The sequence below is a fragment of the Myripristis murdjan genome, chromosome 22 (genome assembly GCF_902150065.1).
Source record: "Myripristis murdjan chromosome 22, fMyrMur1.1, whole genome shotgun sequence".
Lineage (NCBI taxonomy): Eukaryota > Metazoa > Chordata > Actinopteri > Holocentriformes > Holocentridae > Myripristis > Myripristis murdjan.
In genome coordinates this window covers 10,988,036-11,130,314 of record NC_044001.1, presented here as the reverse complement: position 1 = coordinate 11,130,314, position 142,279 = coordinate 10,988,036, and the positions used below count along the sequence as shown (strand labels likewise).

The following is a 142,279-nucleotide window of genomic DNA, read 5'->3' as shown; positions in this document are numbered from 1 at the left end:
AACCCTGGACCCTGACCGCTGCTCCCAGTAGAGCTTCAGCAACGCTTCTTATCCAAATGCTGCTTCTTTGCTTCAACTGACTTCACTCAGCTTCAGTGTGTGAATGTTTTCTTTTTTACATTCAAACAAAAATACATCAATGTCATCATTTTCAGAGCTGTATTTGTCATATTTGTTTGCTTTCATAAAACATCTGTCAGAGAATTATATCCATGAAAATAAAAAAGTGGTTTATTGTGAGTCTGAGTCTGTGTGTTTCCCTATAATACTTTCATAATTAGAAACTCCCTTTTGATAGTTTACATATCGTATCTACTCTTCCCCACCCTTCTTTGCTTCAGCATCCAAGTGAGTAATATGGTCTAACCACATACTGAGTGACAAATAGAATTGTTTAAACAAATTTCTGTCACGTTGGATGGAAAATTTTCAAATGCTATGAAAAATCAGCACAAAACCTTTTCAACATTTGCCTCTGGAGTCGAAGATGAGTCAAACCTCACCGGTGCTTTCATGAGAAGTTTAGTTCTACAGGGGATTTTCCAGCTGCATGTTCAAAAAGTGTCTTTCAGTGTGTTTCAGTATCATGTAGATACAGTGTGTGTTCATGCTTGATGACACTTGTGTGCCAGGGCCAGAGTGCTGTGTTCAGTGGACTAATTATCCACATCACAGTCTCTTCCCTCAGCCTCAGCACCTGCAGCAGGCTGTTTTCAATGCACACAAACTGAGGGAGGTTTTTGTACGACTCAAAATCACCGAGTGAACACTCCACCACCATGATATCCAAGACAGTAGTAATCTCCCGCATCTTCAGCTTGAAAACCACTGATGGTTAAGGTGTAGCTGGAACCAGAACTACTGCCTCTGAATCTGGATGGAGTTCCTGAGTTTAGACTTGATGCATAATATATAAGAAGTTTTGGAGCCTCTCCGGGTTTCTGAAGGTACCAGCTGAGATCAGAACCGATATTTGAACTTCCTGTGGCGCTGATGGACACAGTCCCTCCAAGACTCACAGACTTGGATTTGTCAGGCTGAGTCAGAAAGTTGTTGGCAGAAGACTCTGAAATAAAATGTGAAATGTTAGTCTCAACAAGAAATATTTCATCACCAACAACACGGAGCAGCAGTTCATATTAACTGAGTAATATTAAATAGATGTTGAAATTTTCTCACCCTGACTCAGGAAAGCCAACATGACAAGCAGAGCTACTGGCAACATCATCCTGATGCAGTTTTAGGTGTGAGAGCATGAAAACACTTCACATTCACTGAGACCTACAGTGAGCATTTAAACTCTGCTGAGCACTGATGCATCAAAGTCATGCAAAATCCATCAGAAGAAAGCAAACACACCTGTTCTTGTGAAACAGAAAAGGAAGAAGAGGTGTGGTGGAGTGAGAGCTCATCCCTCCCTGGAATTTGTTGATCTTTTAAATATCGCATATTCAAATTTCTCCTTGCTGTTCTACTTTTTCTCTTTTCTTTTTTCTTGTTCTCCTTTCTTGTCCATGTTATTGTAAGCTCATAACCTGATTCAGTGCATCCCCTGCTGGCCATCCCCCACGTTTATTCGTGGGGCTAAACTCACCATAAAAACAGATGGATAAAATAAAACTAATTATTTAAAAATGATTAGAAATGTGTGTTCTGGTGTAAGTGGGCTGACCCTCGGCCACAGGTGGACCAGCCGCTTCAGATGGCCAGTCGTCCTCTGCGTCTTTAGCTTCTCTCCCTGCAGACAGACCAGGGCGGCTCAGTCCAGTTAAAAAAATAAAAAATCAAGTAACTGACCACAAATTGCCACAAATCAAAAGTTAACAATGGCTGTAATGAATGACTAATTGTATAATCATAAACATCATACACACCTTTGATTTGTCTTAAGAGTCCTAGTGAGTCCCAGGAGCTCTAAAATGGTGCTAAAACTGTGTCATAAGGGTGTTAAGACTCTCAAGAAGCTCTAGAAGTGCGAGCTCCACGAGTACAGCTCAATTCAAATCTGCAGAGCCAAAACCTGTCAATCATCTCTGAATGCAAAACTCACAATACTTCTCAGGTAAAGATAATGTGATACTACTTTTGGTTGTATTTTTTCATCACAGGTTTTATTTTTTTCTGTTGTTAGTCATATATCACTAATCCGTCATCGCTTCACGCTGTGGCATTGTTAAAGGCCCAGGCCAGTGATTTAGAATTTTTGGCCCAAATGTATGACAGTGTACCCATATTTAATACTACAACCAACCATTTTACAAATCATATGGAGAAACTTAAGTATTCATAACATATAATCAGAAATCTTTGATTTTAAAACTTGAATTTTTGGTTGAAACACCCACCCTATATGGCTGTATTTCTGTGTCTGAAAGGATAGTTTCATGCAAGAAACTTTATGCTTTGACATTGTGAATATATTTCAAAATGACCCACTCACTTCATAACTTAGTTGATATGCATATGGGAAATTGAATATTGTAGGCTGATACAGTGCCTATAGAAAATCATCATACCCTGTGAAAATCTTAACCTTTTGTAACCTTACACCTTGGAAATTATAATAAATTAAATCAAACTTTTTTGAGCTGTATGTACACATAATAACCCTCATCATCAAAGTGAAAATAATATAAATAAAACATTCTGGACAACTATTAAAAATTAGTTAATGAAATACCTGATTTGGTTAAGTGATCAGCCCCCTAGAGTATACCATTATAAACTTACTCAGGTGCAACCAATCAACTTCCAGATCAAACACCAGGCTAATTGCCTCTCACCTGATATTAATTGCAGTGATTCTGATTACTTTAGAATAAAACCAGCTGTTTTCTTGAAAATTCCACTACTCGTAATGCATGGTAGTGAAAGGATTCAACATGGTTGGAAAAGTACATTCAAAAGGACTCCGGGATAAAGTTGTAAAGGCACAAGTTAGGTGAAGGCTACAAAAAGATTTCCGAAGGCTTTATCTATCCCTCTGAGTACCGTTCAGAGCATCATTAAGAAGTGGAAAGCATATGGCACCACTAAAACCTTGGCTTGATCAGGCCGTCCGTCCAAACTGGATGACCGAGCCAGAAGGACATTGATCAGAGAAGCTACCAAGAGGCCAAAGGCAACTTTGAAGGACTTACAAGTCTTCATGGCTGTGACTCATCGGTCTGTGCATGTGACAACAATCTCACAAGCTTTACACAAAGCTGGTCTGTATGGCAGGGTGGCAAGAAATAAGCCTTTTCTGAAAAAGTGCCACACTAAGTCTCGTCTGCATTATGTAAAAACACATCTGGAATATCCTGATACCATGTGGAAAAAGGTTTTCTGGTCAGATGAGACTAAGATTGAACTTTTTGGACTGAACTCCAAGCGCTATGTTTGGCGAAAACCAAACACAGCACACCACCCAAAACACACCATACCTACTGTGAAGCATGGTGGGGGCAACATTATGTTGTGGGGATGTTTCTCTTCAGCGGGGACTGGGCAATTGCTCTGGATTGAAGGGAAAATGGATGCTGCCAAGTACACCCAAATTCTTGAGGAAAACCTGCATCTCTCTGCTAGACAGCTGAAGATGGGCAGGTCATTCACCTTCCAACACGACAATGATCCTAAACATGCTGCCAAAATAACAAAGCAGTGGCTTAAGGATAGGAAGGTGAATGTCCTTGAGTGGCCAAGTCAGAGCCCTGACTTAAATCCTATAGAAAATCTGTGGATTGACTTGAAGAGAGCAGTCCATCGCCGTTCCCCACAGAATTTGACTGAACTTGAACAATTCTGCACGGAAGAATGGGCAAATACTCCCCAATCTAGGTGTGCAAAGCTAATAGAGACACATCCAAACAGATAGATGGCTGTAATTAAAGCAAAAGGAAGCTCTACAAAGTATTAAATCAGGGGGTTGATGACTTTTCAAACCCTGTTTTCTAGTTTTTCATTTTTTATTAATTTTCAGGACTGTTGCCTTTTTTTTCATTATTTTGATGTTGTACAGCTAAATTTGTAAATAAATCTGGAAAAAGCTTTTTTTTAATGGGTTTTGATTTCAGGCTGTATGATAAATAAAGCAACTATTTCAAAGGGGTATGATGATTTTCTATAGGCACTGTAGATGGTTGCATGCAACAGCAAAGGAAAAACACTTCACAGGCGATGCTGCATGCATGATAAGATTTTGTGACAGTGACAGAGAGGGGAACAAGATTGCAAAAAAGATTATCAGAAAGTATGTTACCACTTCTGCTGTTTATGAGCTCTGCTGTGTGGTGACCATCATGTGTTTCTCTGGCTGGTTTACTGAGGAAAATTATTCTAATGTATGATAAGCTATTACATAAATCGACTCTTAGCTGTTAAACTCTGTGGAACTGCAAAACGCAACAGCATTAGCATTTCTTAGCTTTTTGAAAGTGTTCATGAACTTTATCAGTGTGTTTTGCCAAGGCCTCCAAACAACCATTTTCAAACTAGTAGCAGAGATGAACATGATAAGTGATCCTGTGTTACATTGCATTGACACTTCAGGTTCAGGAGTGTGATGGATAGATAGACGCAGTTTAACATGCTTCATCTGCAACATAGACTGTTTGTTTCTATTTTTGAAATTACAAGAAAAATCATAATCAATGTTTTTCCATCCAAAATGTTTCAAATATTTTAAGTGAGTAAAGAAAATTCAGCAAAAGAAAATGAAAATGAATGTGGGTCTTCATCAATGATATTATGCAAATTATCATGAGAGGGGCTCTGAAACTAATTATAGCTGCTGCACAGCGATGGATTGGGTCCAGGCATTTTTAGACAATTCTAAGCAACAAGCAGAAGAATATGAACTTAAATACAAACTGAACTGATTGACACACCTGGTAAGAAAGGGGCAGGACACAGGCCTGGAGGGGACAGATGATTGGCTGAAACACAACAAAGACATGCAACACGGGGGCGGGGCTAATGAGACAATGCAAGGCAGGTGTGAGGACGAACAACCTGACAAGACTATGGAGGAACAATAGGCAAGGCAAGGCAAGGCAAATTTATTTGTAGAGCACAATTCAACACAAGGTGATTCAAAGTGCTTTACAGAGACATTAAAAGCAGCAAAACACAATTTAAAACAATAAAAACAGTCAATAAAAAGGGAAATAGAATTGGGAATGATAGCGAAAATAAAATACAGTAACATAAAATAAAAAGGGAAATAGAATTGGGAATGATAGCGAAAATAAAATACAGTAACATAAAATATCAACAGGCTCAGTACATTGCCTGAGCTATATGGACTTCCGGTCACCCCCTGCAGGGATGCCGACAGCCCAACCTCTTGATTCCTTAGACTCTGAAACCTCTCCTATTGGAGATTTCAGTCCGGACTCAGTCCTCAGCCCTGGAATCTCTGACATTTGACATCGGAACTTTTCCCGACATCAGAACCTTTTCCCGACGTCAGACTTTTCCTGACATCAGAACTTTTCCTGACATCAGAACCTTTTCCCGACATCAGAACCTTTTCCTGACATCAGAATTTTTCATCAGAACTTTTCCTGACATCAGAACCTTTTCCTGACATCAGAATTTTTCATCAGAACTTTTCCTGACATCAGAACCTTTTCCCGACATCAGAACCTTTTCCTGACATCAGAACTTTTCCTGGCATCAGAACCTTTTCCTGACATCAGAATTTTTCATCAGAACTTTTCCTGACATCAGAACCTTTTCCCGACATCAGAACCTTTTCCTGAAATCAGAATTTTTCATCAGAACTTTTCCTGACATCAGAACCTTTTCCCGACATCAGAACCTTTTCCTGACATCAGAATTTTTCATCAGAACTTTTCCTGACATCAGAACCTTTTCCCGACATCAGAACCTTTTCCTGACATCAGAATTTTTCATCAGAACTTTTCCTGACATCAGAACCTTTTCCCGACATCAGAACCTTTTCCCAACATCAGAACCTTTTCCTGACATCAGAACTTTTCCTGGCATCAGAACCTTTTCCTGACATCAGAACCTTTTCCTGACATCAGAACCTTTTCCTGACATCAGAACTTTTCCTGACATCAGAACCTTTGGGGACAAAATGACACACACAACACAGCAGACTAAAATACAATAAACATTATAGCTGCTGCGCAGCAATGGTTGGGGCCAGGCAATTTTAGGCAACTCTGAGCAACAAGTAGAGAATAGGAAGATGAAAAGAAAGGTGGTATTCTAATGTGCATTTTGCCTCATTTGAGATTTGAACTCACAGTTTCTGGCACAAAACACAATACTTTATCTCACTGAGCTAATAGGCAAGTGTCAAGTCATGTGAGGCTTCACAAATTGACTAAGCCAGTCACATGATAGCAGCCTCATGCATGGAAAGAAAGATTTCAAACCACAAAAAAAAATCAGTCATCAAGACAAAAATCTAACAATGATGATCTGGCATGGGACTAGACCTTTGTGCAAAGTTTGATGAGTTTTTGCACATGGGAATGTTGCACAAGCTAAGGCTTGTACTCACAATCTTCGACACCAAGGACCGGCCTCTGTCTCACTGAGCTAAAAGTTCACATGCAGCTTCACAAACTGACTGAGCCAATCACTGACAGGACAGCAGCCATCTATGCATGGAAAGGCATGGATGGCTGTTGTCAGTTATTAAGGCAAAAATCTGAAAATACACATATTGCCTCTAGACAGCATGGAGATGTTGATCATTTGTTTTTAACAATGATTGATTCGCTCCATAAGTGAAAAACTGATGTTTAACCCTTAGATGCATGGCTCACCAAACCCTACACTCTTCCATGAGTGGGGTCAAAAATGACCCCAATTGAAATGAATGGGTTTTATGCTGTAAACTTCAGAAAATTCTTTCATTTCGGTTAAAGATGATGATTTTTATTGTATTTTGGTCAACAAAATAATTATTTCATGTTTGACATGTCCATTTATCACTTTTAATAAACATTTTTTATCAAAAAACATATTTTAAATAGGTCAAAAAAAGTAAACATTCAAAAATTATCCCTATTAGAAACAATGTGTTTAATGCAATATTTCTTCATTTTGGTTTTTATAATGAATTAAAAGGTTACTATATAACAGTGAATTAAAAGGTTACTATATATATAGTAACCTTTTAATCCACTGTTTAAATATCTGTTCTGGCATTTATTCCTCATATTCCTTATTAGTGCATATCAAATCAGATAATGTGTGATATGCATGTGTAAACAGAATAATTCAAAGAACTTGTAATTGACTTTTTTTTCTTGTCTTTGTGTGTGTAATCATCTTGTGAATTTTTATAGTGATATCTGAAAGTAAAATTTTGATCCCTTTCCCCTGTGTGTTAAAAACAGTGTTTTTTGGTATTATATGGTCATAAATAGGTGATTTTCAAAACTTTCCACCAATGGGATTTCTTGGGACTTTTTTTCCCTCACTCAGGACAAACTGAGGATACAAAATCAGTTGAGTTTGCTTCTCTTGCAATTTGTCCTAGGTTTTTTCATAAAATGACTGGACTATATGCTGCCACATTGTTACACATTGTTAAACACTTACAGATTGTCTGCATTACCTTGAGTTGGATTATGTGCATGTCAAATTATAAATGATGTGACTGAGTTGTGAGTTTGGAGCTCATATGTGTTGGCCTGCAGCTGATGAGGACACTGTGTGCATCGCAGGCGATGCTGCATGCATGATAAGAGTTTGTGATAGTGACAGAGAGGAGAAAATGATTGCAAAGATAACAGTGTCCCAGAAAGTTTGAAATAAGCTTGATGGTTCATGAGCTCTGCTGTGTGGTGTTTATCTGTTTATCTGACTGATTTACTGACGAAACGTATATAAATTTAAATTATTTGATATAAACTGTTAAACTTACAGATCATACTGATACAAGTGTCAAAAACTCTGATTTTCACTTTTCAAAGTGTTCATGAACATTATCAGTGTGTTTTGCCAGGTACTACCAACACCCACATTCAAACTAATAGCACAGATGAACATGATAAGTGATCCTGTATCAGTGATGTCAAACCCATTTAGGAAAGTATAAAAATCTTTTCTTAGTCACAACCTGACACAGACACAGAGGCAGAAGCAGCCGGCAGAGAGGATGGCTTCAGTCACAAACATCAGCATTGTACTTGCTCTTCTCCTCACAGCCGTTCACACAGAGGAAGATTTCATTCATTTTGGAGAAGAGAGTGAAGAAACATTTGATTTGCTTTGTATAGAAAAAGATGACATCAAGGCAAATTACTGTTTGGTCTTCCAGATCAGAGCTGGAGAGGACCGAATGCTGTGGAACTCCTCAGAGCTTTCACCTGAAAAAAACATGCTGGAAACTGACCTACGACATCGACTGGAAGTTGGATATTCATGTCTTATTTTCAGAAATCTCAAAGAGTCAGACTCGGGCCGTTACAGAGTGGATTGTTGGAGAGATGGACAAGTTACACTGCAAAGGAATCTCACCCTCTTCGTCTGTGGCATGGTGACTTCTTTGGGATATCGAATGGTGTCCGAAATGCACTGTAACAGGGAGAAGAGTGGTGAGAACATTCACTGGTTTCATACAAACACATACTGGTCAAATATGTTACGCATAGGAGCCCAAGTCACACAGACTCGGTTTGCAGAAACTGGCCCCTTTCTCAATGTTCGCACGTTAAATGATGGTGTTGCTAGTTGTTTGGTTCTGGAAGGTGAGCGATGTGTCCGTGGTCAGCGCATTTATATTGAATCTACACCATTTTTACTTGGCTCTGCGAGAGAGAGTGTATCGCTCCCCTGTTTTGACAATGACCCTAACACGACAGAGATAACTTGGACCATGGAAGCAAATAATCCCCTAACATCACTTAATCCCAATCACTTTGTGGCCAGTCAGAGTCAGATGTACATGATGGATGGACGAAGATCTGGAAATTACTCCCTTATCATTCCCTCTCTAAAACTGGACACTAGAAAAAAGTACAGCTGCAGGAAGAATCCTTCAGATCAACTGATAGCTGATTATTGGTTACTGGTCTGTCCCAAATTTGATCCTGTCACAGTTTTCTTCTCAGAGGGAGAGTCTGCTGTGCTCAAGTGTAACGCTGACATTTATGAAATCAGCAACATTATGTGGTTCAGAAAAACTGCTGAACGAGACTATCAGCTTCTTTATGACTTTCATGATATCGTATACCCTCTGGATCTGGAAGCCAAATTAAACACGTCAATGCTCCCCTCCTCACTCATTCTCTTTAATCTCTCCCAGATGGACAATGGGGAATATTTTTGTGCTGTTACAATTTACCCTCAATTGTGTGTATCAGCGTCCAAGATCTTGTTGACCTTTGTGGACTCTGACATGTATGGAATCGGCTCCACTTTCTACACAGTGCGGTCTGCTGTGTTGAGCAGTGGTCTGCTGGGGATGATCTGCGCTGTGATCGCAGTGAACGTCAGCATCTGCAGAAGAAACCAGGAACACAACCAAGGAGACAACAAGTAGTTTTAAGAGTTGCCCTTTATACCAGGCATTACCATGCATCTCATATCTTGCTTCCAAAACTCAGTTTCCTGGATTATATTATCACATAAGATTAAAGTAACGCTTCGCTATGGCAGAAACAGCAGTGGTAGTTGCAGTCTTACTTCAGTTTATATTGTTGTTATATGTGTATTTTAGTACAAACATTTATATGATATTTCGATTTGCCTGACATTGGATTTCCTCTCTGGATGTTTGAAGTCTTTTAAATCTGATAGTAAACTCTCTTTATCACATCCACCAGTGTTCTGATAATCCATTTTTGATAAGTATGTTAGAAAAAGAGAGAACTCTTCTTCACCTCTCTTGTGTGTTACAAACCACAGGGTTTGCCCACCTGTTTGATTTGTGTTGTGTGGTTGATCTGTGTGTAAAACAAGCCCAAATGCATGTGGAAGTAGCTCTGCAGGTGGACTGAGTGACTGAAACTTCATCACGTTTTTCCACCTGGACGCCAAACCTACCTTTCATCTATCCAGAGACAGCCTGATCACCCAAGATGTTAATGTTGGGTTTAAAGGAGATGGAAGTGTGGAAGTGAGAGAAATAGATTATGTAGAGGATATTAATATTAGTGGTGTCAAATTATCGCGTTAATTGAGATTAATTAATTACAGTCATATTTAGCGCGTTATGTTTTTTAATCGAGTTAATCTAATTTTTAATCACTAACTTTACTTTTTGTGTTTGGGCTTGTTTAGCATAAGCTGATAGGCTCCTATTGTCAGGCCCGAACTGTACATCGGGAGATTTCCCGAAGCGCCGGCCTGTCACTTAAACAGGTCGCCGGGCAGGCCAATCAGCTGTCGGTCCGGTCCGGCTGGCCTCACCAGTCTGATCTTTTTTTTTTTTTTTTTTTTTTTTAAGTCAGAGAGACAGGCCAGGCCAATCAGAGGCCAGCAACCTGTGAAGAGGTCAAGACATGATTGGTTTGTTTTGATTAACACCCGCCCCAACAGTCCGAGTCCGTTGTAAACAGGCAGCGCATGTTGAGGAGGGGGTGTCGCGACTCGTGTGTGTGTGTGTGTCTGACTGTGGAGGAGAGGAGAGGAGGTGGAAGAAAAGGTTACGTGATCGAAGTTAATACATTACCGTATTTATCCGAATATAAGACGATATTTTTTCCATTGAAAATGCCCTGAAAAAACGCCCTCGTCTAATATTGGGGGTCTAAGCAAATACACATGTATTGTGCATATGTAAACCAGTAGGTAGGCTCGCCTGATGCCGCGATTACCGGCGAATGGCCGCATTGCGCAGTCATTGCAGCCGCATATGAACAAAAATTGATATGGCAGGTAGGCTATGTGTGCGCCGCTCACCTGTCAGATCCGGCAAAGATTTTGTTTTGTTTGTTTGTTTGATTTTTTTTTCCAGATTTTGTCCATATAATTTTTTTTTTTTTCCCCAAAAAAGGGTCTTGAAAAAGAGGGGTCGTCCCCCCGACCCGCATCGGACTGATCTGCTACAATAATGTAATGAATTTAAAGGGAAATACCTCAAGTTGAGGGCTTTTCTCAGCAATTTTAGGTGAGATTAAAAAAGAGATTAATTAGATCAATTAATTACAGATCATAATTAATTAATCTCTCAATTTTTTTAATCTCTTGACACCACTAATTAATATGTTATATTTTGTCTCCTTTTTTGCATAAATTTGCTTCTTTGAAATCAAAAATGTCTTTTTAAAGAGAGATCTGTCCAAGAAAACTACATCAGAAATGTCAGTGCTGTAAATAACTGCCAACAGTGTACTCATAAAATGGCTTCATGTATTTGACTTTGCACAAATCATTCAAAATATTTTTCAAACCCTGCTGTTCAGAAGCATTTACATCATGGCAGGGCTGCAGAAGTGTGAATATTGCTGGAAACTGAATGTTGTCTTGTTGTCAAGTTTGATGGTTAAAACAGGAGGAAGGGGAGAAGTGAGAGAAATAGATGATGTAGGAGCTTCACAAACAACAATAACCTGAAGTTGTTTTATCTGTCTTCCTCCCCTAATTGTTACTGTAATGAAACAACTGATCAAATGTGTTTAGTGGTTCATTTCAGGGCTCAGTGCTAGTCTATTTGGGATCATTTACTATAGTCAGCTGTTAATGCTTCATCTTAAGCAAATAAAGAAATCAATTTCACAAAATAATTTGTTTCAGTGTGTTGATTTTTCCAATAGAAATATGTTGAATGATCTCACAGATGGATACAACACACATGCAGGTGTGCACTCATGTTTGCTCCATGTTTGTGCTCCTTCTGCACACAAACACAGAGGAGATCTGAAGAGGAGAAATGAATGTGATGGATTTTAAATGCCAAAAAAAAGTATTGCATTTAATAGCCACATTGGTTATTATTAAACCTATTACATTTTTTTTTTTTTAAATTTCAGAAGGCCTATCAATTAAAACTAGCCTATGTACTGACCACAACTCAGTGTTGTCAAACACTTTTGAAATTACACATTAAATTACTGTGTGATTCAAATATAATACAGTACAGTAGCTCTGCAGCCATTTGTGGCTCTTTGCCAGAAGTCATATGGCTTTTGATAGAAACTGGTTTCAAAAAGAGCACAAATTAAAACAGTAAAATTCAGAATTACTACTAAGATTTCTCTCTGTCTCTTCCTCTGTGACAGACACACACACACACACACACACACACACAAACACACACGTGCGCGCGCACGCACCCACACAACTTATCCTCCTCAGGCAAGCAAATAAATTTTCATGCAAATTTTAGTTTTTGTAGATTTCCATTCACATTTTTTTTTTTTTTTTTTGGAAATTCAGAATTTATATAAAAAATTGTTTTATGTTTTGACTTGCTTACAGACATAGATGGAAATCTCGGGGCATAGTTTTTCACCAAAAAATCATAGGAAACAAAACTATATAATTTTAAATTGTACAATATAGCCTACATTGGAGGCACTTGGTTAATTACAGATGGAAAACAATGTGTTTTTACAGTTTTTTTCATTCGCTTTTTCCAGTATAATGAAACTGGGATCCACTTTGTCGTCATCTTCACCTCCAAACCACAGCAGAAGTTTTCTTTTGCAAATGTGTTCATACCTTTTCATTGGATTCACACATTTTTCAGGCTCTTTTACACAACACTTCTCACATGTGTCATTTACATGGCCCTGACTCCATTGACTTCACTATGGTAGTCAAAAGCAAAACATCTGCTCACGGCTGATAGAAATGACCTGCATCACTGTGAAATCACTAGTGCACCTGCATCACTACCTGTTCCACAAATCACCATTCACCAATCAGTCAGTGTGCACCTACAAAAAAGGGGCCTATAAATTGTATTCTGTATTTTTTTTTCTCAACTCCTTTGAGTTTTTCTGTGTAATACTGTACGTGACTCACCGTATTTCAGTTTTTCCCATCAATACAGTAAAATTTCACTTCAAAGTCTTTCTGAGTTTGGATGCAATTCTTTATTGTAAGTTCACATTTGAATGTGTAGCTCACAGGAGAACCTTGTTCAAACTGACAGCTGTATTTTGCATTCTGCTGTCAGCTGTGTTACAGTACAGTAAAGCTGATAGAAGAAATCTACTCATTTGGGCAGAAGTTGAATTGTTTGAGGGAAATATTGGATTTTGCTACTTGCTTTACAATATGTAACTATGTAAATTGTCAAAAAATTTACATAGTTACATGTAACTTACTTTTTTCCTGTGTGCAATACACACAGGAAAAAAGTAAGGTTGAACCTGCTCAGACTAAAAAAGGTGTGTTGCATTTTGGTGTTGAGTATGAAGTGAGTGAGTGGCTGGATTATGTCGCTTGACTGCAAGTTGTATTGGGCGGTGACAAAATGTGCTTTTGCTGCATGTTTGAAATGTTTTGTCATGGTAAGAGCCTTTTGCAAACAAAATGTGTTATTTTGGGAAGTGCACCTCTCATTAGGCCTATGGATTAACTGTTTTGATACCAGCATTTCTGAGTTGACAAAGGAGGTAAAGCGATTGAAAAAAACTGTAAGTTTAGAGCCACTGACGCACCCCACCTTTAATCCTACATAGTGGTTTGTTCCACTGCATGTCCTGTTTTGATTCCTACTGTTTTGTGTGTGTGTGTGTGTGTGTGTGTGTGTGTGTGTGTGTGTTTGTGTGTGTGTGTGTGTGTGTGTATGTGTGTGTGTGTGTGTGTGTGTGTGTGTGTGTGTGTGTGTGTGTGTGTGTGTGTGTGTGTGTGCAGGGGCAAAAATCCCATTTCATCATTTCTTTGCTCACTGTTCTATTTCCACTACAGTCCATCAAAGTAGCTTTACAAGAACTAGAAACTCAAAAGAAGCTCTAAAATTAGAGGAAATACCTTGAATAATCCAACTACATCAAACTATTCTCCAAAAAACATATTTATTGTAGTGTCAACAAAAACAAAGCAAAATATGGCATCAAATAGTGACATACTGTATATGTCTGAGCTGTACACTAAGAAAATGAAATGAAACTATGCCACAAAATAATGCAGCTTAAAATGCACAGCCCTTATACATTTAAATTATAAAGTGTAACTGTGGGCCTATCAAACTCAAAGTACAAATAGCCTGCTTTAAATTGAAAAAATAAAAATAAAAATAGATATCTATCTAGAGACAAATCCAAAATATCAGTAGAATATGAACTATTTCTGACATTAATATCCTGACAGACTATTTGAAAGACTAAAAAACTCCTCCTGCTCCTCCTGTGGTCTGTCCTCTCTCTCCCTCACTGTCATGCACTCGCTTGAGCCTGTAAACAATCATTAGCTATTAGCTTAAACAGTGAGCTGAAAGAGGCAGATTGTGCTTTGTCTTCATCATCATATGTGTGAACTGCTGTGTTGATTTTACAGGACAGGGTGACAGTGGATCCTGGAGTAGATTTCACCACTGGAGGCTGAGTCACAGTCACCTTACTGCTGGATCCTGCAGACAAAAACAAAAGCTTCATTTATCAGCACAAATCAATGACAGAAAACACAGTCCAGCATGGCTGATATTTTGCTGAGTGAATCAACCTGTGAAGCAGCAGCAGGCCAGCGTCCAGATGAAGATGCTGATGAGAGTCATGCTGCTTGTGCTTTGTGCTGTGTTGACTGACACATGTGAGTCCTGCAGTGTTGAACTCACACGACTATAAACCTTCTCAGTTCACTGGAGGATCAGCTGACCATGCAAAGCCTCCTCTCTATGGAAATCATCTGTCTGCTCTCCACAGACTCAAGGCAATGTGGGACACAAAATTAGCTGGAAATACTGCTTGGATACACACCATCTATACACATATTGGATCATAAAGATACTTGCTGAGGAAATATTTTGAATTTAGGATTTACTAAATTCATAAACTTTCGAACTGACCTATACTTGAAATGTTTCATTCCAACAGAAAATACTCATTTTCTATCATTAAATATTTATCATAGTCCTACAGTCAAATGTGACAAATCTGTGTCTATTTGCTAATTTCTTTATTATTAGAGTCACCCACTCAATAATAGTAAGGTCATATCTGCGCTTACCCACCGCTCTTTCCTTCTTCATCCATGTCAGGATTCTACTGCTTTTATGTTTCATAACAAATGTACTGTCTTTAGTTGATTTCAAATTACTAAGAAGGGTCAAACCCTACCCATACGCTCATGAAAATTTGATTTTTTCTAGGGATGTTAAGTTTAAAGTTGGAAAGTGTCTCTCAGTGTGTTTCAGTATCATGTAGAGTCAGTGTGTGTTCATGCTTGATGACACTTTTGTGCCAGGGCCAGAGTGCTGTGTTCAGTGGACCAGTTCTCCACATCACAGTCTCTTCCCTCAGTCTCAGCACCTGCAGCAGGCCATTTTCAATGCACACAAACTGAGGGAGGTTTTTGTATGGCTCAAAATCACCGTGTGAACACATCGCCACCATGATATCCAAGACAGAAATAATCTCCAGCATCTTCAGCCTGAACACCACTGATGGTTAAGGTGTAGCTGGAACCAGATTTACTGCCTCCGAATCTGGATGGAGTTCCTGAGTTTAGAGTTGATGCTTTGTATATCAGAAGTTTGGGAGTCTGTCCAGGTTTCAGAAGGTACCAGCTGAGATCAGCACCGATACCTGAACTCCCTGTGGCGCTGATGGACACAGTCCCTCCAAGACTCACAGACTTGGATTTGTCAGGCTGAGTCAGAAAGTTGTTGGCAGAAGACTCTGAAATAAAATGTTAAATGTTAGTCTTAACAAGAAATATTTCATCACCAACAACACAGAGCAGCAGTTCAGATTAACTGAGCAATATTAGATAGATGTTGAAATTTTCTCACCCTGACTCAGGAAACCCAACAGGACAAGCAGAGCTACTGGCAACATCATCCTGATGCTGTGGGGCTAAACTCACCATAAAAAATCAGATTTCATTACTAATTATTGAAAATGATTAGAAATGTGTGTTGTGGTGCAACTGGGCTGACCCTCGGCCACAGGTGGACCAGCCGCTCCAGATGGCCAGTTGTCCTCTGAGCTGCGTCTTTAGCTTCTCTCCCTGCAGACAGACCAGGGCAGCTCAGCTTGAGGCCAAGCAGCAAACCTCTCCACACAGCCTCAGCTCATCAACTTACATCAACTGGATGGACATGAAGGAACCAAAGTGTGTTTATCAAAGTAGAGGCTCAGCCATTTCTCTCTTTTGCTTTTTCTGCTACTGGAAGTGGAAACACGTGCAGTGGGAATATGGGCCCTGACTGATAAATATTACAGACAATTTTGCCTCAAAGGAAAAATCAGCAATGGAAAAAAATTGGATTGTGTGATTTTCATGATAATAGGTGATTCAATCCACATTTTTAACTGTGAGTAGGCCTCACATGAACTCAGAGAGAACTGTGCATCAAATATATGATTTGATATACGAGATATTTTATCTGCTGGCATCATAAGGGTGAAATTATGGACACAAGGATTTTTTTCTTGCCTATAGCACTCAATTTTGATAAATAATTATAGATAATGAAATTATTTCTATATTTTGTGGTAATGTACTGGTGATGCTTGTTGAGGCTGCAGGTCAGACTCAGCTCTGTGTTCAGTGGTCTGTGTCAGAGTCTCTTCCCCTTCAGCAGCTGCAGTCAGTTCCTGATCTAACAAGTCAGTGTCTATGCAGTCTGATTGAGGGAGGTTTTTGTACGGCTCTCTATCACTGTGTGAACACAAAGCTATCATGGTAACTCTGACAGTAATAAACTGCTGCATCTTCAATCTGGACTCCACTGATGGTCAAAGTGAAGTCAGTCCCGCTTCCACTGCCACTGAACCGAGCTGGTGTTCCTGACACAAGTGTTTCCACCCATTTTATTAAGAGCTTAGGATTTTCTCCAGATTTCTGCTGATACCAGTAAAGTGCCTCATCTCCATCATCATCTGTGTAAACGGCTTTGTCGGTTTTACAGGACAGGGTGACAGTGGATCCTGGAGTAGATTTCACCACTGGAGGCTGAGTCACAGTCTGACTGCTGGATCCTGCAGACAAAAACAAAAGCTTCATTTATCAGCACAAACCAATGACGGAAAACACAGTCCAGCATGGCTGATATTTTGCTGAGTAAATCAACCTGTGAAGCAGCAGCAGGCCAGCGTCCAGATGAAGATGCTGATGAGAGTCATGCTGCTTGTGCTTTGTGCTGTGTTGACTGACACATGTGAGTCCTGCAGTGTTGAACTCACACGACTATAAACCTTCTCAGTTCACTGGAGGATCAGCTGACCATGCAAAGCCTCCTCTCTATGGAAATCATCTGTCTGCTCTCCACAGACTCAAGGCAATGTGGGACACAAAATCAGCAGGAAATACTGCTTGGATAAAAATCATCTATACACTGGATTACAAAAATACTTGTTTCAGGAATATTTTGAAATTACTATTAACTGCTCTTGATTAAAGTGGTGTGCACTGTGGTTTGTATGATATGCCTTTTAATCTGTGATTGGTTTACATGGGCATATTTTTAAAACAGGATTATTATAGTGTTGGAATAGATGAATTTTTATGCACTTTTTTATTTATATTTTTATTTATATTTTATTTATTTATATTTCGGAATCAAGTAATTCACTTACTTATTGTGATAACAGATTGAAAACTGTGATGAAAAAAGTTGTCAGGGGAAAAGCTTCTCAGTAATTTCTCTGTAATTCATACAAAAATTGAAACAAAACTAACGAGAAGTCCAGTTTTACAGGGGATGTTCCAGCTGCATGTTCAAAAGTGTCTCTCAGTGTGTTTCAGTATCATGTAGAGTCAGTGTGTGTTCATGCTTGATGACACTTGTGTGCCAGGGCCAGAGTGCTGTGTTCAGTGGACCAGTTATCCACATCACAGTCTCTTCCCTAAGCCTCAACACCTGCAGCAGGCGTTTTCAATGCACACAAACTGAGGGAGGTTTTTGTATGACTCTAAATCACCGTGTGAACACTCCACTACTATGCCAGCCAAGACAGTAATAATCTCCAGCATCTTCAGCCTGAACACCACTGATGGTTAAAGTGTAGCTGGAACCAGATCTACTGCCTCTGAATCTGGATGGAGTTCCTGAGTTTAGACTTGATACTGAGTATATAAGAAGTTTGGGAGCCTCTCCGGGTTTCTGAAGGTACCAGCTGAGATCAGCACCGATATCTGAACTCCCTGTGGCGCTGATGGACACAGTCCCTCCAAGACTCACAGACTTGGATTTGTCAGGCTGAGTCAGAAAGTTGTTGGCAGAAGTCTCTGAAATAAAATGTGAAAATTTAGTCTCAACAACAAATATTTAATCATCAACTAACACAGAGCAGCAGTTCAGTTTAACTGAGTAATATTAGATAGAAGTTGAAATTTTCTCACCCTGACTCAGGAAACCAAACACGACAAGCAGAGCTATTGGCAACATCATCCTGATGCAGTTTTAGGTGTGACTGCATGAAAACACTTCACATTCACTGAGACCTACAGTGAGCATTTAAACTCTGCTGAGCACTGATGCATCAAAGTCATGCAAAATCCATCAGAAGAAAGCAACCACACCTGTTCTTGTGAAACAGAAAAGGAAGAAGAGGTGTGGTGGAGTGAGAGCTCATCCCTCCCTGGAATTTGTTGATCTTTTAAATATCGCATATTCAAATTTCTCCTTGCTGTTCTACTTTTTCTCTTTTCTTTTTTCTTGTTCTCCTTTCTTGTCCATGTTATTGTAAGCTCATAACCTGATTCAGTGCATCCCCTGCTGGCCATCCCCCACGTTTATTCGTGGGGCTAAACTCACCATATAAACAGATGGATAAAATAAAACTAATTATTTAAAAATGATTAGAAATGTGTGTTCTGGTGTAAGTGGGCTGACCCTCGGCCACAGGTGGACCAGCCGCTTCAGATGGCCAGTCGTCCTCTGCGTCTTTAGCTTCTCTCCCTGCAGACAGACCAGGGCGGCTCAGTCCAGTTAAAAAAATAAAAAATCAAGTAACTGACCACAAATTGCCACAAATCAAAAGTTAACAATGGCTGTAATGAATGACTAATTGTATAATCATAAACATCATACACACCTTTGTCTTAAGAGTCCTAGTGAGTCCCAGGAACTCTAAAATGGTGCTAAAACTGTGTCATAATGGTGTTAAGACTCTCAAGAAGCTCTAGAAGTGCGAGCTCCACGAGTACAGCTAAATTCAAATCTGCAGAGCCAAAACCTGTCAATCATCTCTGAATGCAAAACTCACAATACTTCTCAGGTAAAGATAATGTGATACTACTTTGGTTGTATTTTTTCATCACAGGTTTTATTTTTTTTCTGTTGTTAGTCATATATCACTAATCCGTCATCGCTTCACGCTGTGGCATTGTTAAAGGCCCAGGCCAGTGATTTAGAATTTTTGGCCCAAATGTATGACAGTGTACCCATATTTAATACTGCAACCAACCATTTTACAAATCATATGGAGAAACTTAAGTATTCATAACATATAATCAGAAATCTTTGATTTTAAAACTTGAATGTTTGGTTGAAACACCCACCCTATATGGCTGTATTTCTGTGTCTGAAAGGATAGTTTCATGCGAGAAACTTTATGCTTTGACACTGTGAATATATTTCAAAATGACCCACTCACTTCATAAGTTAGTTGATATGCATATGGGAAATTGCATATTGCAGGCTGATACAGTGCCTATAGAAAATCATCATACCCTGTGAAAATCTTAACCTATTGTAACCTTACACCTTGGAAATTATAATAAATTAAATCAAACTTTTTTGAGCTGTATGTACACATAATAACCCTCATCATCAAAGTGAAAATAATATAAATAAAACATTCTGGACAACTATTAAAAATTAGTTAATGAAATACCTGATTTGGTTAAGTGATCAGCCCCCTAGAGTATACCATTATAAACTAACTCAGGTGCAACAAATCAACTTCCAGATCAAACACCAGGCTAATTGCCTCTCACCTGATATTAATTGCAGTGATTCTGATTACTTTAGAATAAAACCAGCTGTTTTCTTGAAAATTCCACTACTCGTAATGCATGGTAGTGAAAGGATTCAACATGGTTGGAAAAGTACATTCAAAAGGACTCCGGGATAAAGTTGTAAAGGCACAAGTTAGGTGAAGGCTACAAAAAGATTTCCGAAGGCTTTATCTATCCCTCTGAGTACCGTTCAGAGCATCATTAAGAAGTGGAAAGCGTATGGCACCACCAAAACCTTGGCTAGATCAGGCCGTCCGTCCAAACTAGATGACCGAGCCAGAAGGACATTGATCAGAGAAGCTACCAAGAGGCCAAAGGCAACTTTGAAGGACTTACAAGTCTTCATGGCTGTGACTCGTCGGTCTGTGCATGTGACAACAAGCTCACAAGCTTTACACAAAGCTGGTCTGTATGGCAGGGTGGCAAGAAATAAGCCTTTTCTGAAAAAGTGCCACACTAAGTCTCGTCTGCATTATGTAAAAACACATCTGGAATATCCTGCTACCATGTGGAAAAAGGTTTTCTGGTCAGATGAGACTAAGATTGAACTTTTTGGACTGAACTCCAAGCGCTATGTTTGGCGAAAACCAAACACAGCACACCACCCAAAACACACCATACCTACTGTGAAGCATGGTGGGGGCAACATTATGTTGTGGGGATGTTTCTCTTCAGCGGGGACTGGGCAATTGCTCTGGATTGAAGGGAAAATGGATGCTGCCAAGTACACCCAAATTCTTGAGGAAAACCTGCATCTCTCTGCTAGACAGCTGAAGATGGGCAGGTCATTCACCTTCCAACACGACAATGATCCTAAACATGCTGCCAAAATAACAAAGCAGTGGCTTAAGGATAGGAAGGTGAATGTCCTTGAGTGGCCAAGTCAGAGCCCTGACTTAAATCCTATAGAAAATCTGTGGATTGACTTGAAGAGAGCAGTCCATCGCCGTTCCCCACAGAATTTGACTGAACTTGAACAATTCTGCACGGAAGAATGGGCAAATACTCCCCAATCTAGGTGTGCAAAGCTAATAGAGACATATCCAAACAGATAGATGGCTGTAATTAAAGCAAAAGGAAGCTCTACAAAGTATTAAATCAGGGGGTTGATGACTTTTCAAACCCTGTTATTCTAGTTTTTCATTTTTTATTAATTTTCAGAACTGTTGCCTTTTTTTCATTATTTTGATGTACAGCTAAATTTGTAAATAAAACTGGAAAAAGATTTTTTAATGGCTTTGATTTCATGCTGTATGACAAAAAAGTAACTATTTCAAAGGAGTATGATGATTTTCTATAGGAACTGTAGATGGTTGCATGCAACAGCGAAGGAAAAACACTTCACAGGCGATGCTGCGTGCATGATAACATTTTGTGACAGTGACAGAGAGGGGAACAAGATTGCAAAAAAGATTATCAGAAAGTATGTTACCACTTCTGCTGTTTATGAGCTCTGCTGTGTGGTGACCATCATGTGTTTCTCTGGCTGGTTTACTGAGGAAAATTATTCTAATGTATGATAAGCTATTACATAAATCAACTCTTAGCTGTTAAACTCTGTGGAACTGCAAAACGCAGCAGCAGTAGCATTTCTTAGCTTTTTGAAAGTGTTCATGAACATTATCAGTGTGTTTTGCCAAGGCCTCCCAACAACCACTTTCAAACTAGTAGCAGAGATGAACATGACAAGTAATCCTGTGTTAGATTGCATTGACACTTCAGGTTCAGGAGTGTGATGGACAGATAGATGCAGTTTAACATGCTTCATCTGCAACATAGACCGTTTGTTTCTATTTTTGAAATGACAAGAAAAATCATAATCAATGTTTTTCCATCCAAAATGTTTCAAATATTTTAAGTGAATAAAGAAAATTCAGCAAAAGAAAATGAAAATGAATGTGGGTCTCCATCAATGATAATTATGCAAATTATCATGAGCAAAACACTATGTAATAAGTATAGCTGCTGCACAGCGATGGATTGGGTCCGGGCATTTTTAGACAATTCTAAGCAACAAGCAGAAGAATATCAATACAAACTGAACTGATTGACACACCTGGTAAGAAAGGGGCAGGACACAGGCCTGGAGGGGACAGATGATTGGCTGAAACACAACAAAGACGAACAACCTGACAAGACTATGGAGGAACAATAGGGACAAAATGAACACAGCAGACTAAAATACAATAAATATTATAGCTGCTGCACAGCAGTGGTTGGGGCCAGGCAATTTTAGGCAACTCTGAGCAACAAGTAGAGAATAGGAAGATGAAAAGAAAGGTGGTAGTCTAATGTGCATTTTGCATCATTTGAGATTTGAACTCAGTTTCTGGCACAAAAGACAATACTTTATCTCACTGAACTAATTGGCAAGTGTCATTTCATGTGAGGCTTCACAAATTGACTAAGTCAGTCACATGATAGCAGCCACCTATGCATGGAAAGGAAGATTTCAAACCACTGTAAAAAAACCAAAACAAAACAAACATGGGACTAGACCTTTGTGCAAAGTTTGATGAGTTTTCGCCATTGGGAATGTTGCACAAGCTAAGGCTTGTACTCAGAATCTTCGACACCAAGGACTGGCCTCTATCTCACTGAGCTAAAGCTTCACATCTAGCTTCACAAACTGACTGAGCCAATCACTGCCGTGCAGGACAGCAGCCATCCATGCGTGGAAAGGCATAGATGGCTGCTGTCAGTTATTAAGACAAAAATCTGAAAATACACATATTGCCTCTAGACAGCATGGAGATGTTGATCATTTGTTTTTAACAATGATTGATTCGTTCCATAAGTGAAAAACTGATGTTTAACCCTTAGATGCATGGCTCACCAAACCCTACACTCTTCCATGAGTGGGGTCAAAAATGACCCCAATTGAAATGAATGGGTTTTATGCTGTAAACTTCAGAAAATTCTTTCATTTTGGTTAAAGATGATGATTTTATTGTATTTTGGTCAACAAAATAATTATTTCATGTTTGACATGTCCATTTATCACTTTTAATAAACATTTTTATCAAAAACCATATTTTAAATAGGTCAAAAAAAAAAAAGTAAACATCCAAAAATTATCCCTATTAGAAACAATGTGTTTAATGCAATATTTCTTCATTTTGGTTTTAAAATAATGATTCTTATTATGTTTTGGTTAACACAAGAATAATTTCATGTTTTACATGTTCATTTATCATCCGCACATATGTACACACATGCGTGTCTCACTGTGAGCAGCTGTTACAAACTACTTGTTTGTGGCTGTGAGCGCTGCACACATGGTCACTGCATTTCCAACAACTATAGCTGGCTTTGCAATCTTTGTTTCTTGGACATATCTTACACCTCTTTCTCTTCTGCTGGCCCTGTCTGCTTCTCTCCTGTGTCTGGATTGCAGCTTTTGTCATTCCACACCTTCCCATTGCTTCAGTGATGTAGGTTAGTAGGCGTGGGTTACCTTCCAGTCATCATATATATATTCTGTGGTATAAAAATGATGATAATACTTACATATATGTTGCTGTGTAAAATAACCTCCAGGGTGGTGATACTGCTGGCATTAAATGTGTGGAAAATCAAAGGTTCCTAGGGTTAAGCCTTGAAATTCCATAGAAAATGCTTGGGGTCATTTTTGACCCCACGTATGGAAGTGTGGGACATTGATACAAAACAAAGCAATTACTTAAAAAATATAACAGTCAGATACAAATCCAAATGGTCTCATGTCAAAGACAACCTATTTGAGGAATGCAAAAAAAAAAAAAAAAAACACCTCTGGGGTCATTTTTGACCCCACGCATGCATCTAAGGGTTAAAATGCCATTCTTGCATTGACTCCAATTGTGCACGAGAGCAAAATTCAAAAATGGAGTTTTTGAGATAAAATTCTGAAATTTGCCACACATCATCTACAATGACTCCAAACTTTTTAAAAATGTTTTCATGAACATTGAAGTTTTATTTAGCAAGAATTTGCAGACATAAGTATATTCACAGTAGCATTTACAGTCAAACATTTTGATCCACTGTAGGCTTATCAAAAATCTGTGTGGATCTTTTGTGTAGGACAGTCTGAAGATGCTCTGTATCAAATTTGGTGGCATATGAGCAGAAATTGTGGGAGGAGTTAGGTTTAAGAAGTTTTACAGTTTTTGAAAAAAAAATAGAGTGATGGACTCCAAAATTTTCAATAGGTTTAAGTGCACAAAAGTTTTTTCAATATTGAGGCTACAGTTTGATGAAAGTTGTGAAGTTGTAGCACATATAGTTGATTTGTTATGAATTTTCAAAGTTTTGAACTTTAGAGGCTTGCTATAGCGCCACCATCAGGACTATTGGCTTGAGTTTGCAGCTGAGGTAATCTGGCATGGGACTGGACCTTTGAGCAAAGTTTGGTGAGTTTTCACCCATGGGAAGTATGATTTCCTCAGAAGAAGGAAAGAAAGAAAGAAAGAAAGAAAGAAAGAAAGAAAGAAAGAAAGAAAGAAAGAAAGAAAGAACCCTAAAAAGCAGAAAGCCAAACAGAAGACGGAGAGACTGAATGCCCTCCTTGCTATGTGAAGAGTGGTTAGTTCAGTCCTCATTCAGTTTGATATGGCAGTCACAAGATGCAAGAGAGGGAATGCAATGGCCTGTTTTATGAGGGCTGAAACGGTTGCTGTTGTGCTGTAGGTCACCCTCCTGCCACAGAAAGCTATACAGTCATTCCACTTCATCAAATCATGATGGTATTACAAACCTGAGGTCTGTAAGGATTACCTGGACAAGTGTCATGGCTCTTTGATAGTTGACTCCCCACTATGTCATTGTTATTGTGAATAAAGTGTATCCCTCAGCATGAATGTTTTCCACCATAAGACTCCCCAACTTATCCATCTCAGCCAAGCAAATAAATGTTGATGGCACATTTTATTTTTGCATATTTGCAAGTGTTGCCATTCAGATTTTCTCATGTGCCAATTCTAAATTCACTGAAAAGTTGTTTGATGTTGTCTGAATTGAAAGAAGCTGATTGTAAGACTTGCTCACAGACAGCACACTGAGGGGCTTTGCTCTGCTGTCAGTGAGATAAAGTAACTATTTTATTGGAGTGAAGTCCTTCTGGTTTTGATTTTCATCTGAAAATCAATTGTAACTTTTCTACTAGAACACATCTTCCTTTCACCTTATGTATTTTGAAGTCTGTCATTAGGCTTTCTGCAAGCTGGGCCTTCCTTCTCCACTGTTTATTTTTAGTGCTGTTAACACGTATATCACTCCTTTGTAGCAAGTCTTTTCAGGTTATGACAGTTTCCTGATAAACAGAGCCATAGCTTTATGCTGCCACATTGTTACACATTGTTAAACACTTACAGATTGTCTGCATTACCTTGAGTTGGATTATGTGCATGTCAAATTATAAATGATGTGACTGAGTTGTGAGTTTGGAGCTCATATGTGTTGGCCTGCAGCTGATGAGGACACTGTGCACATCGCAGGCGATGCTGCATGCATGATAAGAGTTTGTGATAGTGACAGAGAGGAGAAAAAGATTGCAAAGATGACAGTATCGCAGAAAGTTTGATATAAGCTTGATGGTTCATGAGCTCTGCTGTGTGATGTTTATCTGTTTATCTGACTGATTTATTGATGAAACGTATATAAATTTAAATTATTTGATATAAACTGTTAAACTTACAGATCATACTGATACTAGTGTCAAAAACTCTGATTTTCACTTTTGAAAGTGTTAATGAACATTATCAGTGTGTTTTGCCAGCTCCTCCCAACACCCACATTCAAACTAGTAGCAGAGATGAACATGATAAGTGATCCTGTATCAGTGATGTCAAACCCATTTAGGAAAGTATAAAAATCCTTTCTTAGTCACAACCTGACACAGACACAGAGGCAGAAGCAGCTGGCAGAGAGGATGGCTTCAGTCACAAACATCAGCATTGTACTTGCTCTTCTCCTCACAGCCGTTCACACAGAAGAAGATTTCATTCATTTTGGAGAAGAGGGTCAAGAAAAATTTGCTTTGCTTTGTATAGAAAAAGATGACATCAAGGCAAATTACTGTTTGGTCTTCCAGATCAGAGCTGGAGAGGACCGAATGCTGTGGAACTCCTCAGAGCTTTCACCTGAAAAAGCCATGCTGGAAACTGACCTACGACATCGTCTGGAAGTTGGATATTCATGTCTTACTATCAGAAATCTCAAAGAGTCAGACTCGGGCCGTTACAGAGTGGATTGTTGGAGAGATGGACAAGTTACACTGCAAAGGAAAATCACCCTCTTTGTCTGTGGCACGGTGACATCTTTGCAATATCGAATGGTGTCCGAAATGCAGTGCAACAGGGAGAAGAGTGGTGAGAACATTCATTGGTTTCATACAAACACATACAGGTCAAATATGTTACGCATAGGAGCCCAAGTCACACAGACTCAGTTTGCAGAAACTGGCCCCTTTCTCAATGTTCGCAAGTTAAATGATGGTGTTGTTAGTTGTTTGGTTCTGGAAGGTGAGCGATGTGTCCGTGGTCAGCGCATTTATATTGAATCTACACCATTTTTACTTGGCTCTGCGAGAGAGAGTGTATCGCTCTCCTGTTTTGACAATGACCCTAACACGACAGAGATAACTTGGACCATGGAAGCAAATAATCCCCTAACATCACTTAATCCCAATCACTTTGTGGCCAGTCAGAGTCAGATGTACATGATGGATGGACGAAGGTCTGGAAATTACTCTCTTATCATTCCCTCTCTAAAACTGGACACCAGACAAAAGTACAGCTGCAGGAAGAATCCTTCAGATCAACTGATAGCTGATTATTGGTTACTGGTCTGTCCCAAATTTGATCCTGTCACAGTTTTCTTCTCAGAGGGAGAGTCTGCTGTGCTCAAGTGTAACGCTGACATTTATGAAATCAGCAACATTATGTGGTTTAGAAAAACTGCTGAACGAGACTATCAGCTTCTTTTTGACTCTTATGATATTGTATACCCTCTGGATCTGGAAGCCAAATTAAACACATCGATGCTCCCCTTCTCACTCATCCTCTCCAATCTCTCCCAGACGGACAGTGGGGAATATTTTTGTGCTGTTACAATTTACCCTCATTTTGTGTGTGTATCAGCGTCCAAGACCTTGTTGACCTTTGTGGACTCTGACATGCATGGAATCGGCTCCACTTTCTACACAGTGCGGTCTGCTGTATTGAGCAGTGGTCTGCTGGGGATGATCTGCGCTGTGATCGCAGTGAACTTCAGCATCTGCAGAAGAAACCAGGAACACAACCAAGGAGACAACAAGTAGTTTTAAGAGTTGCCCTTTATACCAGGCATTACCATGCATCTCATATCTTGCTTCCAAAACTCAGTTTCCTGGATTATATTATCACATGAGATTAAAGTAACGCTTCGCTATGGCAGCAACAGCAGTGATAGTTGCAGTATTACTTCAGTTTATATTGTTGTTATATGTGTATTTTAGTACAAACATTTAAATGATATTTCTAACATTGGATTTCCTCTCTGGATGTTTGAAGTCTTTTAAATCTGATAGAAAACTCTCTTTATCACATCCACCAGTGTTCTGATAATCCATTTTTGGATTATCAGAACACTCTCTTCTTCTCCTCTCTTGTATGTTACAAACCACAGGGTTTGCCCACCTGTTTGATTTGTGTTGTGTGGTTGATCTGTGTGTAAAACAAGCCCAAATGCATCTGGAAGCAGCTCTGCAGGTGGACTGAGTGACTGAAACTTCATCACATACATTTCCACCTGGATGCCAAACCTGCCTTTCATCTATCCAGAGACAGTCTGATCACCCAAGATGTTAATGTTGGGTTTAAAGGAGATGGAAGTGTTGAAGTGAGAGAAATAGATTATGTAGAGGATATTAATATGTTATATTTTGTCTCCTTTTTTGCATAAATTTGCTTCTTTGAAATCAAAAATGTCTTTTTAAAGAGAGATCTGTCCAAGAAAACTAAATCAGAAATGTCAGTGCTATAAATAACTGCCAATAGTGTACTCATAAAATGGCTTCATGTATTTGATTTTGCACAAATCATTCAAAATATTTTTCAAACCCTGCTGTTCAGAAGCGTTTACGTCATAGCAGGGCTGCAGAAGTGTGAATATTGCTGGAAACTGAATGTTGTCTTGTTGTCAAGTTTGATGGTTAAAACAGGAGGAAGGGGAGAAGTGAGAGAAATAGATGATGTAGGAGCTTCACAAACAACAATAACCTGAAGTTGTTTTATCTGTCTTCCTCACCTAATTGTTACTGTAATGAAACAACTGATCAAATGTGTTTAGTGGTTCATTTCAGGGCTCAGTGCTCGTCTATTTGGGATCATTACTATAGTCAGCAGTGTATGGAATGCTTCATCTTAAGCAAATAAAGAAATCAATTTCATAAAATAATTTGTTTCAGTGTGTTGATTTTTCCAATAGAAATATGTTGAACGATCTCACAGATGGATACAACACACATGCAGGTGTGCACTCATGTTTGCTCCATGTTTGTGCTCCTTCTGCACACAAACACAGAGGAGATCTGAAGAGGAGAAATGAATGTGATGGATTTTAAATGCTAAAAAAAAAGTATTGCATTTGATAGCCACATTGGTTATTATTAAACCTATTACATTTTTTTTTTTTTTTTATTTCAGAAGGCCTATCAATTAAAACTAGCCTATGTACGGACCACAACTCAGTGTTGTCAAACACTTTTGAAATTACACATTAAATTACTGTGTGATTCAAATATAATACAGTACAGTAGTTCTGCAGCCATTTGTGGCTCTTTGCCAGAGGTCATATGGCTTTTGATAGAAATTGGTTTCAAAAAGAGCACAAATTAAAACAGTAAAATTCAGAATTACTACTAAGATTTCTCTCTGTCTCTTTCTCTGTGACACACACACACACACAAAAACACACGTGCACGCGCGCACCCACGCAACTTATCTTCCTCAGGCAAGCAAATAAATTTTCACGCAAATTTTAGTTTTTGTAGATTTCCATTCACATTTTTTTTTTTTTTTTTTTTTTTTTTTGGAAATTCAGAATTTATATAAAAAATTGTTTTATGTTTTTCAATTTTCAATTTTAATTTTATTTATTTGTATAGCCCAGAATCACAAATACAAATTTGTCTCAACGGGCTTTACAGAAAAATACAACATCCTCTGTCCTTAGACCCTCACATCGGATGAGGAACAACTCCCTAAAAAACCCCTTTAACAGGGAGAAAAATAGGAAGAAACCTCAGGGGAGCAACAGAGGAGGGATCCCTCCCCAGGACGGACAGACGTGCAATAGATGTTGTAAACACAGATAACAAACAATAAAATGTATGAGGATAGATAGGTGGCGGATGAGGGACGATGACGCCAAGGGAAGCCGGATGCACAAGAGCAGCCAGGGACCCGGGCCACACAGCCACCTACACCACGACGACCTGGATCTAAAGTAGACAGAGCATGCACTCGGACAAACACACATCAACCATTCACACACACTCACACAGAGACAAAGGTGGCACATTAATTATCTGGAGAAGACTAATTGATAATTAGCTCCGTGAGAGCAATAATCTCATAATCTCGTCGGCAGGTGAGTGCTTGGGTTACTTCATTGAGACAGAGAACCAGCCCACCGTACCACTAACTGTCAGCCATAAGTTAGGCCGAAGAGATGAGTTTTTAATCTAGATTTGAAAGAATCAACAGATTCAGATTGCCTGACGTCAGCAGGGAGGTTATTCCATAGCAGCGGGGCATGATAGGAAAAGGCCCGGCCACCTGCTGACTTCTTCTTAATCCTAGGTAAGCAAAGCAGCCCCGCATTTTGAGAGCAGAGAGCCCGCGATGGAATGTAGGGTTTAAGGAGATCTGAAAGGTAAGATGGGGTAAACCCATTTAAGATTTTGTAGGTTAACAGAAGCACCTTAAAGTCAGATCTAATATGCACAGGAAGCCAATGAAGGGAGGCCAGAATTGGAGTAATATGATCAAATTTTCTAGTTCTAGTTAAGACCCTAGCTGCAGCATTTTGAACCATCTGGAGACTTTTGGTGCTGGCCTGTGGGAGACCTGAAAACAGAACATTGCAGTAATCAAGTCTGGCTGAAACAAATGCATGAATTAAGGTCTCTGCGGCAGCCATGGACAGGGAAGACCGAATTTGTGCTATATTACGTAAATGAAAATAGGCAGTCTTGGTGATATCCTTAATGTGCCTGTCAAAGGATAAGCAGGGATCAAAAGTAACACCGAGATTTTTGGCTGCCACACTTTGTGAAATCACACAGTTGTCAAGTAGAACTGTTAACTGTTCAAAACATCCAATCCAAGACATCCAATTCTTTACCGCAGCCAGACAGACCTCTAATCTATTGATCTCTGTGGGATCATCAGCCTTTATGGGCAAATATAGCTGAGTATCATCAGCATAACAATGGAAATTAATACCATGGCTACGTATAATTTGTCCAAGTGGCGAAATGTACAGGGAAAAGAGAAGAGGACCCAGGACTGAGCCCTGAGGTACCCCGCATTTGGAGCCCGTGACACCAAAATTCTCAGTTAGTCTCTCTAATAAAATGGAGTGATCAACAGTATCAAAGGCTGCACTGAGGTCCAGTAATAAAAGCACAGAGGTAGAGTCCGCATCAATAGCCAACAGATCGTTGGCAACTCTAGTAAGTGCTGTCTCAGTGGAGTGACAGGCCCTGAAAGCTGATTGGAAAGGCTCATACAGCTGATTCACTGCCAAATGGGTGGAGAGTTGTTGAAACACAACTCTCTCGAGCACTTTAGACATGAACAGGAGATTGGAAACTGGGCGATAGCTATTTAAAGAACTAGAATCAAGATGTGCTTTCTTTAAAAGCGGTCTGACCACAGCTGTCTTAAAGCTGCTGGGCACAATGCCAGTACTAAGAGATAAATTAACAATATCTAGCATTGTACAGCCCAGTAAAGGCCAGGATTCTTTATAAAGCTTGGCAGGTAGCGGATCAAGAAAGCAGGTTGTCGGTTTAGAGGCTATCACAAGCTTAGATAAGGTATCAAGTGAGACAGCCTCAAAAACCGAGATAGTAGGGACTATTGGTGAGCTAGCGACTACCAATGAGTCCGCAGGAGCTGCAGCGGATTCAGAATTAATTTTTTGCCTGATTTCCTCAACCTTGTTGCCAAAAAAGTCCAGAAAATCATCTGCTGTAAGTGATAAGCTAGTAGCAGATGGCTGTTTTTTTGTGAGCTTTGCTACTGTCTCAAAGAGAAATCTAGGATTATGTTTATTAGTGGTGATTAAGCGGGAGAAATAGGCTGCTTTAGCGACAGCTAGGGCGCACTTATATTTCAATAAACTATCATGCCAGGATAGGTAAAAAACTACTAACTTCGATTTTCGCCATTGTCGTTCCAATCTCCTGCAGGCCTGCTTCAAAGCTCGTATCTCTTCATTAAACCAGGGTGTGGATCTCTTCAGTCGCCTCGGTCTGGTAGAGAGCGGGGCAACTGTATCAAGGAGACTGGAGAGGGCCACATTGAGGGAACTAGTAAGGTTTTCGACAGAGCCTGTCTCTACAGTGAGAGGAGCCAAAACTCCAGGCAACTGCTGGCTAAACGCAGCAACAGCAGAGGGACCAATATGGCGACTAGTGATTACATCTGTGCCACCACTAACAGGACAGGCCAGTGATGCCTCAAATTTAATAAGAAAATGATCTGACACAGCAGAGGTGGCTGATAAGACAGTCAGATCAGAAACAACAATCCCTTTAGACAAGACCAGATCAAGGATATTACCATTGCAATGAGTTGCCTCTTGAACAGACTGAGTAAATCCAAATGTATCAATAAGATTTGAAAATGCTTTATTCAGTGGATCGTCAGCCTTATTTATACGGATATTAAAATCTCCAAAAACCAAGATCTGTTCAGAATGGGTAACTAAGCCTGACAAAAATTCACCAAACTCATCTAAAAACTGAGAGTAAGGACCAGGCGGTTGATAGATCACCACCATATAAAATGGAGAAAGGCTATGCATGGCTGAGGAAGATGAACTCAAGACAAGAGCCTCAAAGGATTTAAATTTATTTTCCAGATTAGATGTAAAATTAAAGATATCTTTGTAAATTAAGGCAACACCACCGCCTTGTTTATGAGCCCGGGCTACATGGGCATAGGAGTAATTAGGTGGAGTAGCCTCATTTAGGGGCAGGAAAACATTTGGTTTCAACCATGTCTCACACAGACCAATCATCTCCAATCCATGATCAAGAATTAGATCATTTATAAGTAAAGCTTTGGTAGCCAGAGATCTAATATTTATAAAACCAAATTTTAGGTTCTTGCTGCCACGACCAGTGGTGAGCAGATCTGAAGACCCACCACTGGCTGAGGTATTAATAGGGACCAAACATCTAGTGTGATTAGCTGACCGTCCCAAACCTTTACGCTTAGGACGATGAGTAAGCACAGGCTTAATAGCTTGAGGAGTATGGTTTTGTAGTCTATAAGGTGCTTTGTTACAGGAATGTACCACAACAGTAGAAGGGGTAGTTTGTAGATACATATACGGGCCAACCAGGAGACTGTGAGCGGGCCAGTGGGGTAGGGAGACTGTCTCAATGTCATAAGCCAAGCCAGTAGTCTGATTATGTATACTGTGAGAGATATCCTGACCAATCACCTTAACTACACTAGATGACTCCACACCCACACTAATTTTATACCTAGCAGGCTCCAGGGCCGGACTGGGACACTTTTTCAGGCCACATGTCAGTCAGGTGTCAGGCCAGAGCGGGGAAGGGGGGGGGGGGGGGGGGGGGGGGGGGGGGGGGCACACGCGAGTTACGACACCCCCTCCTCAACATGCTGCCTGTTTACAACGGACTGGGAGTGTTGGGGCGGCTGTTAATCAAAACAAACCAATCACGTCTTGATCTCTTCACAGGTTGGTGGCCTCTGATTGGCCTGGCCTGTCTCTCTGACTTAAAAAAAAAAAAAAAAAAAAAAAGCTGATTGGCCTGGCCGGCGACCTGTCTAAAAAAAAAAAAAAAACACGCGCAGGCCACCAGGCCAGTGACAGGCCGGCGCTTCGGGAAATCTCCCGGTTCTCCCGATGTACAGTCCGGGCCTGGCAGGCTCTCTAATCACCTGCCACCTGCCGAGTATTAAGTCCCTAGTGTCAAACAGAAGCTAAAGCTCTATCTATATTGCTAGACAAAAGAGCGGCGCCTTCCCCAGTAGGATGAAGGCCGTCCGCTTTCAGCAGGTGAGGGCGGCCCCAGAAGGAAGGCCAGTTATCCACAAAGCTAAAACCGTGCTCAGCACAGTGACGGGCCAGCCAGCGGTTCAACGAGGTTTTGACTTGCTTACAGACATAGATGGAAATCTTGGGGCATAGTTTTTCACCAAAAAATCATAGGAAACAAAACTATATAATTTTAAATTGTACAATGTACTTTGGAGGCACTTGGTTAATTACAGATGGAAAACAATGTGTTTTTTAGTTTAGAGCCACTGACGCACCCCTCCTTTCATCCTACTTAGTGGTTTGGTCCACTGCATGTCCTGTTTTGATTCCTACTGTTTTGTGTGTGTGTGTGTGTGTGTGTGTGTGTGCAGGGGCGAAAATCCCATTTCATTATTGGGGGGGCAATAAAGAGAGTAATTCATGGAGGGGACTTGAAAAAATTGCTGTCTGGCACGACTGTACCTCCCTCTTTCTCTCTTACGCTCCTTTGAATCTTGCTGTACAGTGTTGAGCCCTCAGCGTGTTCATATGTTTTAAATAATGGTATTAAAAACAATAATCCTCTGACCAAATTTCTTTGCTCACTGTTCTATTTCTACTATAGTCCATCAAAGTAGCTTTACAAGAACTAGAAACTCAAAAGAAGCTCTAAAATTAGAGGAAATACCTTGAATAATCCAACTACATCAAACTATTCTCCAAAAAACATATTCATTGTAGTGTCAACAAAAACAAAGCAAAATATGGCATCAAATAGTGACATACTGTATATGTCTGAGCTGTACACTAAGAAAATGAAATGAAACTATGCCACAAAATAATGCAGCTTAAAATGCACAGCCCTTATACATTTAAATTATAAAGTGTAACTGTGGGCCTATCAAACTCCAAGTACAAATAGCCTGCTTTAAATTGAAAAAATAAAAATAAAAATAAAAATAGATATCTATCTCAAGACAAACCCAAAATATCAGTAGAATATGAACTATTTCTGACATTAATATCCTGACAGACTATTTGAAAGACTAAAAAACTCCTCCTGCTCCTCCTGTGGTCTGTCCTCTCTCTCCCTCACTGTCATGCACTCGCTTGAGCCTGTAAACAATCATTAGCTATTAGCTTAAACAGTGAGCTGAAAGAGGCAGATTGTGCTTTGTCTTCATCATCATATGTGTGAACTGCTGTGTTGATTTTACAGGACAGGGTGACAGTGGATCCTGGAGTAGATTTCACCACTGGAGGCTGAGTCACAGTCACCTGACTGCTGGATCCTGCAGACAAAAACAAAAACTTCATTTATCAGCACAAATCAATGACAGAAAACACAGTCCAGCATGGCTGATATTTTGCTGAGTGAATCAACCTGTGAAGCAGCAGCAGGCCAGCATCCAGATGAAGATGCTGATGAGAGTCATGCTGCTTGTGCTTTGTGCTGTGTTGACTGACACATGTGAGTCCTGCAGTGTTGAACTCACACGACTATAAACCTTCTAAGTTCACTGGAGGATCAGCTGACCATGCAAAGCCTCCTCTCTATGGAAATCATCTGTCTGCTCTCCACAGACTGAAGGCAATGTGGGACACAAAATCAACTGGAAATACTGCTTAGTTACACACCATCTATACACTTATTGGATAATAAAGATATTTGCTGAGGAAATATTTTGAATTTAGCATTTTCTAAATTCATAAACTTTCCAACTGACCTATACTTGAAATATTTCATTCCAACAGAAAATACTCACTTTCTATCATTAAATATTTATCATAGTCCTACAGTCAAATGTGACAAAACTGTCTCTTTCTCAATTCCTTTATTATTAGAGTCACCAACTCAACAATTGCACGGTCATATCTGCCCTTACCCACCACTCTTTCCTTCTTCATCCATGTCAGGATTCGACTGCTTTAATGTTTCATAACAAATGTACTGTTTTTTAGTTGATTTCAAATAACTAAGAAGGGTCAAACCCCATCCATACACTCATGAAAAGTTGAGTTTTTCTGGGGATGTTAAGCTTAAAGTTGGAAATTGTCTCTCAGTGTGTTTCAGTATCATGTAGAGTCAGTGTGTGTTCATGCTTGATGACACTTGTGTGCCAGGGCCAGAGTGCTGTGTTCAGTGGACCAGTTATCCACATCACAATCTCTCTCTCTGAACACCACTGATGGTTAAGGTGTAGCTGGAACCAGATCTACTGCCACTGAATCTGGATGGAGTTCCTGAGTTTAGAGTTGATGCTGTGTATATCAGAAGTTTTGGAGCCTCTCTGGGTTTCAGAAGGTACCAGCTTAGATAAGGGCCGATATCTGAACTCCCTGTGGCGCTGATGGACACAGTCCCTCCAAGACTCACAGACTTGGATTTGTCAGGCTGAGTCAGAAATTTGTTGGCAGAAGACTCTGAAATGAGAAATGAAGATTGAGTCTTAACAGCAAATGTTAATAATGTCACTGCAAAGCAATGCAGATTATATTAGTGGAGAAGAGTGGAGAAATAGAAAGTTCACTGGAGCAAAAGATGGTGGGAGGAATAGGAATTCCACAACATATGAAAATATCAGAACAATGTTAGATACACAGTGTGTGTTCACTGTGACCTACAGTGAGCATTTAAACTCTGTAGACCGGTGATGCATAAAAGTCATGCAAAACATGTCAAAGTATGCAAACATACACCTGTTCCTGTGAGTAATGGGATAAGAGAGAGACCACCCTTCCTTGCATTTTTTTCTCAGTTCAAAAGCACACCTATAAAATGCCATATGCCCTACCTTTTGTTTGCTGTTTCTCTGTCATTTAAACCTAAGGACTTTTCTTTTTTCCAGTCTTGTAAAATGGCTTTGTGCTCATAAATTGGTCCAGGGTGTCCAACTTTCCCCCCCCCCATAAATATTGTGATTTATGCTTATATTATTGTTTGATGGTTCATGATTATCACTTACTTAAGGACAAGGTTTACCCAGTTTATTATTTGCTATGTCATTGGTGGAAGTTACTCAGAAAAAAAAATCATACCATACAGCATTTATAGAATTTTTCCAAATAAATAATCCTAGAAATCTTGTGTTGTGAATGTATAATTCTAAATTATGTGTGCTAAGGAATATGTTATACAAAACCTATCTGGACAGTATTCAAAAGGATCTGTGACCAATCAGATATCCCTGTATCCTCTGCATAAGCATTACGGACATTTGACAGATGAAGAAATTTTGTATTCCACTGGATCTTTCTGGATACAAGCCCTTTTTGTCCAGCTGTTTGTTTTCTTTATAAAGCCTGTCATGTACATTCTGACTTGATACAAGAAAAATAAATATTTCACACAGCCATTTCTGGCAACTACATTTAGTTCCTTTCATATTTCACTGAGAACAAGTTTCAGATGAAACCTCTCTGGACTTGGTTGAACATCTGCGTCCCGAGCTGTTTTATTCTGGGAGGGACAGAACATGAATCTCATGGTGATGCAAATCTGAGTTTCACTTTCTGGGTGTGGACGAACGTCAGGGGTTTTTTAGTGGTTGTGCTTGTACTGTCTAGTTGTGCTTTAAACCATAGCGTTCAGTGGACTAGTCATGCATAACTCCAGCAGAAGGTCAGAGATGCAAACTCTATGCAGTCTGAGGAGTATTTTTGTACATAATTCACCATGTGAACACCAGGCCACCATATACTCCCATACAGTAATAAACTCCTGCATCTTCAGCCTTGACTCCACTGATGGTCAGAGTGTCTGATGCACGTGTACTTATTTGATAAAAGAGCAGTTTGGGAGGCTGTCCAGGTTTCTGCAGGTACCAGCTCAGATCTTCACCAACTCCTGAACTGGCTGTACAGCTCAGAGAGACAGTTTCTCCCAGACCAACAGATTTGGATACAGGGGACCGAGTCACAGCTGGACTGCAACTAATAATAAAAAAAAAAAGATATTAATATTATAGGGTGAAATATTTTACGAAACATATATATATCAGCTACAAAAATACAGTTAACTTATTTGTGTAGGAGTCAACCCAAACTTTAAATTATACTATAGAAATGATGTGTCTCACCTTCAGCGAGGAATGCCAGCGCAGCTTGCAGTCGAATCAGTAACATCTTTAGTAAATCTGTGTTGAAGACGATCTCAGACTTGGTGCAAGATGTGGCACTTGATGTGCAAGGAAGCGCCTCCAAAATTCAATTTACTAGAGCGAGAGTGTGTGTCTGTGGGTGTGTGATATCCATATGTGCTGTCTTTACCCTGGTGCTACAGTGTTTCTGTTAAAAGTCAGACAAACAGTGCCCTCTTGTGTCAACAACAGAGAAGGGAACTCCATTACAACCATGACATCCACTCACAGTTGTATTAATGAGACATCACGTTTGAACAGGTCCACCTTTAATAATAATTTAGCCTACATTCTGTGATTTCACATGGTTTTGATTCATCAGCAGATGTTGGTTTCATGATTTAAAAAAAAAAAAAACACAAAAAACATTATTGCAGACAATCACACATTCATCACACTTAAACTGTAATGTTTTCTTTCTTATCAGCCTTAAGTCACACAGTTGCGTACTCCAGCCAAATAGTATTTGCAGGTACGTAGCATTAATTTGAACCTGCTTCTAGCCTCAGATGAGAAGGGTTCACAGCACCACATGTCTTCAAAGTAATATATTAATTAAAATAATCCATGTGATTGTCAAAACTTGCTGGCATTTGAGGAATTTTCCCAGTTTGGAAACCCAACCCATCTGGTGCTCTAAAGCAAAATAATACTTTGCAAATACCACTTGACTCAGCTCCATGTTGAGTGTCATGCTGAGGCTTTGCTATTGAGTTCATGATTTTGAGTTTGGGTTGATAACTGCACAGTTCAGTGAACAGACGTTGAACGGTACACAAACATGTTGAAAAAATACAAACCGGTCATTTCTCATGTTAGTTACAAGTATAAAACAATGATATACATACTTTTTTAAAAGCTGGTAAAAATTACAGATTAAAAAAAGGATACGACCGATGAAAGTACATAATATACAAAACAACGCTAAGTCTTCCTCCAGTTCTGCATAAAACACATTCAGACAAACAGGTTCATACAGCACACACACCCCAACGTTAAGGCACAACATGTAAAAGGCACAGCAAAAGACAAACAGTACATCTTCAAGGAACGACATAGTGATAGAAATGTAGACCCCCCCAACCCCATGCCTGCGTATGGCTTTCAGTTAAGTTTGAGTGAGTTAAAGGTCATTTCCATGAAATTTTTTGACATTTTACACCTACCATTAGAAGTTAATGAAAGATACCCATGAAAAAAGTATAAATTGCACTGATGCTGGGCCTGGGTATAGCTGGTTACTGTATGGCACACGATTGGTATACTTTGGTTTTCCGTTGCAACTTTGAACACATGCAACTCTGTCCAAAATGCAAGTGTAACTATAGCAACCAAGGTCAACATCAACAACAGGCACAGCAGAAACACTGGAGTCTTTGTTCCATATTTTGCCTGGAATTATCTCTTTGATATGACAAAAAAAATACATGTTGCATTAAAAAACACACCAGCCATACAAGCTACAACTGCAGTTAGTGAATGTAACATGGCTGTGTGGGGCCATGGAAAAAGGCACATGGATAAGAAAGCACAAGGATAACACAACGTCTTGGAGAGAGGCATTTGGAAAAAATGAAACACAGTAAACCTTTAGCGGTTTGCTAGTGGTTACCATACACAGGGCAGTAGAAGATGCTGGTTGGTATGGCAGGCAATGGGGACTAGCGGTTGCTCCTCATGGCCTCTTTGGCTGCCAGGATGAGGGGGGTAAGGCTGGACAGGGGCTTGGCCAGCTTCAGGAATTGGTGCTACAAGTGCAGGCAGACAAAAGAGTATCCATATTAATTATGACAAAGTTGTGGCTTACCTCCATTTCTAGGGTAGGCAATCACAAAATCATCTTTTTCACTGGCCTACAAACAACTTTGACGAGCATCATTGTTATTATCATAAATACTGTTATTATAATGAGGCAGTGAGAGTGTGTCGGCCTGCTCTACCTGCAGCAGTTCTCTGCCCGATCCTCGTTTCTCCACATCCATCTCCAGACAGCGGGACAGGAAGGATCTGAAGACGGGAGACAGCTTCTCTGGACTCTGCAGCTCAGGGGTCCCGTTTGTGGCGATTAAATACAATGCCTAGGTGCAAGACAACGGTACGGTGAGAAATGCAGTACATACAAAAGCAGCAGTCACACTTTGCATCTACATACTAGCATGAAGCAATTCCTTCATAGCACCAGTCTTTGTAGTTACACCCTATCCTGCATCACTAAAGTTGCAGCTAAGGCACAATTTGTTCTAAAATTATTTTACAGTCTAAAATAAAAACCTTCACTAAAATACAGATACTGAAACACTTAACTTATGCTTCTCAAATAACTTGCTGCCAAATTTCTAAGTGATGACTGACGGTTGTACAAAAAAACAAATTAGATTTTTCAGACTTCTTCTTGGCAATACTATTGCCAAGAAGAAGTAAAGTAAAAATAAAACACTTCATTCATCCCTGTAGGGGGTCTGTTATTGAAGTAATGCCTCTCATGAGTCATCCTGTCATGAATAAAACAGCAGCTATGCACACAGTTGGTGACCACGATTATATTATTATTATTATTATTATTATATCAGCTTAAAAATGTTGATAAGCTTTATCAAAAGTGACTGAGCTAGACAAAAGCCTGTCATGGTCGGTTTAATTTCAGCTCAACCCCCTCCACTTCCAAACATGCACTGTGCACCCAAATGGACAGACACTCGCACACACAGTCATACATGCTTGGCCCATCCGTGAGCTACAACACACTCACTCTGAGAGGGTTCTCGTTGAGGTACGGAGGCTCTCCCTCCACCATCTCTATAGCCATGATACCCAGGGACCAAATGTCCACTTTGGGGCCATAAGCCTTCCTGGTCACCACTTCAGGAGCCATCCAGTACGGCGTCCCCACCATGGTGCTGCGTTTGCTCTGCTCTGGGGTGATCTGGGCGCAGAAGCCAAAGTCAGCTGGAGGAGAGAGACAAACAGGGCTGAGATCAATCAGTTCAAAGTAATAACAACCATTCAAATTGAACTAGGAAGTGCAAATCATTAGTTTACCAGTGATGTGGTATTTTTTGGTAAGAGCCACTGTGCTGCAGAAAACTGAGGGACTTATCCAGTGTACATGTGGACTGTGCGTGTTTCTCTACATCTGTGTGTGCTTGTATGCATGTGTGTGTGTGTGTGTGTGTGTGTACTGTGTGCACTCTCTTACTGAGTTTGACCGATCCGTCCATGCCCAGCAGTACGTTGTCACTCTTGATGTCTCTGTGGATGACCTGGTTGGCATGAAGGAACTCCAGAGCCTGGAGACACTGGACAGAGAGAAGGAAGCAGCTTACAACACCAAAATGTTATCAATCACACTGTGTGATAAAAAATGAATGAGAAAAAAAACATAGATACACTTTCTGAATGCATGTCAAACGTGTATATAAAATGTATTGACATTTTTGCATATTGCGACAGGCCAGTAACAACCCAAAGTTTGTTGGATGACCATTTATGCAGGTGTTGCACTTGAAAAAATGGTTATGTGCTGATATTCAATACAGCAATAATGCATGCACGTACTCAGCTTAACCTTTGTCCTAGTCATTCTCCTATTAGAGCCTCACCTTTTTTCCTTTTTCTTAAAATTGAGCAAATGTAGGTATGGATGGACACAAATAGGCTTTTTACATACAGCTATATGCAACTCTATCCAAGCTGTAGATGCTGCCTGAGGACTGGGAGCACTCCCCCCCAACACTTACACTTACTGCATCATTCTTAATAAATAAACCTACACCTTTCCTTCCTTTTCCTTCCCTTCCTTCTTACATAACACCGTACCTCTCTGCAGACGGCGGCAATCTGAGCCTCGTCCATGCACGTCTCTGTCACCACATCAGTTAGAGAGCCACCGGCCAGGTACTCCATCACCACAAAAAGCTCGTCTCCAACCAGGAAACTAAAAACGCACACACGCACATCGATGAACATTAACATATTAATCGATTTAGTCGATGCTGCAATCGTGTGTATGTGCGCAGTATCTGTTAAAGTTACTGCTGATATTACCTATCTACGAAGTTGACAATGTTGGGGTTCTTCAACTCCTTCATGACCAGGATCTCATTGATAATCAGCTCTTTCTTGGGCTGCTTCTGCAAGTTGATCTGTTTGATGGCCACCTGCAAAACACACCACGATACTGTATACACAAGCCATCTAGGAACAGGCCACAGTCCATTACTTACTCAAGCTGGAAAAGGCAGTGTGGCCAAAATACAACAAAGACGCTTGGATTTGGCTTTGAAATATGTCATTTTAATGAACATCTGTTAGCAGGGGACCAGTGAGGCCTCCTGTGTTGTATTTTTTTTCCCCCTAAGCTCCACCTCATGCATCATTCTAAAGGGAACTTGATGAGTTTCAGCAATAAAAATGACTTCCTCTTGGCTTGCTCACATATTGAGAAGAGAGGACAATAGTGCAGTAACTGTACCTCTTGCCCTGTGGCGACATCTATAGCTGTGTAGACTGTGCCAGACGCCCTGTGAAAGAAAGACAGGGAGAGGTGACATGACATGAGTGGCATTTTGTCAGTTGTTTCCTATTTAAAAGTACAGGTTTATTATGAACTTCTTTTTCAGCATTCATCTTTGAGTCATGCATGCACATAAATTATACGGATAGGTTGCCCTTATTCTTTGGTTTGGGAGCTGCTATCATTTCCAGAATCTGAACCAGCAGCATATCCAGCGCAGATGCTGACTCACCCCTGGCCGATCTTCTCATAACGGGTGTATTTCTTCTTGGGATCGCCAACACTGACAATAGTTCCTAAGGATAATCCCAAAAAAAAAAAAAATGCAGTTAAGCGAACACTGTTGCAGCCAAAAAATACATGTGGCCACGCCTGAGATGAGTCAGTCTATGTTGTGCGTGTTTGACATACGCAGTTTCTCCATGATCTCCTCATCGGTCATCTTGCCTCCCTTCTTCTTCTGTTTGTCGGCCGCCTTGGAGGCTGCATCTACCTCTGGAGGTGGGAGCGGATCGATCACTGACCTCGTGTACACCTGACACAAAACAAGAGGTGCAGACAGAAAATTCCTCACTGGTTGTTGGCCTGTTTTTCTAGTGATTTCAGATGTGACGCTGATTGCACTACAAGCTCTGGAAAAGAGCGTAAGCTAAAACCCTAAGGTCTAAATATAACTGAAGCGATACCAACACAGATACACATCCCCTCCCTTGTGGTGTCATATCTACTTGTGTAAATACTTTTAATAATACACACCTTAACGTCTCTTGATGAACATAAAATATTACAATATTTTCCTCACCTTCTTTTATAGACTGTGGCACCATGCGTTCCACAGCTTTTCCGTTATACAGACTGAAATGCTGAAATGTTTAAACGTTTAAAAGTGGTAATCGGCAGGTTGACTCACTGATTTTGTGTGCTCTGGCCGTGGTGCCACAACTGGGGGTGGAGCTTCATCATCGTCGTCATCATCGCCGTCCTTGACACCTGATGGGGAGGTCTCAGTACCCTTCTTACCCGGCTGCAACAATGACACACACACACACACACACACACAGATGAAGTGTGCAAAGAGCAGAGTCGACATCTACATGTGTAATGAAATGACGATGTCTGTCCACCCAGCCGAGAAACAGGAATACTCACCGACTGTGATTCTTTATCTGAAAGAGACAATAGAAGAGCAGAGAAAATGTAAGAGGAGAAGAGGGAGACGTGATAGATGCAAAGCCTGACTTAGTTACCTGCTGATCTGTAATCTGAGTAAAAAACCTTTTTGAGCGAGAGAGACGGAGGAGGAAGAAAAGAAACTGACCTGAGGCAGAAAAACTCAGGTATTTCTGTTTTCCGCTGGTGGAGTCGTAGAACTTGAGAATGTCGAGGACGGCCTGAGGATTCTGTTTCTGTTCTGATTTGCTAATATTGGAGGTTTGAAGGAGACGGGCCCACTGCTCCGGCATGCCCTGGACACACACACACACACACACACACACACACACAATTATTGATTGATACATGAAAATAGGGAGAACCAAAATAAGAAACCTGGAAAACTCAACGCATTCGTCTTGGTATGAAACACACACACAAACAATCTTATGTCATCCTGTTGAGGATGCATTGCTTCAAAAAGAAAAACACAACTTAACACAACTAAATTATCCCAAGTAAAGCAATAATCTTAAGATCACTTTAGGTCACAAAAATTCACAAAATTTAAAAGGCCTTCTAATGTCATCTAATTCAGACCACCGGCGACTGTCACATTATTATGTCAAAGTACAAACAGCCAGTAGGGATGTGATGATGCCAGAATTTTGGTAGTTGACCCCAGTACTCCATTACTTTGTTCAAAAACTTTGTATGAACATTAACAAGAAACTTTATGTGTTTCATGAATGCGAACATCAAGTTACAAGATTGTGACCTCGTAAAATTAAAACATCTCAACAAAAAAATCTTTTCAAATTAAAGTTTTAATCATATGAGTTGTGTGTTTCAGTGTTTAAACATACAGGTTAAGGCTACAATAGAATAACAACATGGAGTTACAGAGTGAGGGTGTTGTGTTGATACTAAAAACACTAGTATTCATATATTTTTCAAAATTTCAGAATTGACTTGGTGCCTAAATAGTGATTCTAGCGACATCCCTAATAGTCAGGATGAAGTTGACACACTTACAGTGAACTCTCCAGTGACGGCATCAAAACCCACATGGATGGTGTGTTCGAAGTCTGAGGGGGAGGAGATCTCAGGCCTGTCCTTGTCCCGGTCCTTCTTCCGGCCTCCTGGGGGTAAAGGTCAAGGGTTAGCACAGGACCGAAGGAGATGGTCACCGGTGTGTGTGTGTGTGTGTGTGTGTGTGTGTGTGTGTGTGTGTGTGTGTGTGTGTGCATGTCTACGTCTCTCTCTCTCACCCTTCTCAGATGCGAACATGGAGATGATCTTGTTTCTAGACTTCTTCTCCTCTGGTACTGAGGGCAGCGGCCGAGAGCTGTGATTGGCTGACTGGGGGTCCTTGGCTCCTCCTCCTTGGCTGCTCATCCTGACAGGGGGGGCGGGGGGCTTGTCCTCACACACTCCGCTGTCACACATCTACACACATGTACACCTGCAGAGTGGGAGAAACAGACACACACGAATGACTGCATGTTTTTTTTATTTTTTGAGGCCAATACTGACATCTGCCGATCCATAACGGCTGATACGGATGCTGATATTAACACGCATTTTTGTGAGAAATCCAACACAAACGCAGGTGCAAAATATAACAGTAAAAATAATATTGGGCTGATAATGATATTGTCTTTTAAAGTCAAACTGTTACATGCTGACCCAGCATACTAACAAAGCATTTAAACAGATCCCCTGCACTTGCAAAGACTGCATTGTACTGGATTGGTGTGCAGCATATATCACACAGAGTGCAAACAACAGAAAGAGAAAACTGAAAACTAAAACCCAAAAGCCACATACACAGAGGCACACACGCACACACACATGCATGCACACACACAAACACACACCTACCTAATCCATTCACTCTACAATCTCTGGGTCACTACTGAGCATTGAAAGGAGGAAAAAAAAGTACAAACTGGGAACAGGAAGCAACACTGAAAAGGTTATATGACGTGTTGGATCTCGTTTACTACTTGCAGTACAAATGAATGAGGAAGGAAAAGAGAGAGACAGAGAGAGGGAAAAGGAGAGAGAGAGAGAGAGAGAGAGGGAGGGAGGAGTGTCAGTGATTGAGCGTGTGAATGTGAATGACAGCAAAGGAGAAGACTTTGCAATGCAAGATGCAATGCAATGTATAGGCTCTGAGTATTATCCATTAACCTAATAAGGTGAAAAGTGAGATTGTTAACCACACGTTTTATCCTGTTACACACACACACACACAGAGAGAGACAGCCCTCAACCACAAAAGCAGCTCTTCCCGTCTTGCAGAGCGAGCGTCTCGACGTGAGGCTGAAAGCGGCCTAGATTCTTGCTGACATCACAGACAGGAAACAGGAAGCAAACAAAGGTTTCCTCACTTCCTGCGTCTGACTCTGATGACATCGTGCAAATTAACCCGGGTAACAAAACACGGCTCGCCGTCAAAGTCAGGTGGGCCGACATGAAAAGCTTTTCCCGTGCTGTCAGCCTTGTGAAACCCCCTTGGCCCTCACAGGACCGCGGGACTGACTTACTGTAAACACTGATCTGATTCAAAGTACAACAAACCAATGAGGTGTCAGCGTATATCTGCGAGCCAATCTCTATGCAGGCGGCGGTCTTGATGCATTCCTTCCTTGTGTCAACGATACACAGCAGCTGAGGTTAATCTTAGGCCTATAAGGATATCAAACAGGTCAAATGAAGCAGGCTGCTGTGTCTTATGTAACAGGCAAGCCCTGAGGCCATGAGCACAACGCTGCTGTCTTGAAACGAGGACAAGTCTGTCACCTCCCTGAGACTTTTCTGGTTCTACACTTTCAACTAACCTGTAGCCGTACAATCTTTCAGGCTTCACGCTGCAACCCGCTGTGCTGTCATGTTGAATCACAGATCGGACGAAGGCCTCGGTGGCCCGGAGCGTTGCTTTCTGATAAACAATTGCCCTGCATGTGGAAAACCGTGCACGTTTCACCTTGTGTCTGCCGCTGAAGTTTATTCCACACAACACGGACGGGCATGGATCCGCTCAAAAATAACAAAAGGCACAGCCGATTGATCTGCCACAAAAATCAAAGTCAGTCTAGTCATTCAAGCCGGAATGCACATCTCCCCTATCTTTATCCTTCAATCGCCTCCTTTTCTCCCTCAGGGCTACACATCTTTCACCTCAGTTACTGCCACTTACCTTTTTGTTGCCCCCTCTGTGCCTTACAGGAGACCAGGTAAACAAGAAACTCTTTTGTTGTATTCCAGGGTGTGTGCACGTTTTACTCCTCTGCTCATTTATCTCCTTAGCGCTCACTATTTCCTTATCCCTCCCTCCCTCTCTCCGTCCCTCCCTCCCTCTCCTGCTCTCTTGCTCCCTTGCTCTCTCTGGCTTTCTATCTCTCTCTCTCTCTGTTTCTTTCACCCCGCTCAGGGCAGGTCTTAGCAGGCTGCCTCATTCCTCAGTGCTCTTGGCTACGACAAGTGTATTCTTGTCCGTGCAGAGTAAAATTAGACCGAGCCCAGCCCTTAATGTGCATTTTCAGACTTGTGTGTGTTGGACTGAGCGTTGGGTGCTGGCAGGCCAGGCTGAGACATGTTGTCGTCTCCCAGTAGGAATTCTGTAACTGCAGGGCTGCTGTGGACGGCTGCGCTGCCCTGCCCATTATACACACAAACACACACACACACACACACATGCACACACACCAGGCCCCTCCTCATTTAGGCCACGCCTCGAGCACATTCCCCTGCCCTAAAACACACATTCCCCTTGCCAACAGAGGCTCTATTGTGAACATCTGCACATCTTTCGTGTAGCTTAGAGCTAAGCTTTCTGAGGACTGCAGCAAAACCTGGAGGCCGGCAGGCAGGTGCACCGCCCAGCTGCACCGCGCCATCCACTTGCACCGTGCCGGTTAATGTGGTAATCTAGGCCAGTGGCTCTCAATCCTTTAAAACAGGGTGATGCCCAGTTGCACAATGGTGGGCACATCAACTAAAAACTGATTTCCCCATTTCACGTTGTTTCGTTGTTGAGAGAAGGACAGGACAGGAGGTACAAAATGCTTCAGTTTTTCAACAAAAAATAGAAGAAAAACATTATAAATTTGTACAGTAACAATATGTTTTTTTGCCCTAAGGCTTTTCACAAATAGATTCTCATGTCCTGTTAATAAGCAGGACATTTTATACCTTGTCACCGTCCAGCTGCCCTTCTCAGCTCTGCCCCCGGTTCTGTCTCATCCTTCTGCTCTTTCTGATTTCTATTCCTCATTCTCTGCTTGTTCTCTGCATCACTGCACTTTCTATTCCCTGTGCCTGGCCGCCTCCAAGGGAAGCCCACTTCCTCATCCTGGAACTCCCCGAGTCCCAGAGGTGTCACACGGCCAGGCCGACCAACCAGAGGTGGGCGAGCGCGGCCGTCGAGCTGTTTACAGGAAGTGAACAGCAGCCTTTTGTGTTTGGCTTCTATAAAAGGAAATTCTGCGCAGGACTTCCTGGAAGGAGTGATGTGCCTCCCCCCGGCAGATACCCACACACACACACACACACACACACTCTTAGCCTCTGTGCTCGCCACCATCCACAACACTCAGCGATTGAGCCCAGCAGCACAAGCGTGAAACACAATGACCGACTGTACACTCAACTCTTTATCCTGTTATTCAAACAGCTGCCTCACCCGTGTGTCAACATTTTGATGAATGAAATTACAAACCTGGCAACCTCTAACCCCACACTGCTGCAACCTGAAGCAGACAGAAAACCCAAAACACAGCCAAACTAATAATGCATGAAATCATATCTTATAGTTTGACTGGTCGTCCACACTGTTTTTTTTTTTTTTTTTGGAAAGAAGCATGGTAATACTTTCCATTTTTGTGTTTGGCTTTGTCAGGCATTTGGCGGCTGGTACAGGTAGGAAGTAACCAATAAAATTTGCTCTGGTTAATGTGGATGAGCAGGGTTGTAGGTGCCAAAACCACTAATTTTACAAAGCCAATACGCATTGGTTTATTTAGTTGCCTGGCTCAAGTAATAAATTATATTGCTTCATTCAAAGGCCTTAAATGTTTGAATATCAACTTCTAATGCCTTTTTTATATTAACTGAGTAATATTTTATATTTTTGTTGAGTAGTAACTCCCATGACAGATACTATATTCATACTGTAGCTCGTATTGTTTTCTCAGGTTTTGATTTTTCTGTTGTTACATACATAAACCTGGCAAACTTGACCTGGGTAAAATATTTCTCCACTTGCCATGTCTTCAGCCGGCTTGTCCCACATCCGCAGCTCAAATTTCAGGCCGTACAAGAAGACGAGGACAATTCACTGGTGTAATCGTAGGCTGGATGCTCTCACAGATGGACTGTATTAATACCATGGGTTAGTATAATATTATGGTGGCCCCCCTAGCCTGTCATTACTGTGCTTTAAATTAAAGGACGGCTTCTCTTGTAAGCCCACAAATCCCACAGACACCAGGACAGAGAGCTCAGCCAGGCCCTCTGATGTCTCCTCTGCTGTATTTTCTCTGAATCCCCCCCTTCATCTTTAAATGTCTTGCAAAATGCAAAATGCATGCACGTCAGCCTGAACGCCTCCAATGGAGATTCAGCACACACACACACACACACACACACACACACACACACACACACACACACACACACACACACAAAGTTTATAATCATGCTATTACCAAATCAGAAGTCTGTAGCTATGGGTTTATAGATGCTGGCGGCTCTCTATCCTGTCTTTGAATGGACAAACCTCAAACTCACCGGTTACTGTCACACACACACTCCGGCCAAACTCCCGTAACTCCGCCCCGTTTCAGCTGAGCCACACGCAGTTCAAGACCCTGATTTGACACTGAGATTTCACAAATGTCATGGGAGGTGTTGGAAAGTTGGTTCTTTTTACCATGCGGCACTCCGGTGGTCCCTCTCTCTCTCCCTCTCTCTCCCTCCAGCTGCTCTGTGGCTCCCGGGCCGGAGAGGAACCTGGCTGGCTGGCAGAGCGGAAACGGAACGTCGTAAAAAGCGAGCGCAGAATCGGAACCTCTCGGCTTCCGTTGCTCTCATTGGTCAACAGTGGGAACGCGCGTAACTCGGCTAGCACAACAAGCCGAGTCGACTGAGGGGCGGCACGCGAGTAAAGATAGCGGCAACACGACCGGAAGTACGGTGAATCTGCCTTCAAAATAAAAGCATTAATGTTATTATAATTAACTAAAACTTAACTACAAACTAAAACTGGGTGTGAAAAAGACATTCAGTTAACTGAAATAAAAATAGGAACTTGACTTTAAGAAAAAAATGAACAATATTGAAAAATGGAATAAATGGAAATAAAAATATACAGAAAGTGTCTTTAGTTTTAGTCTTTGTCAGATTAGCCAGTTTTATCAAGCATGAGGAGGCGTTGGCACTGATGTTTCTTGAGACTGGGACGTCGACATGACTGAGAGTCAACTGCCTTCACAAACTGTTGGGGTTTGTGTTGAACTTTTTAAATTTTGCACCCATATTATCATATTAAAAAACTAACTGAAGGTAGTACCGTACACATGAAAACCCAAACTAAAGCTAAACATGAACTTAAACAAGCAAGCCCACTCTGGAAACTAACTGAAACTAAACAGAACTGAAAGTTAAAATCAAAAACAAACTAAAAAAGAAAAAAAAAAAAAAAAAAAAAAGAAATACAAAACTATAACAATGGCAAAAAGTCAAATCAAAACACTTACACAAAGTGAAGTTCCAAATGTTATTGAAAAAAATACCTATTGGCTATTTAGAAATAACAAAAACAAAACAAAAGCTGTATTTTCAGACTTATCCCAAAATGTGCGCTTTATTGATTTCCAGTGTATTTTGAAAGGTACTACCGGAAGTCTTGTTTGTATTGCAGCTAGCTTAACGCTGGTCTCCCGTTTGACATCCTCCAGCGGAAAAAAGTACCAACAAAAAGCAACAACAGCCCATCAAATACGTTAAACAGCGTGTTTTTTCCTGGATCAGCAGGTCCGCTGTTGCCGAGGAGAAGCAGATAGTATGAATTAAACTGTTTCTGCTTCCTTTTCTGTCGTAACGGACACACATGCAGGCTAACATCAGCTAGCACGGCTCCGTTAGCTTACAAGTGACAGGGTGGTTAGCATGCTACCTCTCTAAATAACACGACTTATTTTAACAGCATGAATAATGTTAACGTTACTTAAGACTAGACGTGTCTAACGCCAGGTAGTCCATTTGAAATTGGTGGCAAATAAGATGGATATAGCTTGTTATTTAGCTTGTAAAAAAAAAAAAAAAGCTAACTACGCACCTGTAGGCTAATTGCAGCCGACAGTATCTATAAGTGATGGTGCAGCTAAATTCATATTAGTCAATGCAGGAATATGCTATAATATTTATTTATTTATTTATTTATTTATTTTAACGAAAACTCTCTCCAAAAAGGAAAGAGATGGGTTTATGGAAGATTTGTCTGATTTGGTTTTGTTTTTAATTTTTGATATGAACAATGTAGTTTCACTTAGTTTCCAGTGTAGGTATACTCGTCTCAGTCTAGTTTTTATTGTTTGAAATGGTTAGTTTTAGTTCAGTTTGTTGTAGTTGGCAGTATTAGATTGAAGAAATTCGCAATAGTTTTTTACAATAAAAACCCAGCACTTTGTGAAGACCATTGACGCCCAGTCATGTTGAGCTCCCAGTCTGAGTAAACGTCAGCATCAGCACCACCTCCTCATGTTGTTGTGATGATAAACTTGACCAAATTGACAAAGATGAAAACTGAAGACATTTTCTGTATATATTTTTTAATTTATTTTATTTTACATAATATTTTTTCAGTTATTTTTTTTTCTAAAGTCTAGTTTATGTTTTTATTTGCCTTAACTAAAATGTTATTTCAAACCTAGCTTTAGTTTTTAGTTTAGGTTTAGTTAACTGTAATAATCTTGGACTGCTTGTATTTTGTGTGTGTGTTGCAGGAGTGATGTTTTCCCGCAGGTGGCGGTTCGGTTGGGACAGGTACAGTGAGGTGGACCTCTTCACAGATCGCCATGAGACAAACACAGAGAGTCTGTCGCAGGCCATCCGAGCTGCGGTGTCTGAGGAGCCGGACGCAGACGGCAGCGTGCTGTTTGGTCAGATGCAGGGCACCGTGGTGGGCCTCAGATACTACACCGGGGTGGTGAGCGTCAGCCTGTTTCATTTTCTCCCAAAGTGCAGTGATTTCACATGGAGGCTGACTTAGTTTGAGTGGAGCTGACTAGAATAGGATAGGATAGAATACAAAGTTGTACTGTCATTGTACAAGGACAACAAAATTATGAGCACTTTGCCTCCATCAGTGCAATTAATAAGGCATTTGAGACAGCCAATAAGCACACAATAAATATGAAACTAAAATAAATTCTAGACTGGGTATTGAACAAACAAACAAAAAAAAAAAAAACAATGCTACACTAATGGGGTAACAGTTCAGTAAGCCCACGGTTCAGTTTGTATTAATGTTTTTGGGTCATGATTTCACTTTCAGTTCAGTTTGTTTTGTACATCAGTGAGAACAAAACCACTACCATCTCCACTGTTCTCTGTATTTTGTCTTATTTACAAAAATAACTTTTTCACTCAGAGATTTGGGTTAAGAAAATGAAATCAAAAGTTTATTAGAGTAAAACAAACATAAAAATGCTTTCAGTGTATTCATTAATTCATCAGCGCAGTGTGTGGTTAGATGCTCTCATGCAGCAGATTTGTTTGCAACACTGCACTTTGTAGGGCGCGCTGTGTCTTGAACAGTTTGTTTTAACAGTTTGGTTTTTCACCCCGAGTGCTGGCACATAAGTGTAAAAAAAAAAAAATCTTCAGAGCGAGAGTGTCTCTGTGTGAGAGTGTGTTTTGTGTGATGTGCTCTGACAGGTGAACCAGGGGGAAATGGTTGCCTTGGTGCGGCAGCCCCAGAATCCATACGACCGCAACGCTGTGATGGTGGCCAATGTGTACGGCAGCCAGGTGGGACACATCAAGCGGGAGCTGGCAGCAGCCATGGCCCACGTAATGGACAACAACCTGGCCAAAGTAGAGGGGTAAGGGAAATAATCACTAGGGATAAACTGATTTATCAATTTCTTCAGTGTATTGGGACAATTTTAACTGCCTTACACTTCTCAGTGTCATTCCCCATTATCATGTTAGAGATGAGAAAATGACACTACTCAGCAGATTCAGTGATGTCAGTCTGTACAATCTGGAATAAAACCTGCCTCATCCTGCCTTAAGAAGAGGCTTATGGGTATCTTAGGCTCCCTTTAAAACTGCGCGAAGCGATTTCTGACCACTAGAGGGCGCTGAGAGCTCAAACCCCCATTTGTAAAGAAACGGAGTTGGTCTTTCTTCCAGGATCACAGTAGATCATTTGTTCAAAACTGAAAGCGAAGGTGAAAAAATGCGTTTTCGGGATGGAAATGAGCGATACATTTCACTTTCACACGGCTTTTGTTGGATTTTTTTTTTTTTTTTTGTATTGTTTTGTGCAGTTTGAAAAATGTGGTGAAGGTTCAGACATTCAGCTGCAGGCTAAGGTGCTTTGAATGAACTTTTTCTGTCACTGCAGTGCTGATTGCAGCAACAGAAGCACTCTCACGATGGATCTGAAATTTGGATGTGTTCATCTGAAGAATGTGCGGTTTCAGAGAAGTTTTTAATGAAGTTAAAGCTGCAAGAAGAGGAACTTATTCGGGACAATCCAGAAATTTAGAAAGTTAAAACCAGGAAATAACAACAGGTTGGCTGATGGAAAGAAGAACCACAGTAATGACCCTCACATTGCAAGGGTTCCTTTTACTGGGAAAAAAAAAAACATATTGCTTAATGTAGCTTTAGGCACCTCTTTTGTCTATTTTGAATAGTCTGTGCTTGCTGTAAAAAGTGATCTGGATTGTTTAAACCAGGCTTGAGTAAGCCGGATGACATTATGTAAAAGTTGGCTTTGTGGAACCATTTTCACGCCAGACAGATTTGTTCATAGTCAGATATCTTAATACCCCCTCTTCTTTTCAGTGTGGAAAGCAGAAACTATAAGCTCATGTGTCCAGTGATTATATTAGAGTTATAAACTGTGAATTTTGCGCGTGTGACTGTTTGCTCGTGTGTTTGCTGTTCCAGGGTGGTGCACTCAAGGACAAAAAACCAGTTCACCATGCCAGTGATGCTGTCCTTCTGGGGGAAAGAGGAGAACAAAGATGCTGTGATTCAAGGGTTGGCACGTCACGGATACAAACTGAACACCGATGGAAACAAAGGAGCAGGTCCACACACACACACACACACACGCACACACACAGTCATGTTTCCATCACTTCAGAGGACATTACATTGACTTACATTCATTTCCTGGAGATTTATGCTAACCTTAACCCTAACTACTACCTGCCTAACCCTAAAGTTATCTTACCTTTAAATCAAGTTTTCACCCTAAAATTCATGATTTTCACTAAGTGGACTTAGCTTTTTGTCCCCATAAGGGAGACGAGTCCCCACAACATGACTGTGTAAACAGATTTATGTCCCCACAACATTAGCAATACCTAGATCACATACACCTTTCCACTCACTGCCTCATTGACAAATATCTCTCACACAAACAAATATCAGCATCCATTTAGCAGAGATTATTGCGTTAAAAGTGTCAGTTTTCACACATTTTCATGAGTTTAGTTAGTTAGTTTTGGTGTGTGTGTGTGTGTGTGTGCGTGCGTGCGTGCGTGCGTGCGTGCGTGCGTGCGTGTGTGTGTGCGCGCACACGCGCATGCATGTGTTTGATTTCAGGTGCGAGCATGAAATCAGGTCCTTGGAGTGGTACTGCACCATTACCCAGAAAAGGTTTGACCATCCCACTGACTGCACAGGAGGTACAACAACTGTATTTAATTAGTTCAAAACATTGCTTTTAGGTGTGATGATAGGGAATATTCGAATATTTTAGCACCAAGTATATTTATCGCTGAACACTGTACAAGGTTTTGTATAATGTTGCTTCATTCAACAGCCCTGATTAATCAAACAGCTTTGTTTTCATGTATGATATTTTAATGAAAAGGTGTATTACTGTGCTAAATTGTGGGCTCTCTTGTTTCAGCTGAAGAACGCATTTGACAACCTGTTTGAGGGGTTGATGGAAAGTAAAGAAGGGGAGAAAGAAGCTGCGGAGGTGTGTGTCGGAAACTAAAATCAGTTTGGACAAGTAGGACAAATCTTTGGTGTCGGGATGCTCTTTTCTGCTGCAGTTTCAAATTGTAGTGCAGACTGATAAGACCGTTGTATTTATCTTGCTTAGGGCAGCTTAAATGTGAGCCTACCTCTTTGTTTTTTTGTGTGCAGGCGGTGAGCACTCCTCTGCTGCCCCACCAGAAGCAGGCTCTGTCCTGGATGTGTGCTTGTGAAAATAAATCTGAGCTCCCGCCCTTCTGGGAGAAGAGAGGAGAGCTTTACTACAACAGACTCACATGCTTCTCTGCCAAGGAAGTGCCCGAGAGGGTCCGTGGGGGGATACTGGCAGATGATATGGGACTGGTGAGCGACACATACTCCCACTGATATTTGTGAATATGTGCAATGGAATATAATTATAATTGGGGGATGAATGAATTGATTGCTATTGATTTTGTATGGGAAAATTACGCCAAACTGCATGCCAGAGTTTGTATGGTTGATTGTGAGCAATAAAATATTACACCTACAGTTTAACATACTAGATAGTTGTTTTTTTCTTGCATGAAAACAGCAAAATAATACGGTACCCATCAGAGCTGCTGTTTTACATTTTACATTGTGCTCAATGTTTACATGCTTTAGGGATGTCACAATACCAGAATTTTGCTAGTCAAAGCCAGTACTAGTAAAAATCCACGATTCTCAATGCCAAATTTGATGCCTTAGAGACAATGATATCCCATATTCATCATTATAAATTTGTGTACTTTATTAATTACAAATAATCAACGTGGTTGGCTAGATTGGATGTTTTGCCACCTTTCGTCTGGAAAATGTGGACACACTGATTGCTCATTGGCTTTTGCTCGTCTTTGTTGCCTTCTCCATCTGCCTCAAGGGAAAATAGTTCTACACGTGACTTTTTAATTTGCTCTTTCCAGAAGTTTTTTGTTAGTGTGCAGGTGTCATCGTTGTTATTTGTCTGCGTGCACTGCGCTCCAGTGTGGTCTTGTGTTGCTAGTGGGTGCGCTGTTACTCACAAAGACGGTACTACTTTCTGAAAAAGATTACCATTAGGTTTCTCGAAATTTTGCATTGATGTGGTATCGGTAAGTATCGGCTCTTGTGGCATCCCTAATATGCTTTAGACTGCTCTTATCTCACCACACGTGCATCAAATTACACTCGGATCTTTCTGTTTGTGTTTCAGGGGAAAACTTTGACAACCATCGCTCTGATCCTCACCAACTTCCACAAAGGAAAGCCTCTTCCTGTAGAGAAGTGTGTAAGTGCATCTGAGGTTATGTGTGGAGTTATGTGTGTGTGTGTGTAAATAGACGCCTCAAATAAATAGACGTTCTGATATGCATTGAATTGTGTATATGTATTATAGTGTGCATGTGTTTGTGTGTTTCAATGATGGATGAGCAGTCCTCACCTACCAAAGCCTCTGCAAACTTGCGGAAGGCCCCCAAGCTGGAAGGTACACAGTTTTTAACACTTTGTGTTTGTCCTCCTGTCGTTCAGTCTGTCCATGTGTCTGTGTCTTGGGCTTGTGAGAGTGAATGTGTGCATGCTTGTATATGGCCTTTCTTTGTTCCTTTTGTGTGTGTGTTTGTGTGTATATGAATGCACGTGTTAGATTTCTGGTGTGAGCATTAAATCAAGTCCTTGGGGTGTTCATGAAAAAAAAGGTTTAACGGAAACAGAAAACACAACAAGAGCAATAAACAGGAATGGTGATATAATGATTTTTTAATGTTTTATATTTTTTATTATTTAATTTTCAGGAAGCAGTAGTGAAAGGGATCGCACAGGAGTGGATGATACAGCAGCTGATTCTCGATGTTCAGACATGTAAGTGTTATGTCTTAACTGATTATGACAATCTGGCATTACATAACTGAGACGATAGGCGTACTTTGATTAGGACAAGAGCTTGATAATGTATCATTCTGCCATTTATCAAGTAAAAAAGGCCAGAAAACTGCAAATTATAGTTTCACCAAGATCACAAAGATGCTAAGATTTCCTCTCTGTTCTCCCTTCACTTTTTTGTAAAGTCAATACTTTGACTTTTTTGGCTGTTGGTAAGGAAGCAGTTTGGAGACATTGTTTTGAGCTCTTGTTAACTTCCCTTGAGCAGTTATCATTATTTTTGCCTCTTTATAGCTTAGATGTAGAAAGCAAAGAATGAGTATTTGCACATCTCGGTATGCTTTTTATATGTGTGAGTCTGATATTGTTGAACAATTAACACCACACACTCACATCTTCTCTGAAAATGAAATGAAATGTGAAGACCAGAGATGCACATTTCTTATTTATTGTGCTGCCTACACCATTCTCTCTGTTCACTCTATTTTTTGTCCATATCCTGTTTTTGCTGCATCTGTTCACACGTTCACGTGTGTGTCAGTAACCAGATCGAGGTGATATGTGTTGATTCACCGGAGGCAGTGGAGGTCGAGTCACAGAAGACAAGTAAGAAACATTTGTGACCTCCACACATCAGCCACTTGAAAACGTGGTTGTGTAATTTGTATGTTCCTGTCTTTCTCAGATTTTATGACTAATATCATTTTTTTACCGGCTTTCCCATCTTTAAGGTGCAAGCCAAGGCAAGCAGAAAGCCACCAAGAGAAAATCCAAGACAGGTACAAAAGATTCTATCTATGCTTGAGACTGCTGAATCAACTGTACTGTTATGGTCATTCATGAATTAGTTTTGTAACTTTGATTTTGTGTGGTTTACTGTGGCTTAATTGTTTCACTCAAATGATGTTCACCCATTTTAATCTGCCTACAACGCAGAGCCTCCAGCACTCCTGGAGGATGATGGCTTTGCTGCAGCGCTGAGTGGCTCAACATCAGGAATGAGCTCAAAGATTAAGAAAACTGCCAAGAAGGCCACTCCAGCCCCCGGTGAGTTCTATAAGAATATTTGCATCAGCTGTTCTCAGTATTACATGAAATTTGGAAGAATGAAATGACATTAATATCAATTGATGTTTATGCATCTCTGCATGTGCAGGTGTGGAAACCTCTTCTCTGAGTGCTGAGGACTTATCAGCTAGAGCCACTCTCATCATCTGTCCACTGTCTGTGCTCAGCAACTGGCTGGTAGGAACGAACACACACACACACACACACACATACAATTACAAACTGCTGCTTTTACTTGCAATCTCTGTCCTTCTGTTCTTCATGTGGATGCAGGGAGATGAAGTGGAAACCTAGCTTGTTAGCTATTTGACATTGTGAGCAGACAATGCAAAACTTTAGAAAAGCTTCTAGTTAGAGGTTGAAAAAACTTCAAGGCTCTAGTATTTGTTTAATTTTTTAAACCTTTAAAATGGGAATTCACTGTTGTGCAAGATGTGATGCTTTCTTTCCTCCCTGAAGTAACAAAATTTTATGGTTGTTTTCCTTTTCCCCTTGTGTGTGTATATGTGTGCAGGACCAATTTGAGCAGCATGTACGTCCTAATGTCAAGCTGAATTTGTATCTTTACTACGGTTCAGAGCGCAACAGGAGCAAGAAGTTCCTGTCGTCCCAGGATGTGGTGCTCACAACCTACAATGTGCTCTCCGCCGACTTCGGGGTGAGTGGAGACCCCGGCTCTAACGTGACAGTCTTTAAACAGAAATTTAGACGCTCATGAAAGAAGCTGAATTCAGGGGTGTAAACTAAAAGTCATGATACCAACAGAATCGGATCGCTCCACTATCTGGTTCTTTCCCTGGACGATTTATTGTTGAATCTAAGTTGCTGAGTTGTTGGTGTAATATCTGGTGTAATAATCCTTGTGTGTAATCCAGGCTGCATTGATCCTGTGCTGAGATCAGATGTGGTCTTCTGGGCTCTTATTGTGATTAATTTTTTACCGGAATAGCACATCTCACCTTGCACTTCCTTATCTATATAAACCTGCCATTTTGGTGCACCACCTCTCCCACCTTTGTGCGGAACCTGGTGCGAAAACACCACATGAACGGGCAAAGCGTGTTTCCAGGTCACCAAAATGCCTGTTGGTCAGTGCTGCTTATAACAGTCTTTGCACGCCCACGAAAATGGGGCTTTAAATGTGCCTTCCTTTCAGAATAAGAGTCCTCTTCATGGTATCAATTGGTTGAGGGTGGTGCTGGATGAAGGACACGTCGTGAGGAACCCCAACACACAGATGAGCAAAGCCGTGCTCGACCTGAAAGCTCAGCGACGATGGATACTCTCAGGTATGCCTCCCCATCAGACACATGAACACACAAACACACAAACACACAGGATACACAAATTCTTTATTTTATTTGTAATCCCCAGTATACAGTTAATGTTTTGTCTCTCCAGGCACCCCCATTCAGAACTCTGTGAAGGACCTGTGGGTGCTGCTGGCCTTCCTGCGTCTGAAGCCGTTCGATGTGAAGGACTGGTGGAACAGAGTGATCCAGCGACCGGTCACACAAGGAGACCGGGTCGGCATCCAGTGAGTGAATGCCATTACATTCTCTTTCATAGCATTTGTCTCAATATGGGTAATGCCTGCATGAACCATATTAGAGGTTCAAATAACATTAAAGCTGCACTAATTGGCTAGTGATGCCCATGTCAGGAGGAGATGGGACCCTCCTCCTATATAAGGACCTGACACACTCAGCTGTCATTCAGAACCTCTTCACATCAGTGTTGCCAAGTTGGCACCTTTGTCACTAAATTTTACTTTTTTGGTCGTTGGGAAAATATAGAGTTGATTACAACAGACTAATTTGCCAATGGAAGAATGAAGATAACTAGATTCAGTAGACATGCCTATTCAGTATTACAGTGTCTGTTTAAGAGTTCCCTTTGTGGAAACCTGGTTTTGATCTTAAAAGACAGGGTGGCTGGGAGAGGGTTTGTCATTTTAGTTATCAAGTGTTAGTCATTTATATTTTAGTTCTGATATTTCAGACACTGGGCATCACTACCAACAGATTCTTGATTCTGTGTGTGTGTGTGTGTGTGTGTGTGTGTGTGTGTGTGTGTGTGTGTGTGTGTGTGTGTGTGTGTGTGTGTGTGTGTGTGTGTGTGTGTGTGTGTGTGTGTGTGTGTGTGTGTGTGTGTGTGTGTGTGTGTGTGTGTGTGTGTGCAGGAACCTTCAGACCCTGGTGAAGTGCATCACGCTGCGCCGCACCAAGACCAGTGAGGTGAACGGGCGCCCCCTGGTGTCTCTGCCGGAGAAGGTTGTGTGTGTGGAGCAGGTCAAGCTCACCCAGGAGGAGAGAGAGCAGTATGAGCTGGCACGCACTGAGGGAAGAAACACCATCCGCAGGTACACACCTGAGTGAGAGTGTGTGTGTATGTTATATATTTAAGGCTGGCACTGACAGGGCACAGTAGCTTAGATAAGATAAGATCAACTGTCAGCGATCTCCGTGGAAAAGTTTTCCAGCAATAAATATGAGGATACAGCAGTTGTTAGAAATGAAGTCCTGAATATGTTCTTATAAAAAGTAAAAAAAAAAAAGTTGGACACACACTGAATGTTGAAAGGATCAAACGTGTGACTGTCAGGAAGGACAAGAATCATTACACAACCCTGACACCTGTTTACTGTGTTTAACAGATTGCAAACTATATTCTGTTAATTTCTTCCTCAATATGGTTGCTTTGTTGTCTTTCAGCTGTTTATCAGGATATGAGCTTCACTCGGAAAAATTACAGAAGATTTAAGTCACTGCTGAGAAATGTTTCATTTGTGTGTGTGTGTGTGTGTGTGTAGATATATGGCTGAGGGCACAGTGCTGAGGAACTATGCTGATGTGCTGGCCATCTTGATGAGGCTCCGACAGCTCTGCTGCCACCCTGATCTGCTGGCTAAGATCTCGTCAGACTTGGGTACATACAGTGATGATGAAATTTCAGTTTTTTTTATTGCACATGTTCACACAACAAACACACACATACACACAGTATGTACTGTTCAAATATTAAGTAGTGTCTCTCCCAGCTCAAAGTTACTGTCACTCCCTCTTCCTTCATTAACATCAAGGCTTCTTTCTTTTGCTTGCTTCATCAAATTTTTTCATTCCCCTCCTTTCCTGCATCTTTACACCTTTCTCTTCCTCCTCTGGTTCTGTAATTTCCTCTGTCAAAATATCTCACTTTGTTCATTCTTCACCTTACTACACTTTTCACTCTCCTCCCCCCTCTTCTCTCTGTCCCAATTTCCTCTTTCAGAGAATTTCAGTCTTTGCATCTCAACAGTTTTTTCATGCTTTCCCTCTCTCCTTGCTCTTCCTATTTCTTCATATATTTCATTAATCCAATCACCAGACTGAAATGATATGTTGTATTCAGATTTTTTTTTTACATCACATCGTTATCAACACATCGTTCTGGTGGCTGTATGGCATTGCTGGCCAAACTGTGTAAATTTGTTATATTTTTATCTAAATATATGTAGTGTTAAGTCTTGATCTGTCCTTTATGACTGAGCTGGCTTCCTCTTACCATTGGTAACTAGTCAGTTAAATTCATGATCACCAATACCCAATGTCAGAAATAATACATGTGGAAAAAGTAACTTAATTCAATATTTAAGCACTCAGAGTGACCAAGGCTGCGATTGAATTTCAAAAGAGTAAGTCACTTAAAGATCAGAAGGACCCACTTTCTTTTTTATTCATTTACGTCAAATGGCGCACGATCATAAATAATGTAAAGTCCACTTTACCTGTGGGTTCTTAATTTAAAATAATTCTCTTCTCTCCCTCTCTGTATTTGCAGATTTTAAAGTTAATAAAGTACATGATCCTCCCCACACTTCTCCTCTGTCCCTGCAGCTGCAGCGGCCACCCCGGCGGAGCTGCGAGAGCGGCTTATCGAGAAGCTGAGGTTGGTGCTGGCCAGCGGCTCGGATGAGGAGTGCTCTGTGTGTCTGGACTCGGTCCGTCTGCCCGTCATCACACACTGCGCCCACGTCTACTGCCGGCCCTGCATTGCTCAGGTCATCAGCACCGAGAAGGTACATGTGCTGCCCACAGCGGATAACAGATTATTGTATTTTAATTAAATGAGAAGAGTCAGGTGTGCTTTGTTGATGTAATCATCTGTGTATGTCTGTGTTTGTGTGTGTGTTTTGTGTGTGAACATGCACACATGTCGGTAGGAGATGGCGCGCTGTCCTCTGTGTCGAAGTGAGATCAAGACCAATGAACTGGTAGAGTTTCCACCGGAAGAAATGGAAGAGGAGGACAGCGCAAACTCACAGAACTGGAGGTCCAGCTCAAAGGTACACTCAGTTACACACACACGCACACACACACACACACACACACACACGCTGAGGCTTTCATTAGTCATGAGGCTGCTGTTTTTTCCTCAGAAGTAAAGGTGGTTCTGGTGCTGTGCACAGTTTCTTGCTCTAAGTTGCATATAAATCAATTTGAGTGTCTCAGAGTGTCTTCTTTTAAAAAAGGATAAATAAATGTTTTTGGCCATTTTCTGCAACAGCAATATTCAGTAAAGAAGACATATATGTGTGTGTGTGTGTGTGTGTGTGTGTGTGTGTGTGTGAGTGTGTGTTGTGCAGCCCTAAAAATACAGTGATCAGAAGCATGTAAGTGATCATTAGGATTCCCAGACACATTTATGTTTTAAAGTTAAATGTTTAGGATGTGAGGAGGCACGTACAATAAAATTCTTTTTGGAAACACAACATGTTTCAACATTTCATGTTTATCATTCACCTCTACTGACATTAAGGCCTCAAGTAGGAACATGACAGGAATGAATAAGGAAACAATAGTGTAAATCAGAGTGATCTCTGTTGCAAAATCAGCACCTCTGCAGCTGCTGTCAGGGCAGAATAGGGAGTAATTTCTTTTCTTTTGCATCTGAACACATCAACTGTCCTAATGATGCATAGCCTTTACTGAGCTGCCAAGTCACCATCACTCAAAAAGTATTGAGTCTGTCTCCCGAGTCTTAATCACTGCTCAGCATTGTTAAAAGGGAAATTATAGAATATTCTCCCATGTGAGAGAGGGGTTTGTTTCTCCACAGGTGGATGCACTGATGGGCAACCTGCGCAGGCTGCAGTTTGAAGACCGCAGCATCAAGTCTCTGGTGGTTTCTCAGTTCACACGCTTCCTCACCATACTGGAGACCCCACTTAGGTGCGGGTCTTACACACACACACACACACACACACACAGGATTTTTACAAGCCTATGCTAATGATGGTTTTTGCACCACAGTTTGCGTTTTTCAGAAATCACCAACAGCTCCCGGTTAGTATTTACTAACTTTGCATGTATGAAATCATTCCAGTAAAAGTCACACAGGGCCCCTCAAACAGTTCACCTGTTTATTCTCACTAATGCAACAGCATTAGAAATGTGTGGAGTGGTGTTCCTGTGATAGTTGAGAACACAGGTTTCATATACTATTGGCTTGTACAAGCATTTTTAGTAGGAGGCTGGTTCCTGCCCTAAAAAATGGCTGTGAATTGAATATGGAATGTATGAAGGCCTTAAACTACTCTTTCAGGTCTGGATATTTTTACATCAACCAAGATATTAAACATAAACATGATCTGTTAGCAGTTAACCAGTAGCTCTTGACTGTCAAATTTCTGTAATTCCCCTGTATTTAATTTTCTGTACCGTAATGTTATGACTTATGTCCTTATGCTCTCCTCCTCCCTCTCCAACAGAGAGCATGGTTTCAGTTTTGTGCGTTTAGACGGCACCATGAGCCAGAAGAAACGAGCCCAGGTCATCCAGGAGTTCCAGAGCTCTGCCCCTGACAGCCCCGTCATCATGCTGCTGTCACTCAAAGCTGGAGGGGTGGGGCTTAACTTGACTGCTGCCTCCCACGTTTTCCTCATGGACCCTGTGAGTACAGACTTTGACTGGCAACCCATTTGCCTTCATGTCTGAATGTACCGACTGAAAACACCTTGATGCCTACAGTTTTGTGCTGCACTGTATCTGTTTTCAAACCAAATCAAACATCCATGATCCATACTACATGTGCTGCACTGTATGTGTGTGTCATAGGCATGGAACCCTGCTGCCGAGGAGCAGTGTATCGACCGCTGCCACCGCCTGGGCCAGACGAAGAAGGTTGTTGTGACCAAGGTCAGAAAGATGGCTGGAAATGTTCCCTAAGCAGGCCGGTGATAAATTGTTTTCACTGGCCCACAGGAGATTCCCTTTGGAAAGCCAGCACTGATAATTGTGCATCAAATTTGGAGAATACCAAACAGATCTAGTCAATATTCACAATTAAATTGCCAGTCCATTCAGAAAATGAAGCATATCATGTACACATCAATGGACAGAAGCATATTAAAACGTGTGTGTGTGTGTGTGTATGTGTGTATGTGTATACACATAGATAGATAGATAGATAGATAGATAGATAGATAGATAGATAGATAGATAGATAGATAGATAGATTCTTATGGTGATGGTGGAGTTTGTAAAGTGCAACCAAAGTAGTCAACCAAGTCCCTAAAATGTACACTATATTACCAAAAGTATTCGCTCACGTGCCTTTACTCATACTATGAACTGAAGTGCCATCCCATTCCTAACCCATAGAGTTCAATATGATGTCGGTCCACCTTTTGCAGCTATTACAGCTTCAACTCTTCTGCGAAGACTGTCCACAAGGTTGAGGAGAGTGCTTATAGGAATTTTTGACCATTCTTCCAAAAGCGCATTGGTGAGGTCACACACTGATGTTGGTCGAGAAGGCCTGGCTCTCAGTCTCCGCTCTAATTCATCCCAAAGGTGTTCTGTCGGGTTCAGGTCAGGACTCTGTGCAGGCCAGTCAAGTTCATCCACACCAGACTCTGTCATCCATGTCTTTATGGACCTTGCTTTGTGCACTGGTGCACAGTCATGTTGGAAGAGGAAGGGGCCCGCTCCAAACTGTTCCCACAAGGTTGGGAGCATGGAATTGTCCAAAATGTTTTGGTATCCTGAAGCATTCAAAGTTCCTTTCACTGGAACTAAGGGGCCAAGCCCAGCTCCTGAAAAACAACCCCACACCATAATTCCTCCTCCACCAAATTTCACAGTCGGCACAATGCAGTCTGAAATGTACCGTTCTCCTGGCAACCTCCAAACCCAGACTCGTCCATCAGATTGCCAGATGGAAAAGCGTGATTCATCACTCCAGAGAACGCGTCTCCACTGCTCTAGAGGCCAGTGGCGGCATGCTTTACACCATTGCATCCGACGCTTTGCATTGCACTTGGTGATGTGTGGCTTGGCTGCAGCTGCTCGGCCATGGAAACCCATTCCATGAAGCTCTCTGCGTACTGTACTTGGGCTAATCTGAAGGTCACATGAAGTTTGTAGCTCTGTAGCAATTGACTGTGCAGAAAGTCGGCGACCTCTTTGCACTATGCGCTTCAGCATCCGCTGACCCCTCTCCGTCACTTTAGGTGGCCTACCACTTCGTGGCTGAGTTGCTGTTGTTCCCAAACGCTTCCATTTTGTTATAATAGAGCTGACAGTTGACTGTGGAATATTTAGGAGCGAGGAAATTTCACGACTGGATTTGTTGCACAGGTGGCATCCTATGACAGTTCCACGCTGGAATTCACTGAGCTCCTGAGAGCGGCCCATTCTTTCACAAATGTCTTGTTTCACAGTCTGCATGCCTGAGTGCTTGATTTTATACACCTGTGGCCAGGCCAAGTGATTAGGACACCTGATTCTGATCATTTGAATGGGTGAGCGAATACTTTTGGTAATATAGTGTATTTGTAATGAGACAATTCGCATGAATCAACATTTAATAGTCCTAGTTAGCCAACAGTGACTAATTGTCTTCCACAGTCCATGTAAAACAACTGAAATGTCACTTATAAATTTTTAACTTCCAGCCCAGTTTTACTGTTATACTACAATTTATTATTCTTTCCACGCAGGTTCCTTAATTATGTTTTAAAAGAGTGGGAGCACAGTTGAGAAATTTGTCATCATGATTTATGGAAAGTAATTCAAAATTTCCATTCCCATGGTGAATCTCACATTGTTAGATTCCACATGCATGCCAAAGAATGAAAACATCTCAGTTTACTTGGCTGGTTTTTCACTGTCCCACTTCACACTCTGAGGTCATGTTGTCCTTGTCATCTGTGTTTTAGTGAGTCTCTGACAAAGTTGTGAAAGTGTCTCTGTACCACTGCCACCAAGATAAATCCTCATGCATTTACTGTCCTGTGCAGTTGGAGTGATTCTGATTTCACTGTTTGAATAACACCGACCAAATTAGTATCACAGCAAAGCCTTTCATCCTCGGTCTTCTGCTAGAGAGGGGACATGATCATTCGGTGTATGAAGTCTTTTGCTTGTTTACAGATTTTTTACGTTGTGTTTTTGTTTTAGTTTATCGTGAAGGACTCCGTGGAGGAGAACATGGTGCAGATCCAGAGGCAGAAGCAGGATCTGTTTGAGAAGGCTTTCGGCTCTAAGAATGCCGATAAGAAAACATCTCGCATCGACGACATCAAAGCCCTGATGGAGCTTTAGACGGCTGCTCCTGGATGATTTTTTAGGTATTCAAGATGCCATACAAGCACCTGCGTCTAGTCACTGTACTTCTGTTACTGTAATTCTTCCAACTCATATGCAACATTCGTTAAAATTAGTTGTTTAGGTTCATACTTACTTTTTGTAAATGTTTTCTGAAGTAAATGTCTTAAGTGACTCAGTTTTTCTCTCTCTATTTCATAGGACAAAATCCTAATCTAAGATTCTTCCAAGTCTTTTACGTCACTGATTTATGTTTTAAGTTATAAAATCTATACTGATTTATTTACAAGATGTGCTGCACCTTTTTAGTGCAGCCTTTTTTAGCTTGCTTGCTGAGCACATTTGTGATTCTTTTTCTTGTAGTAAAGCATCAAAGGTATGCTACACATGGGGACGAGGCAGATGAGAGAATATGTCAAGGAGCCTGCAGTTAACCTTGGAGGAAGGAAAAAAAAAACTAATGTGTTGAATTGTAATTCTAAGTTCAAAAGCAAAATATCTCGTTCTGAAAATTTCATTGCTCTGTATGATTTTTAATGTTTTATTCCTCGCCTCTGGGTCAGACACTCACTACTGATGTTTTACACTTAGTCGCTGTGCTGAACAAGGATTTACAGTTGTTTTTATGACTTGGGTGTTTTTCCAAACATAAATGTGACAGTTCTTTCTTTTGTAGAGAAGTATGCCACTTTTTTCAATGGTGAAAATCAATTACAGAGAAATTATACTGCTTATATCATTATTATGAAAAGGAGGTATTATGAACCAGAGATGCAGGACAGGAAAGGTGTTTTTCAGTTTTCAGCAGTTCTTTATTAGAGCTTCAACAGGGAAGTACAGTTAAGGAAACAGCTCTGAGAGGATAGATCAGTATTGACTGATAGTGCTACGTTCCACTTCCACACTGATGCATATTCAGGAATTAATCGTCTGGCAAGACTGGAAAAAGGCATTGACATTTCCTAACCCTCGATCTTGCCAGCATCTTCTGGGAGTGTGTTCAGAGGAGTAAGGAGCACATGAGTCGAGTTAGGAGATGTAGATAAGTATTCACTGTAACAGCACAGAGCTGGGTGGAGAGGTTGGACGTTTTGGCAACAGGAAAAGAGGGGTTAGGCCAAGTTAAATTTGTTGTGCTATCAGCAGCAATTACAGTAAGTGAGGATTTGTAAACAGTGAACGGCGGTAAGGCAGCTGGTTACACTACAGATAGGAAGTGATGCAACGGAGGTCATGGCACAAAAAAAAAAAAAATAATACACCGTTGTGGGTCTGGCACAGACAAGTGCAAACAAATGTACATGCAGGGCGTTGACAGAAATCTGAGGAGCACAGTGTTTATAACACACCCACACAAATGTACATATAAAAAAACTGATTATCAGCCTCACACTGAAGGACGGACAAATGTTCCATAGTGTGGATTGAAAATATCGATTACTGACCCACATTTTAATCTCTGTGCCATGCAAACACAACACAACAGGCCTAGCCCTAACACAGTATCAGACATTACAGAGCCGGAGTCACAGGAAGCTGGTGAGATTCAAAGCCATAGACGGGGATATTTATCTATGTGCTCTGGTGAGGTGAACGCTGTCTGACTATAGCGAGGTTGGCTGTCATAACTGGCTGCCAGGGAGAGGGGGGACGGCACTAAGGGAGTGAGCCAGTCAGTTAAGCTGCATATCTCAAAGTGGTTTAAACACTGGAGAAAAGGAACTGTGGTAAAATCCAGGAACAACATGTAAACTCACTGATTCCCCTCGGGCGCTAGGCTTGGCCTACGCTCGTTGTCTGAGCTGATGGAGGGTCAGAGAGGGCCGGCTTGCTGTTGTTGCTGAACATTTCCACAAGCTTGCATTACATTTCGGAAGACCCGGGACTGTGAAAGTTCACCACAAATATATCTGATTTTACATCAGATGCACGAGAACATGCCAGAGGGAAATGAACAAGAAGAGAGCATGTGATTTTTTTTTTTTTTTTTTTTTTAAAGACCACTGCCATTTTCACATGCTCACACACACACACACACTCGCATACACGTACACACTCAGGCAGGATGCAGAGAGTGAGGCCCAAGGTGCACAGAGTCATTCATTCAGTCATCCTACACATCAGGCCCCTCTGGTCGAGTTTTGGTTGATCCCAACCCTCAGAGCAATCCGTGGCCTCCGACTGGTGCTCTCTCTGTCCATTGTCCTCCCTCGCCTGGCTCCTACTTCAAGAAGGAGTCGAGTTTGCGTTCAATGTGGACGAAGGAGTCGTCACCCATGTAGTCGACCTGACCGGCCTCCCAGCGCTGCTTCCTCTCCTCGGATGAAATCTGTGGCGGAGGGGGAGGAGCGGACAGCTGCGCCCCCTTCACATCCTCATGAATCTTATCCTGCAGGACAAACGGACGGAGAAAGAATTAATAGTTACATGGGATTAGAGCAACACTTTATATGGACTGGATTCTGCCTCCCAAGTCCAGCCACTCTTTCTTTGTCCAGCAATTTTCTCACAGGAATTTTCTCCTGTTTACCCTAGAGACATCCATAGGCCTATAACACAGACACTGAACATACATATGCTGTTGAAAACTACCAGAACAGTTCCTTAACCCTGTTTTTTATTTAATTATTTATTTTTTTTAATCAATGATAGCTTTCAAAAAGTTCAAAAATTACCTGCTCCCCTTACCATGCAGATTAATATGAGCCAAAACCTGTTTATATGAGACCTGCAGCAGACTAAACAACTGACTCTGCATGGCCAGTTGCCTGTATAAACTTGAGGGTGTGTCAAAAGTTGGTTAACTCTTCGGGGAAATGAGCAAAGCTACAGGTTTGGCAGGACTGGTTCAGTGGAAATAGGATGATTACACTGATTACACCAAACATTACCACATTGAGTAGTTCAGAGGCTACATGCAGATAACATGGCAACTTCCTGCTATTCTGTGAAGTGTACAACAGCAACTTAACTTGAGACAACAAAGCTAGCCATAAAGCCAAGACACCACTGAGAGGCCCGCCGAGTGTGTTCCAGTTTGAGTCATCCTTATAATACCGGTAGCAACTAGCAAAACACATGGTGACAAATGGGTGAAGAAGGAATGTGGAGTCGACCAACATGTTGATTTTGTCTTGTTACTGTGACAACTAAAACGAGCCGGCGAGTTTTAAGTGGGGCTCAGAGAGAGAGTGTGAGGCTTGCCAGCACCCTCCTCTCCACTGTGAAGTGGCACTTTCACCGCTTGGTAAAATGCACAACATAAAGGATTCGAGATAAACACATTTTGCCGGTTATAAAAAAAAAAAGAGTCAGAGAACAGAGAATTCCCCGTGTCAATTATCTAGCTCTTCAAGATTTCAACCCACTGAGTCAGGCCACATCGATTATGCAACATGCTATAACAGAGACACTCACCACACCGACCTGTGACACACACACACACACACACACACACACACACACACACACACACACACACACACACACACACACACACACACACACACACACACACACACACACACACACACACACACACACACACACACACACACACCCCGCCCACCTCTGTAAAGCCAGTGCTGAAGGGTGCATCTCCGTAGGCCTGCTGCAGCGAGGGCAGCACTGATTTGGCGTAGATCTGCCACCACATGACCAGGTAGTCAGGGTGCAGCTGGGACGGGTCAGGGGACAGCGAGTGGCCTCTGACCTGCCCACTCTGGACGTCATACGTGTAGTTCCACGGCTTCGTTTTGCCCAGGAAGTGCACCACTTTGGCGTCGTGGCCGAACCTGCAAAAAACAGCACACACGCGCCGGGATCGCGGTGCAGCAGGAAGGGGTGTGAGAGAAAGAGAGAGGGCGAGATAAAGATCAGACTGCATGGCAAAAAAGCTTCATGCAATGCAACCTGCAGCTCATCTGGCTGCAAAAGGGGCTGATGGCTGTTACAGGCAACAGTGCAGACCAAAGAACATCACACATACTTTATTTGTTCTGTTTTGATAGTTAGTAATAATTCTTAGCATTGTTGCATAAATTATGTCTGTTGATTCAACTGCATCAGTCCACTAAAAGACATAAATAGAAGCAATCGCTCTAACTTTGTCCTCAATCAATTGCTAACATTTCAGAAGAATAAGGATAGTCTTACATAATGGCATGCATTTGTTTAAGGGATATACAATTTTGGCAAGTACTGGATCAAACTCTGATTTACAAACTTGAATGAAACTGTATCATTCCAAAAAAAAAAAAAAAAGGAAAAAAATCATCAAATTGAACTGCAAACTAATAAAAACAAGTTGAGTTGAATCTCTGTTAAAGCAAAGATTCACACCCGTGAGAGTGACAACTTTGATATGAACTCAGTTCATGTTGTGCCCACTGTTTTGAAAATGTATGAAGTCTGTGTGACAGTAACACAGCCACTGAACTGAACTGAACTGCAGAAGTGAGGGATAAATATTGTACAGAGGTCAAAATATGACAACAACAGGACGAGGAAGAGAGAGAGAGAGTACACAAGTGCAGATAGCTGCTCTATTTTGAGGCTGGTTGTGGTCGTGTGTATTGTGTTTGCTCTACGTTTTTAGCAGCTTCTCGTAATTCAACACCCAGGCAAACACACACCCACCCTTTGAACTGACCTTGGATGAGCTTTGCGCCTGTCCTCACAGAGGCGACTATGATGAATCATGGCAATAAGCCTGGCTATACAGGGGATATGTAAAGAAACAAGAATGCAACATGCAGTGTGTGTGTGTGTGTGTATACTAACTGTCGGAAAGCTGGTAGGTAGGAATAGATGGCGATACTGCTGAGGTTGTAGATGAAGGGCAGATGTTTGGAAATATCTGCTGTTGCCCAGGTGTTAAAGAAGCTGTTGAGAACCCCTTGGTCTCCACCTGAAGATATGGCCACACACACACACACATACAGGGAAAGAGAGAGAGAGAGAGAGAGAAACACAGTTCAATATAAAAACATAAGTAATATCTCCAGAATTATGGTCTCACACGGATCAAGAAGCAAAAAAGAAGAAATACACAGCTGTGTGTGGCATGCCTTGTAAAAACACACACACACCATCTAATGCCCTGCAGCATGGCATTGGCCCTATACACACAATTCTTTGTTTCTTTGACAGCAGTAAAACAGAATAATGAAAGCTTTATTCGTCTGAGTGTGTCTTGGCTGATAAGGTAGACTTTCCTGTAGCCACAGAATTTTTTTTTTTTAGTATGTTACCCTTTTAAATATGTTTAAATCCAAACTGACTCACTGGAAACTCAACACTACACACACACACACACACACACACACACACACACACACAGACAAACACACAACGTACATACAAACATTCCCACATGGACCATGTCTTTTTGACATGTACCCTATGAATAGAAACTTTACAACAGTGTTGACAACACACTCAGGATGCTGCGTAGCTTACACAACGGATGGTGAAATCCTACACACACACACACACACACACACACAGATGGCATTCTGTGTGCTACAGCCTGCACAGCGTACAAAGGGCAGGGGTGAGCTAGCAGGCCAAGGTCAGGTCATGTTTAGATAGGTCAGAGTTTAGATAGTTTAGGAACCAAAGAGGGTGAGGGAAACAACTGAGACAAAGTCTGTAGTTCAGTCAGTGACTAAACTATTTCTTTCTGAACCATGATGGATAACTTTATTTTGTTCCTTTTTTATATTTGGTCTATTTAGGTTCATCCTGCCCAAGTACAAGCAGAGAGGGACATTTAGATAAAAGTCACAAGCAGCTTCTTTATTGAACAGAGTTTTGGCAGCCTGTTATCCTGCCAGGCTGCAGAGTTTGGCGACAAAACAAACCCGAGTTCATTTTGTTATGCAAAGCCAGAGACGGTTCAGAAGCCGGGCTTTTAAAGTACGAGTACTGCCGGCTGTCAGATGTCAACATCTGTCTCATTATACCCATAAACCCTTGCGTTTGGGGGGTCATTTCCTGTAATTGTTCTGATTACATTGTAAATCCCAAAGGACTGTACTGTGGTCTGCTTGGAAGATGCCCAAGTCCCATGATTTCAGGCGATCTTGGTGTGGTTATTTGGTGCCATTTGAGTTCACATGACATGTTTCTCTTCAGGTCAAGTGAACTGAGATAAAGGAATAAGCAATCCAGAGTTTAAATATGAAAGGAATGAAGATTTAGTTATTTCTTCTTTCTTTGTGTGAGCATAGCTGGATAGTACGGGTTAAACAAAAGTGGTGATACCATGTGCAATATATACTTCTTCAATATTCCTAAATAATGTACATCATTTCTGGGCATGTAGGTCATAAAATGAAAGAAAAAAGGAGGAGAGGAACAGAGGAAATTTAAGTTGACGGTCTCACCGTCAAAGCTGCCATTTTCACTGCAGAATGCCAGCAGCTTCTCATGAGTCTCATTGGACGGCCTGAAGACAAAAACCCCCGAGTTGAAACAGTCCGGCCAACCAGGATCCGGTGCTGCAGACAGCTCCTCCCTCTCAAACAGCTCATCTATGTTAGATAGCACCTGAAAAAGAAAAAAAATACACACACACACAAACTTAAACGCTGGGCTTCATTAAGGCTACAAACATTTCCACACTTGAATAATACTGAAAAACACAGAAATGTAAGCCCAAAATTTATTTTAGTTGGAATTTCATTAGAACTTGCTGCTCTGTTTTGCTATTTTGGCTGTACTTGCAAAATTGACTAATATTTTGCTAAAGAAGGCATATGAAAAGTTACTGATGAATCTGGCTGGTGGGAAAAGGTTAATGTAAATGTCTGCAAATCAGCTCAAAATATGTGGTAGGTTAGAAAGGCAGCAGCTCTAATTGTTTTTCACCCTCAGTTTTTGCACATTTTACTGTGGATTTTTGGCCTAAGATCCATACAAAATACTCATAATCGAAGTGTAGTGGAAAATCAAGAATGTCCAAGTATAAAAACGTGATTTAAGATGTATTGAAAGGATCTAAGACTTTATAACAAGAGTGTGTGTTGCGTGTGTGTTGTCTGCTGCTGTGTGGCTCGTTCCTCACCAGTGTGTCTGCGTCCATGAACACACACTTGCTGTACTGTGTGAGAGTCCAGCAGTGCAGCTTGGTGAACGTTACTCCCAGATCGGGACGCTTCATCAAGGCCAGGTGGGACGCATCGCCGGAGTCCATGATGTCCACCACACACACCTCGTCATATATGGAGTGCAACGCAGTTCTGCGACACACACATACACACACAGCGCATGGTTTATTATGGATGGTGGGTATACGTTGTTGGATGTAGTGTGTGCCTTACTATATGTCTGTGTGTGTGTGTGATTTTAATATTTTAACTTAATTTTAAAGGATCGCATGATGAAAATCTCAACCTTAACTGGATTTAAACTCCAGAACACATCTGCCAAGCCAAAAAAACAGGCTACTATTTGTCTTTAAAAAAAAAAAATGGACATTTTGGAGATCTGAATTTTTCGATGTGTTGTTACCTGCAAGGTTCTGTCACGTGCGGTCCCACCAGGGCGACCAGCTTCCTGGTTGTGTTGTGGTTGCGTAACGACTGGCCGAGAACCATCGCTCCTTTGGCATAGCTGTCATTGGTGGCCAGCGTCACAAATGCTTGGTCTGCTCAAAGACACACACACACACACACAAAAGGTCACATAACTGCCATGATATCAGTGCTATTTCTTGTGTCCTTTGTTTCTTTCATGAGATTTCTTCTCAACTAAAACGTTTTCCTTCACACTAATTTTGGTGTTTAGCCTTTTAATGAGTTACATATTAAATCCTCTCGGTGATGAAGATAGGAAAATCAACTCTTGCTCATGAAAATATAGATTTCTCCCTGCTTTCATTTCCTCAAAAGATAAACTTTAAATGAAGCTAAACCAAAGGCTGGTTGTTTGTACTTTCTGCACTGTATGGCCCACTGTGCATTTTACAGAGGGCCGATATGGACAAAATCAAATATCATTCGACTAATAATATCTTGTATTGATATTGTGGCAGTGATGTAAACAAATTGCTTCTCGAATAAAAGTGATGTTACTTTGCTGATGTTTTACTTAAGGAGTACTGATGTAAAAATCTACTTTAAAGTACAAGGTGGTTCATTTGAAATGTAAAAGTAACTGAATTACAACAGTAACTTTGTTAGTGATCTTCTCCATGCAGTTATCAAAGGATGGCAGTTCAAGGTTCAAACTACGTTCTTTTAAAGGTGCATTGCGCAAAACAGCCTGAGAGAGGGCCTTCTAGACTCCACTGACAAATGTGGAATAATATTTCCCCCCCACACACACATTCCACATTTTTGCCAGTTGAGTCTAAATGGCCCTCGGCTCCATCAACCGTCTGCAGTTTCTCACCATGCAGCTTTTATTGTGAAATTTGGAAATGACAAAAAAAGAACCAACAAAACAGAAGCAGCTTCCTCTTCTCATCTTTGCTGACTGTTCATTGTGAAAGGTTCCACGGTCAGTCATTGATCAATTGTTCTCTGCGATGGATATGATTTAAAAAGTAGTGAAGTACAATGCTCAAGCAAAAATGTACTTAAGTAAAAGTAAAATTTATTTAAGTACATTTTGAATTTTAAAGTGAATTTTACTGTAATGTGAGTAAATGTAATTTGATATTTCCACCTCTGCATTGTGGTGATATTGTTTGACTATCGGTGCTTTCAAGGGATATTCACACCCAAAGGATTTTTGATAAGACAGTCTTCAGTAATGTGGATTTGATGACCAAGCAGGTAGAGGCAAATAACAGAAGATAGACTAATAAGTTCAGAAAAGTGTATCCATTTGCAGCAATGCAGCCCTTAAAACCAGGAGGACAACGCTTGTGACATATCATGCTGTTACAACATACAAAATCCCAGGCATCATCTAGTCTCAAGCTGCCTGTCAGCGAGCTCCACAACTGTGGGTCCACTGTACGAGGGCTGAATGCCTGTCTGATGAGGAGTTACACACGTAAACAACAGAAGGGGCCACTGTGTTTCCACTCGGGCGAAAACAGGCCCCCGAGTGCCCGCTGAGCCGGAGCCAACACATAGTACTATTCATCCAACTGAATGTGTGCTGTCGGGGGCCTCCGGGAAACCTGATCAAGGACTGCAGGGTTGCTAGGGTCCGTTTCAAAAGACCATCAAACAACATCACCGGCCAAGAGCGTAAGGCTTATGTCACCCACACCCAATCCAGGCAAAAAACCTGCACTAATATACATATATGGGCATAAGAAGCCATATAAACCACTGGGTCTGACTTGTGTACTTTGAAGTATTAGTAAATGTGTATTTTAATGTAGGCCTATTCTGGAGTGCTACTTTAAAACATCAGTAAATGCATCCTTTTTTTAAATACCAGCAAATTCATTCATGAATGAGCAATCTGAGGATTAGATAAATTAACATTTAATGTGTGAAAGCACGTGTTGTGATGTAAGTAATGGCACATGTGACTACAAGATGCAATATTTTCATACAGGTGGTTTCCATATAACCTCAGTTAAATTATTTATATGCACTACATCATGACACCAACAGGCTATGAGCAGTGTGACACTGTGGACCTATTATAATCTTTGCAGTGGGGGAAAAACACACACATACACATACACACACACGCATAGCCTACAAGACAAGGCCACACACTGTGGCGCACGTCCGCACCGAGCATCCGCTGTGTCAAGTCAGCGAGAGACAGACAACACAAGACCGGAAGTTGACGCCAAATTAAAAGTGCAAAGGGTTTTAAACGCTGTCAAACTGGAAAGACAGGCAGACTTAGAAAGGCAGTGTGGCTGCTTGACTTGTCTTCAGGCAGAGTTGAGTATTTAAAAAAAAAAAAAAAAAAGAGGTAGTTGGTATTAACCTCTTACTACTTGTTTGCTATAAAAAGTAAGTACTTGTCACTCCACCTTTTACAATTAATAGCAGAGAAATTTAAAAATAAATCAATGTAAGCCCACTGTAGTTGATAAATTCGTAATAATGTAGTGTGGGCTGAGTCTTTTCTGGTCTATATCTGGTCCTAGCCTACCCCCTTTTGTTCCTAACCAAGGTGTGTCGTTGTCTCCTGCCACTTCTCTCTACTTGAACTTTTTCTTTACAAACTTTTAAAAAATGCGAACGGCCTTCATGTTCTTTACCAACTCAAAATTAAAGGTGTTAGGGAAAAAAGACAGCGACCCTATTTTAATTTCCAGAAGCTTCCTCTTGAAACCTTTTTTTTTTTTTTTTTTTTTTTAGCTGAGACGCCTGTTGCAACACGTTCATGTTGAAAACCTCCACCGGAAGTCGTGTATTTGAATGGGGCTAGCTTGTCACCCCTCCGACCAGCTGCAGCAGCGGCTCTGATGACAAACTGCACTTATCAAAAACACACCGCTTTGTCCCAAAAAAAATACCACAAACATCACTTTATAAATCACTTCGACACGCTACCTCAGCTCGGCGCTTCTGGATAAAATACTTTCCCGATAGTATTAACGGGAAAGTTTGATTAAAAGACAAACAACCGTTGAGATCCGTGATGTGCTGCTCTGAGAAGCGAGCTGCGGCTAACGATACTTGCGCAGCCCCGGTCCGGTCGCCATGTCCGGCGTCGCGGTCAGACACGGGTCACGGTGATGTTGCCGCTGTAACCCGGAGCCCCGGGGTCTTACCCGACATGGCGCGCTGAGGGGAGTCCGCCCGGGGGTCGGCGGGTCTGCTGGGCCGGCTGGAGGGCTTGCAGTGCGGCGGGCAGAGGCTCAGCAGCTGGGAGCAGTCCAACACAGGAATTAAACCCCACATAGTCCAGGTCACGTGACAGAGCACACGCCCCCTGCGCTCTCTCTCTCTCTCTCTCTCTCTCTCTCTCTCTCTCTCTCTCTCTCTCTCTCTCTCTCTCTCTCTCTCTCTCGCTCTATGCCGTGGTTAATAACAGAGAAAACCGGGAATATTAATCACAATAATTAATGACAGTCACAGCTGGTTATAATATATATAATGTAATATCATATAATAGCATTTCATGCATGTCATGGTTTCAAGCTTACCCTGTTCCATACTATCCACTATCTGCATATTTCATTTTTCATATTTATTATTACCATCGGTATATCTCACATTTCAACATCTCATATTCTTAGATTAGTTTATTGTATATACTTAGCCCTTATTGTCTTTAGTGTATATATTTAGTATATTTAGTCTCTATTGTATATACAGTTTGGGATCAATAAAGTATACCTATCTATCTATCTATCTATCTATCTATCTATCTATCTATTAATATGAATTCAATGTAAATATGAATTTTTACCCCTCACCCCTCACTCATTGTATGATGACAACATTACCATATAGCATCAGACAATATCATATATCATCATACATCACCTCATATTGTATCATGTCATATATGATAATGATATGTCATGTATTATGTTGTGATTTAGGTGTTGTTGTTGTTGTTGTTGTTTTTTATTGCTGTATATGAGTGTTGTGATTAATCGACCAACTTTCAGGTTTCAGTTTATTTCAGCATCACTGTTTACAGTTTCAAAAGGTTTTACAGGCCCACAAATTTAAGTTAATCATCATTGAATCGTGCGGTATCATATCATATCATGTTGTGTCATATCATAAAATATCATATGTCATCTTGCAGATATAAAAGACATAAACTCTCTCTCTCTCTCTCTCTCTCTCTCTCTCTCTCTCTCTCTCTCTCTCTCTCTCTCTCTCGCTCTCTCCTATTGGAAATGATTTTAATGGAAATCTGACAGACTAGTCGGCTGTTTACCTCCATGGAAAAACAACATAAAAAACAATGGCAAAGAATCAAAAACACTTTCGCTTAGTTTTGGAAAGTCTTGGAAAAGACCTGGAATTTTACATCACAGCTACGATGGGAAGTTTGTCTGTGTGTCCATCTCTGCCCAGCCAAGCGGAGCAGAGGCGAAGCATTGCATTGTGGTATTTTTAGCACAAAGCACTGTAACATGCTCTGGACGCTACATTTTCCATTGCAGTGTGGGGATGTTTCTGAGGGCCTTACATAGTGCATAAAATGTACAGTTAAAATTGAAACAGTCAGATAAAAAGCAAGAGAATGAATTTTGTGCCCTCAGTAGCACATAGGGTGTGACACAGCTCATATTTGTGATATTTTTTTGACAATATCAGGTTCCAGTCCTTAATATTTTTTCTCCGGTGTGTCCACTCTCCCCTGAAGAGCAGCCTCACAGCTTCTTTATGCTCCTTCACTCGACACTTGTCAAATATTCAGGTGAGGCTGTGCTCACATTGAACTTTTACATAGGCAGTGAATATTTTGTATTGTGTGTGCACATGAAGGCTCATGTTTCAAATTCATTAACAGCAAAAATGTATGAAATTCACCATTCAGTATCTCTAAAATAGAACAGTTTTGTTATTTTCTCAATCAAAGTTGCAAATTCACCATTACTCTTTAAACTATAGACCCATAATAATTACATTTACATTGCTATTAATTATTTATTTAAGTACAAAAAAACATGTGAATCCAGAGATGAGATTCCTTACACACACACCTTTGTGTATGTGTGTGTGTGTGTGCTTATGCTTTATGCACTGAAATCACCATACGTATGTGTGAGATTAGGCGGGAGTGAATAATGTAGGAGGCTTATGAGAAAGTCTTTGGCCAGCTTTTACACTGCAACTCCCAACAACTGATTCTGGCTCAGGGTCCAAACCAAAACTGTGTTTTGTGGAGTACGGAGGTGAAGGTGGAGCACCGGCCCCAGACCAGTGATTAGAAGAGGGAGAGTAACTGGAGAGCCCCTTCGAGCTGTGGAGTGAAACCGAGCCGATCGGGTGTCAGAGGAGAAACAGATCTGATGGGAAGATGGAGACGTGGAGTCCTCTGGCCTGGCAGGTTCAGAGACAAAACTTCAAGATGACCTTGTAGGGAACTGGGATTAAAGTGTCTGATAGACATACGTATGCCAGAGCCAAGAGGCAACAAGTCCTGCGCTGTTCTGTGTCTGTTTTCTTAGGACGATCATGGGGCTGCGTTCGTGTTTCTGAGGCGTGGCGGAGGTGAACAGAGGCGGGGACAGGTGAACAAGAGGAAGGGGTGAGTATAGAGGGAAAGGGGTTAATATAAAAGGAGAGAAGGGAAGGGAAGGGGTGAGAGGAAGGGAGGCGAGAGAAGGAAAATAAGGAAGAGAGGGGTCCAAAAAACACGTCTCGGCAAGCTGCCTTTCTCTGCTGGACCTGCCCTCCTCAAACCTCGGCCCCACTCCAGACTCTAAGCCCTTCAGCCTGCCAGTGAGCAAATGTAAGCTACTTACTTTTGTTCTGCATCACAATTTAACCATTCTGACACATGACTGACTGTATGGCCAACTAACCATGCTGCCTGAACACAGAGGTCAAATGACACTTAGGTAGAGTTTTTTTTTTTTTTTTTTTTTAATATTTAGGAAAACAGGAAACAGCAAGGAGGAAAATGTTGTTAAAGTTCATAGCTGCTTATTGCTGTAAATAGTGTGTGTTGCGGTAAAGTGGTGCTGTGAAGTGGGGCAGTTTAATTTAAGTGATGCAGTTGGCTCCGTGCCTCAGGTTACAGGCCATTGTGTGGTAGTGAAGCAAGCTGTGCAGACAAACACAGGCCTCATGTTTTAAACATGCCAAATAGAAATTCAAAATGGTGCCACAGACCACAAGAAGACACATGTGGCGTTGCACAAATGAGCACAAATGAGGGAGATCATGATACTGGCAGGTGATAACAGATGAGACAGCTGAGGTGTTAAATGTTAACTCTCGCCGGTCCCAGGGTCCAGGCAGGCCAAAGGTCCGCTCTGTGACTCTCCCTAGTGACTCCTCCTTGGAGAGATAACCGGCTGTCAGCTCTGTGGGACCCAGAGTCTCCTCGCTCTTTGCAGCCCAAACTCTGGAGTCTTGCGGAGCTCTGGAAGCCTCGACTCCTCGACCCGAACGAGCCCCGGACCCAGACAAGGACCTGCACTGAGAGGCCTCGCCCTGGACGGGACAGGAGAGGATTAACTGGACCAACTCACAGGCTCTTATGAAGGTAGTTGTCATTGAAGAGCCACTTAACACTTTTCCTTAGTGAGTTTTGGATTTTGACTCAGCTATGTTGGTACGATCAAAGCATTCTTACTGGGAAATGATTAGGCTTTATGTGTGTATGGAACCTCTAGGGTGTGTGTTTGTGTGTGTGTTTAGCAATTTAACATTAGCCTATGTGTATTAGTCGGTGTGGTGCTGAAATAAGTCAGTGCTCTGCTATGGGAACAAAGTCACAAGGTGGTGCTGGACGAACTCCAGAGTATAACCTGACGCTTCCTTATTGTATCCCACCTCTCATGTTATCTCCGCCAGCTGTTGTTATCAAATTGCTGAGGTTGACTGGGTTTGCTTCTCCAAAGTAAAAGTGCAATTAAGTTTCTATTTTTCATACAGCAAATATATTCATTTGTAACATTAAACTGAAATCTGAACGCCTATTCTTGGAGTTTGCATTGCTTGTTGTTGAAAATCGATGTCATCTGTGTGTCCAGTGTGATCCTTAGTTGTATATATGTGGTGTGTGTGTGTGTGTGTTCCAGGTTCACTAAGCCAGATCTACTATGGCAAATCACATCACACAGATTTCTCGAGAGGACCTGGAGGATCTCAGAGAGGCCTTCAATAAAATCGGTCAGTATCCTCTCGCTTTCTTTCTGTTTGATTTACAGGGATTTCCACTTATGGTTTTACAGCCAACCATAAAGTGTGACTCTTATATAAGGGAATGTTTATTGATCTTGATGTAATGTGTGTAACATGGATGTGTGTGTAAGAGATTGCCAGATTTTATCAGTTTGTCATCCTAATTGCGGAATTAAAGGGCGACGCTGATAATGGCACTTACTGTAAATGTATCAACTGTCGATTACTGTAATATGAACAAACACTAAATATGAGATATTGTGGGGATGGGTTGGGTGGGGCTGTAACCTGTCCCTTCTGTTCCCCGCCCTTTATTCCACCTGTAAATTGTCATGGTTAGTTCAGTCGTTAAATATTTAACCTCTATTGAATTGTTCATCCCTTTTGCATTTTTTTTTTTTTTTTTTTTTTTTTTTTAAATACGTTCATATGCCTGTCGCAAGTTATTTAAACCTTTGAAAGCTGGGGCAAATTGCTTTGATTTCTTTTAAAAACATGGGGAAAAGGTGACAAGGAAATTAGCAGCAAGTGACCCAAAAATCAGAAAACATTGCCAAAAGTAGCAAAATATTTCTGGAAAATTAGAAGAACACTATTTACAAATACTGGAAATTCACAGTTTATTTCAAATTAAATTAGATAAAGATAATTTCAACAAATTCAACACAAAAATTTGGGAAAAAAACCCAAAGGATTAAAAACTCAAAGAAATACAGTTTATTTTGTTAAAATGGCCAAATAAAACCTTTTAAAAAGCTCCTGGGTTTCAAAGGGTTTGGATATACATACAATAAAATTGACTCTAACCTGCCTATTGATTTATTTTTATATTTAAATAAAATCTTTCTATTGAACACACCACACTCCTCACTTTTAAAAAGATGGGAAAGATAGAATTTGTCATCCAATGTCTTAACAGTACAATGACTTGCTTTTATCATCTGTGTGTTTCCCTTAATGAACACTAATTTTTAAACTTTAACATGCAGTTCATCAGTTTCAAACAATTTCCAGCTCAATATCAGAGTGAATTAAGTCATTCATGAGTGTGTGTGTGTGTGTGTTTGTGTGTGTGTTTGTCCTCAGACATTGACAACAGTGGCTATGTGAGTGACTTTGAGCTTCAGGAGCTGTTCAGAGAGGCCAGCTTGCACCTGCCGGGCTACAGGGTGCGGGAAATCATCGAGACCTTCATCGCCGGCGACACCAACAAGGACGAGAAGATCAGCTTTGAGGAGTTTGTGTCTGTGAGTTCTGACACAATACCAGGACACACCCAAACACACACACATACACCCAGAGTAACAAGAGACTGTTCACCTCTAGATCTACCAAGAGCTGAAGAGTAAGGAGTTCAGTGAGACGTTTAGGAAAACTATCGCCAGGAGAGACGGGATCCGCTCTTTCGGAGGAACATCAGGCATCTCCAGCGAGGGAACACAGCACTCCTACTCAGGTGTGTGTGTGTGTGTGTGTGTGTGTATGTGTGTACGAGTGAGTGCATGCATGTGTCCCATAATTTCTGCATTGTGCATGTTTGTGTGTACATGTGATTATATTTCCAGTTGCATGGGTGCAGGAAGATTAATGAATCATGTTTCCAGGTGGAGGCCCTGGCATGTTTGGCCTAGATATGAAATTCAAGGTCTAATGCGTGTGTGTGTGTGTGTGTGTGTGTGTGTGTGTGTGTGTGTGTGATCTAGATGAAGAGAAGGTGGCATTTGTCAACTGGATCAACAAAGCCTTGGCAAAAGACCCGGATTGCCAACATCTGCTGCCTATGAACCCAGACAATGACAACCTCTTCACTTCTGTCTGCGATGGCATCCTGCTGTGGTACAGTGAGACACACGCCTGTGCACGTGCACGTGTACAGCACATGCATGAGAATACACTCAAATACACACATGTGCAACTCACTCCCTCACCCACCTTGTTGTTTTTTTTTTTTTCAGCAAAATGATCAACCTGTCTCAACCGGACACTATTGATGAGCGAGTCATCAACACCAAGAAACGCACCACCTTTACCATGACTGTGAGTAGCATTTGCACCTTGTTTTTCAGAAGTTTAGCAAATGCATTAACCTCTGCAGCGCTAAGAAATTATCCACAATATCATCATCATCAATCGCATGCAATCACCCAACAAGGAATGCAACTGACAAAAATAGCAATGAAAGTAGAATAAATAAAAAACCTACCATCTGTAATGTAAATGGATCATCGATAAAGTAAGTAGTGTAATAAATGTGCCTTTATCTTTTTGCAAATGCAGAACATGGCTCCTTCCTCTGACCCCAATATTTAAATCATTCAGCTCTGTGCCGATGTTAACTGTTAACAGGGGACAAAAACATTGAATATTGCACTGGTAATCCAATAATGTCAGACTCTGCACAAAGAGCTTGTCATATATTAACTTTTAACTGCACACGTCTCCCTTTTCTGTATCTGTTTTATACCTCTTGTGTTTCTCTCATTGCTTACTTTTTATAGGACAAGGGGATTGAGACCAAACTCTCTCCATTTTGACTTTTTGTTTTTTCTTTATGGATTTTTGATGCCATTTGGTTTTGGTGCTGGATCTTATTTTTAATTAATTAGCTATTTGGAGGTTTCAGACCCACTCTCAGTTACAACAATTCGCCTGCTTGGTAATAAAAGTGCCCTGAGTTTGATCTAAAATTATATATGATGTTGATGTACTGATGTATTGATTTGTGTTTGTAGGAGAATCTGGTTCTGGCCCTGAACTCAGCCTCGGCTATCGGCTGCACAGTGGTGAACATCGATGCCCATGATCTGATGGCTGGAAAACCCCATCTGGTCCTAGGACTGCTCTGGCAAATTATCAAGATTGGCCTGTTTGCTGATATAGAAATCAGCAGGAACGAAGGTCAGGACACACACACAGACACACATGCACTTCCACTCCAACCCACATGACACATAACAGAAGAAGTTGTTAGTTAGAAAAGAGGTTTTCACTCCAGTGCCCAGTTATAATTACTCTAGTAATGCTTCAGCTAAATTGATACCCACATATTAATATCACGCTCTGTAAAAGAAGTTGCAAACGTCCAGATTACTCAAATGAAACAATAGCCTGGTTATTTTTCCATTGTTGCAGCCCCATGACATTAATGACAAATGTTTGTGCTTCTTGGCATGATCACTATTTCCCTTTTCACACCTGCATGCCACACATTGCATTTTTCCCACACACTCAAAGCACAGTTTAAGTGTTTTACTTCCTGAGTGGTTTCACTTTGCTCTGTCTCCATAATTTCAACTTTCTATGTATAACTGACATCTTATTCTACTCTATTTCTATTCTATTCTATTGTTCTATACTGTTCTCTTCTCTTCTCTTCCACTCTATTTATATATTAATGGGCAACAAAGTGATAGCCATGGATAATAGATTTTTCATTTGTTTTCATTCCCCATTACCATTAAAGATCTGTTTATGTGTATAATATGTGTCCTTAAAATCATTGAACCATTCGTTTTAATTGAGAGTTTTGTTGTTGCGTGGTTTCAATGCTGAGTTATTTCCACCTGACTAATTAGTCTATTCATCCAGTGATTAACTGATGGTATTTGTGTGTGTGTGTGTGTGTGTGTGTGTGTGTGTGTAGCTCTGCTCAGCCTCCTGGAAGAGGGAGAGCAGCTGGACCATCTCCTGTCTGTCTCCCCAGAGGAGCTGCTGCTCCGCTGGGTCAACAGTCACCTACGCAACGCAGGGACCAAGCCAATCAGCAACTTCAGTGAGGACATCAAGGTGCCTGGCAGAAAACACACACACACACACACACACACACACACACACAATAACACACAAAGAAACAAATCCAGCGTGTAACCCTTCCCTGTACTTTACCACTGTAGGACTCGCGGGCCTATTTCTACCTGCTGGACCAGATTTCTCCGAAAGGGGATTTTGACAGAATGAGTGTCGAAATTGACATGAGCGGCCTCAACGTGAGTCTGTTTAGTTCTGTAAAGTTATTGAATAGCAGTGACAAACTGATTAATGTGAAAATCGCAAATGAGAAATCATGGTAACATTTTACAATAAGAGTTCAACAATTAACGTTAGTTAATGCCATAATAAACATTAAGTAACAGGTAATAAACATTAAGTAACAGTTAACTAACTGTTAACTAATGTGTCTAAGAATCATTTACTAATGCTGTTCATGCTAAGGTATTAATTTATATTTTATTTAAGGGTTATTGTAGATAATATTAACATTTCTAAATGCCATAATAATCATTAACTAACAGTTAATTAACCATTACGGCATTAACTAACGTTAACTAACGTTAATTGTTGTTCTCTTACTGTAAAGTGTTACCGAAATCATGAATGCAGATGTGAAATGTTTATTTTGAAGGACTGTGCTTTTAATTTTGAAGTGAGATTTTTTCTTCCCTTTATTTCAATATTTATTTCACATAAGTACAAGAACTGAATCTTTTCTTTCTGTGTTTTTATCATCAAATGCCTGTCTATTTTTCACTTTTCTCTTGTGTTTTGTCTTAAACCAACAGAAACTATCTAAACTAATGAATGAGAAATAAATTCTTGCCTTATTATGTGTATAGCCGCCTATGTGGATGTAGTGTATATGCTATGTATGTATGTACACTATGCATGTTCTGTGTGTAAAAGGAGCCTGATTTGGACAGAAGGGCTGAGCTGATGCTGCGTCAGGCGGCGAGGATGGACTGCAGACAGTTTGTTTCTCCCCACGACGTCACGTCTGGAAACAGCAAGCTCAACCTGGCCTTCGTGGCCAACCTGTTCAACATGTACCCGACGCTGCCCATGTCTCAGAGCAACGGCATAGACTCTGCACTCATGGAGGGTACAGACACACACGCACACACATGTGTCTCTCACCTGTGGCGTCACATGATAGGGGCCTTTTCATCTTCCAGTAACAGTCAGTAATAAAAACTCCAAGAAAATCAGTGTGTCTGGTTGTGACAGTTTACAGCTGCCATAAATGTATTTACCTTATGTATATCTGGAGGAAAAAAAACTACCCATAACTGTACGGTTCAGCAAGCAGAGATAACATGGGAAAGTGTCAGGTGGTACATTATATCAGTGTTTATCCATAAGTGCACACCATGTCCCATATATGGACAGTATACATGCTGGTTATAGGGAGGCATTTAGTTTATGAAATTTAGTAGCCATTGTCTGAAAATCACACTTTAAAGTGTCTGTGTCTGTCCAGGTTTACCAACTGAGTCCAGAGAAGAGAGAACATTTCGCAACTGGATGAACTCTCTGGGCGTCTCTCCGTATGTCAATCACCTGTACAGGTATGGCAGCAGCTTTACGTCAATGTGCTGTTCATTATCAAGGAAAAAGGAGCGGAGGGGAGTGGGCCACCATGCTTCATATTCATATCGGTAGCTGATTAGCTGTCTATGTGTTGGTGAGATGCCTTGCTCAAAGGCACCTTGGGGACAGTTGTTGAACTAGGGAAGAGCATCAATCATTCAGTTTCACTGATCAGCTTTTAACAGCTCTGTGCCTCAAATAATCTATGCAATATGAACTTAATCACTCAGTTTGTTCCAGTTTAGGGACTTTAATATGAATATTGGGGTTATTGACCTCTAATCTGAATTTAACCATTTTATCATGTTGTGTCGGTAATCATTTACCTCTGTCAAGGAGATGAAACATTGAAACCATTTTTTGGTCTGTCAGCATGATCATTGAAAAATTACTCTGGATACATTTGCATGAGGCTACATGTAATCTCATTCTGTAGGATCTTTCGGCGATATGTATAATACATATGAACTGTGCGTGTGGATTGTGTTTATTGTTCTCTGTATGCCTGTCTGCATGTTTGCATTTTTCATAGCGACCTGTGTGATGCTTTGGTGATTCTGCAACTTTATGAGAAAGTCAAGGTGCCTGTGAACTGGAAGAAGGTCAACAGACCCCCATATCCAGTACTGGGGTCCAACATGAAGAAGGTATACACAAACACACACACTCACACACACGGATGAGGAAGATGTAAAGGTATGGCTGGAAAGACAACAAAACAGAATTCAACACAGGTTTTCTCTACACACACAACAGCTGGAGAACTGTAACTATGCCGTGGAGCTGGGCAGGACTGAGGCTCACTTCTCTCTGGTTGGCATCGGAGGAGAAAACCTGAACGAGGGGAGCTCCATGCACACCCTGGCACTGCTCTGGCAGCTGATGAGGAGGTACGTGCACCGGGACAGGGCTGGATGGGGGGTGCATTTGCTTGTAAACAGAAGCTACAACTGATACGCTAAAGATGGATATGTATTTTCACTAAATATCAAGTAGGTTGGATATGAGATCCTTGTCACATTAGAACTGTGATACCCGCTTCTTGAAATGGCTGCACTGAAGGACACTTCATTAGATCATCTGTGGCACAGACTAAAGAGATTTTCCTTCTTTGTTGCACCTCATTCCGTTTCCTCTTCCTTTCCTTTGGCTCGTTGCTCCTCACTCCCCTGTCGGATCTCTTTCTTCCCACCTTGCTGCCAGGTACACAGTGATGGTGTTGTCAGATCTGGGTGACGGAGAGAAGATTGGAGATCAGATCATCCTCAGCTGGGTCAATACCACCTTGAGCCAGGGGCGTAAGGACACACAGATCAGCAGCTTCAAGGTGTGTGTGTGTGTGTGTGTGTGTTGTGTTTTTGGATCCAGCCCAGTCTTGCCCGTTCTGTGCTTGTTGACACTGCGGTTCGTTCAAAGTCACCACTGTTTGTGTGCATGTGTCCGTGTGTGTATGCAATAATATGGATGTAAGTGGGTATGTACACCTGCGAGTCTTTCCAGTGGTGCAGATGAAAATATTGCAACTCATCATCTATGTTGATTGTGTGTGTGTGTGTGTGTGTGTTTGTGTGTGCTCTTACAGTAAATGTGTGTGTGCAGGCTTAGCATTTTGCATGAGTAATGAAGCCATTTTTGTGACTCTCTTAGTCAGATTGACGTACACAGAGGCGTCTTATGTAGGTTTGGGAAGAAATGGGTGATGAGACTTTAACCTGTGTGTGTGTGTGTGTATGTCTGAATGTGAGCATATGCAGCTTGTGGTGTGTGTTTGATGCCTCCTCTCTGTCCTGTGCAGGACAAGCAGATCAGCACCAGCCTGCCGGTGATCGACCTGATTGAAACCATCGCTCCCGGTGCCGTCAAACCAGAGATGGTGCAGAGAGGAGAGCGAGGAGTGCTGAGCGAGGCGGACAAACTCAACAACGCCAAGTAAAACACATCGATCGCTCATTCACATTTAAATCATAATTCCCTACAGTCACAGTGATTTGGTCTCTAACAGTCTGCCCTGTCTATCGACCATATCCAAACTCCTCTGCCTCTCCCTCTCTCTTTTTCTTTCAGGTATGCAATCTCAGTGGCCCGTAAGATCGGCGCTCGTGTCTATGCGCTGCCTGATGACTTGGTGGAAGTGAAGCCCAAGATGGTGCTGACGTTGTTTGCCTGCCTTATGGGCCGCGGCCTGAAGAAAGTGAACCCCTGAAGCAGACATCTCCACAGTGTTTCTATCACACAACATTCGTTTCCCATATTTATCACTCATACATTTTTGCACGGTGGTGATTCTTCTCCTTTATAATGAAGGTCTTGTTACCAGCCGTGGCCATTTAGCTTGTTATGAACGCCAGACAGAGGTGTTGTGGTCAGGAAAGCTCCTCTGGTCTTTTCTGTTATTCCTTTCATGAAAACAATAAAGTTCATTGCCTCATGTCAGCTAAAAATCATGGCTCTGCTGTATCATATGTAATAAGAAATAAATCATTTCACACCTCCCACATCAGCAGAAAGGAGATGAAGTAAAAGCTGATTATCTACACATCCCTCTCCGTACCACTTCATGTCTGTAAATGTTGTGCTCTGGATGTAACTATTTAATAATTAAACAGAATCTATTAAACTCAATGAATAGCCTGTGGTGTTTTTCTCTCACATCAGATGTTCAGATTCACTTTTATTGCATCTTAATCGTATTACATATAAGAAAGAGCAAAAATCTTAGGTCTTGCCTCCCATCGACACCAGCAGCAATAGTAAACAACAATGAAAAATAAAAGCAATAAACATAGTAAAAACATTAAGACAATTAAAACACTACCAATAAATATATATAAGGAGCAGGAGTGACAGTGTGTTAGCAGATTAGGGTTTTTTTTTTTTTTTTTTTAGATAGAAATGCTTTAATGCACAAATACATGAAGACAAATGGTTTTATACACTTTGGCTCTTCCAGCATTTACCCCTGCCTGTACATCTGAAGAGAGCTGCATGTATTTAAAGCAACAGCCACTGCACCACAAGGGGGAGCAGCTATTTTGCGGTTCGCTTTTATGACGCCACAGGGAATGATCCTCGGTGGTTGCCATAGCAAAACAAAAACGTCATTTTGGAGCGAAAGTTTTCGAAAGCCAGAAGTCATGCGCCGGTGTCCCGACCACCGGATAAATTCACGATATATTTCGTGGTAAAGTTGTCACGGTAGTGTTAACATCCCGTGTTGTCCAGAAAATGGAGGGACTGGAAATGTCAGCGATGATACCGGCTCTCCAGGAGCTTGCCAGGTGACTGACTAGCTTCACCGGATAAGCTAAGATGCTAGCACATGTTTAACACACAGCGAAAGGATGAAACTGCTTGAAATGCGCACTGTTTAACACTAACTAGCGTTTATTACTCCTTGAAAGGCTTTGGTTCAGTGTTTCCCTGAGTAACTTTACACCCTGTCGGTGTTTGCAGCGCCGGTGAAGCTGAGTACAGCCGGGCGGTGCAGAAGCCTCGACAGATCCTGTGTCAGTTCATTGACAGGATCCTGACCGATGTGGACGTCGGTGAGTCAGCGGTGTCCGTCCAGACAGAGACAAGTGACTGCTGGATAATAAGAATAGCTTGTCTTTGTCTCCTCTTAAATTATTAAGTTACCTTCCCGTCTTCCTCAACTCGATTTGATCACTGCTTTGTTCCTTTAGTTTTGTTTCTGCTCAGTGTTTATTGTAACTTTCCCATTACACATGCAAACTCACAGAAATTAATTTTAAATCCTAGTGGAGGTCCCAAGGTTTGCAAAGATACCAATCATGCAGGGAAATGTGTATGCAATGATGCACACATGTACATGCTTTGCTTTGTTTTGTACCGTGATGCTGCAGCCCTAAAACAATGGCATCTTTGATTTGAATATTTCACTCAGTATAAGCATGATGAGGCTTCAGTGACGTGCTGCCACCAGCAGATGCAGAGCATGTATGTGACAGTCATACAATATGAAAAGTAAAAATTGAAGCTATTTATGGGCATGTATGTGACATAGTTTATTATACAAATTTATTATTTTATTTGGTTATTTTATGGGCATGTATGTGACATAGTTTATTATACAAATTTATTATTTTATTTGGTTATTTTATGGGTACATTAAAGGAGAAATCGGTTTTAAGGGGTGAAAATTTTGCTAAGCTTCTTCCAGACTGCACACTATTTGGGTGCCATGAAAAGTGCATAAAATTAAATAATTACTATATAAACTGCCATTATCATTATTATCACTATTAAATCATGCAACATGCATATTATGACAATTTAAAGTTCTCTGTTCATGTTTTATGTTTAAATCTGGCTTTCATTCCCCGTGATGAAAGCTTAATCCAGTTTTGCACGTTAATCTAATCCAGTGTCATGTATGTGATCTCCCAGTTGCTCTGGGTCTGAGTAAGAAGTCCAGCTCGGAGCCTGCCTGTGTGATGCTGCTGGACTTTGTGCAGCACATAATCAAATCCTCGTCTCTGATGTTCGCCAACCCTGCCTGCCAGCCTGCCGAGTACAAAGACACGACACAGAGCTGCATCGGTGAGTCTTGTGAAAATCACGTTTAGATAAAATCACATACATTTTTGTGTTGCTTCTGTGAACTGTGAACTGTGACACGTTTTTCTCATTTTTCATGTTCCTGGATTCAGAGTTCAGTAGGTGGGTGGTGGGCCGGTTGCTCCGTGTGGCCGCTTCCCCGCACTGCGATGTCATCCACGCGTCGGTCTCCGCCGTGCTTTGCTCTTTACTGCACACACTGAGAGTCAGAGCACCGGTCATCTTCAGCTGCCTCACCGAGGAGCTGATCGGGTCGGCCCAGGACCTCAGCGACATCCTCTACAACCACGTTACCATGCTGGGAGCTCAGGGACTCGGAGGAGGCGTTCACATGCAGAGCCGCTGGCCTGTAACAGTCGAGCGCTTCTCCGTCCCACCTACATGTGGCTCTGCCTACCTCACCCCGTCCCCCCTGCTTCTCTCTTCACCTGCCGCCTTGGAGTCGTTGTTCGTCGTGGTACTCGGTGTGGTGACAGACGTGCTGAGGGGGATTGTCTCCCGCCGCGATTTGGCAGTGGCCTGGGAAACGGCTTGCTTCATCCTGGCCAACGGCAGCGTCCGGCTGAGGAAGATCTCCATGGTGATGCTGAGGGAGATGGTGGAGCTGGGAGGGTTCCCCGAAAGGCAGGGCCACGAGTTCTTCACGGCCTACCTGCATTTGCTGGAGACACACTCTTACACGCAAACTCACGCAGGGGTAGACGAACAGCAGCCCTACGAAGGTGAACTGCTGAACCTGACGCGGTGCGTGTTCCAGTCGTCTGGCGTTTCTCACACGCACACGCCGGGGTTTGAACCCATCCACCTGTCGCAGCTGTTTGAGTGTGTGTGTACTCTGGGAGGGGCGGGCCTCACATTGGGATCAGAGGTCAGCGAATCACTCTGCCTGCTCTTCAGCTTCCTGCTATCCGTTGCCTCCGGATACGAGAGCGCCGCATTGCTCAGGAGGCAGAGAGTCACTGAGGTGTGCAGGACTCTGGCGCACACTGTGGGAACAGACAAGCAGGCCGAGGTACGATCACGTTCCCCATGTGTCTTTAACTCTCTGTCAGATTCAGTTAATTTCACATTCATGTTTTATTAGCATAATAAATTTACAGTATTGCCAAAGCACGCTGGATCCTTAGTATGAAGGCTGAATAATGTGAATATTATCAACAAAATAAACTCAGTGTTAATGTTTGAAATGGAAGAGGAGCTGTAAAAGTAAGGGTGTGAATCTTTGGTTTGACTGATGATTCTCTAGCTGGTGATTTGCTTTAACAATATCTTTTCTTTTTTCATTTTTCCTGAATTGGCATTTCCACACGAATTTAGGCCAAAGCCAATTTCCTTCAGCATATCAGTGCCAATTGAATCAATGGAAGTTGTAATAAGAAGCGAAATAATAACAAAAAAATAAAAACAAGTTTATGTGACTTTTATTTGGCTCTCTTTCTATCAGTCTTCTCCGCTCTTTCTCTCTCCCTCCCTCGCAGTGTAAGAGGTCTGTGGTGTTTGTGTTTTGCAGTGTGCGGAGGGCTTTCTGACAGCTGCGCTGAAGGCCGAGGTTGCCATGGTGATGCAGGAGTTAGAGGAGGGAGAGACGGTTGCCAAGAGACCCTGTTTGCCTGTCACCCAGTCAGCCAGCAGCACATCAAAAACTTCACCCGCGTGAGTTTCATATCCTGAACTCAGTCTGTTACACAAGTTGTTTGTGATACTTACCCTGATATCACAAAAAATGAAACAGCAGTGACTTACTGATGTTAAAATGTCTGTGTGTCTTCAGGGAGGTGGACATGCGTGTCCGGAGCGACGTTTGGGCTGCCGTGAACGGCCGGCTGGAGGAGCTGCTGACCTTTCTGAACTCTGACCCCGAGACCCCCCGGACTCTTCCTGCTCTGGAGGGTCTGGCCCTCATCCTGCACCTGGCAGCCCTCTGCTCCTCGCCCACCAGGTAACACAGGAGCAGGTGAAATAGGCACAGGAGACTGATTCATAAAAGTTAGTATTGTGACACTACCCTGTCAGTGCACCGTGATTTTAGCATTTAACATCCCCACAACCCAGTGTGAAAATCAGTTTATTTTATTTTAGGTGAAATTCTTCTTCTACAACTTACTAAATTAAATGTTTTATGTACATGAATCGCACAAAATCAGTTTTCTTTCTTGTAGAAATTATTGTAAACGGCTGCAGCTGTCACAGTAGTCAATATTATCAGGTGACGGCACAAGCGGAATGAGAATGTGCTGTAGCTTTTGCTCTCTAGGATTTTTCTTTTTTGCTGTAGACTCTCTTTTTTGCTCTTATTTTTTCTGTATTTCTCCATTTTCTTGCTACACAAGGAATCATACACAGTCACAAATTCAATTCCTTTTATCACCATAGAATAAATTCACACTAAAATGTCAATTCTTTGCTACAACTGTGTTTCTCATCAGCACTATGTGTTTGTTTTTTGTTTGTTTGTTTTTGTTTGTTTTTTTTTTTTACTTTGTCAGTCCGTCTCCTCTCCTCTGGGTGAGCACTGAGACTCGGGGCAGAGCGCTGAAGAGCTGCCAGTCAGTATTGGAAGGCGGGGCTGATGTTGTGTCAGACCACGCTCACATTCAGTCTGTGGTCCAGAACACCGTGAGGGTCCTAGACTCCGTCCTGTACCTGACCGGTAAGAATACAAACACAAAAACACACATCACACAAACTCACATCGTCTGCACCCACATGTGAAAGAACTGATATGCTGATGTGTGTTACTCATTGACTTTGTTTCTGTCTGACGTGTGTGTGTGTCTGTGTGTGTGTGAACAGTGAGCAGCCAGTCTGAGGATGGGCTCCAGCGGCGTGTGTGTGCCCTGCTGTCTCTGCCATGGGTGTGTGAGTGCAAGTCTCTCCCAGCCTATAAGAGCTCTGGATTCCCCTCCAGTTTGCCGGCCTTGGCTCAGAGACTGACCTCATGCTACTGTGAGTATTCCTGCCGCATCACAACCCGGAAAACAAACAACACATAACATACACACACCCGTGCTGCAAACCTGTGTAAATATGGCTTTGAACAGAAAGTTGAGACAACATCCAGAGTCGCTCATATCTGCTATCTGGGTCATTTCATGAAGTCTGGACCTAAATATTTTATTTCTGATATCAGCTCAAAACAGTTTCTAACGTCGGTTAAAAGTGAATTTTTACTATGCAACTATTTCACATAGCAAAACTTTGGGGATTGACATCACATTTGAGAAGCTAGAACCAGAAAATGTGGAGATTTTCTTCTTAAAAATTACTTAAAACGATTAATCAGTTATCAAAATAGTTGGTGATTAATTTAACCCTTTGGCGCATAGCGGTCACTACAGTGGACAGCTCTTTAAAAGTAATTTTCTCCTAAATGCAATGGTTTCTATGGTGGAATTGCATATCAGCTGTTGAAATGCTCTCTGCTGCTCCCCTCTATCGAGGTTTATGCAGAGACGGTCAGTTCTTGTTGCTGAAAACGTATTAATACTAGTATCATGACATGGTAAGACCAGTCCTGCATCCTTAAAGAAGTATGGAGACTCACAAAAGTGTTCATGCCCTAAGAAGAGTAAAAACACATTAGAAAAAAATCTTGACTCAGGCTTTTATAATTCATGCATGAAAGGGTTAAAAGTTGGCAGCCAATCGACTATCAGACTAATTGTTGCAGCTCTGATGAAATCATTCACTCTTTGTGTGTGTGTGTGTGTGTGTGTGTGTGTGTGTGTGTGTGTGTGTGTAGCAGCGGCAGAGGAGGTTAGAGAAGCAGGCTCGTGCCCAGAAGTATGCCACCATAAATTCACAACCCAAAGTTCAGTAATTAAATGTGACAGACACTGAAATAGATGTATGTGTGTGTGTTTGTGTCTCCAGCGCCTCAGGTCCAGGCAGAATGTGTGTCGCTACTGGCCCTGCTGCGTCGGGGTGTGTGTGACTCGTGGCGCGTGTGTGTGTTTTCCAAAGTGCTGCAGGCTCAGGACGAGGTGGTGCGAGCTGCGGCGGTCAGAGCCTTTCCTCTGCTGCTGCACCACCTGGGAAACACACACCACAGCCTCATCAGCACTACCCTGCTGTACGTATACACACACACTTTAGCTTTTAATTTGCTCACATCACTTGATTTATTGATTTTCTTTTGCGTAGAACTAGGTGACAATGTTTTGAAATGCGCTGTAAGATTAGAGGTTATTCTTATATTTATGGTGTTTAATTGCATTGTTGATCTGCAGGCCCAGGCTGCAGGACGACTCAGAGCGGGTGAAGAAGGAGCTCGCGGCCATCGTTGGTCAGCTGACCTGCATCCTGTCAGAGCTCTCCCAGCTCACTGACAGTCACACAGAGCCCACTCCTCTTCCCAAAATCCTCTGCTCTCACCTCAGCTTAGCCCCCAAGCATGCTGGGAAAGCGGCGGCATCGCTTGGAGCATCTGTTATCAGACCCTTCCTGCCACTGCTGAGACAACAGGCTCCTAGTACTGTTAAACAAGGTGAGGAGTTAAAGTGGGGTGTTTTCTTCTAAACAGACCTGCATGAAAGTGCTTTTGGCAAATTGGAAAATTAGTAGAAAAATAGAAGCGTCTGCTAAATTGACTTGTTGTTTTGTTTTTTGGCACTCGTCGTTTATGTCCTGTGTGAAATATCCCACTCATCTTGTACAACAAGCTGGTTTAGTTACAAGATACCGATGGTTTTCATTGATACATTATCTGTGTCTGTGTTTATTTCCACTGTCCCAGCTTTCATCGAAGCCCTGCCTCACCTCTGCCAGCATGTGAATCTCGTTGGCGGAGACAGCGACTCCCGAGCCGCTCTCTGTGCTCTGATTGGTCTAATGGAGGATCCCGATTCACAGGTCAGACTGCGCTTCAGCCAGTCAGTGCGCTTCCTGCTCACCGAGCCCAACCCAAACCCTGAGCAGGGCCTTCTCAGTGAGGTGAGCAGCTTAAGCAAAAAGCTACACTGATTTTTAGAAAAGCTAAGAGGCATTGCTTTTAGAAAATGATGGTGATTCTCTGCTGTGACAGAAAAAAACACAAATGTCAGTGAATATCACATTGAGCCCTGTTGGCCAGACTGGATTAGTATGCCACTGAAAATTTCTGATATTAAAATTAAAGGTGGCTTTTGGGTGTTGAGTTTTATTATCTTTTGGCTGTTGTTGTTGATGGGAATGGTGGCTATAATGACGATGATGATGATGATGATGATGACGGGTGTGTCCCTCGTCTCCATCCCAGCTCCTGGTTGCACGCCTGAAGGAGGCATTCAACAACGCCAAACTCAGCAGAGATGACGACCTGCGCAACACTCTCATCCTCACCACTGGAGAGATTGGCAGGTATAAAGCGTCTTTAATAATTAAATCCATTAAATCATGTCTTAAAACATATTCTTCCTATGTAGCTGTTTGAATTTATGTCTTTTATAATTATTTGAATGAATGTTTGATGCCTGGAAAGTATTTTGTGCCTCTTAAGTGCATCTTAAAAAAAAGTAGTTGGGTTTAATTTATTTGTTCATCTGTCTCTGTGCTCCTGCGTCAGAGCGTCCCAGGGCAGCTTGGTGTCGTTCTCCCTGCTGCGGCTGCTCCACTGTCTGCTGTCCAAGTCGTCCTCAGTGTCTGTGGCGGCCTACACTCAGATCAGAGCCCTGGCCACCGCCAAGGGCCTTAAACTGCAGACCCTCTTCAGCCAGTACAAGAATCCCATCTGTCAGGTATAGTGTGTTTTAAATTGAGAACAATCAGTCAGTTTTATTTGCCATGAACAGCACCAGGGAGTCCTCTAGTTTGTCCTTTTTTCTCAGGATTCTAGGAGATTTTCAGACATGGAAGTCTGACACGTCTGTTTTTCTGTGTTTGTTAATACTGCAAAAAAAAAAAAAAAGGTAAACCTGACTGCAGAGAGCATTTTCTGTTCATCTACATGCAGGTTACACCATGCATTGTCATGATTGCTATTAAGGGACTGTAAGCACATCGTTTGCATTATCACAATGGAGTATTTTTCCGTAATATTGCATATAAAAATGTTTTGAGCGTTAGGGAGAGCTTTGAGAGACCCCAAAATGTTTTATATGGTCCTGTATCTGTTTCCCCACAAGAGAAAATTCAAATTGCTTCATTTAATGTCAGTTCTGCTGTTACAGGCTTTTTCTTCTGCTCTGTGTTTAGTTCCTGGTGGAGTCGCTGCACTCGCGTCACGCCTCAGCCCTGCGGAGCACGCCGGACCAGAGCAGCGAGTCAGCCAATCAGAGGGAGCTTGCCCTGGACATCCTGGCTCAGATCGCACATGCGTTCGATTTCCCCGACCTCCACCGCTTCCTCACTGTACGCTCAGTGCCACACACGACCACTTTGAAATGCACACAAGTAGAAACACAGAATAAAAAATACATAACTAGATGTCATGTTTGGCTGAGATCATCACGTGCGCATGTCTGTGCCTGTTTGTGTGTCCAGCGTACCCTCCAGGTGCTCCTGCCCTACCTCGCGGCCAAGGCCAGCTCCACTGGCTCCGCCCTCATCCGCACTTTAGCCAATGAGCTGAAGGCCAACAGGAGGGAGATTCTGATCAACAACTTCAAGTACATCTTCAGCCATCTGGTCTGTTCCTGCACCAAGGAGGAGCTGGAGAGGGCTTTCCACTACCTGCAGGTATTGTTAAATTATCAGCCAGATGACAGACAGTATCCCACATATTATACACACAGATGCCATGGTGACAAAAAAAAAAAAAAAAATTAAAGCACTGCTACCCAATCACTGTGACAGAAAAGACCTTTGGGGGACGTTTAGCATGATGGGCTGTTGCCCAAAAAAAAAAAAATACATGATTGATCCCATAGTGTTAAGATACTCATGAATATTTATCAGCAAGTGAGCTCAAAACTACAACTCAATGATTGAAATTAGGCCCAGCACATCAACAAAATACAATAAAACAGACAAAATATTGAGTATTCTGTCTCCACTCAACCCCTTGGAGAGCACTACAAGTTTCGCAGGGCCAGTAGTTGATGGTAAAGTTGACAAATGACTTGTATTTTTCTTCTACTGAGGTCATATAATGACAACAAAAAACGGTGATATGAACTTTTGCTCTGCTTTTATATCCAATATTTGGGAATTCAGTTAGTAAATGAAAAGCTTGGATCATAAAAACAAACTTAACTGCTCTTTATTATTTCATTTTTTGTAGTGAATTGAATACCAGTCCAAAAATAAATGGTTTGCCCTCATTTTTTTTAATAAGATTGTAGAAACTTAGATTAATATTTGTAGCCCTCCCTAATGTTGTGTTGTCTCTCAGAGTGAGACAGATATTGAACTGGGCTCTCTGCTGAGGCAAGACTTCCAGGGTCTTCACAACGAGCTGCTGCTACGCCTGGGAGAGCACTATCAACAGGTCCACACACACACACACACACACAGTGTTTTCTTATTCATTATGTCAGTTTCATATTTTCTTGTTGATTCTTAAGTGCATCTGTCATGGATTTACTTGTGTTGTTTAAAACTTGTTTTTGTTGCCATCCTTGGAGCTGACGTGTGTGTTTGCATGTGTATGTAGGTGTTTAACGGCCTGGCCATCCTCGCCTCCTTTGCATCCAATGATGACCCTTACCGGGGTCCCCGTGACATCACCACCCCAGAGCGCATGGTGAGCACCCCCAGATAAAGAGTTGTACTTGCTGCTTAAAGCTGAATCTCAGAGTAAATCTCAGGGACGTCCAATGTGGCTGCCAGAGGGTGTGTTACAGCACCTGAAGTCCCTGTGTTCTCTTTTATATTTGTATAGTCCATAATTATTTTTCATGCTCCATTCTGTTTTTGTTTTCTGTTTTTACACAGTAGACATACTTTCTGTGATCTCTCTTGAAACCCAACTTTCAATTTTTCAACATTTTCCAACCAACCTTTTCTTTGACCTTCCTTCCACCAAGGCGGACTACCTGCAGCCGAAGCTGCTGGGGATTCTGGCGTTCTTCAACATGCAGCTGCTCAGCTCCAGCGCAGGCGAGAAAGACCGCAAGAAGTTGGTGTGTAGCCCTGATGAAAACAGACTGTCAACAGACTTAGTAGCTACATATCATGACATTTATTCTCTCAGTCACAAGGAGTACAGGGCCAGTGTTTGATGTCAGTATTGTTTAGCTGAAAGCAGCAACTTACCTCAAAGTATTGGCCAGGAAAGGTGGTAAATCTTCCTAACACAGCCCCAAAGACCCTTCACTGAGCCCCTAAACAAACTTAAATGTCAGTGTTTATAGGCTCTTTGTGTTTTCTGCACAGGTCTTAACCAGTGTGATGGCTCTGATGCGACTCATGGGCTCCAAACACATCAGCTCTGTCAGGGTAAAGATGATGACCACGCTCCGCACCGGCCTCCGATACCGAGAGGACTTCCCTCTGCTCTGCTGCCAGTCAGTAGATACACACACACACACACACATATACATACACACCACACATTCACACATTTTAAATCCTCAAGGAAACAGCATTTAAATGGTGTCTTGCTTCTGTAATTCAACATATTCAGCGGCTGACACAGGATGTTAGGGTGCATGTAATCTTAAATGCAATCCATTCCACACATGTTCATCAAACAGTTTATAAGAAATTACAGCCTATCGTGCATTCAAAAGCAAGCTGGGGAGTTATTTCTTTATTTTTGAGTAATGTGCCTCTGTTTGAATGCCTTGGTTTGTGTTTACGATCTATCCTGGTCGTTTGCTGCTGTGCTGTTCTGTTTGGTTTTAGGTTTGTGCTCCACGCCACAATGTGCAGAGTAAATCAATCTAAATCTGAAATCTGCATCAAAACACACGCTGCGGCGAGTGATTTCATGGCTTGTGCTTCAGCGCCTGGTTGTGTGCTTCTCACTTCCTGCTTCCTGTGTGGACAGGACACTGGAGTGCTTTGTGAGGAGCGTGGATCCCGCTCACCTGGGCCCTCTACTGAGTCACGTGATCGTTGCGCTCCTCCCGCTCATCCCTCTACAGCCCAAAGAAACCGCTGCTATCATCCGCTTCCTCATCCTGGACAACAGGTAACACACAATGTGAGGTTTACAGACAAATGAACAAGAAAACTTAATGTTGTAAAAAACGCATCGCTGCCATGCTGTGTTTTCCATTCCTGAATTAAAAATTTGCGTGGATCTTTCTGTATTGAATTTGTTTCGTGACCCTCAGGCAGTTGAGGCTTATTAAAGGGACACTTCACCCGTAATGGATTATCTTTATTCGATCTCCCACAGGGAAGAGGTGCAGGACTACCTCCATGAGATTTACTTCCTACCAGACCACCCAGAGCTCAAAGACATCCACACTGTCCTGCAGAACTACAAGAAGGTCTGTACGAACTGCATGATGATCATAATGGTGATGATGGTGATGATGATTATGAAGAGCAAACTGAATCACGGTGATGGTGACAGAGATTATTGGTCGGCGGTAGGACTGGGTGATTTAACGTTTATCATCTTTCCTTTGAATCATATTGCGATGATCTGGTGATTTGGGGATATCGTGACCCACATTTCTCCTGACTAAAAACAGGTGATAACAAGAAAATATCCAGTAAAAATGGACAAAATTAAGCATTTCAAGGAATAGTATGCATATTTTAGAGTTTTGTATGATATTACAGCGAGCATTTCCATTCATTTCAGTGTGATGAACATTCATTTGATCTTGCATACATGAGTTATGTCATAAAATATATTGATAATGAAAAAAACAACAACTTTTGAGTGTCATTGATATGGTCCAGCCCTAGTTGACAGAGATGGTGTTGATGTTGATGATGGTGAAATTGAAAGTTGTGATTTGATAAGGATGATGAAGTTTAGTCACACTTCACTTTAGAGTAATGCTGACGATGATGATGATTGTAGGAGATCAGCGTATTTATGTTAATTACAATATGAATAATGATATTATGTGAGTGATATACTGGTTTTGATAATATTTCAATTAACTGTCCAGCCTTAGACTGAAGGCATATTTGTTGTGAAATGTCATTGAGTATTCCTTCCCTCATTTTCCCCCTAAATTTGAATACCTCATTGTTTATCGGGTAGTAATAATGACATCCATTAAAACTTGATTATGCTGATTCATGCTTTCCTGTCCAGCTGACGTCCAGCAGCAGCGACTTGGCCGCGGCGCTGCAGCTCTCCATGAGGGCCGTTCAACACGAGAACGTCGACGTCCGAATCCACGCTCTGACCAGCCTCAGGGACATGATGCACAGCAACCAGGTACACACACACACACACACACACACACACACACACATTTCCCTACAGGCACTGATAAAGTATTTCAAGTTTCATTCAATTAAAGTAGTTGATTGTTTTGAGTCATTTACAGTACAGCTGCAGCTAACAATTACTTTTTGTTATTGCTACATCTGTATTTTTTTCTTGTATTGTATATTTAATGTATACTTCGGATTAATCATTCAGTCTTTAAAGTGTGAAAAAATGGAAAGTTATGGGAAGTTAGCAGAACCCAAAGTGATGTTTTCAGATTGCTTCCGTCTGACCAGCAGCCAAAAAAAAGTATTTATTTTGTGACAGTATGAATCAAGAAAAGTAAGCAAATCTTTGGGATTTTTTACTTGATAAAAGACTAAAAAAGTTAATTAGTTCAATTCAAATTACTTCATTTTCTGTGAAAGGTAAAAGACGATTCCACTCCACAACCAGGGGGATTTAAATGACGACACATTCTCTCTGTCACACACACTCTCACCCAGGAGCCGCCCAGCGTTGCAAAGTCAGAGTTAACGTGTTGTGTGTTGTCGCTGTCAGGAGTGGCTGCTGCGGCAGGTTTGTGCCAGCGAGTCGGTGGAGCCGGTGATCTCCAGCCTGGTGGCGGTGCTGCTGAAGGGCTGCCAGGACTCGTCCCCGGAGGCCAGGCTGCTCTGCGGCGAGTGTCTTGGGGAGCTCGGGGCCATTGACCCTGGACGACTGGACCTGTCGCACACACACACCCACGGCGACCGCAACATCTTTGTGGTGCAGTATTCCTAGTTTGCCTCACAGCTTGACATTTTAAAACACAGATATTTATCATCTCCTTTATATACACAATACGGGACCAGTTTCATCTCTGTACAATGGTTAATTTAAAGGTATAATTCGCAAAATACAAGAAACTAAAGGTAATTGTATCTTTCCTTGTGGTGTAGAGTGGAGTTGACGATCCCAACTTTCCGTACGAGCTGCTGACAGAACTGACCAGAACATTTCTGGCTTATGCCGATAATGTGAGAGCACAGGACTCTGCTGCTTATGCAATGCAGGTACACACACACACACACACACACACGCTGGAAGTCCTACAGGTTTTCAAATGACCCAATATTTAGTGTGTCTGTCTTTCTGTCTCTATCATTGTTTCTACCGTGTGTGTGTTATTTGTTTTAGGAGCTGCTGTCCATCTTTGAGTGTCGTGAAGGTCGTATCGACTCACCGGGCCGCCGGCTGTGGAGGAGATTCCCAGAGCAGATCCAAGAGATCCTGGAACCTCACCTCAATAGCAGGTAACCATGTTTACACACACACACTCTCACACGCAGTGACACTCAGGCATGGAAATCCATCAAGTCAATCTTTGTCCGCCTTTCTCTCTTCCCTCCTCACCGGTCCATTCTTCACTTATTCTGTCCTCTGTATTCCTCCTTTCTTCTCCCTCCTTTTTCACTCTTCCTTACCTTCCCTCGTATCCTCCTCTCTTCCTTCCCCCCTCCTTTTTTCCTCTCTCCTTCTCTCCCTGCAGGTATAAGAGCAGTCAGAAGGTGGTGGACTGGCTCAAGCTGAAGAAGCCGGTCTACCTGAGCAACAGAGGCAGCAAGTTCTCGGACTGGTCAGCCACCTGGGCCGGATACCTCATCAGTAAGGTCAGCTGATCCCCCTCTCTCTCACCTGAAGCTGAACAGATCAACATCAGAGCTTTCCACTTTGACTCCTGAACCGCAGATTCAGTTCTTCACCCGCTACATGGGGAATTTCCCCACAGACAAACCTGTCATAATGCTCATCACAGCACTTCATGTTATTTTTGCCCATTGATTGTCAAGTAAATAGGAATAAGCACTAGTATTTGAATTCAGCCTGAATTACTGGAAAGTAATATAGTAATATTTTCTCTATACTGACCAGTCTTATCAAAATTTGCCTTTTTTAGAACTATTTTTTTATTTTCAACAAAATTGCTACATAACAAGAGAATTACACATAATACCCTATTAAAAATCAGAAGGGTGAATATTGTAATGAGAGAGAAGAAATGAGGAAAACAGTTGACATTTGCATAGAGTGGCAACATTACCATAAAAGGGGGAAAAATTGACATAACTGGTTATACGTGTCCATCAACAATTTTGACATACACTAAAAATGTCTGATAAATATTTCCTCTATCCATCCTATTAAGCACATTTTTGTCTCTGTGTCTGTCTCAAGCCATGCTGTCACATTGGAGGCGTCTTTAAATCATTCCAGTAGTGTTAAAAATGATCTGAACCGGTGCTGTTGTCTTCCAGGTGAGACACGAACTGGCCAGCAAAGTCTTCAGCTGCTGCAGTTTCATCATCAAACACGACTACAAGGTCACCATCTACCTGCTGCCTCACATCCTGCTCTACATGCTGCTGGGCTGCACGCCTGCAGAGCAGCAGGAGGTAAGGACGCAGCTGTAGTAAGCACATTTTCTGAAGTACGCTTTTGAGGCACTGGCACTTAATTTTAGTTTGATCCTGTGAGACTATTACTTTTACTGCAGTACATTCCAGTGAACAATATTGTATTTTTTTCTGTACTTTATTTATCTGATGGCTGTACTAGTCATTAGAGAAGCAGAAGTATCACTATTGCATGCAGAACATCAAATCTGATGTGTTAGAGTGTAAACTAGCCAACAGTACATGGAGCAGTGACTGCTACAACATTAAAATACTTAGAATTTTACTTTTACTGGAGAATTTTCCTTTATTTTGTAACTACTTTCACTGAGGTAAAGGATTTGAGTTCAGCACGAATCTGTATACGATATGAAGTTTATGATTTGATATATCCACAATATGATGGAATAAATTAAAGTTGAGTGACAACAAAGTACGACTGCACAGTGTTACTTTTTATTTCTGAGCCACAAAAGATTCTTGGGCTTCCTGTAATGTGAAGAATTAAAAAAAGCACAAATAATATAATTTTGATGGAGAGCTTGTGAAATTTGTAAGGAGCAAGCCATCTCATTTGTGATGACTACAATAGCATAAAATGTTGAAAAGATAGTGATTCATCTTTCCATCTTGCCCCATGATGTGCATTATCTAATTTTCATTGTGAAACATTGAACATATTATATTTCTGACTGCTGTCCATAGTGTAAAAATCAGTTCTGTATTTTTATCTGTTGGTAAAAAGTAAAAACATGCAGTAGAATCATCTTTTAAGCAGTAATCTCATCCTTCCCTCCAGGTGACAGAGGAGATGCTGGCCGTGCTGACGGAGCGTGACGGACGAGGAGGGGGGCGTGTCCAGGACACAGCCTCCAGCCTATCACAGCTCAGCACTCAGACAGTGTTCAGCATGCTGGCTCACCTCACGCAGTGGAGCCGCCACATCCTGTCGTCCAAGTCCAAACAGAGCGGTAAGCAGCACATTCACCTGTGTAAAAGCGACAGACCCTGTTAATCAACCAAGACATAGAAAGATTTGTATTTATGCAGTCAATGGGATATAATAAAGACATTTAAATTCTCTTTGAACAATAACATTTGGCATTTGTGGTGTTTTTAAACTTATAATCTGGGAGTTCCACATTTTTGCTAAGCTTCTCTTTAGTGTGTATCTTTTTGTCTTAACAGAAATCTTTACAAATAACTTTAAACATATGTAAGTTTAAGTAAGTTTGTTGTTCGCTAACCTGGATGATTAAATGATGGTTGAATAAAAATGCTAAAATGAACATGTTTTTGTCTTTTGTTTTTTTGTTTGTCTCCAGAGAGTGGGGAGTATCAGCGCGTGGTGGCCTTCTTGAAGGGTATTCCACAGGACGTCCTGGCCAAGGCCTCGCTGCGCTCCAAAGCCTACACGCGTGCCCTCATGCACTTTGAGTCGCACATCCTAGAAAACAAGGAGAACATCCAGGACCATCTCACCTTCCTGCAGGTCGGTCGACAGGTTTCTTTTTCTCTGCTTCTCCCTATGAATCTATACACACACAAAAGGAAGGTTGCTTAGTTCAAGGATTTTATAGAACCGTAAAAACTAATAAATCAGAGTGAAGAATTCATTGTGGTTCTTTTATTCGGTTATTTAAATAATTAGATTTGATTTGGGACATTTCCTGCATTCTTAAATGGTTCTTGGTAGCATGATTTAAAAAAAAAAAAAAAAAAAACAGCGGCTGAGAAAAAGTTTTCTAAAAGCTGTTTTCTGATTGGATGGTGCAGACGTTGTACGCGGCGATGCATGAGCCTGATGGGGTGAGGGGGGTCAACGCCCTGAGGAGGGAGGAGCCGTCGCTACGGGAACAGATTCTGGAGCACGAGAGCATCGGCCTGCTCCGAGACGCCACCGCCTGCTACGACCGCGCCATACAGCTGGAGTCAGACCAGGTACACACACACACACACACACACACATATATACAGGACATGCGCTCACAAAGAATCATGCTCACACACACACACAGCTAGGACAACTGACATGTTTCTTCACTTTGAACATCTGAGTAATATTAATAAAAAACAGCTTTGAAGGTACAATATGCAAAATATGTATACCATTGATAGTTTCAGAATTCTCTTTAGCAATGCCAGATTTGTCTTTAAGTTTGGTATGCTGAAACTTTTAGGTATCTGCTCAATTTCAATTCCCAGGTCAGCAGCCAGGAATAAAAAGTGCATGAGTCAGAGCCAGTGTGCTCTGAAATATTGAAGTGCTCATAAAATATTCAATGTAAGAGAGAGGTGCAAAGACAAGAAGTTTGAGAAGTAAACTGAAAGTGACCGCTGCTGCTGCTATCAGTACTATCAAAATATTATCATCTGTAACTGATGAGGGATGATGGTCGGTGGTCAGCTTCAATCAGCTGTTATCGTTACATCTGTTTCTTTTTTCCGATTCATTTCTGTCACTTTTAATTTTATTGTTATGTTGAGTGTAGATTGGTCACTACCATGGCGTGATGACCTCCATGCTCGGTCTGGGACAGCTCTCCACTGTCATCACTCAGGTCAACGGAGTCCTGGCTAACAAGTGAGACATAAACACACATACTCATCATTCCTGCCTATATACTCATTACCAAAGGTGCTGTTTGAGCAGAGTGAACTAGTGTAAGTGAATAAATCCATTTGTTTTATGTCTACCTTAACTGTTGAAATGTACTATTTTGGTGGAAGTTTGGCCTGCTGTTACCTGATGGCTTCTTAATTCACATGTTGTTTTATACATTAATAATCAATAAGATTATCAACCGAGGACACGAATAAGGTACATACTCAAATGTACATACGCCTTTGTATGTATTTGCTTGGCAGTTAAAGTGACTCTAGTGTAAATTTGACTTGACCTTGTCATTAAAGCTCCACTGAGCTGAACTGTGTGTGTACACATTCAGGCCCCAGTGGAAATCAGAGTTAAACGCCTACAGAGTGGAGGCAGCCTGGAAGCTCAGTAAATGGGACCTGCTGGAGGATTATTTGAGCTCAGGTGAGCAAATAACACACAGATAATAGTAATAAACTTTGTTTATATAGTGCTTGCGCTAAAGTAAACTACACAAAGCACATTGCGAAGACCATAAAAGCATAAAACAGAAGCATGACAGGAGCGCACATTTCAGGGAAGGAAAGGATGAGCTGAGCCTTAAATGCAGCTATAACTTCTTCCTTAAAGATTGACCAGTTCACCTCAGCTTATAATAGCAAACAATTTCTTCAGCTGTCATCCTTATATTTGATGTTCACTTTCAGTTTTTGTGATGTAGCTGTCACTGGTGCTGTTTTTTGGGAAGCAAAAAAATTTTATTGCTAAATTAAGGTCCATGTCACTGCCTTGTCTCTGCGTCTGCAGACCGTCAGTCCAGCACTTGGGGTGAGCGTCTGGGTCAGATGCTGCTGGCTGCCAAGAAGGGAGATGGAGAGACTTTCTACGACAAGCTGAAGCTGGTGAGGAAGGAGCAGGTTGTCCCGCTGTCGGCCGCCAGCTACGAGTGTGGGACGTACCAAAGAGGATACGAGTACATCGTCAGGTGTGTGTTTGTGTGTCTTTGTGAGTCTGTCTCTTTGTTTTAATAGTGGTATGTGTGTTGCAATGTGTTCAATGTTTTGCGTATCTATTAATACACCTGCTAATATATACCATTTATCTCCTGTTATCTTGATGTTATCTTTTTTATTAGGTGCTAATAATACTGTTTATTTCTCTCTCTATCTCTATCTCTCCCTCTCTCTCTCTCTCTCTCTCTCTCCCTCCCTCTCTCTCTCTCTCTCTCTCTCCCCCACTTTGTGTGTGTGTGTGTAGACTCCACATGCTCAGTGAGTTGGAGCACTCTTTTACAGAGCTGCAGAAACAACAAGAAAGCTCCGCCCCCAGCCTCAGCGAACTGCCCCGCCATTGGTCAGATCGACTGGAGATGACCCAGAATTCCTTCAGGGCCAAGGAGCCAATCTTGGCCCTGCGTCGCTCCCTGCTCAGCCTCGCGTCAGGGTGAGGATTCACACAGAGACACACCATCATACTTTTCAGATGTACTAAAGTGTTTTTGCACGTTACTTTACTTTGATCGCCCTCGTTTCCAACATGTTTGCTGTCACACTGGATGAAAGCATCAGTCGACAGCTAAAATGTAAATGTTAACGTTTGTGTTGCAGGCCTGTGTGTCAGGAGCTGGTGGGGGAGTGCTGGCTGCAGAGCGCCCGGGTGGCCAGGAAGGCAGGACACCACCAGACGGCCTTCAACGCCTTGCTGAACGGAGAGAACACACATCTGGCTGAGCTGCTCACCGAGAAGGCCAAGTGGCTCTGGTCCAAGGTTCATAACTGATAAACGGACAGTTCAGTCAATACAGGAAATTAAAATTTTGGGATATGCATGTTTTATAAATTATTCTGAATGAGCCCTTTATAGGAATTGGTTAACTGGTTGACATTTTGAATGGGCTGAAATTACTCCAATTGAGATTGGTTTGAAACTGAATTGCACTGTGGGGGAAATTTGTTTGCACACACACTGCACACATACAAACACACATTTACCAACACCAAACGACATGGATACACACTGTTCATGTGTCCGTCTGTCCACAGGGAGATGCGCACCAGGCCCTGATAGTCCTCCAGAAGGGCGTGGCCCAGTGTTTCCCTGACGACCAGCCCGTGATAGACCCCCGCAGCCTGCAGACCAAAGGCAAGGCCATGCTGCTGGTGGGACGCTTCATGGAGGAGACGGCCAACTTCGAGTCCAACGCCATCATGAAGGCATACAAGGTACCAGCCTGGATATTCCCTAAATTAGTATGGAGGGTTAATGTTCAGCTGTCAGAGAAATAAATCTTGCTTCACACTTACTTACATCGTCAGGGTGACAGATACTCCGATGAAGGCAGGAATGACGAAACATGTCGGTGGGTGATCGAAATAAATAAGATAAATTAGATTTTGAGTCACTGGTTAGCACCTTATTTTGGTTGTGCATTCTAATTGAACTATTTGACCATTTGACACTTACTAACCAGCATCATTAACGTCAATAGTTCATCTGGCGCTAAGATTGGAGATGTATTTGACAATTATTTTGGCAATGCAGATGGGCTGGTCTCCCAGCAGCAAGCAACAGAATGAACAACAGAGTGCAAAATCTATTCAAGTGTTTCCGGTCAACATTCATATCCTCGTATGTACTTTTGAACTGTGCATGGATGTAAAGTGTGTGTTGTTTTGTGTGTTTGCTAGGATGTGACGAACCTTCTGCCAGAGTGGGAGGACGGGAACTTCTACCTGGCCAAGTACTATGACAAAGTGATGCCCATGGTGACCGACAACAAGCTGGAGAAACAGGGAAACCTCATCCGATACATCGTCACATACTTTGGAAAGTGAGAGCAGCTTTGTGCATGACGTTCATTTGACAACATTGTGCTGACAGGAAGCTGACATCAGCATTATGCTTGGTGTGATTCTAATAGCAATCCATCCATTAAATTACAATGATTTTGTTGGTGTCATAAGAAGTGGACATATTTTTGTGGTAAAGAAAATAATCTTGTAGTTTTGAACTGAGAAGCTTTTTCATTGTGTTTTTTTTCTGTTCATGCCATGATCTTTATGGTATTTTCTATGGCTATGTGCATCAGAACGAATGCTATTATTGTTATATTTAGTAATACATGTATTATGGTAGAGTTATTACTATACTAATCGATTTATAAAGGCAATTAATGGACTTCTTTTCCCTCCAGAGCCTTGCAGTTTGGAAACCAGTACATCTACCAGGCCATGCCCCGGATGCTTTCGCTCTGGTTGGATTTTGGAGCCAAAGTGTATGAGTGTGATAAAGGTGAGTGTGTGAGCAAGTGTAAAAACAAGATCCACACACTTTGGTCATTTGAACACAGGACGTTTACAGCAAATTTACTAGCAATCCTGCCTGTTGGAGTTAAAGAGTGACTACTTTCTATCATTTTGCAGACAAACTATGTAATAGTTGATGTGACTTATATTATGAGAGTTTTACATGTTTAATACACATTTAAACTCCATAGTTTGTTTTTTGTCCTTTTGTTTTTTGCATGGCCCCACCCTTTCCTGTGTATAGCCAAAAAATAACCCTAAGCCCTTTACATGTGATAAATTAATAAGACAGTGAATATGGTATAAGCGAGGGTAAGTTGTTTGCTCCATAAATACATTTCCTCCTACATGCCCTGGTGCCCTGCAGCTGGGCGAGTGGACAGACAGATGCGTTTGGAGCTGGGTAAGATCAACACGGCGGTGAGCGAGCACTGCACCAGCCTGGCGCCGTACCAGTTCCTCACCGCCTTCTCCCAGCTCATCTCCAGGGTTTGTCACTCCAGCGACGAGGTCTTCACCGTCCTCATGACCATCGTGGCCAAGGTCCTGCTGGCGTACCCTCAACAGGCCATGTGGCTCATGACTGCTGTCTCCAAGGTAGGATGTGTGTGTGTGTGTGTGTGTGTGTGTTAGAGTTAAATCCTTCAAGGCCAAATCATTTACTTGTCATCAAAGAAAGCCTTATTGTCTCATTGTCTGCATGTTTGAACCACATATAGATCAACTGAATGGTTTAGTTTTCTTGTTTATTTTTTGCGCTGTAATTTTCAGATTTAAAGGTAATGAATATTGACTCAAAATATTGGTAGCTATCGGCAGCTCCAGTTAAAAAACAATGTAGGTCCTAAAGAGCACATATTAGTCAAACCCGATTGTGTACACTGATCTGTTAGTTCATAGTTAAATTCCCCAAACAAACCTTAAAAATTTTAATTATACATATATTTTATGCGGTCAGATAGGTCTGAACAGTTCATCAAAATATTAGCAAAATCAAATCAGCCCAGTGCAATATCAGGTAAAATGTATTGTGGTGTTTTGTGGTGCTACAGAGATGCCCTGGCCAACAAATCTTATTTTTCAGATGTAAGATAAACATTGTTTTGGTGCAAACCTCAGCGAAAATTGCATCATTATCATTTAACCCTAACCCAAATGAATCGCAGTTTGATTTTTTTTTTTTTTTTATCCATATTGTTCAGTCCAGCTGTCAGAGATAAGAAACCAATTGTGTGATCATCTAAAGCCTGCCCGCTTGAGCTCCTTCAAAGCATATGAATCTTGAAGAGCATATGTATGAAATAATGTGTCCCTGCCCCTGACTCGTGTGTCTGTGTGTTTTTGTTTCAGTCGTCCTACCCCATGCGCATGAACCGCTGTAATGAGATCCTTAAGAAAGCCATCAGCCTCAAAGACTCACTCGGGAAATTCATCGGAGACGTGAACAGGCTGACAGACAAGCTGCTCGAGCTCTGCAACAAGCCGGTACACAGTGAAAAACAGAATTGCATGTCTTCAGATAATCTGTTGTCTGGTCATTTGATTACATGAAAGGACACATCTAAGAAGAATGGAATATAAATAACAATAGAGGTTCATCTCAGCGTACACAGCCATCTAAGTAGTACTGTATGAATGTTTGTACAGCAGAATGACGTTGTAATAAGAAATACAAATGGGTGTGTTTTCCAGGTGGACGGTAACAGCACCACCCTCAGCATGAGCGTTCACTTCAAGCAGCTGAAACGGCTGGTGGAGGAGCCGACCTTCAGCCAGATCCTCATCCCGCTGCAGTCCGTCCTCATCCCCACACTGCCCTATACTGGTGGAGCAAACACGCAGCACGACGCCTTCCCTGGCCACTGGGCCTACCTCGCCGGCTTCGAAGACTCAGTAAGACAAGAGAGAGAGAGGGACAGAGGGTGTTTCACCAAGCACACAATCTCTGTGGAGAGAGATGAGCAAAATGGCCAATGACAAACATTAATTTCATAACTGTCGCTTTATAACTGAGTCTGTGTTTGTGTTTCTTTGTGGTCTGGCGCAACTTTAAATATTCTACTTTCCATATCTCTAAACAGCATTTATGGCATTAAAGTTGTAGTTAGTTAGTAGTTGAGTCACAAAGTGAAAAATGCATTGTTTTGAGTCAGTGTCTACATTTCTGTCAGTCATTCTTAGTCTCGCTATCTCTGTATGGACACAGAAATCGAGAAGATATTTCAGTTTCGCATTCAGTTTTGGCTCACATTTCCAATGGATCTCCAAATCCAGTCATACAACTCAGACCGAAGTAAATGACAACTGTAACCTATTTGTGTGTGTGTGTGTGTGTGTGTGTGTGTGTCCAGGTGGAGATCTTGGCCTCCTTACAGAAGCCCAAGAAGATCTGTCTGAAGGGTTCTGATGGGCGGAGCTACACCATGATGTGTAAACCTAAAGACGACCTCAGGAAGGACTGCCGACTCATGGAGTTCAACTGCCTCATCAACAAGGTGTGTGTGTGTGTGTGTGTGTGTGTGTGTGTGTGTGTGTGTGTGTGTGTGTGTGTGTGTGTGTGTGTGTGTGTGTGTGTGTGTGTGTGTATGGTTGTGAATGAGTGTGTTGTGTTGTCTTGTGTTGCTTGAATTTTAATGTGGTATTTTCAAGATTTGAAAATTTTGAATAAAGTGCTTGAAATGGCTTGATATTATTATTATTGCATTACTTTCAATGCATGGGGGTCAGTGACACAATTGTATATCAGACACATGAACATGAGAGAATATTTAATTTACCATAGTTGTAAGGTGCTGGAAAAGCTAGAAAGTTTGAAAATACACATTGAACATGCATGAATGTATGAAAATGTGAAGAACCCTGTCTTATTGTTATTAAATCTTTTTACTATTTTATTCTAAGTGAAATAATGTGCATATCTGAGGGAGTAGTGGTCTTAGATTAAATGGAATTATTATTGTGTGTGTGTGTGTGTGTGTGTGTCTGTAGTGCCTGCGTAAAGATGCCGAGTCGAGGCGGAGAGAGCTGCATATCCGTACCTACGCTGTGATTCCCCTCAACGAGGAGTGCGGCATCATCGAGTGGGTGAATAACACCGCTGGACTGCGACACATTCTCACCAAGCTCTACAAGGAGAGAGGTACACACACACACACACACACACACACACACACACACACACACACACACACACACACACGCATACACGCAGTCCCAGTGCTCCAACCAAGCCCTGTGATTACTGAGGTAGAAATAAACAAACTCCTGCCAAATCAAATATGATGTAATATTGTATGTTGTTGTGGTATATGTGTGTGTGTGTTCCAGGTATCTACCTGTCAGGTAAGGAGCTGAGGAAGCTGATTCTCCCAAAGACGGCTCCCTTTGAGGAGAAGCTACGGATACACAAGGAGGTGCTGTGTGCTCGACACCCCCCCGTCTTCCATGAGTGGTTCCTCCGGACCTTCCCTGACCCGACGTCATGGTACGAGCCACCGCAGAAAAACTCACCTGCCATCAAATTGCCATTGATGTGTGCATCTGTGTCTGTGTGGCCATTATATCTGAGAGGATCACCTTAGAGTTTTGGTTATAACAATCTAGGCCTTTTTGGCTAGTCTGTAAATTGAAAAGGGTCCATGTTAGGCTTAGTGTCAGACTTAGGATTAGGGTGAGGCATGTATTTGTGAGGACTAGGGTTGGAGGATCAGGAATAGGTGTTAGTCAGTGGAAGGTTTTCACAACTAGTGCTGCTTGCAGGTACAGCAGCCGCTCCGCATACTGCCGCTCCACTGCTGTGATGTCCATGGTGGGCTACATCCTGGGCCTGGGAGATCGCCACGGAGAGAACATCCTATTCGACTCATTCACGGGGGAATGCGTTCACGTCGACTTCAACTGCCTCTTCAACAAGGTTTGCACATGCTCTTGCGTGTTGGTGTCAAATTGATGTTTTTATTTGCTGGGAAAAAGTTAAATTCAAGAAATGTTAAAGTCTTTTTTGCTCATGCTTTAATTGAATGTGAGACTTGTAATGCACCACTTGCTCTTGCAAGATGACTGTAAATGTAATAGAAGGCACAGCAGAATTATTTGTTACAAACTAAATAAAAGTTTTGTTAAGTCATAAGGAAATTGAGAAGTGGATTACCTAGATTTTTTTAATTAGTGGGTCATGAATTACAGGGAACCCTTTTTTTTTAATAGTTTAATGAAACCCAGCAATTATTGTTCCAACCCTTTTTCAATTTCCTTTTTCTCCACCTGCCCTGCGTCCCTCTCTCTCCACTAGGGGGAGACGTTTGATGTGCCAGAGGTGGTTCCCTTCAGGCTGACCCAGAATATGGTCCATGCCATGGGACCCATGGGCACTGAGGGCCTGTTTAGACAAGCCTGTGAGGTCACATTGAGACTAATGAGGGACCAGAGAGAGCCACTCACAAGGTACACATGCACACACACACACACACAGACAGACACACTGTCTCATGTATCAGATTGGTCTATAAAAGTTTATTCCATTATCTGAGCAAGAACATGTAATGTTGTGCAGACATGTATCTGTATTCCCCATAAAACAAATGCCAGTATGTTGTAAAGAGCCTTGGGGTACAATTTCATAATATCTACAAATTTATTCGGTAAACATACAAAGAGCAGAAATTGATTTACTTCACTAGAAAACTGAAAGTGATGGATCGTTTCATGTTGCTTGACAGACTAGAAAGATTAGAAATGCAACTATAACTACACATTAACTAGAGAAGAGAACTAGAGAAACTCTTTTTTTAATAATAATTCACATAAGAAAGCAAAACATTTTCTTTTGATTTGTTTTTATTCCCCTCAGTGTCCTTAAGACCTTCCTTCATGATCCACTGGTTGAGTGGAGCAAACAAGGCAAGGGATTATCTAAAGCTCAGGCCAATGAGACAGGAGAGATAGTCAATGAAAAGGTGGGTACAAAAAGTCACACACACACATATAACTGCACATTCATACAAACAAGAACAAGCACCGATCTTTTTATTAGCGTTGGGCAGCACGATGATGTATGGAGACCAATCAAAGAACCACAGGGTTCCCATTCCCTTGTCATGACTTTCTGTGACTAATATGTTGGGTTTCTATAACCTGTATGACTGCAACATGAGATTTTTTTTCGTTAACCAGAACACTAAACACACTTCAGATTCAGAGGTCTTAATAAAGCTGATAATTCAGTTTTAGTCTGCAGTGAACGAGCACATAATTTAAACACAATGAGAAATAAATATTACATCTGGTCAATTATTAGTTAGTTTGTCTTGTTTTCTTTGCATCTATGATATTCCTTGATTTGTCCCAATAACTTATTAAATTCCCTGACTTTACCTGTCTGGACTAGACTTTTTCATGACCCCTGGGAACCCCGGTTTTGCATTATTGTTATTCTCATTACTGTATTGTGATCACCATCCATATCTTCTCTCTCTCTCTCTTTGTCCCTCACCGCACCTGTCAGGCCAAAACACATGTGTGTGACATCGAGCAACGGCTCCAGGGAGTCATAAAGAGCAGGAACAAAGTTCTGGGCCTGCCTCTGTCCATAGAGGGACACGTGCACTACCTCATACAGGAAGCCACCGACGACAAACTACTCTGTCAGATGTATCTGGGCTGGGGGCCCTACCTCTAACACTCACACACACACATACACACACATACAATGTTCAAGACAGCTCATGGATAATTCACGGTATTTAACTGTCATGCAATACCAAATAAGTCACATTCGCTATGAAGGGAAAATAGTGCGCTCTAGACTATTTACTGTATGAGTTAAGACACTGAAAAGTATTTGAAAGCCTGTTGGAAAGCATTTTGGTTTTCTGTAATTAATCACCTAACAGTGCCTGAATTTTCCTGATACGGCAAAACCCACTCACCTGTTGTTCCAAGCAAGCTGAAACAAACCAAAAAAAAAAAAAAAAAAAAAAAAAAAAAAACAGAGTATGCAGGCACATACAAACACAAAAGTTTGTTATTTATGTACAATTCTGCTTTTTTTCATGTTCTGTTGTTTCCAGTGCTGTTATTAATTTGTTGTTTAATATTTCCTGGAAGTGAAGGATCTCTGTAAATACCCCTGTAATAAAACAGCCTTGCAGTTTTGACTCCTTTTGTTTATCTGGAGCAAGTGCATCCTGTTAATCTCTTAACCTTGCATGTGGAAGTCACTCTGTCATATGGTTTTAATCCCATCTCTCCCCTTGCACATGCCCAAAGGTCCAGGCAGCTCACCTTTTGTCACCTGACCACCAGTTAGAAGTGTTTGCTTGCAGAAGCTGTAAGAGGATTAGGGAGACGGCGTGATGGCAACAGTGCGAAGTGACTGATGAGGAGTTTCTTTTGAATGTGCGCAAAATTTCCCGTCCTTTGCTGTTTGTTTTGGGCTTTTTTCCCTTATCGGTCAGTCAGTCATGAGCTCAGACACTCAGAGAGTCACTGTGTTTCTGATCGTCACCGTCCTCCTCTTCATCAACGCCTGGCTGCTGCTCCAGCTGGTCTTCAGATGAGCGATTGGTGAAGACGGGACGGAGCTGAGACACAAGTTGGATTATTGGTGGGTTTTTTAGTACTAGACTCAAGTTAACACGAAGATTTAACATAGGTTATCCTTGGAAATGGACACTGATTTGTGTTTGTTAGTCAAAGTGACGCACCGAGGACGTAGCGATACCTGTAGCGGCGTGGCAGGATTATGTGGATAATGTGTACGAAAACAACACGGCAAGATTAACTAAACCGAAGAAAACTCGATACTCCTTACTTAACTTGTGTCTAGTAGGCATATTTGTCGTTATATCGTCCTAAAAACAGCTGAATTTGGAAATGTAACATCCTGACGATACGATAATGTGGCTGTTAGACACGCTAACTGATTTCTGTTGCTTAGCAGCAGCCTCCGCTCTCGTGGAGACACCGAATTCTCGCGTTACTACAACATGGAAGCAAAACAAATATGGAGATGAGGCAATTTATTTATTCTTTTAGTGTTACCTGTCTGTCTGTTTTCAGTTTAAACATACACACACACACACACACACACACACCAAAGTTGTCCCTTCAACTGTTAGCTGAATATCACGTGTTTGCAGAAGCTCCATTGCGCTGATGTAAATTAATTTCATACAACATCATCTGCGCCGACTGTCCCTTCTTTGAATGTCAGTCGTGATTGCGGCTGGAAAACGCACAGTGTGCTCTCAGTCAGGATCCACCAAGATTAACCATCACTCATCATGGCTGCAGGATAAAGTGACAGCGCAGGAGGAGTGCCGTGATGCAAAGGATGGCACCGACATCATCATCAGCATCATCAGCATCATCATCATCATGTTTGGCTTGATGGAGACGGTCGGCTGACATTAACGGAGTGTAATCCGGTTCCTGAGACAGATTGTTGTTGTTGCTGTTGTTGAAGCCATGCCGGCTTTGCTCCGTCACTGGAGTGTTAATAGTCCCGTTTTCACTGTCTGAGACCCCCGGGACGACCCGCGACCTTGACCGTCCGTCATGGACCTGACGCGGCTGGCTGTTGATGCCGGTCAGCTCATCAACCGCGCTGTCCAGGTAAACACACACAGTCATGTGTTTAATTATTATTCACTCCACCTCCAAGTGCAGAATTACTCCTGTCAATGTTGTGGTTTACAGTGAACTTTTATTTCTTAATTGATAATAATGACTAAATGTGAATCTGTGATCAGTACACCGGGGAGGCTCTGGGCCAGGCGGAGAGGACAGAGTTTAACAGCGGCCTGGAGGAGCTCCTGGCCCGGGCGGAGTCCACCAAGACCTGGTCGGACCAGATCATCTCCCAGACTGAAGTTTTACTGCAGCCCAACCCCGGTGAGACTCCCAAATATATCCTCTGTGTGCCCTTCTGCTTGCTTTGATTGTAACTACTCAGGTTGGATGAATAGCAACGACCACCCCTTTGCCTCTGTCAATCCAATTACCTCACCTAATGGATTATGAGTGCATGTAGTCTGTATAGTTTATTAAATAAGGACGACTATTGGGCTGCCACAAGTAATGACATCTTACAGTAAGACATATTCTCCAGGGAGGCTATTGGGAGGGGCAGATTTGAATATGCCATCTTCATTTGATGACCAAGGCCTTTAATTTGCTCTACAGAATAATCTGTTTACCTATTTTATCATAATGAGAACAGATTAAAAACACTCTAAAGGAATCATGTGCACACTGTTTGGTATACAGTATTTTAGTCAATGTTAGTTTCCAATACTGGTCCAAGGGAGCAGGTTGTAAAATATAGTTTTGATTAGATTACATTAGATTCAACTTGATTGTCATTGTGCAGAGTACAAGTACAGAGCCAATGAAATGCAGTTAGCATCTAACAGGGCTGGAAATAGTTTATTTATGCTGTCAATAGTGTGCAAAATCTTATAGGCTAGTGCAAGTATTAAAAATATGTGGGCTTGCTTAGTGGTGTCCTAATGGAATGCTTTGACTAATAGATGTCCTTTGAAATCATTCAGCTACTTATTTTTGTCCTCCAGCTGAAGAGTCATTTGTACTTACTGATGTGGTTATGTATAATGCTGCAAGGTCTATTCATTTACACTGGCAGAGACTGCTACCATACATGCAGTTCTTTGAGTTATTCTATTGTGTCTTCATAACAAATCACAAGAAAAAAGTAATTTTCAAGTACTGTATATCAAACAGAAGCTTAGAGGCTGTCTCATTGAATGGTAAATATGTATACAAACAGAACTCGGGGCACTACCGTTGTAAACTGGTAACTGTTCAGAGTCCTGGAGACCCAGGTATGATGATAGTTTATTTTTTATATATATACAGGGTGACACAAAAAAACGGGAACGTTTTAACAATCCAATAAAACCAAGAGTGATGGAAGAAAAATATTTTATTCATAGTAATTGAAACCTGAAAACATGCCATTTAAGAAACAATGATGGAATTTTCATTTTTTAAAAATTGTGCTGCCACTTGCTCATGTCTGCCAATACACACTTCAAAAATTCCTGTTTTTTTGGGTCACCCTGTATAAACAATATAATATAAAATTTTTTATATCATAGGATTTTTTGATTCTATGAGTTTCAGATGCATTTCCCAAAATTACATACTATTCCTACAGAAAGAGATTTTTTTATGAGTTTAATAAGATTTTTGGAACAAATATAAAAGATCAAAATAAATTGAACATGTTTCAAGAGTGATGACCCCTCAACGTGATTTGACCTTGGTATGACCCTTGACCAACAGGAGCCCGGTTAGAGGACCGGCTGTATGAGCACCTGGACTGGAGCGCCCCACCTCGGCCTCGCACCCATGAGGTGCTGGGAGATCACATGACCCAGGCAGGGCTGGAGATGGGGCCGAACACACCCTATGGTCAGTGGACAGAGTGTTTGTGGATGGTGTGCGTCTGAGAATTGAATCTGGAATTAAAATGACAGTTGCAGCGCTATCATAAAAAAATGTACAAGTTTGCACTTATGGATCCATGTGAAGAGCATCAGTGTTTTTTAAGGAACATAAGTCCCAATAGTTGCTGAGTTTTTGAGTCCTGACCTATTCCTCACCATTCCTCATGCGCCATTGTGCTTGTGTTCAGGTACTGCACTAGTCAGGTGTGGAGAGGCTCAGAAGCAAATAGGTGAAGCAGAGAGGAAGTTTGTTCAAAGCACCAACATCCACTTCTTGACCCCCCTCCGGACTTTCACTGAAGGCGAATACAGAGTCATACAGGTAGCACACACACACACACACACACATAAACACACACCTCCTGTATAATACTGGTCCTCATGTTTTTGGATGTCACATGCTGACATCTTCCCAGTTGTACCTCCATCTCTCCATGTCTCTCTTGTTTCTTTCTCTCTTCCTGCTTCTCTGTCTTGCCTTCATTCATTGTACAGTTTACTGTCTGTAAGTGCACCTTTTTGATTACTATTTTTGATGTGTGTGTATAGGATGAGCGCAGGATGTTGCTGAACAAGCGTTTGGACTTGGACATAGCCAAGACGAGGCTGAGGAAAGCCCACGAGGCCGAGGCAGAGGCCAGAGTGAGTTTACCATGAAAATGTCTCGTCCCACATGTTTTATTTAATGATTTATTTAATTGTTATTACAACCACCACTCTTTGACCATAGCAAAAACACAACAAGGTCACTTTCTAGATGTGTTTGCATATTTCACCCTCTCAACCCACCTCCATATTTCCTCTGTCACTCTGTCAGAATCTGAATGCAAACCCACTGGAAGACAACTATGTGGCTCACGTCTCCTACATGTTCAGCTTCCTGCGAGTTAAATGGCTCAAGGTCAGTGTCACTCGGGTCCAGACACACACATATATTCAAAATATCTCGACTTCTATTTTGTTCACTGGGTAATTCACCTGTCTTTCTCTTACAAGCAGATATGGGCTCAGGAAATCTCTCAGGTGAGTTTGTGTGTATGTAAATATATTTTATGCCATAGCTCAAGGTGATAACTGGAGTAAAAACATTGCCAGCGGTGAAAAAAGGGATTGAGGAAAGGGTCTATTATTAGCATTCACTCTGTTCTCATTATTTATGAAGAACTGTCAGCAATACAGGGATTTGATTCACATATCGCATCACATTTGCGGGAACAAAGCTGGTGGTAAATATAGCGTACTGCAGTTGGCAATAGCTTTAAGGGCTTTGTGTGTGTGTGTGTGTGTGTGTGTGTGTGTGTGTGTGTGTGTGTGTGGATGTGGATGTGTAGGCAGAGATGGAGCTGAGGATCTGTCAGAGTCTTTTTGATCGACAGGCAGAAATTACAAGGCTCCTTCTGGAGGGACTCAGCACCACTCATGTATGTATCAGCATACACACACATACATACACACACACACACACACACACTCACACCAGATACACCCACACCGCAGCAAAACTATTAACACATTCTAAAATGTTTTACTGCACATCCATAGTCTATCATAGATGCAGTAAAAGTATTGTAATTTCATCAACCAAGTATGTAAATCATTTACTGTTAAAAATGTTTTAGTTGGTTGTGATTTTTTCATCTCAATCATTTTGTGAGAGTAGGCAAATATTTTTTTTCAAATGCTGCATATCCTTTATTTGACCCAAATTCTTCTCATGTTGGCGTCTGTCATCTTGTTTGTGTCAGACCAACCACATGCGGAGTCTGATGGACTTTGTGGAGGGTCAGGCCTGTTACTACGCCCAGTGCCACCAACATGCACAGGAGCTTCAGAAACAGCTGGCCAGGTCTGTATGTCTACCCTGCACCACCAAAAGACTTAACCTATAAAGAGCTGAAATCCCCTCCCATACATTACTCCCTATACATTTTTGAAAAAGTGCCAGGGGTTTTGATTTTAGCTCACATGCCTTAAGGTTATGGATCTGAATTGGCTTGTAAAGTTTAGAGTTGTTCACATGGCACCGCCAAGTTGCAAGTGTACACCCATGACTACAACATTTATTAGTTTCTTCACTTAGCAGAGGGAAAAGTTTTTAAACTCTTTATCCATAGAGGGGTCACTTGGAAATCAATGAGGCCAAGATTGGTGCAAAATCTATATAATATAGGATCCAAACCATTATTTTTTATTTGGAACTATAACCTAGCTGGCAAAATATCTCTACTGGCAACAAGATGCACAAATGTATCCCAGAAATATATTTTATGTATCAAACCCACCAACAGGAATAAGATGCACAACCTCCAAAACCCTGTCAGTCCCACAAAGGAAACCAAAATAATGAAAATTCAGTTAAAAATAATTATTATGACATAAACTAATGTCATTTACAGTATACTGTCATTTACAGTAACAACTTGGTAATGATTTTGTTTTGCCTTACAGCATTCCTACAGTCCTCTGCTCCAATAACTGGCAGTCAGGAATTACCAATGCAATTAATCAGCCATCAATCAGCAGCCATGTAGCCAATGACCCTGTAGAGTTAAAACAAGTGACTCCAGTGGCCATAATAATCCACCCACCTCAGGGCTTTAACCAGGTGCCACCAACAGCAAATCCTCTGTCTGGAACTGAAAAGGCAACCACAGGGTCCTCTGTAGAACTGCCGCCACCTGACCAGACAAATACCAACAATAACAACAATACGTCTTCCAATAAGAGCCAGGCACCCAGCTGGTCCTCAGAAAATAATGGACAGGTCAGCCAGCCTCTTTCCACAAAATGTTCATCAGATGCTTTGCCAACAGCAGTGATACAAGCAGCTGATCAGATCTTCACATCACATTCAGACAGTCATTCGTCAGATCAGCTGCCATCACCCGACAGAACAGCCAGTGCGCTTGAAACTGTTGATCCTTTAGCACCCAGTGAAACCACTAGCCAGCCTCTGACTTCCAGTGAAGCAGCTGAAAAACCTGTGGCCACCACTGGAAAAGCTACCGGAGCAGCTTCCCCACCCTCACAACTCAATGGGTCTGTAAGCAAGACCCAAACATCCATTAGTACAACCAGTGAGACCCAACAAACCAGTTGGATGGCGAGCGAGATCCAGACAACTGGTGTTACAGCTAACAAGACGCAGTCAACCAATGATACACCTATGGAGTACCAGGTCGCCAATAATACAGCTAACGAAATCCAGACAACCAGTAATACAGCAAGCAGGACCCAAACACCCAATGATACGGCTAACGAGACCCAAACAACCAGTGATGCAGTTAACGAGGCCCAGGCAACCAGTGATACAGCAAGCAGGACCCAAACACCCAATGATACGGCTAATGAGACCCAAACAACCAGTGATGCAGCTAACGAGGCCCAGACAACCAGTAATACAGCAAGCAGAACCCAAACACCCAATGATACGGCTAACGAGACCCAAACAACCAGTGATGCAGCTAACGAGGCCCAGACAACCAGTGATACTGTTAACGAGGCCCAGACAACCAGTGATACAGCTAACGAGGCCCAGACAACCCATGATGTAGGCAACAAGAACAAGACAACCCATGATATGGTTAATGAGATCCAGACAACCAATAGCACAGCTAACCAGACCCAGACCACCCATAATACAGCTAACGAGACCCAGTCAAACCATGATGTGGCTGATGAGATCCAGACAACCAGTAGCACAGCTGATGAGACCCAAACAACCAATAATACGGCTAACGAGATCCAGATAACCAATGGCACAGTCAGCAAGACCGATAAAACCAGTGGTACAGCTAGTGAGACCCCGGCAACTTGTGAACCGGCTGCTGAGCCTCCAGCGGCCAATTAAATGGCTAGAACCGCCGAAGATCAGTGGATAAGAAGCCAAGGATTCGTCATCAGGCGGTCAACATGAGGATCAACAGAGACAAAATATCTGGAGGAGGAGGGGCCCGTGGCCAGAACATGCCAGCTGGGATAGACTCAACATGGAACCCCAGCTGGACTGGAGTGTATGGAGGCTGCTATGTGGACCAGTCATTGGTCGGTGTAAGGAGTGTGTTCCAGCAGCGATGTTGACCTGCCAAGTGTTGTGTGGCACAGATGCATTAGAAGCTGCTTATTGTCATTAGTGCGGTTTCATTTATCCCATAGGGAAGATGGTGTGAAGCTGTGTTAAAAGTGGTTATTTCTCTAAACGTGATATAGTGCCACACTAATATTATTAGCCTTTAGCCATGTTGATATGGTTTTATGCCATATGAAAATGATAAGTGTTGACTGTCACTCCCCTCTAGTGGCAGGTGATGTAATGTTTTTTTTTTCCTCCCTGTCTCAGGCTGGGAGTCAGTAGATGTTCCTGTTACATTTGATACACACAAGTGTGACAGTTGTTTTCTGTCAGTGTCTGTTAAACTACATTTAGATTTAGCTAAATGGGAGAAGTAATCAAGCTTTGTGCCAAGTGTGTGTGTTTGTGTGTGTGTGTGTGTGTGTGGGCGTACATGCCTGTGTATGAGTGTGTGGGTGTGTTTGCATACATGTGTAAACTGTCTGTCAATGTGTGTGCATTTGATTGTGTATCTGTGTGTGTGTGTGTGTGTGTGTGTGTGTGTGTGTGTGTGTGTGTGTGTGTGCATATCCATGTGTACATGTTCATATTTGGCAATGCACCAATGTGTGTGTGCACTTTTATGTACGTGTGTGTGTTAGAAATCAAAAGAGCTTTTTCAGGTTCTTGCCCTTGCTGTTTGACCTTTTACAGAGATGTGTGTGTGTGTGTGTGTGGACGTGTGTGTGTGACATACCACCCCCACCCCTCACTCATGTTTCTACAAGCTGAGATCATTTTCCATTGACAAATTCACTGTCAGTGTTGTGTGTGTGTGTGTGTATGTAGTTGCTGAGGGGCTCAGGGAGGCGACAACACACCAGACTGAACAGGGTCTTTATGCTCTAGCGTGATACAAAACATCAGCACCCACATGTGTACACACCATTAGGCACCAAGTGTTAGCCAACACACATACCTCCGACCCCCACCCCTGTCACACACACACACACACACACACACACACACACACACACACACACACATACACACACTCAAATCTTTTTCACTATTATCCGTTTCCCCTAAAGCTCCACAAGGTGAACTGGGTAGATGTTTCCATGCCCAGATGTTGTTAATTTTGTGAGGGCCGCCCTGCTCTACTGTGGTGTGGGACCACTCTAGAGGCCCAGTATGGAAACACACATACACACACACACACACACACACACACACACACAAACATAAATGTGCCACTGGGTCACTGATGTAATCGTTACAACACCTCCATTGCCCTAGTCCCAATACATAAAGAGTCGTGTTTGATAGCCACAGTATGTACATGCTAAACTGGTCTACAGGTCTAAACTGTATGTATATGAATTTGTCTCATGTTGTGCATTGAACTGATGTTTGTGAGGTTGGGGTTTCAGCGCTGAGTATGATTCATCTGGATATGAATTTGTGGAAATAAATATGCAAATAGTGCAATAATTTCCAAACTAAACTAAAATATGTGGATCCTGTCTTTGTATCCTGTCTTTGCACACACACACACACACACTGATATCACACACACACACTCACACATTGATTTCAAGGTTGAGATCTTGATCTCACAGGCCAAGTTTAATGTATCACAATCTTAATAAATAACCACACTGACTCACTGTGAGCCTTGCGGTTGAGCTTGGAAGTTTTAATTGTATTAACCACAGTTAATGATAATAATTAGGTCCACTGATATAACAGCATGACACTTACACAATACACAAATTGTTCCCCACACACACAGAGTGGTGTATGTGTGTGTGCTGCTCCCTGTATTGTCTTTCCCCTCTTCACCTGTAGTCAGTATGAGACTGTTTAAACAAATCGCCTCCGTTATAGTCAGTTGTGTGATATCAATCTGAATACAGTCAGTGGGCCCATGTTCAGAAACACAATAACCTCTCGTATCACAGCACTATATCAACTCTAAACTTCATCAGGGAGCTTCACAGGAGGAGCAGCCGGTGTCTAAACACAGTTAAAGAGAGATTCATTCCAATAAAAAGCTGTTTTTTTCCCCTTAACTCAGCCAAATAGGAATAGAATCTCCTCAATCTGTCCCCGGCCGCTCTTCCTCCTGCACATCCCCGCCACAGCTTGCACCTATTTCATCCCTTCCTGTATGCGCCGTGTGTCGTGCACCGCGTCCGTCAGCACAGTCCCCTCAGAGATCGGAGCTTTCTCGCTGGTCTCTGGGCGGAGCTCCTGTGTGATGCAGGAAGGATGTTTTGCAGATCTGGCTGAGTGAATTATGGAAGTAGATCAACAGCACAGCAACATTCCTAATTATATTTGGCTCCACTGTTTTCTTTTACCTCGGGGCACAGACAAATAATATATGTTTAGGTATATTAGCTAGAACATCTCCAGCACCAAAGCCTTACTGTGCCCCACTGCACTTTGTCTTAACAAGTCATAAAGCTCTGAACTATTCCAAATTTATAAACAAATACGCCCCATTTGACATTAATTAACATGTATTCTGTCGTATGGTCAGCTTTACAATAGCTGTCATATCTCCATGGTTTCCTCCCTTATATGTCACAGGCACAAGAGGGAAACACCCAAGAAAGCCACACAGTTCTCATAAAGTGGCCTCATGTTGGCTGAGCTCACTGTGTTGGTGTTGGTCTGTGGTTTATTAATCAGTAAAGTCCTGTTGCTGATTTAAATCTGTGGCTTTTATCCAGTATTTTGCTGACAACACCCATTTGCGCTACTTTTTCTTGCATTTGTCTGATCCTTTCATCCTCTCTCTCTCTCTCTCCGTTTGTTATCTGTCCCTCTTTCCTCCCTCTTTCATCGCTTCTCCCTCTCAATGCCAGCCGGGCGTTTGTGTGCTGTGTGCAACAGACACACTGGAGGTGTGTTATGCAGGTGGGAGTGGTAAAGAGCGTCTGGCGGCTGCTGATAAATCCAGCTCCTCTGTTATGGAGACGTACGATGACCTAAATAGGCCGATGACCTATAGAGAGAAGAAAGAGTTGAAATGTCTCCGAGGGTTGCAGAGAAGGGGAAGATGAGAGTACCACCTGTCTTTGAGACACACATACACACGCAACATTTTATACCCCACCTGCAAGTTATTTGTAATTACAGTTGTGGCTTAGCTGCAGAACCCCTAAGCAGTTGCAGCTTATCTAAAAGAGAGATGGAAATGGGCTAGAGAAATGCAAGCACACGCTATTTATGTTGCCAGTGAAGGTGGGCTTTATGTGCACAAATTTCCCTTATCGCTGCACCAGCCTCTGCGTCTTTCCATCAGCTCTTTTCTGTCTCCCCTCTCTTCCTCTCTTTCTGTTCCACTTTTCCTGATATAAAGCTGCCACCACCAAGGCCCTCCTCTCACCTCCATTAGTCCCATTGCTGCTCTTCAGACAGCCAGACAGAGAGAAAATGGGATACAGCGGCAGGCAGCCATGCTGACATGTGCAGGAGAGCTCAGTCCAGGGGTCTGCACAGAGTAAGGAGGTCAGGGCTTTTCCTTTGACCTCGACATTTTCTTTTGGTACTTAACCCCAACACCTGTTGACCAAAGCCCTGTATTTTAGAAGGTTGTGTCAGTTTTAGTTGCAAAGAGCCCGATAGCTCCCAGTTCTTCATCATGGACTCTTCAATCGGCAGCATTGCCAGACAGCAAAATACAATCACAGCCAGCATGTGGAATTGCGAAGTGTTGCTTAGCAACAAAATGTAGTCCCAGAGGTAAAGACAGATTCAGCTGAGGCTTAAAAATAATCCAGACTTTGCAATCTTGCAACTTTTTAGATATACAGATTTGGTGTTAACATGCCATAATAGAGCAGGGAGTGACTCATCAGTTAGGAAGTTAAAAAGGCAGAGGGAAGGTGCATGGAAATTGAATTGAAATTCCCTGTATTCAGTGTCTGTGCTTGCAAGTAAATACATCACCAGAGGTCACTGAGGGTACAGTAGTATGAATCTGACTCCACTGGTATGCTTCTTGCAAGATGCCCAAATCAGATTAAGATGAAAGGATCGTTGTGGACGGATCATCATGTTCTCAACACTGATTACTTAAAGGCTCTTATGAAATAACTGAAAATCAACCAAGAATGGAAACTGAACATGTGGTATTATCTGTGAACAGAAAAAAAAGGTGTGGCAATGCACAATAATAAAGCATTTGACAGACAGTCATGGGGGGAAATGCTGTCGTTGAAGATACAAAGATGAAAAGTCTTTTGACCGTGACTGTGGAAAAGCTTCTTCACACTGATGAAATCTCCACAGAACGTGTATCTCCATGTGCTTTGCATCGCCTTTCAAAATTTTAAAGATGGAAACTAAACTTCTTTAAAAAAATATATATTGTACTTCATTACTGTGATAAATGAGGGGCCCCTGACCTAACTGCATTTTCATGGTTTATTGGTCTACTTAGCGTGTCTCCGTTTCTATTCTCTCACACTGTTAACCCTTCATACTCCCTTTCTATCCCTTTATGCTCACCCCACATTGCCCTGGCCTGCACACCTGTAGCCCCCTTACTCCTCGTTCCCATAATACCCATGTCTCCCATTCAGGTTGATTTTGACACACTACCTCCACTGAACCATTACTCAGGCAACCTCCATAACACCCCCACCTTGGTCCCACCCTCCCTGTATCTGCCCTCCCTTCTTTACAAGTGCTGAGTTTATAAGTGAGCAGCAGCAACAGTTGGCTCAGTGTGTTGAGCTTTACATAGTGAAGGGGGTGAAGACCGGGAGGGAGACACAAGGGGACGGAGCACTTTGACTATGCAGAGCAGCAGGATAAAAACAGGAAAATTGAATTGCAGAGAGATTTGATACTACCGGATACTTTTCCAGACTCTTCCTCCTGTGCACAGCTCCAGTTTGCCCAGCCGTGTTTACAGGAACATCACACTTTGCGAGCTCCATTATGTGTGTGTTCAGGGTCTGGCGTGTGCTGTGTGTGCTCTGCTACGTGGGTGCATCCTTGTGCATGAACAGGGTTGAGTATGAGATGAATTATGCAGACAACTATGACAATGAGATCTCTCAGGACCAGCAGGAGGGTGAGTTTCTTTTATTTTTTTGGTCTTTTGACTTTCCTTCTTTATTCTTTTCCAAGAAAATGCTTATATTGTGAAAGATTTATCATCAGCTGATGTCTGTGATTAAATGAAGATCCAGGTGAAAAAAATCATCAATAGATTGAGTAGATTTGTTCATGTAATGACCTTTGTACCTTGTGTTGCATCTCTCTGATGCTTGTTGTCCACAGGGGGGTCTCCAGCCACCCCATGCCAAGCTGCAGATTTATCCCGCTGGGACAAGCTTTTCATCGCCCTGGAGGACTCCCACATGAGGCAGAACATGCTGCTGGAGGCCCTGGAGCAGTGCTGTGGAGGAATGGCCTCAGTCAGGGCCCAGGTGGAGAGGCTGGCCCAGGGGACCTGCAAGCAGTGCATGCCCAGCCTGCAGTCAGCTTGCCGTGGGCAGATGGAGCAGGTGGGCCTTGTGATGCAGCGGAGCCTGGTGGAGCTCAGGGACGAGGCTACAGAGAGGGAGGCGAGGTTAAACTCTACCTTACACCAGCTCTTGCAGGGCGGCCACGAGCAGAACGCCATGCTGAAGCGGCTAGAGGAAAGTAGCAGAGCGGAGGCGTCAGGTGGGGGCCAGCCAGTGGGATCAGAGCACAGCGGGATTGGACCAACGACACAGAAGCCCGGAGGGTCAGGGCCTGGACTTGGCTTGGGGGTGAAGCCGTTCCCATCATCAGGCCTGAAGGAGCAGGATGTGACATCGCCGCTGGACATGGCCAAAATGGAGAGGGCCCTGGTTGCCATAGCAACGGAATTGCAGAAAGTGAACGGGCAGCTGAACAGACTGATGGAGCGTGTGGGATGATTGAAGAAGGAGTAGGAAAAAGAGGGATAGGTGATGAGATGGTCATTCATTATTTTTGATCTCTGAAATAATAATAATAATTTTGCACTTTTTTCCTGAAGTTTAAAGGGCCTGTTTTATACTGTGTGAGTTTGTTTTTGTCTACTGGATATGAATACAAATGTATTATAAATGCTGTGGGTTTATTATAATGAATAAAAGCTAATTCAACAAGCTAATTAGTCTCATGGAAAGGTTTCCTCCCTCCTCCCACTCAGTAATGAACTCATTATCAGAGTGTGTCTACATGTCTGCGTGTGTGTGTGTGTGTGTGTGTGTGTGTGTGTGTGTGTGTGTGTGTGTGTGTGTGTGTGTGTATGTACAGTGGCATGAGTCAGTGCATGTGCTGTACCCTGCCCTTCACGTGTCTGCCATGTATGTATACCACTATTTCTGTGTGTGTGTGTGTGTGTAGTTGTGGTGATTTCTGCGTCAGACAACTGCAACAGAGTGTGTCACAGGTTTTGGGCAATGTTTAATTCTGGGCAGATCCCCCACCTTCACAGTTTTAACACTGAATTTAAACAGTCTTTGACTTATAAAGCTCTAAGTGTTTCTGATTTATGAAACCGTGGCAGACCAATTACACTGAAGCCTATCCCTCCATCAGCCACACGCACGCACACACACACACACACACACACACACACATATTGTTATAAGCCACACAGGGTGACTGGAGGTACTTTCCATCTGTTTCACTATAATTTGGGTTTCAACATTGTTTGGAAATTTGAAAAATTATGCGGTTGTCCCAGATCACCTCTTTATTTGTTTGTGATGTCTTTATTGTTTTGTTTGATGGAGTTTTATTGCAACTGGAGAACAAAGTTGGCAAAGGGGATCATTCACGACAAAGAGAGACTGACATATAGGGAATGGTGGATAGAGAGTGGGATGAAGGTGCAAGAGAGAGAGAGACTGAGAGCATGTGTACTGTAATGTGAGTTTAATTAGGCCAGTCACTGACATCACACCAACATTTTCACTAATGAAAGGTTTACAGCCATGGCATGAATGTATGCTTGTGACTGTGCCTGTGTGTGTGTGTGTGTGTGTGTGTGTGTGTGTGTGTAGCTTTCCATATAAATCTGCAGCTGGGTGAACAACTGCGAGCAAGATCTGAAGTTTTTTTTTCTCGCTCGACCTAGTTCTTAAATGTCACAGAGAACAATGTACAGAAGAACATTAAAGCAGGAGAAAAATTCATAAGAGTTATCCCCCATGACCACCCCCCCATACACTTTGTTTCTCACGTGTTCTACAGTGTAGCATGCATGCACATGCACACACACACACACACACACCCACTGTTCTTGCCTCTGTCTGTGCAGTGTGATGCAATATCAGCACATAGAAAATGGAAGCATTGTTATCTTTCATCAAATTTGTGCTTCATTCATTTTTAATGCCTTGATGCGGTTTACTTACAGAGAAAGAGAGAGAAAAAAGAGAAATTAAGATTAAAGGAAGGGGAAGAGGGGAAAGAGGAGGCTAATGATGGGGAAGCGAAGAGAGAGAGGGACAGAAAGGAGTGACAGTGCTTGTGTTTGACGGGTGCTTATTAGACATAACGACTGTCCCCACACTTTTTAGAGCCGAGCCTTTATCAGCCAGCTGGCCAGGCGCGGTGCAGAAGAAACTCTGCCTCCTTTCTCTCTTTCACTGTCGTTCCTGTCACCCTCCTTCTTTTTCATTGCACTTTTGTCAGCCCCCGTCTTTCTCCTTCCTCCCCTGCTTCTCTTATCTGTGTGCCAATCCCATCATCTTTTGTCTCTCTCCACCCATTTATCTTCCCCTTATTGCCTCTCCCCATCCTAGTCATTGTTACGTTCTTTCTTTCTCTCCCTCTCTGTCCCCCTCTCTCTCTCTCTCTCGCCAGCAGCCAGATAGATGGCATCAATCCTTGGCTGAACCTCAGCTGGCTGGTAAAAGTCAATGACATTACACCCCTGTGAAATGCAGCCAATATAAAAAGCACAAACACACGCTCATCTAAGGAAAGCGGGAGATCTTGATTAGATGCAAGGGGCCTCAGACAGAGAGGGCATCGTGTTCACCATAGAGATTTTAATGTCACGTCACATAGTCACCATAACAGACAAGACAATATTGGCACTTTCCCAAAAAGCAAAGAAGAAAATACAAAATAGACAATTCTCCTATTAGACATTCATCAGTCTCTTATCATCAATGACAGAACAGTCGCACATCAACCACTTTCAATGAGAGGGGTGAAAGAGAGCGAGAGAGAGAGAGAGAGAATAACAGAGAGGAGGTGTCTATTTGATGGGTGAGTCTAGAATCTCCTCGTATTCTTCTCGCTGGCGCCGGCTGCCCCCACGGGAGGGGAGGAGCTTCATCGCCACCAGCCAGCCGACACTCAGCACCACCATCGCGTTCCCGACAACTTCAGGGGCGGAGGGAGCCTGTGGGAGCACGGCCAGCTGCAGCAGCATGGCAACAGGAACCTCCAGGCTCTGAGAGGCGGAGACCAGGGCGGGGTGGAGGCGGGTGAGGGCGTGGGTCATTCCCAGGAAGGCCGCCACAGAGCAGGCAGCGAGCCCCAGGACCAGGCCCCAGGCTGGGGCACCCATAGGCCAGGACCAGCCCTCCTGAAGCAGGGCCATGGTGGCCGGGGCCAGCACGCAGCCCGTCCAGCTGACTGTGAATAGGGCCGTCCCGACTCCCACCCTCTCCTTTAGGGAACGGTAGCCAACCAATGCCAGGGCCATCCACAGCCCAGCCAGCGCCGAGAGAGACCAGCCAAACGCACCCCGCCAGAACACCACCGGGTCAGTCGGTGAATCTGATTCAGTCTCGTCTGCGGTGGGAAGCAACACGAGCCCCAAACCGCACAACCCTGCCGCTATGGTGATGCCATCAGCCAATCCCAGCCTCTCCTCCAGCAGCAGGAAGGCCAGGGTAGCTGACAGTGCAGTGGTTGCCAGGCGCCAAGTTGTTGTGGCATCTCCAGGCAAGATGAAGGTTAAAGAGGAGTAGGCGCAGCAGAGGGAGAGGGAGTAGGCAATGCCATAGCAGAGCAGTCGCAGACGGTAGCCCTCCGGTCCAAATGGGTTCTCCCCCCTCTGCAGTGGGACAACAACAGAGAGAAGCTGGATGATGGAGCGGACCAGGAGCAGAAACAGCGGGCCAAGACTGAAGCGTTCAGAGGCCAGGCGTGTCAGAACAATCAGGCAACCATGAGCCAGCGCCGCGCCAAGCAGCCCCACCCAGGTCAGCCGGGACGCAGACACAGACGCCTCTCCAAAACTGGCCAGCTGCTCCCCTACTCCTCTCCCAGACCCCTTAGCTGCTCCCTCGCTCCCATCTCCGCCCCCCACAGCCTGTGGTTTGAGGGGCGTGTCTTTGTCTTTATCTCTGGAGCCAAACAGAGTCCGAGGCCACCTCCTGCTCTCTGTCAGCTGTTTCCTGTCTGACGTCTCCTCCAGGAAGGAGCCAAAGTCCTCAAAGGACGGAGCGTCATCATAGCCATCATCCCCGGGCTGGGGGAAGTGTGTGTGCACGCCAGGTTGGGGGGAGTAGGGTGTGTGTGTGGCGTATTTGGCTGTGACAGTGTGAGGGTGGATCTTTACTCTCTTCTTAGAGCCACCCAGGAGGTGAGTGGACTCCATTGTAACACTTCAGAGAACACAGACACCTGCGAGGGAGGAGAAAGGACAAGTTAGAGTCACATATATTTTACACACACACACACACTCCAGCAAAACTTCACTCTTTTTCTTCCTCTCTTCTTCTCTCTCTGGGCTCTCACCTCATATCTCATATCTTTAATATCCATGATATTAACACCAGTGACTCACCTTTTCCCATATGCCCCGCATTTGGCAGGAAGTATAAGATGTAACAGTCTGCACTATCACTGATTTAATCATTATTTCTGCTACGAGAGTTCACATTAACTCCGTATTAATGGATTCACGCAGGACCATGAAAGCAGATGAGCAATGCTATCATCGTGCTTTTCTTTTCTTGGGTAGCATGTCCTTCATGGGGGGTTGGCGACTGTTGGCAATGACAGTTACATAAGGTGTCGCTTTCTGCCTCTTTAGCCTCGTTCTCTTTCTCTCTCTTTCTGTGATTTCCGACCAACTCACTCACTCAAACTCTATCAAGAAACCAAACCGAAAAGTCTATTTTGATATTTGTCAGTCTGCCATGATGTTATCCACGTCAGCCTTTGACGCACTTGGCTGATTGTCAACAGACTGTAAAACTGCAAAAACTGATAGGCCTAAGAGGGCAATGGTAACAGCAAATGTCTTCCAAGTAAATTGGGTGTACTTGACAGATTCCTGGTTCTCATGTGAGTATCTATATCCTAGCTCCTCTTCCTATCCGCTGCCTGCATGATATGCCTCTCAATTCGCTCCCTACCTGTCACCTTTTTCATTTCACCCCATCTCTCCTCCTAACTTCCCTCCTCAAGGTCCTGCTCCATGGATGACTAACCTATTACGAGGACAGTAATAGCTCTCTGCCGCAGAAAGATACGACCATGCAGGTGCCACGGCGTGCAGCCACTGCTGTATTTCAGATTGTACATACTTGTTACTACACTTGTGTCTTCAGGAACAGAGAGTACTTCTGCACCTATCAGCCTAAATTATCCTGACACTATGTTAGTCCATGCTCGGGCATACAGAGCATGTTCCCTTATTTCTCTGAGGATGTGGAGTATTCTCATCAGCATAAAGCAATCTGGCTATATAATAGTGGCTCTTGCACAAGAGTACATTGAATAAAAACACTTTAACTTGACCTAACTGCTTGTATCAGTTATGTTTTTCTGATTGGTGTTAAAGTCTGGTTGAAAGGTCTGACTGTGTTGACTGGACTGGAGTTTTTTTTTTTTTTTTCTTGACTCGGACAGCTGGTGGCTTGTCCCTGGTTCCTGGATCCTCAGCGGTACAGCCCTTTTACCTTGCTGGTAGCAGGAGGAGGTCAGTGAATTTAATCTTGTGTGTTCTGCATGTCCTAACTACTACTCTCAGTAGGGATGTAGAGTATTCACACCCATCAGTCTCAATTACCCCTCCATACAAATTAAAACGGAGAGTAAACGAGGTCTAAATGAGCCTCCATGAGGGCTGGCTTCAGCTGTTCACTGTTAATGACACAGCACTGACTCCAAATCATTTAAGATAAGCAAACTCACAGGAAAATACAGAATCTTAAAAAGGGACCCAAGAGAACCAACTTAGGCTTGTTCTACTCCTCCACCTCCTCAGGTTCAACCTTATCTAAAACTATAAATTCACCCAACAAATCACCCCATTGAGTGAAGCCTCACACTCATTAGGATGAATGTGCACTCCTGGCATTCGAGAGAATATAATCATTTCAATATAATACAATGAAACATGATCACCTGCCCTGTGAATATGATGAATGGGAAGCTGCCCCCACCACCACCTTCCTGTCCCACTCCCCTCCTATCACAGTTCCCCTCATGTCCCTTTCTGGTGTCTCAGTCTCAGTCAGTGGTTGTAATTTACTGCTCTGGGTGATGCAGCCTGCCTCCGCAATGCTGCTACTGCTGCTGCTGCTGCTGCTCTGAAATGTCTGTTTCACACCTCACACAGCTCCACAGACAGTAGTACACACACAGCCCAAACCAGATTAGGACAAGTGAGTATGAGGATGGCCACAGATGAATCTCGCCACAGGGATGGAGCATCTCAGTGTGGGGTGGAGATATCTGACAGCACGATGACACATTATCTGCCCATACTCCTGGTACATTTTGATATGTGTCATTTATATGCATCAGTATGCCATGAAATGACACTACATAGCCCTATATGCCTTTAAGTGCTATAATAATGTCTTTAGAGAATATCTTTTGATGTGGGTGGGATATGGGCCAGTCACTTTTCTGAATGGTGCTTGTCCCATAAATTGATACGGTTGACTGGTTGTTATGAGCTGTCAGATTGTGGTGTTGTGGCATTTTATACACTGAAGCATCTTCACTGAGCAGAGTCCCAGTGTGAAAATAGACCATCAGACATGACGGCATGCTTGTGCGTGTGTTCGCGTCATCCGTTTATTGTATCTGCGCGTGCGTGTGCGCGTGTGTGTATGTGTGTGTGTGTGTGTGTGTGTGTCCCGTCAAGGTTATATGGGTTCCTCGCAGATGCTCCCCCGTGACGCCAGCGGGTTGAGAGCACACACGCACACTGACACACACACTGACACACACACACACACACACACACACACACTGGGGGCTGAGCGGTTTTTAATATGTAGCCTAACAGAAGCCAAATAAAACATTTGAGTCATCGATCCACCGGGAAATTATTTGTTAGTCAATTATTTTACGTAAACTTGGGACTACACGGCTCAGTGGGGACCACAGACACTTCCAGGGTTGGGGGTTTGATTCCCAATGGAACCACCCTTGCTAAAAGTGCACGCGCTCACATCGCAACGAGGTGTGTTATAAAACAGTATCATTTAGTCCTCTCTGTGCAAATCATGTACAGCGACAGACTGAGCCATGACGGGTTCATGAATGGGGCGAAGCGCGCACTCGCTCAAACCCTGCGCCCGCGGATCGGCGCTACACCTAGGCAGCTTAATCAATGAACCCAGACTGAGTGCTAACATGCAGATCATTTCCCAGCCAGGGTCCTGATGTAGATTTCATTGCCGATCAATAAAGCCACAACCCACCTGGTAAAAATGTTTCCTTCCACTTGACTAAACCTTGACTCACCTGCTTTCCACCGGCAACCAGTCATATACCGAGCATCTGCTTGTGTCTGTCAAAGTGGAAAGAAACCCGATGCTCCATCACCTCTTCTTCTGCTGCCTCTTCTTCTTCCTCTTCTTCTTCTTTTGCGTCCTATTTTTTTTTTTTTACTCTGCTTTCTTCTCCTGCGGCAGTCAGAAGTCTCCTCAAGGGCACCGCGGTGCGCCTCAGTCCTCGGCCAGATCTGAGACCCGCGTCCACCTCACTCTGCGGGAGGAAATGTGTTTTTTTATCTGGACCAGCCTCCCGTCCATCACTCTCACAGCTCAGATATAGATGCTCCTTCCTCAGCTCGACCAGGGAGACGCGAGAGAGAGAGAGAGAGAGAGAGAGAGAGAGAGAGAGAGAGAGAGAGAGAGAGAGAGAGAGAGAGAGAGAGAGAGAGGATGGGGGACAGCTAATCATGTCTGAGCATGCGTGACATCCTTAAAAAAAAAAACACCACCGTACCCCTCATCATTGCATGTTATCTATTAATTTTGTGCACGCGCATGCACAGGCGCATTTCTTAATTCTGGCACCGCTTTGTCACAGATCAGCTATAAAATAACACCAATTATGAGACGAAGATGATTAGATAAATTGATTAATTGAAATAACGTAGAAGGAGCATATACAGTGTTTTATCACATCCGGTGGTTATTTAATCAGGTCTGGATACACCGTGTACACCGTGTGTGTGTGTGTGTGTGTGTGTGTTTGTCTTCCCACTCACATGTATTTTTCATCACTTTCCCATTGCCTCTGTTCTAGGAATAGAACTGTTGGATATGACTCTCTCTCTCTCTCTCTCTCTCTCTCTCTCTCTCTCTCTCTCTCTCTCTCTCTCTCTTCCACCTCTTGTCTGCTCTCACAAACACACAAATGCCACACAATCTCACACACCTTCATCTTGCACCAATTTGACAGTAATTGCTTTGACATTTTGCCGGCATATCTGATGGTCTGCTGTGGTTGCGATGTGTGTTCGGCTCCGTTCGCAGGGGTATTAACCTTTACTAGATGCAGCTGTGCAATTGTTGTATTGAACTGTCCTTTACTGCTCAGTGATAAGCCTCCGGTTGCTGCTATAAGCTGTTAACACACCAGACTTCTCCACAAGGAAGTGTTTAGTGATCAGCAGCAGGATATAAAATGCACACAAGCTCGAGGCAAAAAGGAAAAAAATGGCCCCCAGAGTTTAGGAAATGTAATTAGAAGGTTAAGAGTCATGTAAACAAAGCAGAAATGTCAAGAACAAACTGTATTACAAAAGTTGTCAGTCCCTGTGCATGTGTCGATTATTGCTTATCACTGAAAGTGTGGTGTGTGGTTGGGATGAAAACATGCAGGCTCCCAGTCCTCCTTTGCACATGACTGCATGCACCTTTCTTTTGCAGTGGCTGGTCACAGACAAGCTGATGAGGCAAATGCTCATCGCCTGCCAAAGCTAAATTTGTATCCTGCCGAGCTGAATGGTGGAGGTCCAGAATGTTTTGCTGCATTCATAAAAAGTCAGAACTGGAATATTTCTGCCTTGGTATTTCCGACCTCTGACTTCAGAATGTTCAAGTTATTGAGACCGGAATAAAACAGAAACTCTCTCCACAAATAGTGAGATGAAAGATTATTCAAACGCTGAAAATATGCTGTTCTTTACTGCTCTCTCCATTAACTACAGACAGCACCATGCTTATGCTGGTTACATCACAAAACTACATCAGCTGCAGCTCTGAGAAAGCCCACAGTTTTGAACCAGGAGTTATGAGTTTGAGGGCTGTTATGGATTTTTTTTCTGTTCATAAATAAGAAAATTCCCAGTTCCCTGTTCCCATGAACACAGAACAATACAATTGTAAGTCAATCCGCTGCAGAGGTTGCTGCTTTGCCTAAGGAAAATAAAATTAGAGAAGAATTTTGGATTTTTTTTCATTGATGAAGAGAAAGAGATGGTTGTATTGGGCAGGAGGAGGTTATGAATGAATTAATAAATTAATGAATGAATAGCTTATTTTCAGTCATACAGTATAAGGAACAATACTTAACACAATAAAATATTATCATACCCAGAGAACCAGCATCACAACGTGTGTAAACATTTCTTCAGAATTAGTTCAAGTTAGATTCAACTGACAAAAAACACATGGAATAAACACAAAATTTGATGGTTGAAATGTGTGCTATCTTTTTGTCAGTTGATTGTACATGGATCTTACTTCAACCAACCCTCAAGTTCAAGTTCAAGTTCAGGTTTATTTAAAGCCCAATATCACTGTTTACAGTCTCAAAGGGATTCACATGCCCACATGTTTACAACGAACAGGGCGACACCCCCTGACTTAATCCTCATAGTGGGTGAGAAAAAAACTCCCAAAACACTCAGCTGAAAGGGGAAAAATGGAAGCAATCTTGAGAGGGACCACAGAGAGAGGAGACCCCATTTCTGGCCACACAGGTGTGCACTGAGTGCCAACACAGTGAGCAAATTACAAATATTACAGTCATAAAGCAAAAGAAAACACACAAGCAGACAGTATGATAACAGAAGCAGCAGGAGGCCTTGACCGAGGCAGCAGACACACACACAGGACGAAGATCAGCCACAGAGCAGGATGACGATGATGAGGAGGAGGAGGAGGATGGCAGGGAGGGATGAAGAGGATATGAAGATGGGAGCCACAGCCAGAAGGCAGAGAGGAAAGAGGAGAGGAGAGAGACTGTGGGGGAACATCTAAACCAGCAGAAACTAAACTCAACTCAGTTTTGTATTTTGTATTATGACTGACTTTATACACACAGCTAAAACTGACTGTTCCTCTGTAATGAGTTGCTAATGCTGCTTAATGTTGAAAAAACACTGTCATTTAGGGGCAAATTATACCCACGTCTTTGTTATTGGATATGACTATAATTTTGACCATCACGGGTCACCAAAAGAAAAGAGGGAAATGCAAAATAGCTTTGCCAATGGAACTGAGCGTTTTGCCACTGTAGCGTGGAAGTGAACTGGAGGCAAATGTGTATTTTGTTCATGTTTGACCACACCTACAGTATAACAGTGTGTGTTATATTGTGCCATGGAGGGTCTGCAGGTTTTCCTTCGAGCTACTTACTACATGCAGCGATTTTATTAATTAGCTGTTCCCCCTGTAGCTGAAGTCATGCCAGTCAGTGAGATGACTAAGAGGTGTGAGAATGAATAATCATATTCCATGCTAGACTGGTTTTTGGTTTTGGGGGGAGTTTTTTTTTTTTTTTTAAGTCAGAGGTGTCATTGTGTTTTTTTTTTTTTTTTTTGTAAACTTGTGAGCTTTTAGGCTGTAAACAGAGATATTGGCCTTTAAATACTTGATTTGACCTTCAACTTGAGCTTGAACCAGACAAAAGCAGTTTTAAAACGGCTTGTGCTATTTGCCACTGGAGCAAAAAAGTGTAAAAGGAAACACGCAGACTTTTGGCCCTCAGTGGCACATAGTTTGACACTACTGCCTTCCTGCTGACTTCAAATTTAAACATTTTTTATTAGTTGGGGTAAATTTGACTCAAGCAATTTAAACCTCCAGAAAATGATCATTATAAAATTTGTTACCCAAGTTTACGAGTAAGGTGCTTTATATGTCTTGCTGACTACTGAAATAGTCCTTTAAATAAAACAAATCACCAGTGATAAATAAAACTGGGCTGATTCTCACATAGGCATGGTTATGTTTGTTTAGGGCCCTAAAATAAGGAAGAAGGGAAAAAGAATAAAGTTTTTACAGATTATTCATGGTATCTTATAGTTTGTCATTGTCAACCAAAACAACTAAAACAAATGTTATATATATTTCTTATGTGTTTTATAGATCTTAAAAAAAAAAAAAAAAAAAAAAAGCCAAATCAAATAGACCCCAATGAAACACTGATGCATAGAAAATGTGTGACATTGAAAACAGATCATCATGTTAATTTTAAGTTTATCCTTGCATGTGTCCCTTTTAAATTAGGAAAAGTATGTAATTATGAAGCAAAAAAAAGATGCCAATCATGTATTTAGAGATATTAAACATTTAATGGGGTCAAACTGACCTCAGAGAAAACATGTGATAGTGATATAAGTAAATGTCTATTATCATTGTTATCGAATCCAGTCCTCATGTGCACCTTGCCAGCTCCTGGATGCCCAATTCAAGTCTGTTTTCACTCTATTTTGTTCATCCAGCCATGTTTCTGTTGCTCTACCAATCAGCATCAAGCCCTCAGGTGGATCGGGTGTGCAAGAGTCGAGCTGGAGCCAAAACCTGCAGGACAGGTGGCAGGGCTGCTCGAGGACCGAACTCTGTTGTGTATGAGCGGCCATAGCTCAGAGTCTCAGTGGTGAAAAATCATCCCTGTAAAACTGCCTCAAGCAATGTAAATAAACCCCTGATAGAGTAAGTTCATTTCCACTGTGCACTCTTACGTAATGTGTGGTAATGGGCCTGTCCCTGCAGCTAATGTCACACCACTGGGAGCTGATTTGTCCTCATCAGACATGTGCTGCTTGACACCAGGGTAGGAAATGTGCAGCTGCCAGAGGCGCCGGTGACCCATCAGAGCATTTATTATAATCTGATTGTACGTGATGTCATTTACACCAGGAAGTAAACTCGATTTCTAAAATAGTTTGATTCTGTTGGCGGCCAGAGGGAGAGTTTCTCAAAGAGCGCCAGTCACATTTCCATAAACCTGACAGTCCTCAACAGGGCTTTTGTTCTAAAATGATGTTATGCTAAAACAGTTATGCAATCTGTGTATGTAGCTGGGTTTTTGAAAACACTGAATTAACATCATGTGAAAAGCTCATCATCAAAGAACAATGTTTCGCTATGCTACACTGCACTGGACACCACTGCACTTTTTCTCCCTGAGGACTGAAGTTTACATATTTTTTTGCAATGGCATATATCCATATATATATATATATATATATATATATATATATATATATATATATATATATATATATATATATATATATATATATATATCATGGATATACAGATGGATCTATTGTGTGCTACTTTACCTGTCTTTTTCTTGCTTTGGTGTTAACTCTGATACCAGCTGCTGCTACTGCTGCTGCTGGGGGATCAATAAAGGCAAATCTAATCTTATCTAATCTAATCATAAGCCATTTTAAAACCACATCTGTCTAGTATGAAATATGTTTCATTTATTTTCATGCCTCTTTAAAGTAGCAGATCATAGCATTCAGAGTGTAATTATTTGTTTTTATTAAGTCATTAGCATATGAGAAAATTAACACGTCGTGTGGGCGAGAGGAGAAGTGGGCTGAAAAAGATATCTCACCTCAGTAAGAACATCTCACCTTAAAATATGATTCAGAGACGAGTTGCAATGTCAGAGACAAAAACACATTTGGCCAAAACAATGTTCTGCGAAGGCAAAAATTTCCTGAAACGTACCAACTGCAGACTGGGAGGCTATTAAGTTTGTGGAAGCCTCAAGTCCTGTAACAAACATTACAAGCGACCAAAAGTAAGGAAAGTAAAAGTCACAGTTATGGAGCCCAGGCAGACATCTCATGACCTTTACAGGATCATAACAAGAGGGCGGGGCTGCCTGTTTACTGCCGTATGTGTGAGGGAAGCTTCAGAAAGTTAAATTATAGACATTATAGGCAGTGTGGAGAGACTGACCACTAGACTTTATAGAGTAGAGTCTATCTACATATAGACACCTAGTCTGGTCCACTTGACACACAAGCAGCGTTGGACGGGCCCTCACATTCGTGCCCCGTGTTGGACGGTCAGAATTTTCGGGTGATTTTTCTTTTAAAAAATAAGAGCTTTATTGTGAAAGAGTTGGGAGCTTTTATTTTGAAAGGTTCTAGTGTGTGCTTGACATGAATACTGGCAGCTGTGTCATGATCAGACCAAAATGCAGGCATGTGCTGTATTGAGCTCGACATTCAATGTTTGGCCCATCAGCCTAAAGACCGTATGCTCATTTGCACAAGATCTGTAAAGCTCACTTCAATTCTATTTGTGTTTTATTGTACTCCACAATCCAGCCGATGGCCGAGCAACCTTCAGGAAAAAGCCCCCCAGATCATGATGGCACCCCCTCCACTGTGCCATGTAGAAAACATCTCAGGTGGGATCTACTTGTCATGCCAGTAACGTTGGAAGCCATCAGGACAGTCAAGATTAAATTTTTTCTCATCAGAGAATAAAACTTTCTTCCACCTTTCGATGTCCCATGTTTGGTGCTCTCGTGCAAACTCCAATTTTGTGCCGTTGAAGGAGACGAGGCCTTTGAAGATGTTTTTTGTTCTTAAAACCCTTCTCTCGGAGGTGCCGTCTGATGGTTATGGGACTGCACTTGGCACCAGTGACAAGCTTAATTTGGGCCAAGGATCGTCCCGTGTCTTGACAGACAGCCAATTGGATCCTCCGGCTCAGGGCCAGTGAAATTTTTTTGGGTCTACCACTTGACTTTTTTGTTCCATAACCCTCAGGATCTTTTAGGAAGTTAAAAATGACTGTCTTACTGTGTCCAACCTCAGCAGCCATGGCACGCTGTGAGGGCCTTGCTGTTGGGCCTTGCTTATGCAGCTCAACAATCCGACCACGTTCAAAGAGAGAAAGCTTTTTTGCCTTTGCCATCAGGAGGTCATGACAGTGTGGATACCTGACAGACAGAAAATGACACTGAATCCACATTTTTGCCAAGATTTGGGCTTTTAAAGGCTGTGGTCTTAAACTTTTGATCAGCTGATGAACAGCCTATTTTAGTTTAATGGTTGTTTGCAATAAATTGCTTACTCAATTTTTTTTTTTTTTTTTTTTTGTCTCACTCCCATTTCTTCTTTTTGCATTTTGA

The 142,279-nt window shown here is 42.1% G+C and overlaps 8 protein-coding genes and 2 gene segments (V, D, J or C); 6 read left to right on the top strand and 4 right to left on the bottom strand.

The window, feature by feature from the left end:
- LOC115354484 (immunoglobulin lambda constant 6-like) overlaps positions 1–87 on the top strand; it is a 1,578-nt gene extending 1,491 nt beyond the window's left edge. The window contains 1 exon segment of the C gene segment in view: positions 1–87. This exon segment is cut by the window's left edge and continues 292 nt beyond it. Coding sequence covers positions 1–31 — 31 coding nt within the window.
- Positions 88–16,743: 16,656 nt separating this feature from the next.
- LOC115354481 (Ig kappa chain V region K29-213-like) lies at positions 16,744–17,364 on the bottom strand. The segment is given in 2 exon segments: positions 16,744–17,066; positions 17,159–17,364. Coding segments are annotated over 2 exon segments (375 nt in total).
- A 21,477-nt stretch (positions 17,365–38,841) lies between these two features.
- LOC115380635 (serine/threonine-protein kinase PAK 2-like) lies at positions 38,842–49,121 on the bottom strand. 4 transcript variants are annotated; one of them, XM_030081753.1, is made up of 15 exons: positions 48,898–49,121; positions 44,373–44,566; positions 44,137–44,243; positions 43,268–43,415; positions 43,099–43,115; positions 42,860–42,973; positions 42,361–42,484; positions 42,182–42,245; positions 41,908–41,956; positions 41,481–41,593; positions 41,253–41,370; positions 40,633–40,732; positions 40,186–40,382; positions 39,377–39,514; positions 38,842–39,184 (listed from the first exon to the last, which is right to left on the bottom strand). In XM_030081753.1, exons 2-15 carry the CDS (start codon positions 44,548–44,550, stop codon positions 39,098–39,100), a joined length of 1,554 nt encoding a protein of 517 aa, XP_029937613.1. In that variant the 5' UTR covers positions 44,551–44,566; positions 48,898–49,121; the 3' UTR covers positions 38,842–39,097. The 4 variants fall into 4 exon arrangements, with proteins under 4 accessions (XP_029937613.1, XP_029937614.1, XP_029937617.1 ...); XM_030081754.1 differs by having other exon boundaries at positions 49,040–49,121; XM_030081757.1 differs by lacking the exon at positions 48,898–49,121 and adding an exon at positions 47,302–47,444.
- An 82-nt stretch (positions 49,122–49,203) lies between these two features.
- Positions 49,204–66,553, top strand: hltf (helicase-like transcription factor). Of its 3 annotated transcripts, XM_030081750.1 has the most exons (26): positions 50,029–50,170; positions 51,114–51,316; positions 52,048–52,214; positions 53,293–53,435; positions 53,956–54,038; positions 54,266–54,337; positions 54,508–54,699; positions 55,550–55,624; positions 55,771–55,822; positions 56,130–56,196; positions 56,759–56,823; positions 56,949–56,996; positions 57,154–57,264; positions 57,374–57,462; positions 57,800–57,943; positions 58,442–58,574; positions 58,687–58,822; positions 59,468–59,647; positions 60,098–60,213; positions 61,161–61,342; positions 61,487–61,609; positions 62,383–62,495; positions 63,035–63,215; positions 63,381–63,461; positions 65,727–65,896; positions 66,237–66,553. In XM_030081750.1, exons 2-25 carry the CDS (start codon positions 51,119–51,121, stop codon positions 65,868–65,870), a joined length of 2,895 nt encoding a protein of 964 aa, XP_029937610.1. In that variant the 5' UTR covers positions 50,029–50,170; positions 51,114–51,118; the 3' UTR covers positions 65,871–65,896; positions 66,237–66,553. The 3 variants fall into 3 exon arrangements, with proteins under 3 accessions (XP_029937611.1, XP_029937612.1, XP_029937610.1); XM_030081751.1 differs by lacking the exons at positions 50,029–50,170; positions 66,237–66,553 and adding an exon at positions 49,204–49,297 and having other exon boundaries at positions 65,727–66,051; XM_030081752.1 differs by lacking the exon at positions 66,237–66,553 and having other exon boundaries at positions 50,026–50,142; positions 65,727–66,051.
- A 1,116-nt stretch (positions 66,554–67,669) lies between these two features.
- Positions 67,670–76,742, bottom strand: LOC115380636 (glycogenin-1-like). Its single transcript, XM_030081758.1, has 7 exons — positions 76,576–76,742; positions 73,389–73,524; positions 72,943–73,117; positions 72,263–72,425; positions 70,656–70,782; positions 69,442–69,667; positions 67,670–68,262 (listed from the first exon to the last, which is right to left on the bottom strand). The coding sequence occupies exons 1-7, from the start codon at positions 76,703–76,705 to the stop codon at positions 68,095–68,097; spliced, it is 1,125 nt and encodes a 374-aa protein (XP_029937618.1). The 5' UTR covers positions 76,706–76,742; the 3' UTR covers positions 67,670–68,094.
- A 3,170-nt stretch (positions 76,743–79,912) lies between these two features.
- Positions 79,913–88,563, top strand: pls1 (plastin 1 (I isoform)). Its single transcript, XM_030081768.1, has 16 exons — positions 79,913–79,982; positions 80,521–80,611; positions 81,710–81,870; positions 81,950–82,079; positions 82,327–82,459; positions 82,579–82,660; positions 83,356–83,521; positions 84,267–84,409; positions 84,517–84,609; positions 85,304–85,499; positions 85,878–85,965; positions 86,520–86,634; positions 86,744–86,877; positions 87,191–87,314; positions 87,783–87,916; positions 88,052–88,563. Exons 2-16 carry the CDS (start codon positions 80,542–80,544, stop codon positions 88,188–88,190), a joined length of 1,908 nt encoding a protein of 635 aa, XP_029937628.1. The 5' UTR covers positions 79,913–79,982; positions 80,521–80,541; the 3' UTR covers positions 88,191–88,563.
- Positions 88,564–89,212: 649 nt separating this feature from the next.
- On the top strand, positions 89,213–115,153 carry atr (ATR checkpoint kinase). The gene is made up of 48 exons (XM_030081765.1): positions 89,213–89,265; positions 89,441–89,532; positions 90,395–90,547; positions 90,658–91,577; positions 92,076–92,218; positions 92,337–92,504; positions 93,052–93,215; positions 93,359–93,511; positions 94,439–94,637; positions 94,795–95,051; positions 95,301–95,497; positions 95,802–95,902; positions 96,108–96,279; positions 96,737–96,892; positions 97,025–97,219; positions 97,875–97,970; positions 98,136–98,225; positions 98,509–98,604; positions 98,858–98,988; positions 99,474–99,617; positions 99,828–99,921; positions 100,707–100,832; positions 101,388–101,594; positions 101,768–101,881; positions 102,006–102,121; positions 102,358–102,478; positions 103,124–103,261; positions 104,061–104,232; positions 104,587–104,753; positions 105,038–105,202; positions 105,754–105,845; positions 106,210–106,301; positions 106,665–106,842; positions 107,115–107,300; positions 107,465–107,624; positions 107,900–108,079; positions 108,545–108,687; positions 109,051–109,148; positions 109,530–109,759; positions 110,513–110,647; positions 110,855–111,055; positions 111,514–111,657; positions 112,151–112,301; positions 112,490–112,646; positions 112,922–113,075; positions 113,454–113,605; positions 114,012–114,117; positions 114,666–115,153. Exons 1-48 carry the CDS (start codon positions 89,213–89,215, stop codon positions 114,837–114,839), a joined length of 7,833 nt encoding a protein of 2,610 aa, XP_029937625.1. The 3' UTR covers positions 114,840–115,153.
- A 484-nt stretch (positions 115,154–115,637) lies between these two features.
- On the top strand, positions 115,638–124,177 carry LOC115380644 (flocculation protein FLO11-like). Its single transcript, XM_030081766.1, has 11 exons — positions 115,638–115,766; positions 116,456–116,776; positions 116,914–117,055; positions 118,469–118,597; positions 118,821–118,954; positions 119,182–119,274; positions 119,450–119,533; positions 119,632–119,655; positions 119,964–120,053; positions 120,378–120,478; positions 121,081–124,177. The coding sequence occupies exons 2-11, from the start codon at positions 116,720–116,722 to the stop codon at positions 122,480–122,482; spliced, it is 2,256 nt and encodes a 751-aa protein (XP_029937626.1). The 5' UTR covers positions 115,638–115,766; positions 116,456–116,719; the 3' UTR covers positions 122,483–124,177.
- A 3,163-nt stretch (positions 124,178–127,340) lies between these two features.
- On the top strand, positions 127,341–128,831 carry LOC115380647 (pentraxin-related protein PTX3-like). The gene is made up of 2 exons (XM_030081770.1): positions 127,341–127,778; positions 127,988–128,831. Exons 1-2 carry the CDS (start codon positions 127,643–127,645, stop codon positions 128,611–128,613), a joined length of 762 nt encoding a protein of 253 aa, XP_029937630.1. The 5' UTR covers positions 127,341–127,642; the 3' UTR covers positions 128,614–128,831.
- Positions 128,832–130,704: 1,873 nt separating this feature from the next.
- Positions 130,705–135,705, bottom strand: slc35g2a (solute carrier family 35 member G2a). Its single transcript, XM_030081769.1, has 2 exons — positions 135,398–135,705; positions 130,705–132,313 (listed from the first exon to the last, which is right to left on the bottom strand). Exon 2 carries the CDS (start codon positions 132,285–132,287, stop codon positions 130,935–130,937), a length of 1,353 nt encoding a protein of 450 aa, XP_029937629.1. The 5' UTR covers positions 132,288–132,313; positions 135,398–135,705; the 3' UTR covers positions 130,705–130,934.
- Positions 135,706–142,279: the final 6,574 nt, after the last annotated feature.

What these genes read in the sequence shown, in the direction of transcription:
- LOC115380635 (XM_030081753.1), bottom strand. Translation starts at nt 44,550, where the DNA reads ATGTGTGACAGCGGAGTGTGTGAGGACAAGCCCCCCGCCCCCCCTGTC. An exon ending in CATGTTCGCATCTGAGAAGG is followed by an intron (nt 44,244 to 44,372) that starts GTGAGAGAGAGA and finishes CTTTACCCCCAG; the next exon opens with GAGGCCGGAAGAAGGACCGG. An exon ending in GGACGGATCGGTCAAACTCA is followed by an intron (nt 40,383 to 40,632) that starts GTAAGAGAGTGC and finishes TCTCTCCTCCAG; the next exon opens with CTGACTTTGGCTTCTGCGCC.
- slc35g2a (XM_030081769.1), bottom strand. Translation starts at nt 132,287, where the DNA reads ATGGAGTCCACTCACCTCCTGGGTGGCTCTAAGAAGAGAGTAAAGATC.
- LOC115380647 (XM_030081770.1), top strand. Translation starts at nt 127,643, where the DNA reads ATGTGTGTGTTCAGGGTCTGGCGTGTGCTGTGTGTGCTCTGCTACGTG. An exon ending in CTCTCAGGACCAGCAGGAGG is followed by an intron (nt 127,779 to 127,987) that starts GTGAGTTTCTTT and finishes TGTTGTCCACAG; the next exon opens with GGGGGTCTCCAGCCACCCCA.
- hltf (XM_030081750.1), top strand. Translation starts at nt 51,119, where the DNA reads ATGTTTTCCCGCAGGTGGCGGTTCGGTTGGGACAGGTACAGTGAGGTG. An exon ending in AACCTGGCCAAAGTAGAGGG is followed by an intron (nt 52,215 to 53,292) that starts GTAAGGGAAATA and finishes TTGCTGTTCCAG; the next exon opens with GGTGGTGCACTCAAGGACAA. An exon ending in CTGTGCTCAGCAACTGGCTG is followed by an intron (nt 57,463 to 57,799) that starts GTAGGAACGAAC and finishes ATATGTGTGCAG; the next exon opens with GACCAATTTGAGCAGCATGT.
- LOC115380644 (XM_030081766.1), top strand. Translation starts at nt 116,720, where the DNA reads ATGGACCTGACGCGGCTGGCTGTTGATGCCGGTCAGCTCATCAACCGC. An exon ending in TCATCAACCGCGCTGTCCAG is followed by an intron (nt 116,777 to 116,913) that starts GTAAACACACAC and finishes ATCTGTGATCAG; the next exon opens with TACACCGGGGAGGCTCTGGG. An exon ending in GCGAATACAGAGTCATACAG is followed by an intron (nt 118,955 to 119,181) that starts GTAGCACACACA and finishes GTGTGTGTATAG; the next exon opens with GATGAGCGCAGGATGTTGCT.
- pls1 (XM_030081768.1), top strand. Translation starts at nt 80,542, where the DNA reads ATGGCAAATCACATCACACAGATTTCTCGAGAGGACCTGGAGGATCTC. An exon ending in AGAGGCCTTCAATAAAATCG is followed by an intron (nt 80,612 to 81,709) that starts GTCAGTATCCTC and finishes GTTTGTCCTCAG; the next exon opens with ACATTGACAACAGTGGCTAT. An exon ending in CACAGATCAGCAGCTTCAAG is followed by an intron (nt 87,315 to 87,782) that starts GTGTGTGTGTGT and finishes TGTCCTGTGCAG; the next exon opens with GACAAGCAGATCAGCACCAG.
- LOC115380636 (XM_030081758.1), bottom strand. Translation starts at nt 76,705, where the DNA reads ATGTGGGGTTTAATTCCTGTGTTGGACTGCTCCCAGCTGCTGAGCCTC. An exon ending in CACGTGACAGAACCTTGCAG is followed by an intron (nt 73,118 to 73,388) that starts GTAACAACACAT and finishes TGTGTGTCGCAG; the next exon opens with AACTGCGTTGCACTCCATAT. An exon ending in TACCTACCAGCTTTCCGACA is followed by an intron (nt 69,668 to 70,655) that starts GTTAGTATACAC and finishes TGTTTTTTGCAG; the next exon opens with GTTCGGCCACGACGCCAAAG.
- atr (XM_030081765.1), top strand. Translation starts at nt 89,213, where the DNA reads ATGGAGGGACTGGAAATGTCAGCGATGATACCGGCTCTCCAGGAGCTT. An exon ending in GCGACCGCAACATCTTTGTG is followed by an intron (nt 101,595 to 101,767) that starts GTGCAGTATTCC and finishes CTTGTGGTGTAG; the next exon opens with AGTGGAGTTGACGATCCCAA. An exon ending in CTGCTCAGCCTCGCGTCAGG is followed by an intron (nt 107,301 to 107,464) that starts GTGAGGATTCAC and finishes TTTGTGTTGCAG; the next exon opens with GCCTGTGTGTCAGGAGCTGG.